Source organism: Ciconia boyciana, chromosome 1 (genome assembly GCF_034638445.1).
Source record: "Ciconia boyciana chromosome 1, ASM3463844v1, whole genome shotgun sequence".
Classification (NCBI taxonomy): Eukaryota; Metazoa; Chordata; class Aves; order Ciconiiformes; family Ciconiidae; genus Ciconia; species Ciconia boyciana.
This window is the reverse complement of record NC_132934.1, coordinates 90,309,732-90,431,627: the sequence shown is the minus strand read 5'-3', so window position 1 is coordinate 90,431,627 and position 121,896 is coordinate 90,309,732. Positions and strand designations below refer to the sequence as shown.

Below are 121,896 nucleotides of genomic sequence, written 5' to 3'. Positions count from 1 at the left end.
CCGATGCCGCGGGCGGGAGAGATCTCAACTTCCCGGGGTAAAACCCCTGAATGCCGGCGAGGGCCGTAGGTGTAGCCCCTCAGGGCGGGCAGCACTTTCTCTGCCAAGCCTTGCCTTTGAAGGAAGCACGGCGCTGTTAACGCGCCAGCGCGAGTGAATTCACGCCGGTGTGAAGGCTCTGCTAATGCCTCGCGTGCCCAGGCCGTATAAACCAAGCTGCTTTATGTCTTGGCTCATCCCACTGGGCAGCAAGGGGGTCGGTACCGGGGGGAGGGAGGGCACAGTCGCCCTCCTCTGCTTAGAAGCTGGTTTGGTCACTGAAGTGATGCCCAAAGTCATGGGCTGGCAGGGCTGAACGGTTGTTTCCGTTCAGCAAGTTACGGCGTGGGGAAGCTCACATGGCCGGAGCTAAATCTGCTCCAACCACAGCTGACGAAAGGAGAGTCTCCTCCTGCGCCCTGGCAGTGCTGGCCCGGGATGCAAACCTGAACGCTTCTGAGTGCGCCCAATAGAGGGCAAAGCCATTGCATTAGCTGTTCGGTTTCGGTAACGGCACGCTTTGGAGAGCCGCTGTGAAACAACGTTGTTTTCTTATTTAGAAGACTGTCAAGGTTGTAAACTAACTCTCTTATGCCAAGGGCTGAACTCTCTGACTGCACGGTCTATGAAAGCATAAATGGCTTGATGGCAGGGTTTTTGGTCTGGGGAGGCAGGCTTAGCAATTCTAGCAGTGTTTGAAGCAGTGGGGTTTTTTGGCCCTGGGTTTGCAGCTATAAAGAGATAAGAAATGAAGTCACAAGTCACAAGATCTTTGCAGTTATAAAGAGTTAAGAAATTAAGTCACACTGGCTGCAAGAGCAAACTAGAATGTTGTGAAGTATATTCTGTGATATCATTGCCTGTGAGCCCATCACTGGAGCATCCTGACTTTGAGGTGAAGAGTTGTGGAGAAGAGAGCTTCAACAATGCTTTGCAATGTTTGAAGAGCTTCATTCTGACCATGCTTGGCCCTTTTCCTCCACTGGGCTTTGGCTATATAGCTGGCCACAACTATGGGACTAGTGTTGGCTCTGTGATCATTTCACTTGTTAATTTTGAAAAATAAATGGTGAATAGAATCTTACAGAAAGCTTCTGTTAAGAATGGTCCCTGTGAGCTGAAATTTTGGAAGGATTCCAGCCTGTGTCAAAACCACCCAGGCAAGTGTCTAATTGCCCACGGCCATTGGCTCCCTGTGGCTGCTGCTGGCCTTTTGGTTTTGGTTAGTAGTGGCAGTGTTTGTGGTGGCCCTTATCTTACAGATATGTGCATCTAGGGAGGGCTTACTGTCACTGGGAGACTGGCATACTGTACTAGGAAAATGCTACCAGCTGCAGTTGTCCTAGCAAAACTGCATGTCATACTGTTGTGGTAGGCTGCCTGCCTTCCACCCCCACCTCTGACAACCAAAGTGAAGAATGGTATCAGAAATGTGGCTTTGTTGCCATAGGGCATATTGTGCTGCATAGGGACCTGAGAGACAGATGCGAGTGGAGAAATGTGATGTCCAGTTCTGCTGGTGGGAAACAGTAATTGTAAAAGGCACAAGCAGTGTCATACTCCTCCGTAGCTGGTATTGTCACTGGGGAATTTGGTGGAAGGAGAAAATGAACCCTTGTGAAAACTCTCCTATGACTTCTTTCAATTTCTCATTAGCCTTTAGTTCAGAATTATCTGATTTGGGTCAAATTAGAAAACAGTGGTTATCTCCTTAGGAGTCAACATCATTGCCCTTTCTCCTTGCAAGGTCGGAACGGCATTGGCTTTGTGCAGGGTTGAGCAGGAGGAGGGAGACAGAGGGAGACTCCATACTGTGGAGTTCCACTGTGTTGTGTACTGGGGATTTGATCAGGGTCTGCAGACTTCTTTTGCTTTTTACATTCAAATAGAAAATGCAGGAAGACATGCAGTATCCTAAAGGAGGGGTGCACTTTCAGTAGAGAAACCTTTTGTAGTTTATAGCCTTTAATGCTATCTCAGTATCCAAGTGCTATGGCTAAAAGTAAGCTTTGAAAATAAGGTACACGTACTGCCTGCTTGGATAGGCACAGTCTGAAGAGTCTTGCAAGGGTCTTTCCCCTGTTTGTTTCAGTAAGGCTGTAGGGCTTTAAATGTCAGTATGGAAGACTGTGTTCCTACGCACAGTCCCGAGTGTTCTAGTATCATGAGGGTGAGGCCACAATATCTTCTACCATGCTGCATGACTCTGGGGTTAAGAGGAGCACTTCAAGGTCTAGTGACATGGGAGACACGTGAGCGAGGAAGCACAAGCTTTCACCAGTCTGGAAGGTTGGCAGCTAAGGTATAATTTGCATGATAGACTTTGAATGCTTGTGCTTTGCAAACTTGGACAGCGCAGATGTGATTCTTGGAGTGGGCAAAGGACATCCTCCAGGGAGGTACTTCACCGATGGGTCCCACACAGAGAACTTCCCAACTTCCAGCTGTGTAACAAGAGAGGCAAGAGGCTGGGGCTTACCACTTGGAAACACTGCTTGCTTGGGTAGTGGTTTTGCCCGGGCATTTCTGTTGTCAATTGAAACAGCCTTGCTGTGTTTTCAGTCCTGTGTTGTTGCATGTTCTGATTAAACATGCAGGTGGATTGCTTCAATAAACCAAGTGACTTTTCTTTTTGAAAGATCCATGTCATGGACTAATGGTTTTCAGTCTAGGGGCTGGAAATTCATAGAGGTCTATGAAATCTTTCTAAGAATCCTCTGGGAAGCAAAAGAAAAGAGAACCTGTTGCTAGAGGGCTTGAATTAGCTGACTACTAAGCATTTTGTTAGGATGAGGGGCTTGCAAATCAAGAACCACCGCCGCAGAGTAAAAGCCCTGGTTTTATATATATTTTCAAGGCCAAAATTAACCTTATTTAATGACATGCAAAAAAAAAAAAGAAAGCTTTTGGAAAAACCTTGTTTCCCAGTGCTCGGCCATTAAAACTGGAAGCCTTGGTTCTGCAAGTAGAGCAGCATGGGTGAACTTCTGTGCTTACAGATCAAATTGCTGGACTGGGGCCTCCTCCGGAAATTCAAAAGCAAAAGGTTCCTGTGGCATTGCACATAGGTCTTGCTATATATGCAGTTGAACATAGCAAGTTACATAACTTCTCATTTTTCTGAAGTGAATAATAGGAATACGCTGCAGCCATACTGTGCAGCTGAGTTAATGCCAGAGTTGGAAGGCTTCCTCACTGCCTAGCCATCTTTTAATTATTTTTACTCTTGAATCCTAATGCTGTCCCATAGCTTAGCTCTTGGGGTTCTGCGTGTTTAATTTGTAAAGCTCTTTGTTTCACTAAATGAAGAAAAAAGATTTCTCAGTGCAATAGCTTGTGGGCATCCGTTACCCTATAGACAGCTGGTGCTGTTTAACAAGTGAGGCTGACAGCGTGCGGAGCTGAATGTGCGCACATCCTCGCGGACACTTGTGGCTGCTTGTGCTCCAGATGGTGCTTCCAAATATATGTAACTTCATGAACCTACTGGTAAATCAACTCTAATTGATGGCAAGCTTTAAACAGGCTAATATTGAAACTATACAGACAAGGATTTCAAAGCTGAGCAGCTTTGGAGTTATTTGCCTCGACTTCACAGGGGAAAATCCATCGGGAAAGCATGAGATGTAAAAGAGCGCTCTTGTTTGCGTTTGCCCTCTTTGATTTAAAGATGTAACTTGCTCTTTTAAATTTCCCTTGGGCTGGGAGCCAAATTGTGCTCCCTTGAAGACGATCACAAAGTGAACTTCATTGGAAGTGGGATTGGGCTCCCAGCATGGAAAATAACAATTCAAAAGAACTCTTTTTGGAGATTTATGAGCATATGAAAAGAGGGAGTTACAATGAGTTGTGTAGCTGCGTAGAAACTGTAATTACAGTGATCTCTGCGGTATTCAGGAGTAACTACATTTCTCTGCTGTCATGCAGGATGCGGCCATCCTTCTTGCCAGGATAGGGTCCCAAAATCTCCTTTGGGGCATCCGTAGCATTGTTTTCTGTCTAGTACTTGGCATCCTTCTGTCATTGTTGACTAAGGGAAAGGCAAAGTGAGAGTGCTGGCCCTACTGGGAGCAAAGTGCTGGGTGTGCATTTACACAAGTGTCATGGTTGGAGCGGAGGAGGCATTCCCGTCTCCCCTCTAGCTGTTCACTTGCGCTGATATTCACCCTGGTGTTGGTTTTGCTGTTTGGGGCTGCGCTGTGAATTAGGTCACGGAAAGGTTCCAGGACAAAAGCATGGCGAGGGGGAGAAGAGGAATTTTTGTTGTTGTTTTGTTTTCCAGCGGTGCTGTTTGCTCGCTGAGAATTGTGTTGACACAACCAAGAGTGGTGAACCGTGCTGTGGAGGTGGAAGCTACTTACACCGGCTTTCTTGTCAGTGCTGAAATACAGTGCAACTGTACCCTTGGGCTGAAGGAGCTTTCTTTCACACAGGGCCAGAAGCTCTGCAAACAGACCATGCCTTCAGTGGCATCCTGCAAGATGTCGTGATCTTTTGTGAAGCTGTTTCAGTTGGCTAAATTGGGCTCTCCATTCACACTTGTTTGTGGAGGGATGAGGCCCCAAATGATGGGGCTGCTTCTTTATGCAGCATAGTTGTCCTTGCACAGAGGGGTAGGGTAAGAATCATCATTAATAGTGATTTAGTAGTCAAGGTGTTTAAAGACTGTGCTTAGTTTGGGTAGGATTGTGCTATGTAGGATATACGTACAGCTTGTCTTCTCGAGCTTTGCTCAGAGTCTAGTGGTGGGTGCTATTGGGGTGGTGGCTAAGCCAACCCTGAATTATGCCATTGAAAGAGCTCCAACCTGGAGATGTAGTTTAGCATGTTAGTTGTCTTTTGGTCCCCTCCATACCTCTTCCACAGTAGTTCTAGCAACTTTTCTGAGGTAGGGCTGGTCCCCTTCCTGCTGTAAAATAGACTAGGAGGTAGGTAACCTGCTTGGCTTGGCTATGAGGAGTGTGTTTGGACTGTGCTCCTCCCTCCTTGGTTTCTTCATTTCATCCTGCTCAGACTGGGAGTGGTGTCTAGCTAGCAGCCCAGGCTATCCTTTGTTGGCCAAATCTAGGAAGCCTTGTTGATGATCAGCCTTGGTTGGGCACCAGACAAAGCCAGTGGTCTTCTGCTTTTTCCAGCTGAAGTTGGGCAGATATATTTTATTCCCAGCAGCCCTGTAACTGCCTTGGCAGGAAAATCTGTTTAGCTATCAGTGTGTCCTGCAGCTGGGGCCAGAAGGTGGTGTAGAGTCCCCAGGTTCATTTTATTGCTTTTGACAACAATGCAGGAGGCTTAAGGTTTTTGGGGGGGTTCTTACTGACTTTTCACGGTCAAAACTGTTGCTCTTGTTTACACAGAAAACGAAAGTTGGCATGATCCAGCCTGCCCCAACGTTCCTATGTTGGTCTTCCCATGAGTCTACTTTCTGTGCCTGGTGCCCAGCACTGCCTTGCTTGACCCACTGTCAAATGGGTACTGCTCACTCATGGTTCCTGTCTAGGCACCCTGTGCATTTCCACAGCAGCCTCTACCTGCTGAAATGTTCTCTGACATCTTCAGGGAAGTGTAACCCTATGCTGCTGGGGCTGAGAGGGGGCAGAAGAGGGTCCCAGTCCCTGTTTCAGCTCTGATTCTTCAGTCTGGGAGTTGGGGGAAGAAACTCTGTTATGTGGTTAGAGGAAAAGGCTGGGAGTTGATACTTTCCCAGAAGCGAAGGAAAAATGCGTAACCCTTACTGATGTATGCCAGCAGCTCTCCTGCTTTCCCTATTCTTGTAATGTGGTGGTATGTGTTTGTGAAGACAGTGGTTGTTCTCAAAGGGACTCCAGTAACATCACGAACGGTCAGTGGTTTAAGCCCATAATGCTTGTTATCACCTTTTGTACAACTGAGAGTGTTCCTTGTTTGTAATGCCTAATGTTTCCAAGGTCCTGTGTAGCCATCTCCTCTATGGGTATCTTAGCGCTTTTTGAAGGCGGGGGCTGGTGGCCTCACCCTCATTTATCGAAGGACGGACACAGAGGAAGGGTTTTTCCGAGGTTGTGTAGTATGACGGTAGCAGGACAGAGGTAAAAATCAGGTTTAATGAGTCCCAGTCTGTTGCTGGATCCATAAGCTACAGGCTGTGTGCAAGTCTAGGGAGTTAATGAGTGTTACATCGTGTGTCCCAGGCTGGGGAATTTTTATTCCTGTTACAGTAATGATGCCATATTCCAAACTGTGCCGTGCCTTGGCTTTATGTCTTGCTGTGTTTCAATTCATCCTCATTCCTCCCCTCCCGAAACCAGGCCTTTCGTTCCCATCCTTATTTGTCCTTCCTAGATTCTGTGCTGCCTTTAAGGAGCTTTCTCGAGGCACAATATGCCCTTAGAGCTTGGGAATTCCTGTACACAAAGAGCCCTGGCAAGCCCAAGTGTTGTGCAAATACCTGCAGCTCCCGATGCAGCAGGAACGCTTCTTTACTTCGTTGCAGATTGCACTGCCAGCCAAGGAACCCTGTGGGGAAGAGGCTTTGTTTTTTGGCACGGCTTGCATGTGGTAGAGCTCTCTGCTCGCTTACGAGCTTTTCTGGAGGTGTTAGTGGAGGAATCTTATGGCTGGAAAGAATAGTTGGCCAAGTATAAAGCCCGGTTTCTGTTGTTGTCCCTCTGTGTTTGGGGAGGGAGAGGCCTGAAAGCAGTGGTTGACTGTTTTATTGCTAACAGCTTTGAAAACTGCTGTGAGCAGAAAATAACAGAGGGGACTAATTTAATTTTAAAGCAGTCTTTTGCCTGCTCTGAAAGTATGGCATGGCTGTAGCCCTGTGTTGGCTGGAGGCAGCAGTCGTCTTGGCAGGAGGCGTGTGAGAGGGCTCCTTTGTGCCAAACGCTGGGTTGTGCCAAGGTACCATCCGTAGCTGCAACCCCTCCGTCTGCACCTCTTCACCATTTGCATGAGTTTCCCCAAACCGGTGACTAACTCCCCTCCTTTCCGTTTCTCTTCTCACCTAACACAGGATGTGGGTTTGGAAAGCAGGATCATGTCTACCCTTTTTTCCCACAGGGTTCAGGGTTTTTGACATGTCACTCTTGGGAATTGTTCTGATGTTGCCCTGCTCCTGTTCCAAAAACACATGACACCCTCTTCTGCCCTTTACGGATGGGACTTAAGCTTCTGTTCCAAATGGAAGTATGTTGTAAGAAGTGTTGGCCCATATAAGCTAGATGCGATCTCTAATCAACTCTCCCCAGTGTTATTAGTATGTGTGTATATATAGAGACAATTTTTAATAAAATTCAATTCTTCAAGGCCCAAATTAGCTTCAGGAGGCAAAGGTTACAAAGAAAGGGAGGTGCTCATAGTGCCATTGATTGTATAGTAACTAATGCTTGTAAAATGGGCACACCTTGCAGTTGTGAAAACAAAGCAGGTTCAGACATGGTGGTCTGATCCTCCCCTGCATTTCTCCTAGGAAAGTCAACCTCACCCCCTGCCTATATATAGGCTATAATGCTGCCATTCTGAATCTGGGGGTATTTGGGCTGTGCATTACAGGTGAAGAGATGGGGATGTGGAAGTCGAGCCCAGTACTTTTTCTAGGGGTGAAGTTCTGTATCTAGGCTGCTGAGCCTTCTCCAAGTCACTGTCTTTTCCAGGTGACTTATGCTGCTGCTTCCAGATTTTTAGATGAATGGGCTAGACTTTGCAAAACAGAGATACATTATCCATTTATTTAAAGCTCTACAAATGCATGTGTTTCACTAGACTGGAGAGAGGATCAGCCACGACAAGCTTGTGAATTGGTCACAGTGTGACATGTGGCCAGGGTGAGGGAATTGCTGCAGTAGGTATGATGTCTTGCTTTCCTTAGAGTGCACTTCCATGCCTGTTTCTCTTTCTTAGGTCGATTGTGAGGAGCCGAGCACCCTCCCTCCCCTCCCCTCTGACTGGATTCCTTGTAAGTGAAGCTCACTTGCTCTCTGAGGACCAGACCTCACTGATGACTGGGAAGCAAAGAGTACCCAGGAAAGCACTTTTACCACAGACTCCACCTCAGGAGCACCAGGAACTCGTCTTCTAAGTAAAATCTGTGCCCCTTCCGTGCATACCCAATGTCTGCTGTAATGGATACAGAATCGACATATTCGGGATACTCCCACTACTCAGGTCACTCCAAAAAAGCCCACAGACAAGGGTAAGGAAATGTTTATTTTTTATTACTTGCTGCTCTAAGCTGGGACACATCCTTTGTAAAAAAATTGTAAGCCAGGATGAAATCAGTGGGGCCACAGCTCTGGAGGAGATATATGTGGAGAGTCCTCATGAGGAATCCATTGAGGAGACTGGAAGAAATAATGTTGCTAATTTAATGATAATCAACCTGTTGGATGCATGCTGGGGTCATGTATGTCCAGAAAGATTGGGAAAGCACCAGCAGAAGGAAAAGATCACTTAACTCTGCTCTTAGTGTGAGGGATGAGCAGAGTCTCTGGGGAGAAGACGTCAGACTTCCTAAACTGTTAATTGCCAATTGTTTTCTCTTCTGATGCCATTTCTTTATTGTGTAACAATATAGTTTCCTATCTCTCCCCACTGTCCTCCTGGCTACTCTGTTGCTGGTGTGTCAGGTTTTTTTTAATAGAATTTGAGTGGTACTTGAGTCTAAAAGTCCTTTACCAGCATTGTTTGGATTAGAAGTCAGGCTTTTGTGAACTTGAATAGCAAGTCCTCTTTGTGGTAGTTCAGCAGCCTCAGAAACCATCTTGCTCTAAAACTTCTGATTACTTGGAAATATTATCTTTTTTTTTCCCTGCATCATCATTAGTTTTACATGTAAAACATGTGCCACTTATAGTCTTTGCGATTTAGAACTGAGCTGGTCCAAAATAACTTTGCATTTCAGAAGCGATTATCCTGTGTGGTTGGAAAAAGAATTCTTCCATTAAATGAAGTCTCTCTGCTCGCAGTCCAGTTTGAGTAAAACATCTCATTTGCCTTTTTTCCCTTCTGTAACACCCCCACCCCCAATATGGATTGCCCTTTGAAGCTTAGAATGCAATGTGGACAGATGCCTTCAAAGTTCCCAAAACAACATACAAAATCCTAGAGCCTCTTACTATGTGTGAACAGGAAGAAGTCTCATCCCATGAAACCTTTGGGCTTTGGTAATTCCAAGAGAGATGCAATGGAGAGAGCAGAGCTGGGACGCTGGATGCTCCTGAGCTTTAAGCCAGTCCCTGAGCACAGTGAGGGTCTCTGGTGCAAAGGCTGCTTTCCTGTCCAGGTAGGAAGGGGGAGGAAAATATTGGTGAGCAGATTGGTGAGGCTTAACTCATCTTGAGACATTCTCAGATGAAAAGCCATGAGGTCTACAAGAGTACTTCGGAAGTAAGCATTACCCTAGTACCCTTGATGTTCTTGCTGTCTTTATAAAGGTTAACTGGGGTTGATTAACCAGTAGAAATAAACTTCACCAATTGTCTTAGGGTGTTAATGTCCTAGTTGACAAGACTCTACGTTGCAGGAACTAAAGCTGTCTTGATTAATTCCGTGTGTTAATGTGTCCCTGTGAGACACTTTATTGCTGGTGGAGAGCTGTGTAGACCAGTTAATCGCGAATGAAGTTGCCAGTTGTTTGGAGAATGCAAGCTTCCCTTTCAAGCACAGCACTGGCAGAAACTGTTTTAAGAGAAGCTGAGGTGGTGGGGATGTACCCCTGTCCCCTTTGCTCCCCTCTTCAATTACAGAGAGAGTAGGCTGTTCCAGCCACCAGGCTGTAGGCTGCTCTGGGCAAGGTCCCTTTCTACCCCTTCCAAAGCTTGTTTTGTCACAGATTGAGTCAATATTGATCAAGAGATGGACAAGCATGACTACGACTTAATGCTTAGGGTACCTGCTGCAGGTAGAGACGTAGCAGATTCCAGGCCCTGCTCCAGAAACTGTCTGGTAACGTTGTTCTCCTCTTGCTTTGTTTGGAAAAGGAGTCGGGACAGGCACAAATCACCGCGAAGCAAAGATGGCAGTCGGTCTGAGAAGTCTGTCACTATCCAGACACCTCCTGCAGAGCCGCTGCTTGGGAACGATGCTTCTCGGGCGGAGGAGGGACAGGTAAGGAGGGAGTGAAAGCAAACACGGAGTGTGGTTTCTGGAACAGAGCGTATGACTTACCGGCACATGAGTAGAAAAAAAAACGTTGCTCGTGTGCTGTTAGTAAAGAATCGCAACTTATGGGCACCCTTTATTCATGCATAAAGCCAAGGTCTCAGTCAGTTTTGTCTTTTTCTGAGAGCATTATTTTTGGCAGCACCAGTGCTGATGTGACTACTCCTGGGGCACTAATTTGCCTCTGTCTCCAGAGTGTCATCTGCCAAGCTCTATAGAACCATCTTGTTTCCATCATCTCACTGTGCATTATTCAGGTCAGCCCTTTCACCTGTATGTGCACTTTGGTTTTTAAGCAGGATTTGTGCAGGGTAATCATGTAAAGTACATTAGGACCAGGATCCCAGTAGGGAAAAGAGGCAAGAAATGTAAAACTAATGTGAAATAGCTGGAAAGGAGGGTGAACTCAGTGAAAGCTAGTATATTAACACTAGGTTGAATAAAGAATGGAATAATGCTGGCTTTAGATTGCACCTAGAATGGATCCAGGACTCTCCCTGCTCTAGCAGTTGATGTGAAGGTGCATATTCATTTTCAAAGAATGGCTGATGCTGCAAGACATAGAATGCAGGATGTTTCAGTACCTCTTGGGTTGGATTTGTGGTGTGTTAATCCTTGGCTGTAGGGCTCCACCTCTGCCCTTTCCAAAAAAATTGATGCCTAGTTTCCACCCAAATTGTGTATGGTAGTACTTGTAACAGTATTCGTGTAGCTACAGGTGGTCTCACTTCATGTACTGCCATTTGGTATTTTGGTAATCAGATGCTTGTTTTCATGAGTCCCAGATATTACTTCGAATAGATCTAAAGGTGCTGGTGAATTGTTAAGCCCTTTTTTTCATGTAGACCTCCTCAATGTGAATTAAAATCAAAGCAAAATAAGTTGAAGTATGAGCAAGACTTTTCTTCTAGGGAGCAGGGTGCCTTGGGTTGGATCCAACAACTTTGTACCGCTAGAGATTTAGACTCTCATTTACATATAACTGCATGATTTTTTGCTTTTGCCACTTAAAGTGGGCAGAGCTGTTAAAAGGGATAGATAGACTGGGATAGGGTTGCCTGTTGTCTTCTGGGCTGTAGCCTTAAGCTGCTGTGGTGTTTCTGGCCCTTCTCTCTTCTGCATAGTTTCTCAGTCCATCAAATAGAGGAAACTGCTGAGCTATTTCATGCATAAACATAAAATAGTTGAAATGCTTAGATTGCTTTACTGGAGACACTGGCAAAGAGGGAAATGTGATAGGATTATGCTGCCTTTCAGTACATACTACAATGGAGGTATCTCTTCTGGGGCCTCTGTTTTGGTGAGAAGTAACTCAAAAAACCCTCATTAATTCAAGATGCTGACTGTTTGTGGTTGGTCTGTCTCAAAACCCTACTGTTCGAGGCATGGCAGGTATTCATGTCTTGGAGTGCATTAGAAGTTAAATCCCTGGAGTTGTTCAAAGTAGTCGTGCTGTCTCTGTCTACTCCTTTCCCAAAGATTCTTGAAGACTCTTTCCTCTAACTCTTTTAAAGAAGTGAATAAAGGTTTAAAATGATGGCTCTTTCTTTAAAACAAAATGCTTTGATCAGCCGTGTGTAGCTGCAGAAGTCTGGCGGAAGGTGTAAATCCTATTAGTGACACAGGCTGCAGGAAGAAATACTCAGGAGGGTAGGAGGAAGAGCAAAACGTGCACTTCTGAATGAGCGTTGCAGCCTCAAAGGTGTCAGGTGCCAAGCAACAAAGCGCGTGCATTGCCACTGTTTGGTGTGTATTTGTGGGAAGCACTGGGAGTCTTCATGTGCATGAGTCACTCCAGCAGCAGCCGTGAGTCAAATCCATACATGTCAGTGTAACTCTTTGGCTGTGCCAGCACCAGGAAGGAGCAATTGGAGACATTGTGGGATGGGAGAACTAGCTTGCAGAAGTCATCTGATACTAGCTAGGGAAGAAATGAGACTTTTGGAAAAGGTAGTGTAATCTGAAGGTTGACTATATGGTGACTGTATTTCAGGTAAGCATTTTGGTGGCTGAGTGGCTTCTGACAGCATCCTGGACTCTGAAACCAGAGCTACTTGCTAGTCTAGGATCCTCTAAATTTAAAGCCCCATACCTGAAAATATCCTCTTTGACCACCTGTGATTTTTTTTGGTTTCGTTAAACTTTTATTAGAATATGTCAGCTATTGAGGGCAGTGCTACTGTAGAGAAGAATAAAAGAAAACAAAGTGGAGGAACTTGCTGGAAGTGCGGTTGCTTCTGTTACAGATGGAAAAATAATGTGTGAACATGTTTTTGATTGTGTAACAACAACAACTGGTTTGAAACACTGAAAGTTTCCCTTCCAGGTGCTTCTGTGGTGCACTTGCACCGCAGAATTTGTGGGCTGGAAGAGTGCTAGTCCTTGCCCTGCACATGGGAACTGATGATTACTGCAGTTTCTAAGAGTTATGTGATATTACTCGTTAAGTGTGCTGGAAGAGGAACCTCTGGGGTACAGTGAGTGGCATAGCAAGTTGAGCTACCTGCTCTACAGTTACAGCTTTTTAACACCTAACATTTATAGTCACTGGTTTGGACAAGTTGCTGTTGTTTCCAAACCTTTGTTAATTTTCAGGGTTGATTATTCAATATATTGAAGACATTGCTTTTTCTATATTTTTTTTCTGGGACTTAACTCTGTTGTAGCAATCTTTTTTCCAGGCAAGAAAAATAGAAGACCGGGAAGGAATAACCTGATCATTTCATTATTATTTTTGTTTATCTCTTCCTTCCTCAGGATGACAACTGGGGTGAGACCACAACAGCAATCACAGGCACCTCTGAGCACAGCATTTCCCAGGAGGACATTGCCCGGATCAGTAAGGATCTGGAGGACAGCGTTGGGTTGGACTGCAAACGTTACCTGGGCTTAACAGTGGCAGCTGTTCTCGGACTCCTTGTCTTCCTTACCCCCATCGCCTTCATTCTGTTACCCCAGATCCTGTGGCGGGATGATCTGGAACCGTGTGGTACTGTCTGTGAGGGACTGTTCATCTCTGTGGCATTTAAACTCCTCATTCTTCTGATTGGGACCTGGGCTCTGTTTTTCCGCCAGCCTAAGGCAGATATACCAAGGGTGTTTGTGTTTCGGGCCCTTCTGTTGGTCCTCATATTCCTGTTTGTGTTTTCCTACTGGCTCTTTTATGGCGTTCGTATCTTGGACTCGAAGGACACCAACTACCAAGGAATAGTGCAGTACGCGGTGTCTCTGGTGGATGCTCTGCTCTTCATTCACTACCTGGCCATTGTGCTGTTGGAGCTGCGGCAGCTGCAGCCCATGTTCACTGTCAAGGTAGTTCGGTCAACGGACGGAGAGTCACGATACTACAGCTTGGGGCACTTGAGGTAGGTACAAGCCCTTGAAGTCCAGCCGTGTGGATAAATGTGGCTATGTTGTAGTGTGAAGCATCAACTGCTTTTGTACATGTGATATCACTTGTTTCCAAATCTTCCCTCAGAGGAGTCCTAGAGTCTCTCCAAAGATACCAAACTGAACCTTTCTTCCTCTCTGCTAGTGTGGGAGAGATTGTCCCTGCTTCAGAGGAGTCCTGTGCGTTTCTGTAAATGAAAAGAGCTGATGGCACAACTTTAGGTTGATCATTGGGCTAAGCCTGATGAGATCTTTTGTATGAGATCCTTCTCTGGGCTTCTTGCCCTGTCTCCTTATTGGAGGAAAGGGGAGAAGCCTCCTTGTGTAGCCAGGGCTAGCTTGTGCTCTTTGGCTGTATGGGCTAGGCAGCACTTTGAGAGCAGTCCTTCAGGCCGTGCCGCTCCTTGGAGCCTCCTGACAGCAGGCCAGTCCATGTGGCAGGGGCTGAAGGAAGAAGTAAGTGGCCCTGTGTGAGAGAGCACTCAGCAACCTAACGTCTTCCACAGTTTTGTGTTGGCTTGAGGGAAATAACATTTAGTCCTGCTGAAGCAGTTGCCTTGATGCAGCCAAAATCTCCCAGCAGTTCAGGCATTTAGGAATAATATTTTTAACGAGTACTGGGGCACATGTAGGTGCTTTTTTTGGCAGTGCTATGCTGCTCCTGGTTTGTTTTTGTAGCATGATGCTGTTTTTGTCATAGGTATGGATCAGTTTGCTGGGTCAGATGTATTTGGGAGCTGTGCAATATCCATAAGTATGACACATGCATGCCTGCTTCCACCTTCCTGCTGGGGTTAATGTGTCCCTCAGCAAAGGTACAAGAAAGGACAGGTGTTTCAATCTCTTAATTCCCATGTCCTGTGAAGCTTTCTAGAAATCTCTTAGTTCCTGTGCCCGTGAAGCTAGCAGCTGAACTCTGAAGATGATTCCCCAGACTGTATGTGCGCTTAAACATCTGTTCTGCTTATCCTGTCCAGACCCCTATGGCATGCGTATCTATTGCAGATGGAGAGATTAGTGTCTGCTGGTTTAAGTGGATGTAGGAACGGTCTCCTGCAGCCATTAGCTTAGCAATGGAATTGCTTTGAAGCAGATTTAGTGGTTGAAGCTGAAGTCTGGGAGCTGACTCCTGGATGGTGTTGTTTCTGGCTTAATGCAAGAGCTCAAGGCCTTTTGGGTGAACTAGGTCTGGACTCTGCTGTTGTTTTCCTGCTCTGTAAAATGTGAAGGAGAGCCCCTCTTCCGTATGGAAGTACTCCCATTGACTTAATGAAAGGTCACCTTCAGCGTTTAAAAAAATGAACTAATCTCTGTTGGTTTTCTTGTGAAAGCTTTTTAACTTAAAAATTCCTCAGTGTTAAGTGACAGATCCAGTATAGCCTTTAAGACTAGGGAGATGGAGAGATGACTACCAAAGAGTTCCCCTGTGCCACTGCTTTGTGCCTTGAGGTCTGCTGGGGCAGTTCCCTCACAAGTGAATTCTGCACAGAAAGTTCAGTACATGTGTCTATATATACCTATATATACACACACAGTGTGCCGGTTTGGTTTGAGAGAGTTTGCTGGTTGCTTGGTGGTAGATTGTGTGTTTGTGTTTAGAGGAATTAAGATCCTACGCCTGCCAAAGTCTGCATGCCTGACTTTAACTATGTAAGTGATCTCGCCATCGGAGGCAAAGAATTTGCTCGAGAATCAAGGCCTAAATATTTAATAGCACGTGTTAGAAACAGTGTTGTCTCCAGTTCTGTCTTTGCAGCAAGGTTTTGAAATGCCTTGAGTGATGCAAGGGCAGCAAAGAGTTGTAAAACCTAGGGTGAAATCTGAGATGTATGAAAAATTAATAACTTCTCATTTGTTGGCAAGCTGATTGCAATTTTGTTTGGCATATTAAATCCAAACCATGCAGCATGTAGATGCTTCAGTGTCTTGTGTTACAGGAGAGTCTTGTCAAGCATGTCTAATAATGTTAAACTAGTGTTGCTAATAATAGTAAATTAGTGTTGCTTTTTCCTTAGTTTCTGTCAGATGAGTATAATGTGTATTGACATGTGTTTTGAAGCCTGTGTGTCTTCACATCTTTACTAATGTAAAGGTAGAACTGTGTAGGTCTGATCAGTGGCCAAGTGTCTCCTGACTAAGGGCAAGTCCATTCTCTCTCTCCCACTCTCTCACTACAAGCAATAAGGAGAGTTAATTGCATGTAAATAGTAAGAGCTGCTGGTCTTGATACAGTGTGGCCCCAATGTGATAACAGTCTAAGAAGTGAATGCAGTTGGTGTCTCCTTCAACTTCTAAAGGCTTAGGGTTGCGAGATGTTTATGCAAAACATGAGAAATTTGGGAACTTTTGCACACCTTTGCAGCATAATTTTGCAAAGTTTCCATAAAGGTCTTGACATGCTTGTCAGTGAAATGTCAGTCAGGGTCACAAGGGGCTGCCTTTTGCCTCTGGTTGGCTCTCTGGCTGGGGCACAGGGCTGGAATGGAAGGTCTGTTGATGGGAAAATGTGGAGACATGCAAGGACAGTTTGGATTATTCAGGAATTCTGGAGAAGCAGCCTTATGGGTGTGCTGGAGAGGCGGTTGTAGCTATGATGGAATATGCATATACTACTTATTGCTGCCTCTGGGCTCTCTGTTTGCCACCATGTGTGCTTGCCTCACCCCAACACTTTTAAAGGGGTCTTAGATATGTTGTGGGCTGCCACCTGGAAGGAGGAAGCATGGTTTAACAGGTATAGCAATTTGACTGCCTCCTGAAATCAAAACCTTGCTGCCTCAGCCCAGCCTTTTGTCGTCTTCATGCTCTCAAATATCTTAAAAGTTTTGCTGCCTGGCTGTCCATAGAGTCTGTCTTCTTCAACAGTCCAGTGTGCTCTGGAGAAGCTGGTGGTGAGAAGGCTCTTGAAACATCTTATCTTGTTCAGTATTGCTTCTTGGAGTAGCTCTCTATTTTCCACAGGAAAATTGTTGATACCAACCGTTTTAATCCAAGGTGGAAGCTTTCAAATTCTAGGTCTCTTCTGATGAGGCAGGGGGAGCTGCTATGTAAGTATGAGGAAAACAGGCTTTCTGGGGGAGAAGGGAAGAAAACAATATCTCAGCCACCCTTCTGGAAAACCATGGTTTTGCCAGGCAGGGTACAGGCAGGATTTTCCACCCTCCCTGACTCCAAACGTAGCAAAGAAGCTGAAAGTGCTGAGTTAAGTATTCCGCTCCACCCCCGAGGGCCCTAGGTCCAGGAGGGTAAGCATATTTGGGAGTAGTTCCCCAAATTCATATTATAATCAACCTATTAATAGGCTGGCTTGGTCCCACCCCCAGCACTTTGGCTGTAACTTTTCTTCTGGGAAACTTGACTGCCAAAACGAGCGTTCCCTTTGGCATCGATTCAGGAGCTTGGGGGGAAGGTAAAAATTAAATTGGAGTCCCAATGAATGCGGTGCCAAGTCTCAGCTCAGTGACTGCTCTGCTGCTCCTGGTAGGAAGGGTTGCCACACGGGGGGAATGCTTTATGGTGGTACATATGGATAAAGAGCAGGGAATAGAGTAGATGCAAGAAAGGTCAAGCCTGGAAAATGAGAGAGGTTGGGTGGAGATGCTGGCAAGGCTTTTGAAAGCAACAACAAAGGGAAACAAAGGTGGGGGAGAGCGACAGTAGATAATTTTTCAGTTGAAGGGCTGATACTTTTGTGAGCTGAGGCTTGGATTTACAGCTGAGGCTTTGGTTTGTCCCGACGGATAGGGACACCGATGGCACCTGTCATCCACAGTTCAGTTCCTTCTGGATGGCTCAAACTATGTAGGAAGGATGTTGCTGGAGAAAACCCTCCTTTTCTGTAGTTAGGGTGTTAAACATATTCCCTTCCTCTCCAGTGAATACTTTTTCCCCACCCTAGAGCTTTGCTAGTCTAGACAGCTCAAGAAAATGAATGGCTTCAAACATGTGGCAATTACTGATCTTACACATAGACTGAATGTTGGGCTCCAGTATAGCTTTGGTTTTCTGGGTTAGAAATGTCTGAGATGGGTCTTGCTCATCCTTGCAGTAGGGATATGAGGAGCAGGGCCATGATAGTTTCTCATGTGTTGGGCTGATGAAGTACTGAGAGCTTCAAGTCTGCTTTTCTGTCTTTCCTGGCGTGGGCTTGCCTTGATGAACCAGCTGGCTGGGAAGCTAGTGGGAAGGCCTCTGTACGCCTTTGGAATCAAGGTACAGCTTTTGCAGATGGCTGTGAGCTGGCTGATGTTCTCTGTCCATCTAATCAAGAGAAGCTTAGTACTCGGAAATAGCAGCTCTGTATGGAAAAAGTCTGTTAGAGCAGTGCCTGTACCTGTGTTACCCATCTGCATTTGGATGGATGTTTGCTGAACCGTGGCTTAAAAATCCAGGAAGGGAGCAGCTGCTTTCTGAAAACAGGTACCTGTCTCTGAAGAACCTGTACCTTCCCTGCAGGAACTATCAATATCTTATTGAGAAATCTCGTGGCTTGCACATGCTCACAAAACAAAGTAGATGCATACATGTTTTGTGGAAGGGGAAAACATTTAGCCTGTCTCCCAGCTGAACTGGAGGCAGCAGAATAGCTGCTTCTTAGGTGGTGCCTGAACGCTTACCTTTAATACAAACCAGAGCTGAAACAGAATTGCATAGTGGAAGCTGATGCCACTTTTAACCCAGCTGCTTTGGGTTGGCAGTCTTGTATCTATTGAACCTGTTGCTTATAAAACTGATCTCTAGGCTGTCAGTATTTACTGATCTAATCTGATGAGCTAATCTAATCTTGTCTGTGTCCCTTGGTGCCATTAGGGCCGTGTTCCCTAGTGAGGGAGTGCGTAGAGGGCTAAGGAGTGGGAATAAGCTTCTTCATACTCCAGCCTGCATTTGTAAGCCTTACACATCTGATCTTTCAACAATGAGATGTTGCTCAAATATGCCTCCCCTTATCAAGGGTGAAATTCTTCTGATGAAGAACAGCTGGTCAACATTTGAACTGTACAGAGGGCTCTTGCCTGGAGTTGTGTCAACACTTCTTTCTAGGTTATGTCATCCTAAAATCTCCCTACCCCCCAAAAGGAAAGCTTCCATGGCATATAGGCACCTTTGTTTCTGTTTCTAGTGTGGTGAAATATATCAGTTTAACCATGGGTTTAGGAAGCTGGATCTCTTGCTGAGGCAAGAGCTGCTGAAATCTTGCTGTTTTCTGGTGCAGGAACTTCATAATGTGTGTCCAATTGCATTAGTTGTTCCTAGTGTGACTGATCCTTGTGGGCTATTTCTGTTTCCAGTTGGGTGGTCAGAAGTGGGACTGCAGGACGAGCATTGGTGCACATTGGTGCAATGCTGTACCTGCCCAGCTAAATCCTGCTGGAGGCACTCTGGGCTTGTGCACTCTTCTTTCTACCCTGTGTGCAGTCTGCTTGGTCTGCGTTCCTGGGGACTAGAGGAATTACACTTACCCTCCTTTCTACTCGGGGTTTCTTCAACCCTCACCATCTTCTGTAGTGACAAACACCGTGATGAAAGAGATTGAGCCGATGAGTTTTTATCTTGTTCTGTAGGAAAACATGTTATTAACTGTCCTGCTGCCTTGATTACAGGAGCTTCCTAGAACAGCATGTTCCACAGACTAGCGACTTTGCGGCTCTGTCACCAGAGCCTCGAGCCTGTGTGAAATTAGCCTCATTCCTGAATGCGTGTTTTCTGTCCTGAAGCCTGTACAAGGCACCCTGATGAGCATTTGTGTGACTGTCCCTCCCCCCCACCCATCACCAAACCTGATGAGCACCAACATTAAATAGTCTCCTCCCAAGAAGTTCTGGGATAGCTGGCTAAATGGGTGTTAATTGCATCTGCAAGTGTGAAGCTCCTGAAGAAGCTGAGCTGTCTGCTCCAGAGCAGCTTCTTTAGCACTAACTGAGAGGTGTCAGACTTGTGACCTCCCAGGCAATGTCTTTCCAGCAGCACTTCACATAAAAGGTGGTTGTAAATACACGGTTTGCAACTCATAATCTCCACAGCTGGGCTGCTTCTCCATGCTCCCATTCCTGATCTTGCAGAACTCCCTGTCCACAGTTGTGTGGCATGGGCAGTTGAGCATTAACACCATTCAAACACCCCATGCCATGGAGTAGGGAAGGAAGCTCTGACTTGGGGCTGAACTAATAATGACTTAATGGGAAAAGACTTCCCACCGCATTCTTAGTCATTCTTAGTCATGGGCCATACCTTTCTCCCTCCTGCTTGTGTCTGCTGCCTTGCTTCTGGGAGGATAGTGCTGCAGAGAGCAGTTCACCTGATTGCTCTTGCCGTGAGAGTATGCATGGAACTGCAGAAGGGAATTTTCCAGTAGCCTCTGAAAAAATGTGTGCTGTTGCCTGCTCAGCAGGCAACGTCTCCTTTGATGCTCCAGATGAGTTATGGGAACAGTGCCTTTGTTCTGTTTTACCAGGGTCTGTCTGATGGTGCATGGGGTGTGTTGTCAGCAAAGACCAGATAGGACATCTTACTTGGCTCAGAGCAACGCCTCATTAAGAGGATGTTTGTTTGTGACAGTAGTGAACAGCAGACTCCAGGAGTGCTTCTCGTTAGAGGGGAGGGGAAAGTCTAGGATGGACTGTCAGTATCTGACTGCATGCACAACTCATCTGGGAGTTTCTGATGTGGTAAAGCCAGTCTCCAAAGCCTGGGACGGCTCAGCTTTTCTGAAAGGAGCATGTTTTCCTAGCCTCTTGCCTTTCTGCATATGCTTTTCTTGGTCTTTGATCACCCCCACTGCCCCTTGTGCACACACCACCTCTCCTCTCCTTTTCACCAGAAGGAGCGTGGAGTTGAGCGTACTAGATCACAGCCCAGGGAGCAGTCGTATTGTGCTCCTGCAAATGCACCAGGCAGCAATGGCGAGTGGTGCGGGGTGATTGTTATACCCTGGAGCGGTCTCACATTTTTGGAATACTTAATACTTTAAAAGTTTACAAGCCTACTTGTAAGTGAAGGGCCTGCTGTCAATTATTAATCCTCCTGGCTAGTATGGTATTACTTGCTCCCTGACGGGGAGCTGCTAGGCTTTGTCCTACTGAAAGGGATGGTGTGGAGGAAATGCCATTGGTTTCATCTGCAGGGATTTCCCTTCTTGTTGGTTTGTCTTTCAAAATCAACACTGCCCAGAAGTACAAGAACAGCATGCACTCCAGCCTACCCTGTACTTAAGGGGTTTGTAATGTAATTTCTTTTCCCGTGCTGTTGGTGCCCTCCAAATCGCCTGTGTGCCACCCACAGAGACAGATGGTCTCCCTGAGCTGCTGAACAAATTTTGTGGCTGTGAAGCTACTTTTATCTTCAAATGCTAGAAAAAAAAATCCACCCCCTCAACCTTTGACATCCATTTCTTGTGGTGAATGATGAAATACAAATATTCTGCAAAGGAGTGAGCTGTGTGCCATTTAGGGGAAAGGAGGAGGCTCACTTTTTGTTAAAAGTGTAAGAAATTGTGAATTTACAGTTCTTGTACAGCACAGTCAAGCAATACATCCAAGAAAACTGGAAGCTAATTCCTGACCCTACCCTGAAGGAATAAAGAAGAGTTAATAGGGAGCGGGGTGGTAGTAAAAGAATTGCGCACACACACACACGTAAAAGAATTGCGCGCGCGCACACAGACAAAAAAAAGACAACTGAGGGCAATGTTTTTGCTTATAACTTGATTCCCCTTATTTGCACTTGCTCCCCTTTAATGAACCTCTGTGCTTAAATTCCCCTTGTACAGTTTAGGTCAAGTGGGGACCTCAGCTGTTTGGGGAGAGTTATTCCCCAGCTGACAGCAAAACAGGCTGCTGGCACAGCAGTAAGGACCTTAGCTGTGGTTTGGGGGCTGACAACTCTGGCTTGTGCTCCCGAAGTCCTGGCAGACGGTCATCTGCATCCTTATTGGGGCTGGATTTTTGATGCTCAGCCCAGAACCGCAGACCATGTCCCGGCAGCCCCAGCGTTTTGTAGGGTCACTGGGTGCTGGCTTGAAAATGAGGTGGCTCTTGCTTGTGCAAAGCCTGCTGGGGTGGAGCTGGATGGGGGATGCTCTGTGGTGGAGGGATGCTGTGCTGTAGTTTGAGAGCTGATATTCCTCTGTGTGCAAGGGTCTGCTAATGGATAGTGTCGATGCTGCCTCTTCAGGCCTGTTGGTGTAGGCTTGCAGGGAAATAATGCTCTGAGGTGTTGTGAGAGAAATCCTAGAAGTTGTTGAAGCTGTTGTATTGACTCAAATGGCAAACTTCATTCAAAGTCTGGCTGCGTTAATCCTGTCCCCTGCTGGGGGTCAAGTAAGAGGTGGTCCTCTTCCCTGAGAGAGCACCCTACCAGGCTGCTGTTGGAACAAGAGCTGAATACTGCTGTTTCATGGCAGCAGCATCTAAATGTGAAGTCCTATTACAGCACTGAAGTTTTGCTGCCACTAGAAGCTTTGAACACTTTCTTTCTGTTCTTTCCCTGGAATTAAAGTTGCATTTCTTAGCCTTCACTTAAAACCCCCACCACACCCGTAGTTACTTCATAACTATTAATGTAACTTAAATTCCTTGTCTAAAGACTCTGGCCTTATTTAATGCATGGTCAGGCTTTAAATTATCTTATAAACTTCTGGCCATACCTGCCACTTCCTCTATATATATTATTTTTTTCTTTTGAGGCTCAGACTAATCAGAGGCATAGCATACATGTATGTTGGGAAGAGGAAATGCATTGTTGTCACGGATTATGCTACTCCCAGGGACTGGAAGTGGTAATCCAGGGTACCGTGTATTGCTGGCTGCTGTGAAGTTCCTAGGCGCTTGAGCGGGGCACAAGCTCAAGTTGGAGGCTAATGGGTGCCCTGGAGCTCAGGACTCGGGGGAGTCTGGTATTTCATCCCTTATGTGTCTGCACTAAGTGCCTGTTTCACTCTTGCATGCAGGGTAAGCTCTTGGTCTTGCTCCCAACTCCTGTGTTCAGAAGGTAAAGCACACTTTGGTGTCATCCCATCCTCCCTGACTTGTTTGAAACTCCTTAAATTCTAAATATAACCTCAAGTGTGTAGATACTTTTGAAAGAGGTTAAGCCTGCCTCATAAATACTTGGTATACCCCTCAATTACATAAATGCTTGATCATAGTTTCACATCACTTCTTAAACTACTGCTGCTGCAAAGAATATCCTGTCAACTGTCTGATCCTTCCTCACCCCTCCCAAAAAAGTCTTGTCTGGTTGCACAGGGATCTGAATGGTGGAACTGGTAATTTATATCTCTATTATCTATGTAGCTTTATAGTTTGTGTGTGTATCTTTCTTCCTGGATAATTTAGTCCAGCTCAATTTCTGCAGTCTTTTTAACTGCCCTTCTGGTGCTTAAGGGTTACAAAGGCTTGTTGTGGCAGAAGAAAGGTGTGATGGGGCAGAGGGAAAGAGGCAGGACAGCATCCCCTCATGGCAGTGATGGTTTCATTGAAAGCGGTCCTGCTGCTGCCTGCAACAAGGAGATAGGTTGTGCACATGCGTGGCTTTGTCTGCAAAGGTGTGCCCCTCTGCTGAGCTTGAGGAAGAGAGAGCATCAAGTCCTTACTTGTCCTCCCCTACCCAGCAGGCCTACAGGGGTCCAGCTGTAGCCCAAACATGAGGGACAGGTCTCACGTCCCAGGCCACAAACCTTAAGGTGCAGAGCCAGACGCACTGTACCCTGTGGCAGCTTATTGTTGTGGGCTTGGTGTAGAGTCAGATCGCCAGCTGTGAGACGGGACGCTCTAAATTATCATCTTGAGTCGTGCGGGTCTCCTGCCACAGGGGTCATTGGCCTCAGTAGTCAGCTCAGCTATGGAGATATTAACCGTAAGATCAACTTCAGCAGTGTCCCTGACTCTCTCAAATAAGTTATGGGTCTGTGTCAAGTTGGGTGCGGACAAGTGGAGCCTGCTTGGGCTGCTGGCAGCTGGGTGCAACACCCACAGGTGCCTGGGGAAGCCAGCTTGCCCCTTCTCTGTCAGCACCTGCGTCTGTCTGGTGTGCCTGTGTCTGTCATGCTGTGCACGTTCGTTGGGGCAGCTCGGCAGCAGCTTCCTCCCATCATCTTTTCACTTAAGTTGTCCCCTTTGTGCTGTTTTCACATTGCCCTCCTTCCCAACCTGCCAATTTGCTCAGTAGATAAAGGAAGCCTTTCACAGCTTTGATTTTGTGTCAGTGTGAGCAGATGGTAGTTGTTTTGTTGTGGGTTTTTTTTTTTCCTCCTAAATAAGCAAGTTGTAGTCTCGTTAGCTCCCTTGAATATACCCCACCACTTTGCAAAACCATAGTGTGGAGGCAGGCTGCTTGGTGTGCTGGCAGTGCGCTTGGAAAACCAATTTCTGAGTTCTAGCGTGTGGATCTAGTAGCTGCTGCTCTCCAGATCAGATTCAACTACTACTGGCTCCTGAGGGTGCTGGGTTGAGCTTGTGGTGTGGATGTCTGGCCAGGCGTTGGTTGGGTTCACTGTGGGTGTCTGGGACATGGCGGATACATGGCCCAGCACAGGCAGCTCCTTTGCTCTCATCTTTTTCTCTGAGTTGCAGCGGACCCTGGGGCAATGAGGTGCTGGTAGCAAGGGCTCACTCTCTGCTTGATGAGAAGGTAGCACCTTTGCCTGTTTGAATGTGTTATATATGATCAAAGGGAAGTGGATGTCTCTAGTTTGAGAGCAGTTGGGGCATCTGCGTGTGGTTACTGGTGTCTGAGGAACTGGTTGAAATCCAGCCCAAGCTGTTAGTGCCTGAAAGCTGCTGTTGTCCACTGGCTAATCCGTGAGCTATACCGTTTGGATGTAGTGGTTCTGCTAGGTATCTGCATGGTGAGTAAGTGCTTGAAAACAACCCCACACACACAGTGTTCATCTCGGAGAGGCAGTCTTGGCGTAGGAGGATGCGAGTGGTTTGCTTTGGAGCCTGCTCTCCTGGCAGCTGGCTTCCTCAGCCTTCTGGGGGAGAGGTTTGTCACGCCGTGTGCTCAGGCTTTCACAAGCTGCTCTTTCAGATGCAGCCCCTGAAGCTGCTCTTGTTGTACGCTCACATACCCGTCCCAATGGATGGGCTGAGGTAATCAGTGCAACGTACCTTTGCCGCATGCTAACAAACTCCCCTTTGCTATTCTGCAAGGGGGCTGGAAGACAGCCTTTTTGGTTACCTAGGCTGACCCCTTGCAATAAAGTATCCTAGAATTGCATACAGTGAACCTGGGAAGAAGCTTAGGCTCAGCAAGGGCTTGAGTCTGTCTTTTCTTGTGAAAGAGTCCCCTGCCTCCCATAGGAAGCTCTTCTGGTGCTCTGGGACCTCCATTATTTCTAAAATTCATGTTAGGCTTTTGCAGATTATATTTTATTTCATTTTCTAACTGTTGAACGTTATGTTGAGGATAACAAGTGTCCCTGTGATCTTTGCACTGTGATCTCCCTTGGCACTGTATACCATGAAATGAGATGTTCACTGTGTTACTGAGGAAGAGAAGTATGGTGCTGTCACAGTATCTGACCTCAATGCAGTGACTGTCTTTTCCTGGTAAATCATATTATTGGACCTTTTGGAGCATTCTTCAAGTAAGAGGATTGCGCTCTCTTCCTCCTCCTCACTATATATTACCACTAGTGTCTTGGGTTTTTGTCCTAGCTAATTATACTAGCTGTCACCTTCAGCTGTTGGAAGTGGAAGCGAGGGCAGTGCGGCTGTTGGGAAAGCATTCATTGAAATTTGAAGTTATACCAATAAAGGTGACTGGGAAAAACATTCAGCCCATGTGCTGGTACCCTGAAGACCAGTTAACTTCATGAGGTATCAGGCTGGAAAGTTCCTTAGAAGGAGAACTGCAATGGGAGCATGCCTGTGGGTTTACTGGAGTTTTATAGCTGCTTGCTAAACCTTAGCACTCTGTACTTCTGTAGCAGCATCTTCTTAGTACTGGCCTGGGAATACTTTTATAGGGTTCTTCAGGGAGGCTTAAATAAGTAGCTTGTTTGGGTCATATGACGTAAAGGAGTGGATTTTTTTTTTTCCAAAGTTTGGTCATAGCCTCCTGTAAAATCCTCTATTTTAAAAGCTCCCATTTCCATACTCACAGCTTCTCTTCTAAATAAAAAGATTAGAACATAACAGCGAAGTTAGACTTGCAGGGGTCCTTTCCTTTTTTGTCCATACTGGAGGGTTTTGGCTGGCCTGCTATTGAGGAAGACAAACAAAAAAACCCAACCTGAAAAATGAATCCTACTCTCCCCTTCTCATTCAGAAAAATCTGTACATTGAAATCCCTTCTGCATCAGCAGCAAACTACTGTATTGCTCAGCTGGTGTGTTGATTCTGATTTTTTTGTCTCGCGAAACATGAGACTTGGCGTAGAGTGTGTGCATTGGAGCACTGTGTCTTGGACCATGTAGGGCAGAAAAGGGGAGATCTGCAGCTAGAAACTGGGCTGGTGCTCTCCTCAAACTTACAGCATTCATGTGACAGTTGTTCAGTGTCCAGTGTTGGGGCCTATGGACACACACTTAAATTCCTGTTCTTTTTTTTTCTTTTTTTTTTTTAAAAAAGGCTGAGGGGAGAGAGAACAGATGGGGATTGGTTGCTGCAAAACTGTGGGACAAACCCTGTGTGTGTGTTTGGACTCCATATAAATTGCACCATTAAATGGATGGATGTTCGCTTCCTTGGGGGCAGCAGCCGTGCTGCCGTCACAATGACAACCTGTTACTATGCTGAGGTTTCCTTCCCTTCCACAATAAAGGCTTGACCTCACAAATTCTCTTCCCTGCCTGACCAAATGCCAGAAGTTGGGTATCTAAAACAAACTCGCTGCATCTCGGTTGCCCAGTGCTGGTTCCGGGGAGGGCGAGGATTACGGTTGCCTGCCTTAGCCAAGTGGAGACTTCAGTTGTGGTTATCTGACAAGAAAATGTGGCTTTCCTGTTCCTAGGGGCTGTGGTCTTGTTCTCTTGACTCTACCAGACTGAAATGCTGTTGTAGTTACGACGATCAAAAGGCATTTTTCTGCTCTGCTTGTTTGGCCACAGCTGCAGGAGGAGTTCCTTGTCTTGGCATCTCTGCCGAGATCTGACTCCAGCTCTGTTTACTGGAGAGGACAAAACTAGCTAAGGCACTGATGCTACTGCCGCCGCTGCAAAGCACTTCTGCACGACCTCGGTCCTCTCAGGAGCCTTGCTTCGAGGTGCGGTTTGGGAAGGACAGCGAGTACCAAATCCCTCGCGCTCTGCCCACTTGCAGGAGATGGCCCCTGGTGTGGCAGTGATGCCTGGGGAGCATCTGTCTGGGCAGCCTGCACTGGCCTTGTCCCTAGCTACAGTAGGCAGAATGGGGTAGCATGTCTGTACAGAGGATGGTGGAAATATCCTCTCTAACTGTTTTCAGCAGGGATGCTGGTGTGGGAAGCATTTTAATTTCAATTGCCTATTTCCAGTTTTACTTCTAAGGCTTTGGTCCTGGTGACTTTGCTTTGGAAGAGCAGTCAAGCATGGTGAAGGACCAGGAACTCGAGTCCCATCTCTGCACCTAGCAAAAGAGTATGTGAAGGAAGGGGGTTTCCTGGGAGGGAGATGTGATTGTAGGGTGCTCCTGGGAAGGCACAAAAGTTTTCCAAGCCTGTTGGGTGTGAGCTGACAGCACTGCTAGAAAGTAAGAAGTGCTGTGGATGAGTAGCTCAGCACTCCAGGAGACCTCAGCATCTCTTGCAGTAGATAAGCTTGATGCAGTTGTAGGCTGGAAGCAGCTGGTAAGGCAAAGCTGGCTTTGCATGGAAGGTTGCTTTGTGCAATCCTTGCTCAGCTTCTCTTTGAGGTGCCAAAGCTTCCCAACTGGCTGTGGCATGTATTTTGTGTGCCCAGAGACCTTGGCTTGTTTTGATGCTGTGTCTGTTTTGGAGAACATGAATAAATGTTGTTTGGAGGAAAGAAGTCTGTGTTGGGAACCATTTTATTAAATAACCCTAGGCTTCCTCTGCCCTCAGCCCTCAATTAGCACAGCAGTGATCACGCCTCTCTGAGTATCCCTGTGGATTTTAGGTGTGTGGCTCACCCTGAACTCTGATGGTACAGGATTTGCATCCATAGCAAGGTAAGGAAGTGGGTGCTCTGGTAGCAAGCAGCTCTTTCTGAATGGGTATTTATATCTATATCTGTTGCAAAAGCGTGAGGCACTCCTCTGCCTTCGATGATTAGCAGTGTCTAGCTGATGGTTGGTATGGTACCATGACAGGCTACATTTCCAGCTTAGCAGGAAAGCACAAAACTGCTAAAACCATGTGAATGATGGCTGCTGCAGCCTGCTGGGTTTGACCCTAGTGTGCCCAATAGCAACTTTGAGCATAGGGGTGTGGCTTCAATCTTTTTTTTTCTGTCCTTATTTTCTTTTTCACTAACCCTTCCCCACCACTTCAGAAGACTCAAAACCATTTTTCTAGAAACCAGCAGGGTCCAAAGCTAGCATTTTGATTATATATACAGGCTTCTTTCCTTGTGCCTTGCTTCAGTGTAGCACCAGCTTGTTTTCCTGGAAATCCTCTAAAAAAAACAATTTCAGTATTGGTGTAGCTATGTCACAGAAAGCAAATACAAAGCCAAAATAGCCTCAGAGCTACAAAGTATGGCAAGACCTCAAATATCAAAATCTTGTGTAGCAGCAAGTATTCAGGCAAAACTGTTCCTGACTTACTTTTTGAGAGGAAAAAAATTGGCGATAGTTGCTGCCTTTGTGTCATATAGTCCCCTCCTCCACTTCCTTGGATGACCTGTAAAAGTTAATTCATTACTGTTTGTAAAGGACTGTGTTTCCCGGCTGCCAAATGCCACTGAGGTACCCTGTGCTTCTGTTGGATCTGCTTGTTTGCTTTCCTTGTTGGCAGCATGCTGTGACATGGCCTTCTTCAGGGTAGTAATAATAATAATTTAAAAAGAAAACCAAAACAAAGCAACCCTCCAACCACACAAAATGCAAAGCAACAAAATGTAGAGCCTTACTGATATTGCCTACAAGGAAGACTGGGTTTCCAGTAGGTCACTGGCCTGTGCAAGAGGGGTTTTTGGGGGGGTGTTTTGTTTTGTTTGTGTTTTTCCCCTCATATCATAGGTTTTCTGAACCTGATACACTTTTCTGTGTTCTGGTAGTTTGTTACAATGCCTGAAATATATTGGGCTGCCAGATCCACTCTGTGGGACATGAGGAGGATCCTGACTCTGACCCTCTCCAAACAGGCAATTAAGTATTGAAACTTTCTGTTCATTTTCTTCCTGCCCTTCCCCTTTCTTTTAAAATCATAAACGCAAGGAAAGCCTCAGTTTGCTGAAGTGCGGGGTGAATGAATGCAGTGACCGACATGGTGCTGAACTCCTCCTGAGACACTTCTGCAAGGAAACAGCCTCCGAACACGGGCTCTGGGAAGACTGCCAGTTTCCATTCCCATCGGAGCTGGCGTGTGGGTGGGGAGGAGGCTTGCTGCAGCCACTTCACCTTGCTCGCAAGGCAGCAGAGGGTCTGCCCTGCAGTGGAAAGTCACAAAAATTGAATTTCTGTTTGGAGACAGCAGGCTTCCTTAGCATTTTGCTTTGCTCCTACTTGCTCCTCAGGGCTGCTCTGGATGCTTACTTGCTTGCAGTTACCCTCCTCCTTGCACATTGTGTTGCACAAGTGCGTTGGGTCCCTTTCTGCTGGGCTCATGATGGCTGTGCCTGTTCGGGGGGTTCTTGTTGCTTTGCAGCTCCCGCATGGGGCAGGGCTGGCTGTCCTGTGCTGTGCAGGGTGAGGCTTCCCCTTGATGTGGGTGAAGAGGTTGAGCAACACAGCCCAGAAGGCTCTGATTCAGCCTTCTCCTTGTTCTTGCTAAATATTGTGACCCTTCTAATTTTCTTGTTCGCAGCATCTTCTCTTTATTCTCCCCCCCCTGCCCCCCCCCCCAAAAGAGAATTTGAAGAGTTGTTCAGCTGTCTCCCTAACCTGCCATGCTTAGGATGGACTACGTGGGAAACAGAAATGGGCTGGTAGAAATTTAGGAAACTGATGTTTAATTACAATTCCCTCCCTAGAGAGCAGACCCTCTGTGTGATTGGGGTATCTCATATGGGGGACTGAGCCTGTACTGGATTTGCATCAGCAAAAAATAGCTGGGCTTTACTTTTCAGGGCAATGATGGTTGCTTATTGCAACGTAAAAGCTTTGTTGTGTTTTGATTTTGGGTGTGTGTGCCAGTGAATTGGTGGGGTAGGTTATTTAGTAAGGGGATGGAAGGGGTAGTGGGTGGGGAAAGCTGGCATCCTGATGATAACGTTCTCTGTGGGGTCCAGGGAAAACATGTATGTATTAAAATAAATTATTCTCTCCTGTGATGCATTGTGCTTTGTCCTAATAGAGATAGTTGGTCAATGGAGCACCTCCCAAACATTTCCCACTGCTGGGATGGAAGTCCCAACGCTGCCTGAAATGAGCACAGTGTATTAGCAGAGTATAACTGTTCATTTTTATCTTCTTGTTTTCAGTTGATCCTAGTTTTTCAAATGTTGCATTTTGAGATGAAACTCTATGGAGTTTTACCTTCCTGGGAAGCAGGCATGGAAAAAACTCGGTCATGTTTGAATGCAGTCAGAAGGGGGAATATGTGCTGCTGCTGCATGACTTGTTTTATGAAATTTTGTTTTTAAGCTGCAGCAAATTCACAGTGGAAATCAGAAGTTTGGCAGGGAGAGATAAACCGGCTTTCACTTGTTCTGTGTCAGCGCCTACGTGTGTGTGGCAGTGGGTCAGTCCGTACTACTTCATTAAAGGAAGATTATTTCCTTGATTAAATAGTGGCTTTTTATTCCGTATTAGTAGCTGAGTGCTTAAATGGAGTTGCTTTTAACAAACCTGATATGAGGAAATATGAAGGACCAGCACCTGAAAAGTAAAACTTCTTAAAGATGCTCTAGCTGGATGCAAAAGACCTCACCAAACAGTCCTAAAGATAGAATTTGCTTCAAAAGCTAAATTCATCATCTTAAAGGTACGCAGCTAATTAAATATATGGTGCTGTACCATAATACTGACTGATGAAGGTACACAGTGAACAAGTCTGGGTTTGTTGTTCTTTCTCAGAATCTTGTGAATGGGCTGGAATGTATGCTTAATTCACTAATCAGTGGGAGGGGGGCAGCTGGAGAATGAGGGCGGCAGAGGGGGTGTGTGTGTGTGTTTTAAATTACTGAGGTGTGATGCAAAAGTTTAATATTAGTACAAGGCACAGGAAAATTTAAATTGCTCCTCTGGGAGTGCACATTGAATCGCTGGTAGTGCTGAGAATTGAATTTAGGTCTTAATTTGTTCATGTCTTATTTTCCCACGTTACCATCCTTGTAATGTTTTCTTCCTATGTTGTAACATGTGTGAGAATACTTGGTTGCTTTCCTTAGGAGAGGCTTTGTTGGTAAGTGTGAACTTTACAATTAACTGACAACAAATGTGTTGGCAGTTCCCTTATAATTTTTGTGGGTTCAAAATGAAATTAAGTGTAGGTTCTTGGTGAACTCCAGCTGGCTAAATCAGTGATCTGCTGAGAATACCACTGCCAGCCGGACGCCACGCTGGGGCATGGAGCCAGAGGAACAGGGAGAGCACTATGTCCTCAATCCTGCGTGTGCGTTGGCTTTTTTAAACACCATAGCCCTGGCTTGTTTTGAAATACTGTCCTATTTGTTAGTAGCAGTGCCTACGGACGTCCCTCTCTGTTGTCGAAATGATTGCAAAGGAAGATACCTCTGGGTTGAGCCTTTCCTGCTGCTGGCACACGCGCTGTTTTGCTCTCGTGTGTTACCATTTTATGTAGAGGCATCCCTTCAAAGGGATGGAGGGAGTGCCACTGCTCCTTATTCTGTCCCTTGCCTGGGATTTAACAAGCAATACTGAGGTAATCCTTTCTTCGGCAGCCGTACTCCTCAGGCAGTGATCTTATCTTGCTGTGAAAGCTGAAGAGATTGGGCTCTTGTCAGTGCTCGGATGGAAGAGATCTGAGGAGCTGCGAGGTGCGGCTGAAAATGACTCAAAGGGAAAAGCATTCATCCTGAGCTGGTCCCTCCATCTAGGCCAGCCAGTTACAGAAAAACCAGCACCCTGCTCTGATCTTCAGCCTGGGCAAGGTCTCTGCATTGCAGCTGCCCTGCTGCTGAGGCAGGCTGAGCTCTTATTCTGCATTTTCCCATATTGCAGGCAGCCTAGTGCTTCAGTTTGTGTTGCCCTTGTTTAGGGATTTTCTGTCATCCTCCTGTTGAGGTGAGGGCTGAGACATTTATCTTGCATCTCAAATGAAATTTCAGGTCCTAGAGAGAGTAATTAATATTCTATGTATTGCACAATTCTGTGGAAGTGACAACCATTGTTGAAGTGACAACCCTGTTCCAAATAATGTGTCTATTTCTTCTTTTTTTAAAATTTATTTTAAGGAAACAAAAATTTGTTGCATTTGGGGGGGGGTTGTCTTGTGGTTTTTTTCTTTTTCCCTAGCATCCAGCGAGCTGCACTGGTGGTTCTGGAAAACTACTACAAAGATTTCACAGTCTACAACCCAGCCTTGTTAACAGCCTCCAAATCCCGTGCAGCCAAGCACATGGCTGGCCTGAAAGTCTACAACGTTGATGGTAGGTGAGGTGAAATGTAGTCTCTGAGACTGGGTGGGATGGGGAAGGGCTGGGTTGGCTTTATGCTTTGTTATGCACACATTCTAACCTCTTTGCTTTGCCAAATCCTTGTCTCTTGCTGGAAATCTTCCTAATAGCGCTGAGTTTGCCTGTTCCACATGACTTTACAGATGCCTTTAGCCCACAATAGGGCTTTTGTCTTTGCCAGGTGAAACGGCCAAGTTTTGGGTCAGGCTTAATTATTACATGGCTTGATGAGCGCTTTTCGGCACTACTGCTTGTTTTAGGCAGCCTCTGCTTTTTGTCACCTTTGGGTCATCTCCTTGGTTGTACTAGTACAATAAACACAACTTTTAACCCAAATGAGTTCCTCAGTCGTTTACCATGCCACTTCCAACAGGCAGCCTTCAGGAAAGTGAAGGAGGTTGATACCGATGTGGGAAGAAGCAGCAGCCTTAGCAGCAAATTGGCTATGCCTGGCTTACACGTGGCCGTGCTCCCAAGTCATCGTGATGCTAAGCAGTTCATGGAAATTCAGAGACAGATAACTATCCCTCTTGAGCTTTGCCATTCTACAAACCTGTTTCAAACTTTTGGGCTTTAGAGAGGCCTGTGGGAGGATGGATGGGTGGATCCCTGTGGACACTCAAAGCAGTGAAAAACTGGACTTAATCATTTGACACTCTTAAGCCTAGCTTTCACTGATAGGGGTTGATAACTAGGGTGTGCCCAGCCATCACAGCCTTTTAAAAGTGTGCATTCCTTTGATGGAAGAGGTGAAGTTGTGTAGGGAGGATTTTATCGTGAAGGATGGATGAAGTCCTGTGACAAGATGTGGTGAGGCACATCCTGCCCATGAATTGGGTAGTTTTGAAAGGCTTTGAGAGCTGGAAGGGAGAAGGGACTGAAGGGACTCAGCTGAGCAAGGTGGCTCTGCACGCAGGGTGTGGAGACCAAAGTATGAAGAATATCTGTCACAAAGGAAAACATGAGATATTGTTTTACCTTCAACAAAGCTTCAGTGCCTTATGGGGTGTGTGTTGTTTTTTTTTTTTTTTTTCATTTTTTGGTGACTTCAGAAGTTTCAAAGACCTTATTCTGAATGTTTCCCCAAACCTGATGCAGCACTCCTGAGTCTGTAAAAGTAATTGGAGGTTTAGATCTTTACAGTGAGGTGTCCCCATCCTGACAGAGGAAGGGTGAAGGGAAGCAGGGGGGAGGGAGAGGACTGGGCTTGCTCGTTGCGTGTCCCCTGCTGCCTGGAGTGAAGAAGCTCTCAGGTGGGAGAGAATGAGTTGAGTTGGAGAGTGGGAGCAAACAGACCTGCTCTGCGTTTTTCTAGAGGTGAAATCTTTCATTCCGGCTGCTCACTCTCAATGAAGCCTGGTGCGTGGAAAGTGAGGGCTTCCCAATCCTACGGGTGTCTGCACACCATTCAAACCGAACGGCCTGCCAGGCTGGCTGCAAGATGTGCCATTCTGGTTACTAGCTGCCTTGTCTTCTGCGCTGCAGCATCTCTTCAGGAGGTGGCAGGGTCTCTGTTCCTGCAGCACCTGCTGGGACAATGGGACTCCCAAGCTCAGAGGCAAAACTGCCAGTCTGGTAGCGTTGGTAGCTTAGGAGCTGCAAGCTCACAAAACTTTGTTGGAAGAGAAGCAACCATAAGCAAGTTCCAGATGTGGCTGGCAGGCCTTTCCGAGTGTCAAGCTCGTGAGCCTGCCAGGGCCTGAAAACTTGTGCTTTCCCTTCTGGGGCAGTACCAGTTCCCTGGGCCGTTGCTTGTGCAATGCCGCTGCCTTTGCGATGTGGAGATCTCAGGCTTAGAGGCATGTCCTTGATGTAGAAGATGTAGAAGATTCCCATCCATTTTACAAAGCAGAGTGTAGTTCTGGCTGCAGCTTACCTTGGCATCCTGACAGTTTCTTACACCCTCCATGTGAAAAGACAGTAATGCTATTAAGGCAGCCTAATTTGTTGGCAGCTTTTGTATTTGATACTGGAGCAGACAGAAAGGAAAAACATCTTGCTATAATCTCTGTTATACAGAGTGGGAAGGCTCACCTTCAAAACCAGGATTTTTATTGCCAGGTATAGTCAACAAGGCCAATTACAGTTCTAACCCAAATTTGAGAGCTAGTGTCTCCCTTGAGTCATATCTTCTATTTCAGGGCTGTCAAAGTCTGAAGTGTTTAGATTCTTAAGAAGCTTTCTGTGTGAATGCTCATCCTTCCCACTGCTGAGCTTCTGGCTTCTGTCTTGGAATCTGGTTTGTGCTTTTTAGGAAAAAATTAAGAAGTTGCTCCTGCATGAGCAGAACAATTTTAAGCATGTCTGTGCGATTGGCCTTAACCACTGCCGGTTGAAAGTGTGGGTTTTCAGAGCAGTTAGTCGGGAAAGCAGCTCTTGGTGGTTTGGAGACTGTCCTAGATTTCTCCTTTTTTCCCTCTGGGTAGACCCACCTCTATCTAGATAAAAAGGTTGGTAGACTCTTCTGGGGCAACAATTTTTTTCCTCCTCTCTGCCCAAACAGCCAGAGCTGTGAGTTTCATGGGGGAACTGCAGAACCTACTACTGCATTTTAAGGTTGCTAATTAAGGTCCTGTAGTAGACAGCTCTGTCACTTGTCCGGGTGTTAGACCAGACTGCAACTTCCCTGTTCCTGTAGCTTTGTAGGATCTGTTACCAGCAACAGAAGCACTAATGGCAGGTGCTGCTCTGAGAGCCTTGAGGAGCTACTATGCATATAGACCCCAGCCTACCCTGTTGCAGAACTGCTGCCCCTGCATCCTGTTTATCCTCCCTGTGCATAGCTGTCTGGAGTTTGGCTTTCATTCATTCATCTCCATGTCTCTTGATGTTCTTGTTTGTCTTTCTCCTGCAACTCCCCACTTCTTGGTGCTCTCACACTGTGTTGTTGCTGAAATGTGGTGTGTTCCAGCTGCCCTTGCCTTCAAACTGAAAACGTATATAATGGGTGGTAAGTTGCATCCTTGGCATGTGCACCTTACCTCTGCCTTTGTGTATGTTGCGTGAGATCCTTCATCCCAACTAACTTCCCTCGTCCACAAGCCAAAGCCCTGTCTGCAAGCCTGTGCTGTCTAGCGGGGTTTCTATCAGAGCTCCTGAGGACCGGGGAAGGGTTAATAGCCTTGGCTGCGAAGGCTGGAGCCACAGAGAGCTTGTGACAGATGCTGTGGCGTGCTGGTCTGTCCCAGCCCCAGTCCTGTGGCAGTAATGCCACCTTTCTTGTCTCCTTTTTGTTCGTCCTCGCCTCCCGAAGGCCCAGGTAACAACGCCTCAGGGCAGTCCCGTGCCATGATTGCAGCCGCAGCCCGTCGCAGGGACTCCAGTCACAACGAGCTCTACTACGAAGAGGCTGACCACGAGCGCCGAGTGAAAAAACGCCGGGCAAGGTAAGGCTGTGCCTTCCCGGGTGCCACTCCTCAGCACTGCGAGGCTCAGTCGCATGGGGCTTGCTGAGCCTGACAAGAGGGGCAGACCTGTGATTAAGGGCTGGGGGTTGGCTATAAATCTGTCACAGCGAAGAAGCATATGAAACCCAGATGCACAAAGGACGGTGACAGCTTGCAACTGGAATTATCTGAAGAACATGCATAAAGCAGAGCTCATGTTTATTACACCAGATAAGCTAATGCAATGTCATGGATTAGGGAACAGTCCAGTGTTTGACAAATCTGTAGTTACTTGCTGTAGGAAATCCCATTATTTTCCCCGTGCCCAGGCTTGTCATCTCAGCTCAAGTAATCCAGGGACGGTATTGGTGGAGTGCTTGGTGTTGCCTGTTCATGGGCAAGGAGAATATTTGTGTTTGCAGACTACTGAAAGGGGCAGTTTGCCCTTTTCAAAGAGTTGGGGAAGAAAGACGTGACCAGAACTGGTTGCATTTTATTTTGGAACATAGGTATGTTTTCTACCAGTCACACTTAAGCTGCAGAGTTGATGCTTTGTTGAGGTGACTTGAGATAGTTTCTCCATTTGCTCTGGAGCCTAATTTCAGTTTGCAGTTAACGTACCTAACAGTTTGAGGCAAGCTGCTTACAGACAGGCACCCCTGAACTGAGCTGTGTTTGGAAGGAATGCGCTGTAATTGGAAGGAGCTGGCTTGTTTTGTGTTTTCTTTTGGCACTTTATATTTCATTGGGAAAGCGCTGGCACAGTGTCCCCCCTAGCATGCTTCAGTCTGACCTGTGCTCCATAGCTGCTGTCTTTTGGGCTCTCTTCCAGCCTCGGTGCAATAGGAACTTAAAACTTTCCTTTCCATGCGGTGTAGCATCCTAACTCGGGCACATCTCCCTTGCTTGCTGAGTTTGGTTAGAACAGCTGGTTAGTCAGAGGAAAACTATAAGTCACTAGAAGATCAGGCCAGATGTTTCAAAGGAGGAAGGTCAGAGCTGCAACAAAAAGACACGAGGAGATTAGAAACCGATTTCCACCCCCCACCTCCTCTAAGCCAAATTAAACAAAATGGTCAGGGATCAGGGCTTCTCGTGCTGTTCCTCGTATATAGTCTGAATGCAGTATGCTATACCTCTGCTTGTCGTGAGGCAGCTTCCCCTGGCTTTAAGATGCTTTGGGTATTGAGGGCAGTGTGGACAGTAGTTGATGACTTGAGTGGAAATCTAGTGTGAAACAAATCCTGTCTGGAGGGGCGGAAGAGTTTTGTTGTGTGACTCTTTCATTATCGTTACTTTTTCCTCGCTAACTGCAGTGTATCCCCTCACTTGTTACTTGGTACTGGGCTAACTTGCAAGTGTTGTATGGCATCTGTTTGCCTTTTTATGGTGTGGTCTTGGGGTTTGCTCACCTGTGCCAACACAGGAATGGTTTGCAGAGGATGTCTCTAGCTGCAGTGTTAGGAGTGAAGATGGGAGCCCCGTCACTGTTCAGTGAAGGGGTGCAGAACAATCATTCGGCAGCACAAGGTCTGTACCCAGTTGATGTAAATCACAGCAGACTGCAGCTTGTGAGCACAGAGAGTCATGGAGCAGTCTGTGTCCTGGGTCATGCTAGTTTATAGCCAGCCCCTTCCTGACTGCTTGCCCATCCTTACGCTTTACGCTGTGGTACTGTATGCTGGAACCGTTGTTTTCAAAGACATGCATTAAACACAAGGGCAGCTGTGTCTTGTTTGAGTCACGTAGCTGATGTTTATGCTGTGTTGGCAGAACCAAGTACGACACTCAGGCTTTTAAAATCTTAATCCTGGTTTATGACCCTCAGTTGCTGGATGGCTTGGGCAAGGAAAGAAAAGCTGCTGTCTACCCCTCAGACTGTCAGTAGAGAATATTTTATGTAAATTGTCTGATTGCAGGTAGTGAGTCAGTGGCAGAGATGGGAATAGGAGCTTGTAAATCCTGACTCCCAGGCTCTGCCTTAACCACAGACCCATCCTACCGCTCTTGTTGTGACTCTTACTGTCCTGATTTTCCTTCTGCAGGCTTGTGGTTGCAGTAGAGGAGGCTTTCACTCACATCAAACGCCTCCAGGCAGAGGAACAGCAGAAAGCTCCAGGAGAGATGATGGACCCCCGAGAAGCAGCCCAGGCAATCTTTCCCTCTATGGCAAGAGCCCTGCAGAAGTACCTTCGCACCACCCGCCAGCAACAGTACCACAGCATGGAGAGCATCTTGCAACACTTGTCCTTCTGCATCACCAATAACATGACACCAAAGGTAATGCTTTCTCTAACGTTAGTGCAGGAAAGAGGGAGAAAGGGATGGCGCATCTGTGTGTGCATGCAGAACAGAAAATTGTCAGGGGAGGCAAGTGGAGGTCTTCATAGTTGCTGTGATATGATCAGAGCATTGTAGGTCGCATCACGTCTTAAAGGGAAGTAATGTTTCCTCTACAGCATCATCTGTCTCTCTATCTGGAAGTGCATATGAGATAATTGTTCTCATATCCAGTTCAGCAAAGGGAGTACCAAAGAAGTGTCCAAGACAGTGGCAACCTGTAAAGGACTTTCTTTTTTTTTTTCCGGTCCCCCTGCAGTGCTGCATTTTGGACTGCTTCTAATTATCACCTAAATCCCTGCCTGTCTGACAGTGTTTCTGATTCATGGGTTGCTTGGTCAAATGTCAGTTTGCCGCTTCATGCCCTGACTGTGACTGACTTGCAGACACAGGGAGGGACTGAATGATGAGGGAAACAGGTCACACGATCCCACTCCCGCTCTCCACCCTCCCCTCTAAAAACACCCCACAGTCCTTGAGAAGGGTTAGAAATGTGAGAGTTTACTCCTGGGCATTTACCTAGGACTTAGCATTTCTGCTCTTAGTGTACTGTCAAGAGATGGGGCTTAGCACTCTCTCACTGGGATCCACCTGGGACCTGGCCCAGGTATGCAAGGGGGAGTTCTGCTGCCATTAAGATTGCAAAGGAGACTTCAAAACACAAGTGACATCAAACAGCGTTCCCTGTTCTGCTTTCAGTTTTGCAGCCTCAGTCAGGCTGCAAACATGGAAACCTCTGCTTTCTACCTTAGTTTGGCCTGAAGAAGGGAGGGCCAGCTATCCCATCTGCCTGTCTGGGACTGCAATTTTGGGGTGGGTTATGGGGCTGGTAGGGGAGAAATGGCCTCTACTCTACTGAACTGCTGCCAGACAGCAGTGCCGGCAGCAGAAGTCGGGGCTATGACTTTGCAAGCTTGCTGGGATGGATTGAAAGAGGATCTCCTGGTGGTTGTTTCTGCTCCTGGGGTCTGAAAAGCTGGGAGGGACTGGGGAGAGGATGTCTCCTGAAGCGTGGAAGCTGAAACCATTTGCAGCGTGGCAAGCCCATGCTCACGGAGCTGTAGCTGGGGATGGGAAGAAAGCATCAGCACAAAGCAAGTTGTAGGGCCAGCACTAATGCGTGTCCCTCTCTCGGCAGGCATTCCTGGAGCGTTACCTCAACCCGGGCCCAACCCTCCAGTACGACAGGGATCGCTGGTTCTCCAAGCAGTGGACGCTTGTCAGCGAGGAAGCGGTCACAAGCGGGTTACAAGACGGCATTGTTTTTGTCCTCAAGTGCTTGGACTTCAGCCTTGTTGTTAATGTGAAGAAAATCCCTTTCATCAAACTCTCGGAAGAGTTCATAGACCCTAAATCTCATAAATTTGTCCTCCGCTTACAGTCTGAGACTTCAGTCTAAGGGATTTCAAGGGTGGGTTGTTTGGGGATTTTTTTTTTTCAATATTGTGCTTTTGGGTTTAAGTTCCCCAAAATTGATGCTGACTGAAACTGGCAGATGATGGACCAGTAATATTTGACCATCTGCACTTTATTTGGAAAGGGGAGGGGGGAGTTGGGATATCTTATCTAGAAAGAAATATCTTAAGAGGCGACAGGGTGACTTGGCTCGGTTAGCTCAGCCTTGGAGACAGAACAGATTTTTTTCTTTACCCCCCCCCCCCCCCCCCCCGCTTTCCAGGCATACTGTAAATCTCACGCTCTCTCTTTCTCCGCACGATTGCAACGTCGGTATTTTTGTTGGAGCGCTGCCTTACGCTGTGCGCGTGCCTGCGCTTTTGTGTCTCTGCTTTTGCTACTGGTAGCTGTTTCTGAGACCGCCTTGCTCATCTCTCCACTATAGAAACCTGCTTGCACAGGAGAGGTTTGCAGTCCCTGTTCACTCGGGGAGGAGAGGGTATCAAAGGGTGGGTGTGAGAGGGCTGCTTCTGTGAGCCACCTTATCTGGAGACTGAAGACTTACTCCTCTCCATGTGCCCTCTTCTGTCAGTGCTGGACCTGTATGACCATAGTGGGATGGTTTTGCTCTCTGTGTCTCTGAAGTTGCTTATCTTGAACTGGATCAGCCCATCTTGCAGCTCTTCAATATTTTTTTTTTTCACCAGTGCTTGTTAGTGAAGCTGTTCTGTGTGACACAGCTCCCTGTTATCTCACCTGCTTCCCTCTCTCCTCCTTGCCTGCATCTGTGTCAGGTAGTCCCAAGCCTCCCCATTTCTGTCCCCTTCTGTCTGGCTTTCCAAATGTGTTTCTCCAGCCATGGTCCCCTCAGGGTCTGCCTTACCGCTGCTTCCTTTTGCACCTGCAAGGGCTGCATATTTGCACTGGGACAGGGTAGGTAAGTAGCTGGCTCCTCCTCAGATAAATCACAGACCCTCCCTAGTCTGACAGCCTCTTTGAGGTGAAGGGGGGTGAAGGCAGGAATGTGCCCCTCCCTTTCCAACTGGCTTCAAGTGTGTCTGGAGGAAAGACGGGCAAAAGCACTTCCCTCCTTGGGGAGAGGAGCCAGGGAAGGGCTGACCTCTGCCACATGCACTTGCTTTGGAGAACTGCTGTGCTCTGGAAACACTGCAGTGTGCCCTTTCCCACCGTACGCCTTCAGCTATAGCTAAGAAATACCAAACTATGTCTGAATGTTGAAAATCTGCCTGCCTTTCTTGGCCTTTCTGTACTGCAGGAGTTTCTGCTCAAGGCTGGGATCTGCTCCTGTGAGAGATGCGTAGTTCTTAAATTGCAGTTTGGTTTGTAAGGCTGCCTTTGCCCATCAGTGCAGCTTTTGTGTGTGACTTCTGTCGTCTGAGGTTTGCAGAGTTTTGAAAGACTTCCTTTTAACAACGAGCCTAAACTGGTGTCTGGAGTCTGATTGCCAGCACAGGGCATCGCATGACTTTGGAGCCAGCTCTGAGGCCGGCAGTGACCTGCCTTCAGTCAGGTCCCTCTAAGACCTTCCCAAGCTCTGTGGCGGTAGATTTGCGTGTGTGAATGCAAACACTGGATTCATTCTGCCCAGTCTTTTGCCATGCAAATATCTCTATCAGGCAGGAGCTGACCTGCCCTCCATACGGATGTCTTAACACAGAAGGCCCCAGTTCAGCAAGATACATAAGCCAGTGCCTTTCACTGCCAGGGTGCATTGTCTTCTGAGGGGGCCTGTGACAGCCCTTCCCATCCCCTTTGGTCTTCCCCAGGCCTTCCCTGGGCTCCTTCACCAGCTCGTGGGGCTGCCCCCCACTCCCACCAGCGCGAGGTGGCCTGACTCAGGCCAGGGAGTGGGTCTCTGCCAGTCCTGCATGGCATGGCTGGTGTGGGCTGGCCAGTGCCCACCATGAGCCGGTGGGAGGGAGCAGCTGCCTTAAGCAGGGGGGTTCAGCCTCTTCCAGCTGCAGCAGCAATAGAGCTGCTTGTTCAACAGCACCTGCGGACAGTCCTCTTGGGATCAAGGGAGCACCCTGGTGAGCGAGGGTCCAAAGTGGTGATTTCCCCATCCAAGTGACACCTGCAGTTTCCTGCATCTTTCTTTTACCAGTGCATGGTAGTCACCTGGATCCTGTCTTCATGTAATGTGCCAGATGTGGTTGTGAAGAAACTAGATGGCGTGGTACATGATGGGATCGTGCCCATGTCCCTTAAAGGATGGGAAGTAGGTAGAGTTTTCCCTTCTCTAAACTTAGTGTTTGGGTTTCTTTCTAGTTCAGGCTTTCTGGTAGTCTATACGAGGACTCCGTTATTGACTGTGGCCTTCGCAGTATTTTATTTTGAAAAAGTAGATTATTCCCTCCTTTAAAAAAGGGGGGGGAGCATATAGTATCTCACACTTAGCTCTCCTAAAGATGCGTGTATCTGGCTTTTATAATATGCATAACCAGCAAGGTGGGATAGACTGGGAGTAGCTTGGGACTCTATGGAGCACTTATGGCTGTGTGGAGGCTACTGCCTGTGGCTGAATTGGCTCATTTCTGTGAAGCCAGAACAAGAACCACCTTGCCGGGGGCTTGGGTGTGCCATGTGTGTGAGAGCACCTTGTCTCAGGCACCTCTGCAAAACTTTCTTACTTTCCCAGGATTTCCTTCCCCTTTCCTTTTCCCTCCCCCGTGAGGGGGGTTGTCTGACAGTATCTGCTCAGGAAACTCATGTCTTAATTGCGTTAAATCCTTGAACACATGGAGAACCAGACGGAAGCGGCGTGTGCTCGCTCTGGGTCTGCTTCCTCATCTGTGTGCTGTGGTTCAGCGCTGCCTTTTCTGCGTGCCGCCGAAAAGGACACTGTCAATGGGGGCCAACTCCTGCATTAAACGCTCTTCCTTGTGTCAGCAGCATGAGTGCTTTGCCTGATAAGATCTGAAGGAGAGGACTTGGCCTCTCAAACGGTCTCTTTAGAGATGCAGCCTGCTTAGGGGTGAGGACAGACTAAAAGGGGAATCAGGACTCCTGAGCATTCCGTTTGGTTTTTTAATGACATTTTATTTTTCAGGGTCTCTCGTTTCCCCTCTCTGTGTGAAATCAGGGGACCACTGTCATACCTACCTCACTGGGGTGTTGTGAGGCTAAACTCAACTTGTCATCAAGTGCTTTGAGATCCACAGATGGATCTGTGGCATCTATAGGAATTCAGACTCTCCATAAAAATACTGAGCGGTGAGAGCAGACTGGTTTGTTTAATTCTGTTTATAGCCAGCTAATGAGTAAGAATCGAGTCACAGGGAATGAAGCTCTGATCCAAATCCTGCAGTCCTTACTTCTGCAAAGCTTGCCAAGAGCTAAGCATAAATAAGGCTTGTAGGGTTTGCTAGCCAAGTGCAGGCTGTTTTCCTCCAAATGCCTCTCCAATCCTGTATTGTCTCCTTGCACATATTCTCCCTCCTCTCTCCCAGTCTGGATGCTTGTACCTGGCTGGGAATTGTTTTTTTTAGAATTCAAGTGGTTTATAAGACAACCCTGTTTGTGGTGAAGTGGACAATGTTCCTTGCACTGGACATCCTTCACTAAAGGCTGAACCATTCAATACGGTGCTTTGTTGCCTAGCCAGGAGTGGTGTTGCCCTGCTCCTCTCTTCCATGTTGGTGTTTTTCCTGTGACACTCAAGTATGCTGCTCAGATACTTTAAAGGCTTTGTTTTTGCTCTCAGACTTGTTACAGCCTAAATCCAAAACCATGCTGAGATATATTCCAAAACCAGATGCAGCTAAGACTTTCAGCTGTTCTGGAGCAGATGGAAATGGCTGTGGGTTTCCACGAAGGCTGGCTTTCTCTTTCATGGCTAAAGAGTGAAAGATTTGGATTTCTTGCAGCTTCCAGGGATGTAGGGGCAGATATTAGACCCTTAATACCCTGCTGCTCCTGTAACTAGGCTTGGACAAAGGTTGTTAGCGTATCTGTTAGCCTCTCATTGCCATGTGGCTGCAGCCATCCTTGTAGAGGCTCTGTGGGGCTGCCCCAGGTCTCAGACTCCTTTCCTGCTCACGGGAGCAGAGCAGGCAGCGCTCTCAGAAGTGTAAGCGTTTTAGCACTTCCCTCCATAGAGCACCATTCCCTGACCAAGCCCCCGTGGTCAGCTTGAGGAGGTGGGGGGGGCTGCTTGCAACTACCAGTTTTCACCCTGTGGAGGGGAGACGTTGCGACCCACACACCCCTGTAGGCAGCAGGGTAGCTGGTGTGGGATGCACCGTGCATGAAAGGGTGGCATGATGCAGCTTGCTCACAGAGGAAGGTTCTGCTTCTGGGGTTGTCCTGGGTGCCTTCAAGAGCAATCCCTCCTGAAAGGCGATACTGGAGAGAAAGGCAGTATCAGTCTCTGCCAGCTATTCCTCTGACTTCTGCCTCTAAAAATTTTCCTGCCAGCAACTTCAGTCACTCCAGCTCCCATCCTCCCCTTCCTGTGTTTTTCCCAAAGTTCCCTAGTGAGGCATAACAAGTATCCACTGGGATGGGAGGTGCTGGGGCTGCAGCTTGGAGTGTGGGGGCAGCTCATGATAAGGCGCTAGTTTGGGGGAGGTCTGAACAAATCCCAGCCCTCATGGAGCCTCTTAAACTTTTCCTTTGGGATGGGGATCTCCACGCAAAGCCTCAGCAATCAGCTGTTGCCAAGTATGCCAAAAGCTACAGGGAAGCAGTTTCTGAAGCTAGCCCTGCATAAGTAGCTTTTAGAAGTCTTGTTTGAGATGTGCTTGTTTCCAACACTTGCTGCTGAAGAAACTGGAAAGATCCATACTGTGCTAAATGTGGAAACCTATTCAAGCCAATTTCATCTTGCTTACCAAAACTTGTAAATCTGCCCTTTTTAAAGGTAAAACAAAAGTCTTGCAGTCTTTTGCAAAAATGCTGTAGTCTGGTCCCGGGCTCTGCTATTGAGTTGCTCTCGGGTCTGCCCTGCCATATGAGAGCTGTTCACGAGATGTGTGCGCGTGGATGTCTGTTCTCTCATTCAGCTTGTGTGTCTCTGTGCTTTTTCCCTTATAGGTGTGTGCATTATACATGTCTGAAGCCTCAAGCCAGGCTTGGTGGTTCAGTGTTTAAACTGTGTTAAGAAGGAAGTGCTCTTGGGATTGAGCTGTTGGGTTTTTTAAAAAAAATTCAAAACCCCAAAAAACCCCCCCAAACTTCAGTTCTCCTAAAAGAGATGGCTTTGGGCCATGAAGTCTCCTACAGGAATATGCATCTTCCTGCGTTCAGGCTGCTGCCTCCAATAGATGATGACCAAAAGTTGCCATTTCCGACTGCTCTGTGACTGGTGCGGATCGCTTTGGGATACTCCTGAGCCTGTACCAACGGTACAGCTGGTGTTATTCACCCCTCTGCATCCCTCCAAGAGACTACGTTTTTATCCCTGTAACGTACCGAAGCCCTGCAGGCAGCCAGCCCTGCCCCGTGTGTGCTCTGCCGTGAGAGGGAATCCTTCCCTCTGGCTGCTTCCCGGGCACCTCTCACCAGCGCTAAGAAGCTTGGGGTATCTCCTGCCTGCACAGGGGGATGCTGTGGCTTGCTACCTGCACAGACGTAACTGTGAAGGAATCTTACACTCTTCTGTGCCTGTTTCTTTGATTCAGCATTATCGTGTCTTGGGGAAGGGGGTGGGAGCGAACGCCCTTCCCTTGCCCTCTTTGATCACTGTGTAATACTCTTTTTCTACACAAACTGTGTATAGTAAGATGGGTTTTGCCAAGGTTTTCTAATTAATAGACACTAACCAGCATTTCTTCCCCCCCCCACCTTTGCACATGTGACTTTAACTGCAATGGTACATGGTCTTTCTGTTCTTTTCTAATCGTGACCTTAAGTAAGCAAATTCCTGGTGTCTGTGACATTAATGCACTGTGGCTCTAGCCTAGTAAATTGTTCTGTTCCAAGCTGGGTTCTCTTAAGTTATAGCTGGATGGGGTTTTGTTGTTTTTAAACTGAAACATAAAACCATTTTACACTTTGCATATTTTGTACAGTAAAATTCTGGAAATAAACTAAAACCAGATTTGATTGTCCTACTCCTTCCTCTTATCCTTTCAGACAAAAAAAAAAAAAAGCTTTTCTGGTCTTCAAGCATTCCTTAGCTGTGACTGGGAGGGGCCCTGCAAACATGTGGTTTAACCTTTTTGAGGCTGTCTTTTTATCACCCTTGTTCAAGACCTTTCTGATCCACCCTGCCAGAGTAAAATGCAAACTCATTTATCACTCCTGAAGAAAGACTGGTAGGTGACTGCTTTGAACACCTGAAATATCAAATGATGGGGAGCAAATGCAGGTGGGGGGGGCATGACTGGAGTGGGAACAGGTTTTTCTGCCTCCTGTCTTCTCTCCTAGTTTGCACACAAATTATGAAGTGCAGAACTCATTGCCGAGTTCCTTATTTGGACCTGGTGGGGAGGAGGAGTGGCGAGAAGAGGAAAAGCCAGTGCTCCTTGTTTGTGTGGATGCGAGCCTGTGCTCTGCCAAAACAATGTGTGAGGATATCACCTCAACAGCACCTGTGGGTACTGCTTTTCCCACCTCCAGTTTCCATTGCCAGCATGCCGAGAGCTTGGAAAGACCAAGCAGCTGTGCCTGAGGAGACGTGGGAACAGCCTTCTTACCTAAGCAGTCTTTGGTGCCTGCTTTTCAGGAAAGCCCCTTTTAATGGGGAGTACCTGGCCTCACAGCTGTGTCTTGCCCAGCAGATCTCCTTGGTAGCTTTGCTGGAAAAATCCACAGGATGCTGCTGTGCAGTGAAAAAATAGAATGCAACAGTTGTGGAGATAAGCAGCACATATATAAATGCTGGTGGAGAGAAACATCCAAATGGGTAATTCTCTGCTTGGGGGGAGATGGATGTATTTAGGCTACAGAGCACTGAACTAAAGCCCAGGAGGAAGCAGGAAGGGTGGGATGGAGGGGTGCTGGGTCCTGCCTCCTGCCCTCCCTTGATCTCTCTGCTTTTGATCTGTCCCTGTCATCCTGCTGGTGCTTTGGCAGTGCCCAGCCCTGGGCTGTTTGCAGTGCAGCTCCTGGAGGTGGGCAGGGGAAACAAATAACGCTGCTACCGCCCTGCAGAGCCTGCGACGGGTGTGCAGCCATTGCTGGTCCCTTCCTGCCCCTCAGAGGACGACCTGACTGGAGCTGTGTAGGTAAATACACCGTAGGAGCTGGCTGCAGGTGTGCTGCAGGAAGGTGTAAAAAGCAGGAATTTGGCACAAACAAGATAATTTGCTCATCAGCCTCATCCTAGGCTCTTAGCCTTGAGAGTTGTGTCTTTACATATGAGTTCAGCATGTTCTGTTTCATTTGTGGCTTAGTGCTGATACCACATCAACACCCGATTGCTGCCGTTCGTGGCACTTTCACTCCTGCCATGGGTTGTGGAAGCTGATGGAAGGAACAGGCTTTGCTAGAGGGACCAGTTCCCTTGGCTTTTGCCCAGAGCTCAGCTATCTGAATCATAAGGGGCTGTGGTGTGTAGCTCAGCAGAAATTAGAGCTGAGGGTGCTGTTCTGGTTTGGCCATGTCCTTCACTGAAGTTGCAGGGGTCTTTGAGGTGTGAGGGAGCCTCAGGTACAACGTTGGGTTAAGTATTACTGACCCAAATCTCTGACAGAAAGGGGATGGAGGCTTTCACTGACAAGCAACGCTTGGAGGGACCTGGCATGCTGAACAAGAGGTAAGCACCTTCTGCCTGAGGGAGATACCAGACTGGGGTCACTTGGGAAGGAGATGACTGTCCTGCAGTGCCCTTCCCAGCCATGAGGACATAAGGCTGTGGCTACTCTGAGACAGCACAGCAATGGCCACTGGGGTAGAATATTTGGTGGCTGAAGCGTGGCTTAATATGTAAGAAGATCTATTGACCCCAGTAGGTGATGGGACCAGGCCTCACAGTTATGGACGGTCAGAAAACATCAGCTTTCGGGAATTCAGTGGGGAGGTATGGGGCGAAAGGGTTGCATGCAGTCAGGGTATAACAAATGGGTTAAGAAAGTCATTTGTCACCTTAGGCAACTGGCTGCAGAGCCTTGCGTGAAGCACTAGCAACACCTCACTGTACAATATCACTAGCTAAATTAATAGTTCAGTGAAACATTTGGCTGTAGAGGTGGGCAGGGCTTCAAACCCCAGAACAGTTTCTCCTGGTGCTGCGTTCTGGCTCTTGCTGTTCCAGCCTCGATCTGAACTCCTGGGAAGTACAGGGAGGGATTGAACTTGAGGGCTTCCAGGGAGAGTGTGTGCAGCAAGCCAGGGGGCCCTGGAGCTCAGGGCAAGTGGGTGGGTGCGAGGGGAAGGGGATCTCTCGGCAGGACGTGGTGTCTCACAACAGCAGGCAGGAAGGGAAGGCGCGCTGGGAGCTGGCCAAGCGGAGCGCTTTGATTTGTCTTTCAACACCACTCCTGAGTTTATGTTGGACTGGGAAGGTGATGGGTTTAGGTTACAGTCCTTTCCGGTACTGATAGATAATCCACTGGGGCAGGGGTGTCCGTTCCCTTTTCATGTGTGCATCCATGCACTGCTGGGTCAGGAGGTGCTGAGAGAAGAGAGAGCACTGAGCATAACATGTCTGCAAATGTAGGTAGAGATGGTGTAGTGGCGTGATTGCGTATGCGTAAATCACTATCTATGAACAAGGTTACCCAAGTTGCTTTGAAATTCTGTAACAGGTTTTACAGCCCTGCTGTGAGCGTGCATGTTGGTTTATGCTGACACGTTGCTAGTAAAATGGAGAGTACCTCAAGCGGAAAGCAAGCTGTTTTCCTGTTTCTCCCCATCTCCCTGTCCCCCTCCATAATAAACTTGGAAAAGTTTTGGGTTTGGTTTTTTTTCCCCCTGGCTACTGCTTATAGAGTGGTCTGTGATCAGGCTGGGGGCCACTGCAAGACTGCCAGCCTACTCCAAAGCCCAGAGCTGATCTTCCTTCCCCCAAAATCTGGGGAGCTGTATGGGATGAAGACAGCCACTGCTCTATGTGACCTGGGGCTTGCTCTGGTTCCAGCTCAGCGAATGCAAATAACCTGGGGATGCCAAGAGCCCTCACGCAGTGATACTGCTGCTTGCTGGCCTCCCTCCCAAAGCTGGTGGGCCCTGCCTGTAGCAGGAGCAGAACAGTTGTTTACTGGTGGGGCCACGGCCAAGACAAAGGGAACAAGCCGTCTTTGGGCTCCGTGTGGGTGGCACTAAATACAATTTAGAAGAGGAAGAAGGGAGATAACTTTTACCTTGTGGATGTGCATTTGGGATAGCTCAGTGTGTCCACCTTGCTTATGTATCAAAATATGGAGGAAGTAGCAAAGCCTCAAGAGAAACAGTAAGACAAGGAGGATGCAATGTGAAGTCAGTGGAAGAGACCTTGGAGAATAGGGTGTGGTTTTTCCCTCCAGCGTCCTTAGAAACATGAAGGTACAAAGATTTTAAAAACTGAGACACCACAAATTGCTCTAGGCATGAAGCTACTCTGTAAATTGAAACATTTTAAGTCTCTTCCAAAGGCAAAAATCAGGCTTCCAAATGCTTAGACATCTACAGTCTTGGTTGTCTTTTTTTTTTCTTACTACTTGAAAAGGTAGCATGAATGAAAAGTAGATGTATGGAAAGACGGAGTTCTTGATAAAACACATTTGATTCAGCCTCTCTGGAAGTTTTAAGAGACACTCAGAACTTCTTAGCTCTTTGGACCTCTCTTCAGCACGAGTCAGATGCTGCGGGCATGCTTTAAAAGAGGGAACGAGAAGGAGCTGATTATATCTGGGCCACAGATGTGAAACAGATCTGCAAACCTTTTAGCTTCTATTTTGTAAAAGCTCATTCTAGAGTACTCATAATACCAGATCCTACAGTTGATTATAATTTTGCTTTGTAAGTGGTTGCAAGAAACTGGTTTAGTAATTCAGTAACTAGACTGTGGGAAGCTGTGCAAATTCCTTCAGCAATTTCATTTTGTGGGGACTAAAATGTTCTTCAAACTTTCAGTTACTTTTGTCATTGAATAGCCTCTTTCTTTGTCGCTAGCAGGAGCAGGGCTTTGACATGTTGGATTTAATTTTAAAGCAAAAAATCTAAGGCCAGGCAAGTTTCAGAGCTACTCTCTGGTTGAACATAATTTTATTTTTACCTATGTTACTGAGGGAGGGACCTGATTCAAGCTGGGCTTCCTCCAAATCCAAAAGCAGAGGATGAGGTTGCCCATGGCTATTTAAGTCATTTACCACCCACGACCGAACGAGGACTTAGTCAGGACAACCACTGGTCTTCTCAGGCAGGTAGTTGGCTTTCTGGCTGCTGCTGAAGTATGGGATAAGACCTCCAGCAAACTAAGTTCGTTTGACCCTCGAGGCTTATTTCTTGTGTATGAAGTCATGCCACTTGTCTTCTGCTCAGGCAGTGTAGTGGTGTGATTGCCAGTGGTCTCTTCCTGCAGCAGCAGCCAAGACGGCCCAACCTCTCCTCGTGCAGCTGGGGCTTGGTCAAAGGGTGATGGTTCCTCATCTGGATATTGGGACAATGGGAAAAAGTACCCACCCCCAAAAAATCCTGGTATTTCCACAGTGCCCAGGCTGGTGAAACAGCTTCACCTTGAGCATGTCCCACCTGTCCCCCCAAAAGGAAAGCCGGTCTCAGCCTTGTCTGGTCAGCTTTCTCCTCGGGAAGGAAATGTTGTCCCTCCCTGTGTTCACAGCCACGGCTCATGGCGTGGGGGCCACCACGAATGGTTCCTGGCAGTGGTGTGAGGGAGGCTGCTGTCTCCCTGGGCTGGGGATGAGCTCAAGCAGCAGGGGCAGGGGAGGGCCTTGTCCTTAGGTGACCCTCGATACCATATGCTGTGGGGGTGGGTTAAGGAGCAGAGGAAGACAGGCTAGATAGAAATGGAGAGAGCAAAAAAATCAGGGGAGCCAGTGAAGACCAGAAGTCTGGATAAGTCAAGAGGGATGAAAAGAAGGTGAAAAAGCTGTGTTTTCTTCTCGTTGTCCATATCATTAAGGACAATACCAGAAGTCCTTTGAGTGCTTTGCCGATGTCCTTCATCACAGGGGCTCAGCAAGAGAAGGTGCGAGGGGGGAGCGGACAGGGGGGGCGAGACACCGGAAGGATCTTTGCTTCCATCCCAAAAGCTGCTTGTAATCTGACTCCTGAAATGGGTCTTCAAGATGCCAGGAAGCTCTGCGGCTTTTTTTTTCCCCCCTCCCCTTTAAATAGTTTAGCACCTTTTAAACCTGGCAGGGAGCATTCTGGGAGCAGGACCAAGAGGGCTGGCTCTGCCCTGGACCCTGCCCCATGGTCCGCATCGTCATTAGACATCTTCTTCTGCCAAACAGGTGTGAGAGCCATCCCACCGCTGGCCCCAAGGGGTACTGACCGTTGGAGGGCTGCTTTGCCCAGATGTTGGTGGTACAAGGGAGTGGGGCAAAGGCAGGGGATGCTGCAGCACAGCAGGGTGGTGAACAGAGTCTTGGGTCTCCGGTAGGACACAGTCCTGCTGGCGCAGCCTCATGACTGAGGTTAATTACCCTCCTGCTGTGCTCTGCTGCTCCCAGTTTCTAGCAGATGGCATTGCACTGCACAGTGTAGACATACCTGGGGTGTAAAAGTAGCCAGGAGGCAGTTTGCTTTGCCCTGGAGCGCCTTGGTGCTTGTTGCCTGTTGAGCCGTTCTCGCTCTTCAGCCCCCCCAAGTCCAAGCGCCAGTCTGCAACTGGCTGTGTGTGGGGCTTCCCCAAAGCCAAAGCTTTGCTGGGGCAGAGAGGAATCCAGATGCAATCCTGGCCTGTTTTCACAGTACTGCAAGTCAGCAGCAGCTGGGAAGTGACACGTTCCTGTCTAATTAATTATTTCTCTGGGAATAAAAGGCAATGTTTTTTGTTTGGTCTCAGTAATGAATCAATCATTTCTGAGGTATGACGTGTGGACAGACACAGAGAAGCAGCCGGTGTCCTCGGCTGTGCATGGATGTTGGCATCTGGCTGAGCAGCTCTGTTCTGGGATGGGAAGCAGCCGAGATCTCTGGTTTCACTACGGGGCCGTTCTTCTCCCAAGGGCAGCACAGGAGACTCTCACCACTCCTCAGAAACATCACAAAAACTGCTGACGCTGAAAATATGAAGTAATCTGTCACTTCCAGCATGCCTCCCTTGTCCTCTCCTTCTGGAGCTGTTTCCCAAAGGAACGTTGACGTTGACGTTAGCTCAGAGCAGTTTCTGGTTCACAGAGCCTCTCTGTCAGTGTCCTTGGGTCCGCTGCAGAGGCAGAAGCTTTCTCCTCTGTGCTTCTGTATGATAGCTGTAGTGTATGGCTCTTGATGGGTTTCCTTCTCCCTCGATCGTTGCCCATGAACAGCATGGGGTGGCCTGTGGTACAGCACACTGAACAAACCCCTCTTCTGTGGCCCCTGGCCCCGTGTCTGGGGACTGGGAGGAGGTGGCGTATGAATTCATGTTCTTGCCACGTATCGCTTGCGAGGGGGGTCCTCAACATTGTTGGGGGCTGGTAAGGCTAGGATTTTGGGGTACTTTGAAGTGACTGATCAGCTTGAAGCACTCACAGTTGGATGAGGGCAAAGTACAATTCCTTGTCTTTATGTGTATTAAGACCTATTTAATATGAATGTCTAATCAAAACTTTGGAGAAAGAGAACTATTTGCTAAGAGAGGGACAGTCTCAACAGACTTGCCTGCAGAAACACTCAGTGCTGCCCCCATGTGCACTTTTTTTTTTAAATAAAGATGGTTTTTTGCTGGTTCTGCATTCAAACGTACTGACCTTTTGCTTTTGAGTGCGTAGTCGGCAGGGTTAGGCTGACTTTGCTCCTCATGGTTGCCTGTGACTTTCACGTGCCAGTTGTGCCTACTTCTGACACAGGAGCCCAGGAGCACCTGTGCGTGGGGTCCTGTGTGTAATACCTCCACATGCTGGTATCTTACCTGTCCCTGCAAGTAAGACACTTAAATTCAAGCTGCCATCTTCTTCACAAGGGGTATTACCTCGTTCAGTGGTTCGGTCGCTATGAACTCAGGGCAGACAAGGCGGTATGGGTGAATGGGAGAGGCTTTGCTGCCTGTTCTTCTTCATTGCTGCAATCCTTCCTCTGCCGCAACATTTTCTTAACTTTTTATGTGTTTATCCCGTAAGCTGAAGATAAAAAGTTCCCATTCATGGGCAAGGAGAACCATGAAAACCATAATGGGAGGATGAGGGAAGAGGGAAAGGGTGGCCCCATCAAGGACTGTGCTGGTACCAGGAAGGAGCAGCAGCCATAGGATTAGCCCTTTCTCTCATAACTCAAGGGAAACTTTCCATAAGCTACTGACACCAGCCCACCAGCCCCAGTATGAGCTCAGCCTCACTGGCCTCTCTATAATCCTAAGCACCACCACATTAATTATTTTTTTTCCCCCAGAGCTCTGTTGCTTGATGCATTGAAATGTCTATGCTCCTGTGAAACACCTGTGCACTTGAACATGTCCGTAGTGCCATTTGCAGGGCCTGCCTGCTCTGCCTGTGTAAGCTGTATCTCTCCGAGCATCTAGAGAGGGTCACATCAGAATAGACGGGCATCCACAGCAGGAGGGGACGTACATGGAGAGTACCCAGGCAACTGGGATGTCCGGAGACAGTGCCAGTTGGGAAAGGCAGTAGAGCAACTTTTCATTTATTCTTCATGTTTATAGAAATTCATGGCACTTTGCAGTGACTGATCTGGAGCTGCAGGGCCTGTGCAGGCTGTTACCTTATGCAGGGTGAAACTGTGTGTGTTCTACTCCTGGGAACAGCCCCGAGGTAAAGATAAACAAGTACTTTGCTGAGGTGAGTAACATAAGCAGTGTTTGTCCCTTAATCTCAGACTAGGAGACTACTAAACTGCTAGTTTTGCCTGTTCTCACTCCTTACCAGTGTGCATCAGTGAGACCTTGAGTCCCACTTGCTCCCTCTCTCTCTGAGCCAGGGTCCTCCAGCAAACCTCTCGAGGAAACAGGTGAAAGGAAAGAGCAGAAGGAGGGTGCTGGGCACCCCTCCGGCCAGGAGAGAGAGGTGTGTGAAGGAGAGGAGGGGACCTCCAGGCTGAGCACTCTGCATTTCGAGCCTTCTGAAAGTCTCCACCAGTTCCTCTGGGATGGGGCTGAGTTGTTCATAACCCCAGTGTGACCAGGCGGGTGGTCTCCCCAAACTCACTTGGTTCAAGTCTTCCAGGCAGTGCTTATCCATCATAAAGAAGCAAGAAAGGGCAAGTATATAAAAGACAATAGTTGACCTAGGGGCTGTGCTGTCCTGTCTATTCTTCTAATAAGCTGTGCCTGAAAAGCATGGGTTGAGTGTTTGATGTTCAATGAGGAGCTAACGTGGCCTACGGCCATATACCGTATAAGCACAGTATTCATTCATATACATAGAGATATATAGATATCCAGCTGCATATTGTTCATGCTGGCGCTTTCCACCAAGGGGATATGGCACACGTAGGAATATATCAGCACTTCAGCTTTTTTATACCAGTAGTTTCAAATTTCTATTTCAGCTAATATCGAGAGAGAGAGAGAGTCAAAGAGACTGATCAACAGGCAGGAAAAAAAATTATAAAATCTTGCTTAGCAGTTCATCTGATAAAGGAAATATATAGTGTGTAAACCTTGTTTCTCATCAGGCTGACTTGCATTAATATAACGAGCTCTGATTCTCCTGTCCCTCACACTGTTATTTCCCCTAACATCACTTACCTCTGACGTAAGCCAGTATAAGAAAGGTCAGAACAATGTTTTTCGTCTGTAGCAAGAGAGGACGTGTGTACCCTACCTATGCTAACAAGTCTGAACGACTGGAGAACATATTTATAAATGTATTTATAAAGATAAAACTACCTCCAAACTCTCCATTCATTGCACTATTGTCAAACCTAATAAGCTAAGACAATTGAAATCTGCTGGCATGGGAAAGCAGGGAGACCTAACACCGTTGCAGTGACCTGCACATGGATGGTGCTGCACTCGCCAGGGCTGAGCTGCTGCCCTTCGCTTTGTGAGTGACCCCCTTGACTGCAAACTGGCGTCCTGGGCTCCTTCTCAGTCTGCAGTCAAAAGGGGCTTCTCGCAGGCTACCAGGGGACATCCAAGTCTCTAAGCAGGGAGTAACAGTGCAACTGAATACTTAAAAGCCAAACAGCTTGAATCCTTTCACTGCTCATTGCCCAGCTCTCATTATCCAGTATCTAATCATGGTTGGACGGGTGTGTTCCCTCCCAATATCTTGGTCATGGCAAAAGATGTTATGTAGGCTTTGGGTTAAAAGTCAGCTAAAGCTGGAAGGTCATGGGGAATAGGAGGCCTTCAGGGTGGGCCCCTATGAATGCTTCCACAGGCAGGAGTATGCTGTCTATCTCATGTGCACCACCTTCAATCCCGCTGAGGTTCACCTGAAAGGCAAGGAAGGCCCAGCCCAGACCTGGCTGCAGATGTTTGGAACTGGCCTGGGGTCTGCTCTGGTGTTTCTCTGGGGTTAAGACCAATGGTTTGGCTCAGTGCTGTGATCTTCAGCCTCAAGAGTTTGGGCTCAGACCTGGATCAGCCTTTCCAGCAGTTAAAGAACTCGCAAGCTTTGATGTCCCATATCAGACCACCTGCACTTACCCTGTCTTTGGCCTGAACTTTCAAGAAGAAAGAGGTTCAGACAGGGACTGTGGTGTTTGGTTTTGCATTGTGCTGCCAGACAAGAATATCCTGTCATTACATGGAATCACTGAAAACTTAAATAGCATCCCTAAAACCTTCCTCCCCTCCCAAAGCTTTTTGCTGCTTCTAGCATGTTAATGAGTAGCCACAGACTCCTGCAGCAGAACTTGCAGGATTGAGTGGTCTTGGCAGAAGAGCTGCAACAGGCATTGTGTTTAATAAAAGGACTAAACTTTACAGTGGCCTTCCCTATGTCTTGAAGTGAGATTTGGTCTTTGGATGTTAAGTGCTGGGCCGATGAGCATGGAAAATACAAATTGGCTCCCTGCATCCCTCTGGCAGCCAGCAGGCAGGCACTTTCCTCCTGTCCTGGGGCACTGGGGGCAGATTCCCTGCAGATTCCTATTGTCCTTACTAAGGAGGCATGATTTACAGCGGTGCCGTCCACCGCAGGGGCAGTCTCGGTGGCTCAGCACCGCTGAGAATCAGGCCGGGGGGTCCCGGCAAGGGCAGGGGCAGGGGGAGCGGGGCAGGGGGGAAAGAGGAGCAGCGGTGCTTGCTGACGCTCAAACACAGGTCTTCCGATGGAGGGACCTGCCACGGGGGGAGGCCTCTCAGCCCCCACAAGTCAAACTGCACAGAGTCACAGTTAGTCATCATCGTCGTCGTCATCATCATCGTCGTCATCATCATCGTCGTCGTCGTCATCATCGTCATTGTCATCATCGTCATCGTCGTCGTCATCATCTTCGGTATTTATCTTCCCAGAAAGCACATCCTCTATCCAGTCCTCCAGCTCCTCGGCCGTGGGCAGGTCATCGTCATCTCTGATCTCCATCCAGATGCTGTCAGCCTGCGGGGACAGGTGATGGGGGATTAGCCCCCTCAGAGACACAGGGAAGAGATCAGGTTCGCTGCTATTGTGGGGGTAAGGGTTGGACCACAGGTGAGATGCAGGGGTGGCGGTGGCATTAGCTCCCTCTCTGCCACAGCCTGTGGGCAGGCTCAGCCACAGCGTCTGTCTCTGCCCACACGTTGGGATCACCACTTCCCCCTGAAGTGCCATTGCTTCTGACTAGGGGCAGTGTGACCGGTCAATGGATTTACATGAGCGTGTGGTACTGTTTGCCCTGGGTTAGATGTATGCCTGCTGCCCATTCCTCTTCTGCAGTGCCTACACCTGTGAGCAAGAGCATCATCCACCTGATGCATTGTCCTCACTCCATCTGGCCAGTTCTGTAGACTCCAAGTCTACATAAAGAGAGCATAAAGAGACCTATGCCAGCTCCCCATGCATGACCCCAGTTCACAGGACATCACAGCATTTCCCTCTTTCCCTCCAGAGCCCTTCTGGGACCTCCTCCTTTGAGCCTTTACACCCTGCTCTCGGCACCCCTTCTCCCCAGCCTCTTTTACCATCACCTTCAGGATGGTGCTCTGGACTCTCCACATGTGATAGCGGTTGCTCCTCTTGGAAGAGCCTTTCCTCAGATCATCTCAACCATGCTCCAGCTGAAGAATGGTGAAAAAGACCAGTGCCCTGGACTACAGGTGCCCCCTGCTCTTTCTCTCCAGCTGTCTGCATTACTTCCATAAACTGGAGGGGATGGAGGGATTCAGTAAGAAGATCCTGTCTAAAATGCAGTAAGAAGATGCTGTCTAAATTGCACCTATTAGCCAGGGACAGGAAGCATAGCTTAGATGGTCTCTGAGACTTGGAAATGAAGGGTTTCCTCCCTGCTTTGCTACAGGTTACTTGGGTAAATGCCTGGGTAAGCCCCTTTCCCTTCACTGTCTCCCCTCTGTAAAACAGGATCAGCCTCCTATTTTGGAGAGGTGCTGTGAGGTTATCTCATTCAGCGTTTGATGTTGCAGAAGCAAGTGCTTTTCATACATCAGAAGATAACTACCAGCTTTTGCAAATGTGCCCCACTTCTTTCCCTGTCTGTGGTATCTAATTTTCTTTGTCATACTGCTTGCTAAAAAGGCAGACCAATTTCTGCTCAGGGAAAGCTGTTTCTCCCTTACAATATTTTCCTCCTAAAACACCAAAACTGCAATACAAAAGAGCCACGGAGAGGCATGCAGCTCTTGCTTCATGCAAATGATCTTGTCCCCGACCTCAGGACTGTTTGCACAGCAAAAAGTGACACCTTTAAATAAAGGGAACAGGATTGGGCCCATTGCACCTAGAGAAGATGCTGTGCAAATAAAGCAGCAATATTTTGTAGTGCATCGTGGCCCTAGTCCTGAGCCACTACGATGTGACGGGCCAGTGGGGGCCACTGGGAGCTCTGGTGTTTGTATTGGCAGGTTTTTAGAGAAGCGATGGGGTCACAGGGGTTATGTTCACCAAAGCCAACAGCAGTGTTTATTTTTACTCCGTTTTGTAAGCCCCACTTTGTACTTGTGTAACTTGGCTGAATGCAGTGATGTAACACTGAAATAACAAAATGAGCTCAGTGTTTGTTTTAGATATCACCCGCCAACCTAGAACTTTCTTAAATCTCTCTCTTGAGGAATAGAAAACAGACTTAAGAGGAATGAAATAAAAACTGCAAATACTATAATCAACAACCTGAAACATTTACTTTATCAACGCTAGATAATGCATGAGGTTTTAGAGGTCTCTGAGTGACTGTTGGATAATAAGGCATATGTTCCTGCCTAATACTGCTTTCTATATGATTCTCTTGCCACTGACAATCCTACTTCCATGAATTTTCATTGGTAGCTGTTTAATGTAGCTTTGATATGACTTAAACATGGCCAGCTACAGTAAATATAATGAAAAGAGATACTGCAGGCTAGTAATAAGGGCAAAAGACTGAAGACTTGGGCTCTATTTCTGGTTTGTCTGTTCATTTCTCTCATGATTTTAGGTGACAGATGCTATCTCGGCCCTCTTCCCTTTTGTCTCTCCCTTAAGAATTCTGCTAACAAGCCTTAACCCACTGGGTCCCCACTCTCTAGGTGTCTGTCCCATGGTCTGGCGGATGCTGCTCTATTACAGGTAAAGTACCGCTCACATCCAGCCAGTGCCGCACCTACTCCGTAACTCCCAAGCCAGCCTGTGCGTTTCCCTCTCATTCCCCTCAATGGGACGGGCAAGATCCAGGGCCTCCACTTTCTTCATAACACCATCGCTTTGCCTTACCTACCACGTCTCCCATCTTGTGGACTTGCAGCCTTTGCTATAACAGGAGGCACAATCGTCTTGTACTCCCTTGCTGTCCCTCTTTTTCTGGGAAGGTACAGGAGAGAGGACATGGGGGCCAGGAGCAAGGTCAGTGGTGGAGCCAGGACCAGTGCCCAGCCCTGGACACTTGTCCCAACTCTAAGTCCCTCTCTGCTCTCTTGTAATGAAACATCAGGTTCCCATACAGCTGAAATTTCAAACATGAAGTCAAGCACCAAATTACAAACACTTCTGCAGTGGAGAGACTTCTGCTTCCAGAGACACTTACATACCCACGCAGGTTCATTTTAAAGAGATTAGAACACCCAGCACTTAACCATCAAAAAATAAACTAAGGTAATAAGTGAGCCAGGCTGGAGCGTGCCGCGTTACGTGCTCTCTGATCGTCTCGACTGTTATTGTCAGAAAGAGGAAAAATGCTTTCTCTCCGTAGTCATGTCAGGGCTGTGATGCACGTTACATTGCACTCAGCAGCTTTCCCCAGATCTCTGCTGGTGGGGGTCAGATGGGTCCCTCTCTCACCTGCCTTAAAAGCTCACAGTGTGCAGGCAACCCTGACGTCAGTCCCATGGCTTGCTGGCTTGAAGGCAACCATGGTGAAAACAGTAGCTTCTAGAAAGCTGGCCCGATAGCACAGCTGTGGATGCTGTGGGTACCACCGCCACCACCACCACAGCCGTGCCTGCGCAGCTCTCCCTCTGCAGTGCTGCCGGCTGTGGGACGGTGTGGAAATCCTTCACTGCCACCAGGCATGGGGCAGACACGTCTCCTCTTCCCACCCACATCCCTCAAGCACCACCCGCATGGCAGTGGCTGAGGAGGAGGAGGGCCTGGATGAACCCCAGTATACCCTCTTCGCACCAGCAGGATCCCTCCGTTACCAGTTTATGTCGTACTCTTATTAAGGCTGTGTATTTATTTGGGTTTTTTTTCAAGCTGTGCAGTTTCTCCCTGTCATCTGTTGGGGACCATCTTTCCCTCCTGCACTCAAGCTGGGCTGTTCTGCTCCTGCTGCAAAAACACCCTCCTTTTTCTCCTCTTCTCCCCTAAGCACGACTTGCTTTCCCCCTGCTACACACACACTTGTCCCCCACAAGCCCACCCAGGTTCAGTCAGAGCAGGGCACAATGGTGCATGCTGTGGGTTGGGGTGGGAATGTAAGACCTTGGAAACAAAACCAGGAAAAGCCCTGAAGCTCAGACCACAGGGGCTGGTCCTGTCCTCAGCAGACGTGGGTTGTGTGCGACTCGGCAGCAGAAACATGCTCAGACTGAAGCCCAACGTCAGAGGTGCTATGAACCCAGCTGCGTGTGGGAATGGTGAGGTCTTTACACTTTTTCCCAGAGAAAAAGCCTGGTCTACTTCCACTTAACAGCAGAAATCCCACTGATTCCAGCAGACCTCAGATCCCGTCCTTTCTAGCACCCTAATCTTGGGATCGCTGGATTTTCTGGGCACATGCTACTCACATCTGTGACGTTCACCACCCCAATCTGTGGTCTGAACAGGTCAATCTTGAAGGTCTTCTCCCAGTACGTGATCAGCTGCAGCAGGGAGAAACAAAGCTCAGACAAGGGCATCTGCAATACCCCGTTGAATTAATTCAGCCGGCTGGGCTGTGGTGCAGGGAGCATGCATCGATGAGTGCATGGGAGAGAAGAGAGGCTGGACGCAAGCTTGGGCCACCGCACATGGCAAAGGAAAGTGCCGGCTCTGGGGATGTTCCCAAGACACCACCTTCATGGGAGGCAGGCCTGAATGAGCAGCTCTCAGGAATCACCCGTATTCCCATTTCCCATCCTTTATATCCTGTGCATGTGCTGGGGCAGCTCCTGCGCTCGTGCATACACGCACACCCCTCCCCATCCATGAATTAAACCAAGAAAGGCAAGGAGCCCCTGCCACTCACCAGAGGAAAGTCGTCGGGGTCAATCCAGACAATGCTCAGGTCGGGATTATCGGTGTTGTCCCTGGCAACCTGCTTCAGGATTTCCAGGAACTCAAAACCATCTGAAATGATACATGAACCGCTGCAGCCTTCTCCTGCAAACACGCAGGCACTTTTCACTTGCAGGGTTTTCAACTTCCCTCACCCCCCTATGCACACAGGAGTTGTTTATAGTTCTCATTAAAATGCTGTCTCCCAGCTCTTTCTGCTGATAATAAGGCTTTTAATTTCAAGCATCCTCCCCGGGTATTGAAATTAGTTACACATGAATTAAGTCTCGTAATCCTTCCGTGGAGTGGAACAATGTCACTATTTTCTTGTGGCGAGGGAGGAACTGAGACCCCGAGAGGCCGAAGCTTTTCAGCACGCTGACGGCGCTGAGAAGCACCGATGCCACGGCTTTTCAGGAGCTGATGCCCACGGGTTTCCCACCTGCACATCACACACCCAGCCCTCAGCACTTTCCCGGAGCCACACAGCAAGATGGACACAGAGTTAGGGAGCAAATCCTAGTGCTGGGGTGGAGGGGATGACTTTTTTCCCAGTTGGCCATCCATTTGTATCCAGAATTTCAATCCCAGCTAGCACACCCACTACCATAAACACCCAGAAGCATCCTGGCTCCCCATCACGGCAGGCTGGGGCTCCCCATCCTGGCCAGGGTGTGGGGCTCCACAATGCAAACAAAGCACATGAAACTGCACTGTCTTGAGTGACAGAGAGTCACGCAAGGAGGAAAACAGCCTCCTACCTGGGTCGTCTTCTTCGGCAAAGGCCACAATGTGGATTCCCTCCATGTCATCCTCCTGGAAACAACAAAACTATTACTGATGGGCCAGGGAGGGAGGACCAAGTGCGGGCGGTTGCTGGACATGAGGGAGCGGTGGGATGCCTTCAAAGAACAGGACGATTGCAAAGGGAGGCTTGACTGGAGCCCCACCGAGACACCAGAAATGGGAGCTGAGGTGAGGCTGAGTCGTGGAGCTATTAGGTGCTGAAGCAGGTAGTTTGGATAGCGTTGCTGGAACCCTTTAGCTAAAAATGAGGTGGCAAAGGCAAGGGAGCTTCTGATGGTGTGGGGCAAAACCTTGCCTGCAGAGAAGGCCAAGGGCTCTCTAGCATGGGAACATGGGCTCACCCTCCATGCCCGAGGCAACCTATCCTCATAAATTTGCAGCTGCCATGGGATGGTTTGTGGGAAAACAAATATCTGCCACCGTGCTCAGACCCCAAACATGTTCCTTTGGGGCCAGCAAAGGAGGTTTCTTCACAACATGAGAGGCGAGGTGGCTCACTTGGACACCTTTCAGGAGGTGAAGGGTCTCTGCTCTAGGTGAGGGTCTCCGTGAACAGCAAGGGAAATCGAGTGGGAGGCTCATTTCGGGGCTCCAATGAGTGGAGGACAGAAATGACAGCTCGGTGGACTGTTTTTCTCCATGAGACACGTGAGTAATGGGTAATGATATTGGCAAAGGCCAATGGATCTGCTGGCCGGTTCATCATCCGCCTGCTATGAATGTCATCGCTGAATTATCCCACAGATCGGCTTCGCCTTCCTCACCCGCTGCCGGTCCCTGTTTCCATTTCAATTGGTTTTAATGCAAGAAAAAATTCCCATCTAAATGCTAATTTCTTTTCCCTTCTGAGCCCAGAGGTGACAAAGCCACCATCAAAAACTGAAAGGAAAAAAAACCCTGAAAGATTAAGTGGAAAACATTATCTTTAAAAACAATAGCAGATGCTGGGCCTTTGCTGGTGTCTTCGGGGAATACGTTTTCACCAGGGCATTCTAGGCAGATTTACTTGGGATTCAGACCACTTACAGCTGGCAAAATCTACACTGTTGCTTTTTCTCCATATTTGCCCACAGCGTTGTCAGGCAGCAAAATAAAAAAATATATATGCAATATATAATTATATATATAGCTATATAATATAGCTATATTCTGACCTCCAAGGCAGCAAAAAAACCTGGAGTAACTCCACTGAAGGCATTGGGGATGTTCTGAACTTGCAGCGAGATCAGAATACAGCCCGTTGTCACCTGTAGGTACGAGTCCCCTGCCTGTAGCAGAGGCAGGCTCTGTGTTCCCAGGCTGCTGGTAAAGCTAACATCCCATCGCTGACAATTCACACTTTTCCTGAGGCTATTTTAGAATATATCCAGTATAAAAGCAAAACCACTGCATGTGAAATTTGGGTCCCAGTGAAGCCCCATGAAAAAACTTTGAGGGACTTCAATGGCTCTAGGAAGCTATCTTCTATACAGAATCCGTATTTCAAAATAAAATGAAAAGCTATCATGCCTAAGTGACTCATAACTCCTGATTCAGTTTTATTACCTCTTGCCTTGTTGTATTAAAGACTCCCAAGGTTTTTGGTGCTTTGGAGTCCTGCAGCGTTTCATGTTACACAGCCAAGCAAGGAGGCAACTGAATGCTGTTATAAATGTGCTGAGCTTTCTGGAGGAATGACTGCGTCTTTCTTAGTGCCTGTAAAGCACCTGTTCAGCTTTGTTTTTCAGCATTCAGCTGGCACTTGAAGGTCCCTGACTGTCTATCAACATCGTACTCATTCACAGCGAAGGGATAATTTATTATACGTGATTTTTCTTTCATTTTCACTCTTCCCCTTTTCCCCCACACTTGCAGACCAGGAGAGTCCTCTGCGTGTGATCGATGCCAAACCGCTGGTTAGTTCTTCACAATTGCTGACTTGCAGCTTGCTCACACCATGAGAAGTGCAATCAATGCACGATTTGCTCCGTAATCTATATAATTAACTGAACTGCCTGCCCTCGCTTGCATTTTGAATTGTACAACTGCTCTGGTACAATTTCCATGAGTCATCTGTTCAGTACAACCTCTGTAGCTCGCCCAGCAAGCAGGCTGCTGAAGTCACCCCACCACCAGCACTGATGCCCGTTAGATAAGATAGAGCATCCTTGGGAAGGATGCTCTCCATAACTATATCATGGCTGCTACAGAGGCTCAACGCCTGGCACACTTGGTTAGCTTTCCCTGTTCTCTCTGTGGAGCAAACAGGACCCAGCTCAGCTGTCCACCGCTGCTTGAGCAAAGCACTTGAGCACACCATTTGGACTCAGGCACTGGGCATCATAGCCAAGGCTTTCCCTTCTTCCCAGAGGAAGGAATGTGGCTTTGCAAGGAAGGAAAGATAATGTTCTGCCCAGCCAGAGGCTAGAGCTTTTGAGCAGTGGTTCCTTTTTGGAAGCTAGCAGGGACACAAGGCTTCCCACCCGTGCGTGCTTACCCACGTCTCAAACATGTCCTCTGGGCGCAGTTTCCTCAAAGTGGCCCTGAAAGGAAGACAGAAACACTCTTTGAGGACGCATCCAGCACCATCCAGCACCACATGACACTGCTGGCGTCACGGAAAAGGTCACTGTGGCACATTTGGTTGATGGCTGGACTCAGTGCCGTCGGCCACCGTGTTTTGAATGCAAGCACGGGGGCACAGTAGGTCAATTTATGCTTTTATTTATGATGATAAAACCCTGCCCTTGTCCCCAGTGGAGTCACTGCAGATGCTGTTTGTGCTTGGGAAGATGAGATGCCTCTCTGTGCTGGGGTACGCTGGTGAATTAGTCCTACACATGGCAGATTGTTCTGTCCGTGCTGAGAGCATGAGATGATCCATTCACTTGTGTATTGCAGTCCCTGGGACATTCCTACTGGGCTTTGTTCCCCTTTTCTCCTGGTTTTACCCCAGCATAATTCCACCATAAAAATCCTTCCAAACTCTGCTGAAGCAAAGGACAGAATAACCTCTGGCAAGAAAATTTAAATCATAATAACTGCTGGCAAGAAAATTTAAACCGTAAGACTGGCCAAAGCAAATTTTTTTGAGAAGGAGCTCATAAAGGACAAAAAAAATGAATAGTAAATGTTTTCAGACCCATCCGTAGCAGGAAGCCTGTCAGGTGACTGGGGTGTTAAAGGGGCACCCAAGGAACACAAGGCCATAGCAGACAAGCACAAGTAATCCTTTGCACCTCTGCTCACTCTGGCATCAGGTGTTCAGGGAGGTTCCCCCAGCAGAGCGGGTCTCCCTGGCAGACCAGCCCCAGGAGCTGTTGCAAAAACTGTCAGTCGATGAGGTCGTACAACAAATTGGCAAAGGGAGCAACAGCATCTTGCCAGGACCAGGTGGCATCAATGAGATGTGTAACCTGTATCTTTGGTTTGCCTCGCTACTGGAGCAGTGGAAACAAGGAACATTTTTTATAGATTCCTAAAGGACCTGAGGAGCCACAGATCTGGAATAGTGACTTCCTTATGGGCATGATGCTACCAGAAAAAGTAGAGTTAACAGACATTTGAAGGAATATGATGTGATAGGACAAGAGACACAAGGCTTTTAAGACGAAAATCTGCTGGAGTTCCCACAGCAAGTCAACGAGTGGGCAACAGTATGCTGGTCAATGCAGGGAACTGCCTTCAAAGGACCATTGGACGAGGTCCCTTACTAAGGGTTTCAGAGAAACTAAGCTGCAGTTAGATCAGAGGAGAGGTCCTCCTGTGATCTAACTCCTGGATTAATGACATTGGAAGATGAAGGGTGGAGATGAATGGTCGGTTTTCACGACAGAGGGAATTAACCAATTAAGATTCATAGCATATGCTTTAGCATGATCATATGCATGACATATTCTCCATTAATCTGAAAAAGATGGGAAATAGGAATATGGCAGCGTTTCCTTATTGTATCCAGTTCTTCAGACACCCAACAAAGGCCTCACTATGAGGAGATACAGAGGGATCTCCCGAGACTTGAGTGTCTGCATGACAGACATAAGAAGTAATGCACTTGCAGAAAAATAACCCTCATTATACAGGTGCAACAATGGGTTCTAAATTAGTTATAATTAATTATTGCCTCTCAGGAAAGGAGCCCAGGTGTCACAAATTAGGAAAGCATCAGTTCCAAAGGCGAAAGGCAAAAAGAAGGTTACAAACAGCTGGGAAAACACATCATACCGTTATAGAAATGGACAACTGCACTATGCATCTCCACAGTAAATGTATTTGTGGTTCTGGTCATCCCATCACAGAAATTATACGGGACAACTGAAAAAGGGACATGGAAATATGGCAGTGGTGAATGAAGGTATGGAATGACCTCTGGGGGAGATTAAATAGATGAGAACTCTTTATCTTGTAAAAAAGGTGAATGAAGAGGATATTGGCAGGGGGTCTAAAAAATCTGGAGTGGTAAGAAAAAAAAAGTGAAAGAGGGAGTGGCTACTCATTGTTCCTCCGAACACAAGAGCTAGTAGGGACACAGTGAAATACTAGGTAGCAGGTATAAACTGAACAAACAGGAATGCTCTTTTGATGCAATGCATAATTCAGCCACTGAACTCATTACAATTGGATACTTTCAGCATCAAAATAGAAATTAGGTAAAAAATGACTATAGAAGTTGAAGAAATAGCCACTAAGCATAAGATCAGGGATACAATTTTTGACCCAGCCAGTCTCCTCATTGCTGACTGTCAGAAACTGGAGATTATATCAGGTGAATGCATATTATGTACTTGTACCTGGCTTTCAAGATGCTTTCCCTAGCTGTTCTCTTGGGGCAGCTCTTGGAGAAAGGAAACTCAGTGGGAAGGATTTGATCACACCTACGTATACTGATTGTTGCGGAGTTACTCGAGATTTACTCTGGTTACTCCTCAATGCTGGAAGGAGCGAGGTAAGTGGGGTTTAGGTGAATAAGAGGGAGCAGAATTCAGCCCCCACTTCGCTACACCACAATTACAGAGAATGAGGCAGGGGGTGGTGGTGTCCACCCCCAGCATTTTGCATGTGAAACAGGCATAAACCCAGAGGCCTCTTGCTGCAGGCAGAGGAACTACCACATAATTTGTATTTGTGCAGCTGAGAGCAAAATCTGGGCTGAGACCTTGGAGTCACAGCGCCCAGCCACCATCCCTAGCTGGACACCTACTGACTTTGGACGAGTCACCCCACTGTGCTGAACACTGGCTTCCTGACCTGCTCGGGAGAGGACGAACTTTCCCACCACTGCCTGCAGCTGCCCAGGGAAGCATCAGCCAGGAGTCTGCGTACAGGCTCTTCCTGGGCACTGGCTTCAGCTCCTGTCTTGAGGCTGTGGTGAGAGCTCAGCAAATCCCGATTTCCACACAGGGCTGGAGGAAGAGGTGGTGAAGCCCGCCTGGGCACAGCAGCAGGGAGCCCTTTTTGGAAGGGCTGCTTAAAGTATGCCAAAGAGCCTGGGTACTGCTGAGCACTGGGAGCTTTCCCCAGTGATGTGATGGGGTCCTTCTGCAGGATGGAGAGGTTTTGCTGCGGGGCTTTGCACCTCAGCGGAGAGGTAGCCCATACCTGCTGGCTGGGGTGAAGTGAGAGTCTGCTGTGTGAAAGGGAGGAGGCAAGTGGTCCTCTACACCTTCCTGCAGAGCAGAAGATCCTGCCAAGTTGTCTACAGGGAACCAGCACGTGGCAGCTGCTGAGGTTTCTTTGTTTTTCTCTACAGGCCTGATCATCTCTGTGTCTGAATAATTCCACTTTCAGCCTTTGACTTTAGGTCCTTTACTGGTGTCAAGGCAGGAAGAAGCACTTCTGCTCCAAGAGACTCAGTATTAACTGCTGGGAACGTATCACTGTCACCCCAGGGTTTTTCCCCTGCCATGGCAGCACCTTGGCAGGTTTGGGATTTCAGGCATCTGATTTCATGAGATTCCTTTTAATTCCCTTCTGAACCTTGGCACTTACAAAATATATGGCCCAACCCCTTGCTCCCAGCAAGCACAACATAGCATCTTGAAATACCTAAGACTTGGGGTATTTCCACTGCAATTTTGTACTGGTGGAGAGCTTGCCTTATTAAGCTAGCACTTAGCTGACTGTGTTTAATCAGCCTCCTGACACTGCTGCCTGAGAGAAAGAGCTTGGGAAGAAAGATGGGAAGGACTGAGGTCAGGAAGTCCGGGAGGTCAGCAAAGTGACCTGCAAGTACATGGGAGATAGAGGACCCCTTCATATTTCAGAAAAAGCAGACATCTGTTTCCACGCCTGGTGACTCATTGACTCTGGAGATGATCTCCTGTCTCTGAACCCTCTGTGAGTGAACACAAACCTCCAGCTCACTCCGATTTGGGGCTCCCCTAACAGTATCAATGGCCCTGCTTTTCTTGAACTCTTTTCTGGTCCCTTGAATGTCTGCTGGGAAATGCAGCTGCAGGAGTAGCAGACAGCCTGCATGACTATCCTGTGCTGTATTTTTAAGGGTGTAAAAATACAGCACCTCATAGGTAGTTGTGCCCTTGTATTTAATCCTGTGCTTTTACACAGGATGAGCCTTTCCAGTCGCTTCCAGATTGTTGGTGGCCGAGTCTCTAAATGACTGTGCAATAAAACCTGATTGCAAAAAGCACGGAGCATCCACAGCTCCTGCTGATTTGATCAAACACTGTAGGTGCTCAGCACCTTTGCAGACGAGGACTAAGACAGCCATAACAGCAGTGGCTTCCTCTCTGCACCTGCAATCAGCAGGAGCCTCTTAGTTCATCACAATTCCTCTGAGCTTGGTCTGAGCTCAGAACCTGCCTACAGATATATCTGACATCAGGAGAGAGATATATCCATTAGCAAAGCTGTTTTGGGGAAAGAGGGGACTGGACAGAATTTGGTTTTGGCTTGAGAGGCCTTGGAGAAGATCATCTTCTGTACAGACCTAAATTAAAAGCATAGGCAAGTAGGGCAAGGTTTCTGCTCTCCACTGCCTGCAAGCCTCCCTGCTCTTGAGGGAGGATTAACCAGGGAGGAGGAGGAGGGAAGCTGTGTTGTCATAGCCCCATGGTGGTGGGCTCCGATTGTGGCACAGATACTTGCACCTCTGGGAGTAGGAAAAGACCAGCCAAAATCTCAAACCTGGGTCAGAAAATTACCAAAAGGTGGTCGTCATCCTAATTTTTACTGAGAGGGATGCCCTAGAGGGGCAAGCCTGTGATGACAGGTACCTTTACCTGCTTCCAATGGCCAGGAGTGTCCTGTATGCTACGTACCTTTTGTGCTCCTTCACAAATTCAACTAGCTCCTCTTCTGTGTAAGGCTTATCAGGGATGTGAACAGGCTCATCCATAAATGGTTCATAGAAGTCCACCTCATTCATCTTCAGACCTAGCTTCTTGGCAACCTGTTGCAGTGTAGATGGTCAGAGGTGAGTGAGCCTGACGTGCCTCTTTGCCTACCCAGAGTCTCTCCCGGTGGCAGAGCTGAGGTCAAGGTGCTTGCTTTCTTTCAGAGCATGCACTTTTAGGGGTGGCCAACAAAATATGAATGGATCTTTCCTTGGTTAAAAAAACACTGATGCTCTCTACACTACTGGTCTCAAGCACTGAGGCAGAGCAAGGCCAGAGTCAAGGTCCTGCAAACCTAATGGGTCTGGTTTCTGACCCCAGACCAGGACCTGCCTTCACGCTGCAGCAATGGCATTTTATCTTGCGACAGGGCCAAATCCAAATGCAGGCACCAATACCACAAATTACAGGAATGCTGAAAACGAGAAGCTGGAGCCAGATATTAAATCTGGGAGCATCCTGAGCTTCTGGAAAACAGGTGGTGGAGGCTGTGAGCTCCCACGGTGAGGTCCGTGGATGCTTACCCCTTTGTCGAAGGTAGCAAAGAACTTGATGTATGGCTGGAAGTGTTCGGCGGCTTCTTCAAATGCCTTGTAATCTGGAAGGAGAAAAGGAGAATGAAGAAAAGATTTCACAGGCAGCTGGCCACACTCTGATCAGCACAGAAGGCACTAGGGAAGAACAAATATAAATTATTGCAAAATACATCAGATGACGACAGTGTTTCTTCCACCCTTCCAGGGTTTACAAACAAGGACTATTGCACATGGGGCGAACAGGACACATGTTGTGCAGCCCCACAGTGCTCAGGAAAACTACAGATCCTGGCATGCCACACTTGACTGGGGCTGAAGTCAGCAGCCCTGTGAAGCAGGTCCAGGGGTTACAACTCCAGCCTGTTGATAAGGGTGTTTGCAGCTGCCCTCTTGCACAAGCAGTAGTTCAGCCTGGAAAATACATGGAGTTGCTCCAGCATTAATGATTGCTGCCATTCCCTAAACAGTCACCAAGCATGATCAGGCACGCTCCTCCGGCTGCAGGAGGAGGTGGCAGGAAAGAGGCACATTTTTACTGTTACTGGTATCAGGTCCTCAGCTGGAGTCAAAAAGGATGCTCTCAGCCTGGCAGGAGCTCTTTATAGCAGCTATTTCCCACCTTTCTTCAAAATACTTATTACTGAATAGCATTAGGGGCACAGCCCTGTCTGAGCTGCCCTGCAGCCCATTTTGAGCGGGCGAGAAAGCCGAAGGGAGAGGTGGATGGGCTGTTGCAGTGCAGCAGACCTGGTGACACGTTGCTTGTACAGGTAGGAATACCTGTCTTTTTGCAAAAGGTAAGCCTTGCAAGTGTGGGGTGCATGCTGCCAGCACTGCCCAGAGAGTAGGGGGAGCACTCAGGGCTGGCAGAAAAGACTGCTGGGGCTTACCGGGGAGAGTCTCGGGCGAGGGCTTCTCAAGACTCATGAAAGCTGATGGTTTTGCCTGGAATGGTCCCTGAGTTGCACATCCCTCAGGGCATGGGACCAGCCTCTTCTGAGTCTTGGGATCCAGCGAGGAGAAACAGGTCAGTGCCTCTGCTGGGCTGCCCTAAGGTGTCCTGCTTACTGCTGCTGTACGTTTGCCAAGTTAGTATTTACTGTGTGTCTGCCTCTTTCCTTTTGCCTCCCTCCCTCTTTGTTTGAACTTTTGTGCTCACTGCTCATAACAGGGGGAGCTTTGCTTCCTTTAGATGCTCACCCAGTGTAACTGTAACCTCAGCTGATTTTGGGTGAGGTAGACTTACTTTACGTCAGGAGACCCTGGGTTATCGCCCCCTTCTCCTTCCAGCAGACACCTTGGCAGAAGGGTCACCACTGCTGGTGTAGGAATGGACTCATGCATAGCAACAGCAGAAACTTGCCTGCAACCCCACCTCATCCTCCAGCAATTTTGGCACTGTCACAGCCTGCCATATACCACTAACACCCTTAATGTTCATGCAGAAGAACAAATGCCCGACCCCAGCGCCCCCAGCCAGGCTCCAAGCCCCGCAAGAAACATATTCATCTTACGTTCAGAGTCTTCTCCTTTGAAGTAGCCGATGAGTTTGATTTCCTCATCGATTTGGTCAAAGGCCTGAAGCTCCAGCTTGTTGTTTATGATCTCCACGGGGTCTTCTAGTAGCTGCCATGACAAATGCATTTGATAACGCAATGATTTGCAGCACCAGCCTATGCCTGGCAGGGTGTGTCACTAGTGGTCTAAGTAGGAAGAAAGAGGTCACCCAATTTCTCTGCTGCTGGAAACTTTAATTAGTGCTCTCTGCCTTAATGTGAGGAACCGAGTTATGCAGGTCACCTTCAGAGGGAGCCGTTAGTAAGTTCACTGCATAGGCTGAAGCATCAAGAGGGAAACAGAGAGGTCTGAGTAACCCAAGTGGATGCTAAGGGACCTGCTGTGATGAGAGATATGGGGTAGCAATTGCAACTGGCTTTACAGCAGCTGAGAAAAAGGGAGAGCACTTGAAAGGGGCTGCTATGGAGACTGAGCTTCTGTGAATGATGGATATATTTGTTTTTAACTGTAATTTGCTGGAAGAGGTTACTGCAAAGAACTTGCTTTTGGAAAACATTAAAACCAGCATGCTAGAGTGTGGCCAAACAATGTTTTGGAGCAGTGGAAAGTCTGGATATGAATTTTCCTGGATGATCCTCATATGCAGAATGGGTTAAGCCCCAGACATGTCAGTGTTGATGAGGAAGTTGGAAGACCTGTCTGCCGCTTCAGTCTGTCCTTAGTCTAAACTTTGTTTCTGTTTTCTTAACTAGCCACTGCTGACGAAAAGATTTGATCTGATTATTTTGCCCAGCAATACTGGTGTAAATCAGGTGTGGCTTCACTAGAAAAAAAAATGCAGGCAGGCCACTGTACAGCCTACAGAGGAGTAGAGGACCTCTGGGTTTGTTTTCCTTTGAGAGCAGGCTGCCGAAGCACCACGGATGTGTTTGTTTTTGCTGGGTATATTCCCTCTTGACTGGAAAACACACAAACAGAAATTCTTGCTCTCTTCCTTTGTTCACAGAACATGATTTTTCAGCGGCATACCGCAAAGCACAGCAAACAAAAGTGCCTCACAAAGTGCCTTATGCTGCACCCCTTGCGAGTGATGCTCCGGTGTGTGGCTGCGCCTCTGCTGTGTCCAGAGCAGTGTGGGCAGCTCCCTGCTGCCCTAGTGGCCTGGGCCACAGGAACTGGGGATCCCACCACTGCTGTGGTTGCAGCAAAGCCCTGCCCTGCCTGTGGCCCTCCTCGGTGGCGCAAGACGCCCACTTCTGTCCCTGAAGCCACTTACATGTGTTTTGGCCACAGTAGCTGATGCATGCAGCCACAGACACATTGCCATAGGACAGCTGAGGTCCTAGGGAGCTGTTTCTCTTCCCCAGATGTGCTTTTTGCCACTGGCACTCCTGCACTGCATGTCACTGTTTGGGCAACCTGCCACCCTGGGAAACAAATCCTGCTGGCTCTGCTGCTTGCCTTATCTGCATTATTGCACGGTTGCTCATAAAGGGAGCCTCATTTCAAAGGAAAGCCAAGCTACTGCAAAATGTTTTCACTACAAAGCAAAGACCATGTTTCTGGGCTGCTGGAATAAAATGTACAACATGTTGATGAGGAATTCAGCATCTCTTTTGCATTTAGGTGCAAGGGTGAGTAAATATTTGTGCCCATGCACAAAATGACCTGAGGGCACTAAGTTCTAGGCTCTTCTCTAACTCATGGCAGTGCAATTTGGTAAGTTCACTGAAGAGGCAGTAGTATACTACGTTGTTTGTGCGGTTGTGTCTAGAAATGGGCAAATAGTTTGCAGCATATACCTTTTTCAATGAATTGAGCTGGTTTTAGTTGCTCTATGGGAATGCTACTTCTTGGATTTTTTTTTTTAAATAACTCTTCTTTTTAGAAAAAAAGTGAAAGATTTTGTAAATAGCAAAGTGTTTGCACACCAGCTTGCTAACTGAGGTGGGTAACTAGCAGTTAGTTACGTGGGATTGTTGCTTGCTTCCAATCAAATACTCCATAAACAGGAAAGAGAGCAGAATGTCTTTAAGATATAAGTGGTTAGTGGCATATAAAGGTTCCAGCTTTCCTGGGAACTCATGGTCAGACAAGTATTTGGGAAGCTGGCAAATGTAATCTCTACCAGTGTGTAGCAAACAGGGATGGAATTTCAAATAAAGATAAACCCATGTTTTTTAACGAAGTGAGTATTTGCAAGGTCTTCTCTGAGAGGTTTTATCTTGCTCTGAGCTTATCTGTGCTTACATCCAAGAGGAATTCCACCAAGACATCCGTGGCCAGTTCCCCATCAAATTCAATCAACCGCTCCTCCTTAAAGACATAGAGACTTCCCTCTTCAACCAAGCCTGAGAGAAAGAGACAAGAAACATAATGTGGTCAACACGTCACCAAAAGCATTTTCACTACAGACTATCTTGCTTGTTATTCTAGCAACGCCTCCTGGGAAAACACAATTGACAGTTTGCGGAGTTGGTCCAGTTAAAAACAACCCGAGCAATCTCCTGACTGATGTTTCACAGCACGAGGGTCTGACCTCAGCCAGAACTTGTGCTAGCTTCTTCCCAAACGTTGAACTTTTTCATTCAGGTCACAGTTTGGCCTCAGTTGGAAGAATTCTGTACCAGGAACTTGTTTTAGCTTGGCTGTCTATATTGCAGTAAATAGTACTGTGCTCTAACTGACATCCCAAATTTGAACAACCTGACACTAGATGGAAAATGGATTTTGATGTGGGCTGTGCTCTCTGCCTGGAGAAGGCTGAACTATGCAAACATAAACAGCGAGCTGGAAGCCAAAGCAAGCTTCAAACTCTCTGCAGCTTAGCTAGCCTTGGCAAAAGGGTTAGAAACCTATGGTAGAGATGCCACAGATGGCAGGCTGGCAGATTTGAATGGTATATCACTGGACTGAGGACTGGGTGCCACAGCATCTCAGTGGAGGCTCCAAAATCAGCAGCACTGCTCCATCAAGCAGTACATGATGGCAGGGTACCACATGTCAAGGTGGCTGGTAGTTTGTTCCTTCTTGGAGAGGTTGAAGCTCTCAGCTTTAGTTTAGCTTCCACCAGCACAGTTAGCCTCTGATTTAGGAAAGAAAATTACAGTCCAGTATACAGTCCAGTATGATTAAACAGTCTGACCTTAAGTCTAGTGGTATATTTACGTGCTGTTGTATTTATGTGCCATAGTATTTCCATATTCCTTTGTGGGCTAAAATATGAAGGAATCGCCAGTCCCTGGAAGGCAGCTGTTTCCAGGGGTGGCAATGCAGCAGTCTTTCACCTTTACAGTAGGTTTCTTCTGCTCTGGGGAGCAAGTCAGGAAGGGATGGCATCTGGCTGCCAAAGCATTGCAAGGCTGTGGGTCCCCCATTGGTGGCTGGGGGTCACTCTGCCATGGGGCTGGTGACATTTGGGGGCCTAAGTGATGTTGATGTCCCTCTAGGTTTTGGTTCTGCGCCGCTGTGTCAGACCTGTCTCTGTGCAGGAAGAGCATGGAGTTACTCCATGGCATCTATTTACAGTTTCCGCTCAGCAAGCTGTGAACTTCCACCCTGTCATCACTATGGCATGAATTGGCTTTCTTTTTCACTTTGTTTGGTTTTGCTTTGGCACTCTCAGCCAGGAAGCTTTTTGCTGGAAGGGTGTCAGCTCACCCCTCTCATCCTTGCCCCCCAACTTGATCCAGCCCATGTTGGGGTGGACAGGTGGTCAGTGTGCAATTGCCACCCTCACCCTCCTCATCCTGGTGACAAGGATTTGGCTGTCCTCTCCAGGGTTGCCTGTTGGGCATCACTCCCACACTCTCTCCAAGCTGTACCAGAGATATCAGACATGGGACTCACCTAGCTTTTTGGCAAGTTTGGCATCCTTCTTGGAGTCCACCATCCCGAAGCCGATGCTCCTGGGCTCCAGGACCTGAGCCGCCAGCTGTGGGAGGAACCAGAGAGCCCAACGTTAGTGGAATTAACACCACAGGGTAGCTAAAGGGCATCATGCCCTGCTAGCATGGCACGACAGACACAAGTGACCCATATTCTGCTTTCAGGCAGCACCAATGGGTGGGATGCATCACATGCTGCCTCCCCGCTGAGATAATGCTGCCCAGAGGTCACAAGGGTTGGATTTCTTCCCACTGTGTCGCAGCACCGAGTTTGCTGGTGATACCACATGCTGCTAACTGCTGTTTGACACTCGGGCATTGGGAGAGGGCTCCCGGCCGAATCGGGGACACCAAAGCAGTGGGCATGGCTGGGAGAAAGACCTGTGCCACTGACACAAAGCAAAATCTGTCTCCTCCCTTGTGCCTTGGTGGCCTCTTCTCGGGGAGCATGACATGCGGGCACTGCAGATATTTAAGTCTGGAAGTGCTTGGTGCCAGGCAGCAGTAGCTGCAAACTGGAGGGGATGCAGGGCGCTGCAGCATCATGTTGCCTTCGTACATGTGATGGGATGGCCAAAGCAGGCTCCCAGCAAAATAAAGCAGAGGGACTCCTGGCTTTGCGAAAGTGGTCTCTTCTCCTATGAAATGCTTTAAGTCATGTCTCCTGTCCAGGCTTCAGTCACCCCCCGGTTCCTGGTCCTCTCTTTTTCCTACAGAAATGAGTCTAATCCCAGCCACACTCGTGTTTGCCTCCTCACAGCTTCGGAAATGATTGCCCCCCGTTCCCACCAATTTTGACGAAAGGGCCTCTTGAAAATATCAAGTTCCTGCCTGTTTTGTGAAAACAGATATGTGAGGAAAGGAGAGACACTCCGCAAGTGCCCCGCGGTGGGAGCGGCCCTGGGTTAGACCCTGTGAATTCCAGATGGGCTCCGCAGAGATGCAGTGACCCTGGGAAATGAGCCCCCTTACTCACCAGATGACTGACTTAGCCCCACCACAAGCATGCCAGAGACCCTAAAAGGTGGTAATGATGCTCTGAGACCACCAAGCAACTGTAAGTGCCCCCTCGTCCTCCCTCTCCCTCCCTGCTCCACGAATGCCTCTGATGCTGATGGTCTTCTTGCTGTCCCCCCTCCCAACCCTGCCGGATTGGGGATGAGAGGTCAGGGGCCTCTGGGACAGGAATGTCCCTATTAAGGCACAGCTGCCTGTGCTCGGCAGTGAGAGGCTGGAGGGGAGCAGAAGAAAAGCCGTAGCCAGAGGGATGGCAGGCTGATTTATGAGGAACATCCTCCCCCAGGACCCATTTTGGCACCACCCCCCCAGCCTCAAAGCCAGTTTGAATGTCACCCAGCGGCACTGCCCCTGCAGCCGCGTGGCCCCTTGGCTCCCCGCTATAAATAGCCTCTGCCTGCACCTGGCCGCTGTGAGAGCGAGCGGCAATTAAAGGCATCGGGGAGCAAAAGCGGTGGGGCAGCTCCTTTGCCAGCACCCTGGGGCGTTGCGGGTCCAGCCAGCTCCCCATGCTGGCAGCGCCCAGCCCTTCCCCGAAATCCTGGGGGAGACTGCAAGCACCCTGGGGATCAGGGCTCAGGGACCTTGCCTGAGCAAAGGGGAGTGATGGAGAACATGGTTGTCTTCTCCCTTCAACGTCCCCAGGCCTGTCCCAAAGCCCTCCAGAAGGACATATTCTCCACTAACCATCACAGCATCACTGCAACCTTAATCCCCCTGAGGCTACTGGCCTGTTGTCTTTAGGGGGAAATGCTGCTATGTGAGGCAAATGGGGTACTTCGTGTTATGCAGAAAACACATGGTCTCACCACTCTTTCCTTGCTCTCTGCCAGTGTTTTGAAATAAAGGTGAGGCTGCACGTTCAGGGCTCCTGCTTACAGGGGATGCTGCCTGAACAGGGCAGAGCACTGGTCTGTATTTGCACATCCACTGATAAGGCATCTGAGCACTGGTCTGACTCAGTTGGCATCTCATCTCCTCAGGCTCCATGGCTCAGGCCATGGCCATCCACATTAGAGCACCTGAGAGCAGCTGATACCCAATAACACAGGGAGAGATGGACACCTCTTGTGAGCTCCCTAGACATCTGCAAGCGGGCGGTGGTGGGAGAAGCTGTTTTCTGTTCCCCATTACGGGGATCTGCCTTTAGTGGACAAAGGGATGAAGCCTGTAGGATCATCAGCTTTAGGGGACACTGTCAGCAAGTCCTGCTTGTTGGCAGTTGTGTAGAGCAGCAAGAGGTTCCTCAGAGTCATTGCTTGAGGCTCTGGCTGCACTGTGACCAGAGGCAAAACACAGAAAGCCCAAGGGAAGAAGACTGTCCAGTCATGTCCAGTCCAGTCCATACTTGATCTAGCTACTTGCTTACAGCTATGTTAGCCATGTGCCAGACAAAGTCAAGGCAGTTTAAGCCCAATAGTTCTTGACTCCTGCACACAGGAGATGTTCGGGGTTTCTTGGGGGTGTTTGAAGAAGCTCAGAAATGTGCCTTCATCATGTCAGGTTGCAACACCTGCTACAGACACGTAGTCGGGTGTGAGCTGGGACAATTGCGAAAGAGGAGGCGTTTATCAGGAGTAATGTATGTGAGCATGCAGCATACGCAGGGTAGCTCTTCGGAGGGGTGTGGGTGCAGCCGTGTAGCTGTGAGCATGGGAGCTTGCTGGGAAAGAGCAAACGTGTCTAGAAAATGTGGGTGATGGGATGAAAGCCTCTTTGTGTGAGATTGTGGGAGTGTGCACTTCATTAGGGCTCAGGAGGCAAAAAAGGTCACGGTAATGCTGGAGCTGTGCCTGCCAGTGTGGCAGGGCTTGTGTGGCTGTGTCTAGCAAGACTGTCTCTAGGAGGTGTATATACCGTGGGTATGAGTGTTTGGAAATGTTCCTCTGAAGAGGCCTGTCCCGAGAGAAGATGTGCAACAGTGTGTGTATATAGTAGAGTGCATGTGTACACGTGTGTGTGCATCTGTGGGGATGGAGCTGAGAGCTATGCGGGCAGCCTGCCTCCCTTGCTAGGACTTTCACGCTAATGAGATAATGAGGTGCGCGGTACAGCCTGTGCCCATCCGCAGAGCACTGGGGTCCTGCACTGGGGAAATCTTCATGCCACACAAGACCCTCGGGAGTTCTTTCCACTGTGGCAGCACCCGGAGGCAGGAGACCTTTGCAGGGTGTCAGTACCTACGGTGGCCTTTTCAAGTGCCAGCTATGCAGGGGCTGGACATTGCTCCTGCCCTTGCTTTCCCTGCTTTCTGCTGCAGCAAGTGAGTCGGACCAGTGCTTAGGTGAGGACGTATTCCTACACCTATATTTGAACCCCATAAGGCAGCAAAATATAGAGTATGCCAGAGGCACAGCAGCTTGGCTCGTTGCCTCCTGCTCATTACAGTATCAAGCATTTATATATCCCCTTACAGTATTTTCTGATTCCATAATGCTAGTGGGATTTGAATGCAGATAATGTTTCTAATCTTGACAATCCTCTTGGCTTGGGACCCTGGGACAGAGGCGGCTGTAATGTAAGAACACAGCCCCTCCTCCACCCCTTCCTCCTCCTCCCTTTAAATTCATATCACTTGAAGTCTTGGCCAGCCAGAGCCCTTGTCTTTGTGTCAGTCTCTATAGCAAGTAATTTAGCTTCAACAGCTGCATGGGGAGATGGAGAGGAGAAACTGCCCTGGAAGAACTGGACCTAACTGGTCATGCAGTCCCTGAGGTACAGCAGGAGCTTTGGGCAGGCAGAGCTGACTTAGACCATGAGCAAAGACCACAGTCGCTGGTAAGCTCATAGCCCATGCACAGTTTGCAGCCTTCCTCTCATGTGCTTGAAGCCTTTGCAATGCACACTTTCTAGCCACAGGATCACAAACTGGGTCCTGTGCAACCTTGGGAAAAGGAGGTGCGAGTTTGGGAGCACTCCTCCTTTTTCCCACTTCCCTCAGATAATAGCCATACTTGGATTTGAGTAAGCATGAGGGAGTGCATGGCTCTCTGGGATGTGTGAGAGGTGCCAGCCCAAAGTGAAGCTTGAGTACCACCAAGTAAGCAAGCACCACCTCATCTTGGATGGTGTCAACAGTTACAGGCAATCTGAATAATGGGATGGAAAGAAACAGCTCCCTGCCAGAACAGCTCAGCTTCACACCTATCATACCAATCTGAACTTAGATGTGATGCTGGGAAGCTTTCAGGAGATTTAAGAAATCCCACAGGGTCATTCTGAAATCCTAGGTTACAGAGCAGCAGAAGTGTCACCCGTATAAAGGTGACAGGCTGCCCGGCCACGATCTTATTCCAGCTGCAAACAGTGATTGTGCTGAACCTTGCATTTGGTGTCAGTTTTGCTGCTAAATGGCAGACAAAATCCAGTAGGGAGGGTTACAAATGGGGATGGGAGGGATGGATGTCTCACCATGGTCAGTTTTTCATTGTGGAGTGACACTATGGCTTTGTGGCCTTTTGGCCACAAAGAAGAAGTGGATTTTCTTCCCACTTTTCTAGCACCTGCCTGGAGCTCCCACAGACAGTAAGGCTCATCTTCCCCAGCCGCTCAGGCTAGGAAGCAGGGCACTGGGGACATTTGGGTCTCTGTGAGAGCCGTCATGAGTAAACTTCTTTTAAGCATGGTGAGTTTTCTGTTTCCTTAGCTGACAGCGGTGGAAGAACAAAACTCAAGCAATGCAAGGAGGAGAGCAACAAGAGATTATGAGGGAATGTCCCTCAAGCAACCTACACTTCTCCACTGTTTCTCTCCTACTCTCTTTAAAGCTGCAGTTTATGTTGATGGCCAGAACCTGGCTGATGTAATGAAGATGATTTTGTATCCCAAAATGTTAGGTTTTTAGTTTCAGAAACAGCAGGAGGAGATGGCAAAAGTCTATAGTATTTGCCCAAAAGCTTTGAATCCTTATGCAGGACTCATGCCTTCACGCTACGGTTGGCTTCTCTGTTGTTTGAGCTGGTGGGCAGTTTGTTGGAGAGCAGGGGGGGATATCTCTCCTTCCTAATGCTGTGCTGTCTCCTCTAGCATCCCCCTGCATACCACACCAGCAATGTTTTGGGTTCTTGCATAATTCGGGCTGGTGAATTACAGGTCCTGAAGCATTGTGGTGATCAAAGGGAAGGGGCAGACGCCTGCTGAGCAGCTGCCACTAGAGGAGCGACTCTTCTGGCAGCGGGACTGGGGGACAGCGTGTTGGTCCCACCTTCCTGCCCTTTTCCACCACCTGAGCTGCCCAGAGAGCCTGTTTATTGCTGAACCTGCCCTCCCAGGGGGTTGCTGCTCCTTGGACTAAAAGGCAAGTCCCCAAATATGGAACACCCAAAGGTCACTCCCGCGGAGGTGGCTTTCGCAGGTAATGCTCCAAGAATGCCGCCTTGGGGCTTTAATTGCCGCACAGCCGCTCAGCCCGGTCAGACATACGATGTGCTCTTTGGCTGCCTCCCTATAGGTTTCACATAGTTAGTATTTTTATCCGCACCAGGCATCCCTAATTTTAGCGAGCTGTAAGCCAAAGTGCAGCCTTCTCAGCCGTGGGCTCAGCAGGGCCGATGCCCGTGCCACCAAGCACCCACGGGTGCAGGGGCCACCTGCCGCTGCTCACGGCCAGTCCTCGCTGGCACTGCATCACAGATGTTTTGCTGACTCAGCTGGGCGGCTTGCACGACAAGGACAGCCCGGGGCATGCATGTGTGCGTGCATGCGTGCATGTGCTGACCCAGGTTGTGGGGTCTGGGATGGTGCCACCCCACTAAACTCCCCTTTGACAAAACGGAGACCGGAGGTGCAATCTGGGTCCTTGACAAAAGTGAGGCCATCGCTGCTTTGTTGTCTTTCTGGCCTTAGAGAGGCTGCTTTGAAACTGAAGGCTGGATGCTGCCATGAAGCCCATGCAGGGCACAAGCTGGCTCCTTTCAGTAGGTGCCGGAGGAGGGAAGCATGCTTGATATTCAGCCCGTTAATCTCCGCAGACCATTGCCCATGTCATTCCTACGCCTCCAGCTCCCAGGAACAAGCCAGATTTCTCGAGTTTCTGACCGAGTGGGTGTGAGCCAGCGCCTCTGAAACCCCGGAGAGCCCGGGATGCTGCAGGCAGGAGCTGGGAGCTCCCTCCCTGCATCTGCAGGAAGGATCAGTGAGGGGGGGCCCTAGGGGAATGGAGGGGTCCTTGAGACAAGAAAGGCCTTTTACCCAAGGAGTGAGCAGAGAGAAATAAGAACTGAGGAAAGCTTTAGAAGCATGCAGCCCCCTTTGCACAGGGTTCAAGGTGTCAGAGGTCTGCTAGCTGACAGCGGGCCGTATCCTGCCAGGGCCGGACAGGGTTCCCAGAAAAAGGACGTATCATGTACAGCAGCTGGCCTTCGCCAAAGCTGTGTGAGAGAGCACGCAGGAATGAGCACCATCAGCACTGCTTAGGAGGGAGCGCTGGCCGTCCCAGGGCACCGGGGAGGGGAGGAGCAAACACCTGCTCTGCGGCCCCCCGGGAATTGAGTTCTTCGCCGTTGCTGCTTGTTCTATTTCCTCGGGCAACATTTTGTCTCATGTATGTAGGTAAATCCCAATGTGCAAAGGAAAACATAAAAGGAGAACTTGGACCTTGCTAAACCACTTATTTCCTAGGCCATGGATTCCTTGCCTGGGTGCCTGTTATTTAGGGACAGAGGCTGCAAAAGGACATCTTTGGTCATCAAACCCCAGACCATGCCATTCAATCTCTGTCACAACCTGGTCAATGTCCATTTAAAAGTCATGGGGCTGTTCTTCCCTTGATGTCTTCCTCCTCTGGTGATTAGGGACTTCCTAGTTTCCAGACTTGGTTTATTCATAGCCCATTTGTCCTCAGGCTTTGTGCTTAAATAGCTCTTCTCCCTCTTGGGTGTTTAAAGAGAATTATCGTATCCCCTTTCCATTCTCCCCACAAATGAAGCTGAGGCATGAAGGAAGGGCAGTCACAGGCTTTGATTAGTTTGGTTTTAGATGAAGGGCACTGGCAGACCAAGCTCTGGAGCAAGGTCACTGTGGGCGAGCACAGCATGGCCCACCATAACCGGTCTGCCTCGCAGAGCAACAGCTGCCCCAGCCCGCAGGCAGGCTCCTGAGAAATGTCAAGGTCTGGGGTGGAGAACATGAAATGATAACTATAAACACCACACGTCCACTGAGTAGGCAAGTGTGAGCTCAAGCTAGTCCTTTTGAGGCCCCCCACTCAGGATGGGGCAAAGGCACCTCATTATACAAGAGTGAGACCCTGCCTCCTGGGAACCAGCCCAGCAGGAAGGCACTGGGAACCCTTGCTGGCACTTTTTGGGAAGCTGACTAGTGTGGCAGGATGGCCGAGACCTAAGAGGATGGGCTTTTCAATGTTCTTCCTCACCTGCATTTCTGAAGGGAAGAGTGACACAGAAGGAGTCTCTGTGCGGCTTAAGGTCTTGCATGGCACCTACAGATGTTGTCTGGAACAGCTGGACAGTGAGAAGAACTCACTTCAGGGCCAAGAAAGCCTGCAATGCCTAAGCAGACTTGGCCTTGCACTGTGTCAGCAAGCGAACCCAAGCTCACAGGGGTCTGCCATGTCTCCAGGTGACATTTGCATAAAAGTTGGGTCTCTGGACGAAACCAGCTTGATTTTCTTTAGATCCTGGGATTACAGCTGGTGTCTGCTCTGAGAACTGCTCTCAGTACACCCCTCTCCAATCATACTTTAGCCGCTGAGAAAGGTGCCTTTCAAAGCGGGATCTTTCAATGCCATACCAAGCTAGATGCTGCTCATGCCTCCACTCCAAACTCACTGCTGGCAACTGACAGAGGGACTTCAAAGAAAGAAACTGGGCAATAACAGGTAAAGCAGCCTTGGAAGTTGTTTCTGCCACTGTTATACAGAAAGACCAAATCACATACTTGTCCCTGGATGTCAATGTGCCCGTCTGCAAAACGAGGAGTTCTCTGTAACTTGTTTTTGTGACTGGCATGTCAGTGAGTAAAATCCTCCTAGGTGCTACTGCTGAAAATCAGTGCTCTGCTGGCTGTTGATGAATTGAGGCCTACTTACATGGTCTCAAAGGGCAAAGTAATCAGTGCACACTTTTTCCTTTTCTTTCTCTTTGTTCCTTATTTTTGCATTAACTCATCTGTAGTGAAAGCTGCTGCTTTAGTAGCCATGGAAACCAAAACACCTTTTATTACAGGTGTGTACAAGGCACTTGCGCTGTAGGCTTCTGCACATACCTATCCAGCCAGCTGTGCCTCGTCTCTTACCCTGAAGACTTGTTCTGTAGGGACCCAGAGACCTGACAGTTTCTGTGACACTCAGTGAACATCCTGTATAACATGTCTACCCAGCCCAGGAAATTGTGTTGAGGCACTGTCTCATGAACATGCCCATTTTCAAAGAAAAAGACTGAAATCTGAGTCTGTGAAACAAACAGAGAAGGGTGCTTAAAGAAAGGGCTTTGATTTATATTTATATTTATATATTTACATTTACATTTACATTTACATTTATATTTATACTCTACCTAGAGATGGGGATAAACTTGTCTCCTGGTTCCTATGAATTTCTGGGATAAACAACACAGACCTAAACTTGTAAACCTTTTTTCTGTGTTGCATCAGAAGCAGAGATGGTCTTTTTGCTATATATTACAGGGCTCTGAACTCTCATGGGAACATCTGCTCTCAAGAGATTTCAAGACCATGGGGGTAGAACTACCCCAAAACCAGCTGATCTTGCACCAGTTTTTCCATCCTGAGCTGGAAGCTGCAGTAGTTTCAACATTTGAAAATAAATCCTTGCTCTCGAGTGAACTGGGAGGTAGTCCTTACACCCAGTTTAACCCTCGCCTTTTACTGGATTCAAAATCTATCTTTCCCTCTCACACCACAGGTAGCTACTGGCTGTGGTTGGGCACTGGGAGGATCGCATGCAATGTATCTCATGGATTTATATTCCCAGGTTCATAGGAGAAATTTTCCCTCGTGTTACAGAATTGGCCAAATATGTTAAGGAGTTTCACTTTGTTCTGCCATTTATTGCTAGAGCCTGGGCTGATCCTAGACCTCATCTGGAAAGGAGAGTACCACATCCCTCTCCTCTTACCTCTAATCAGACTGGTTTGTGCTAGGGCAGTTCTCCATGAATTTTCAGCCAGGGACACTGTTGCACTGAAGGGCCTAAAATATCTGGGCTTGACAAACCTCTTTTTTTTAAGGATATTATACATGCACACAGATGACAAGGGAAGAATGACAGAGGAGCCAGGATGGAGCGAGTTTCAGCAGGGGAGAGGGTAAGGGAGATGATGGTCTGCCATTGCAGGCAGCCTGCTATACCATAGCAGGTTGAGACAATCTCAGTTGCTGGAGAGAGGTTCTCAAGTGCAAAAGGAAAGCTCCTAACCACCCTGCTCATTATTCTTGTTACGTGATTCCTAGAGAGAAGGGCTGGCCCACTGGAAGGTGAAACTATTGCAATATTTAGGAGATTCAGAGATGAGAGGGAGAGGGGAGAAGATCTGAGAAGTGGTAGTATGAGACAGGATGAAATATGGCAGGAGAGCTATGGAGGAGAAGAAAAGCAGAACAGATATTTCTCAGCTTCACTGCTTTGGTCTTGTCCTCTTTTGCCCCTTCTTCATTAAAGCTGAGACCTTTTAGGACAAGTAGCTTTTTTTCTAACTTGTCTGTTAAATACTTATTGTGAAGCCTTGTGTCTGGCTCTTTCATCTGCTTCTTCACTGTGCTCACCTCACAGGGCATGCAGGGCTCTTGTAAACATCACCACAGAGCAGGAATAGCTACTGTTAGCTCTGGGATTGTCTGGTTCAACCTCTGGCATTGCCCTGCATGGAGGCTTTTCCCCCCTCAAGCTGCAGGTACTTTTCAGTAGTCAGTGGTACAGAGTGGAGTCATAGGAGGAAGGCAAGCAAAGGAGAAGAGCCCTTTAACCTGAGCTGTGAAGCAGCCTGTGCTCACGCTATCTCTGCCCTGGGTTGTCTTATTACAATGCTTCCTCAATCCTTTTCCACCCTAGCCAGAAAGCAGTAGGAAGTTGCATCTCCAAACATTGCTTTGACTATTTTCCTGACAGACTAACCCAAGGGCCCCCAGCTTTTCCACCCCGACCTGAAGGGCTGGCACTGTCACCCTTGGAGCTGTTGCCATGCACAAAGGATCATCCAAAGAAGCTGCTGTTGCTCCCAGAGGGGCTTGGTTGTCCCCAGACCCTGTCCTCACCAGGTAGCACCCAGCAGTGTAGGTGGCAGGAGCTGTCAGGACTGCTTCATGATGGTCTTCACCTTCATTCCCTTTCTAAACTGGAAAGGGACCCTGGGCTGCGTGGCAATCTGGTCTCAGTTCCCAGTACGCCTGGGTGTGGGCAGCTGAAGATGCTGTGTGCTGTCCCATGGTAATATCAGCTTAACGATGGCATCGTTACGATGATAGCTGGTGTGCATCCTGAGCTTTTGACAGTGTCAGTCAGTCCTGCATGCTGGGCTTTTGTCCTGGGAAGGAAATTTTTCCTATCAATCATATCACTTTCTTCTCAGTCTGCTGTTTGTAGTTATGTTTGGTTAAGTCCTTAAATATGTGCTTAAATTTACTCATGCGCTGTCAGGTTATCAGCTTGATTTCCTAAGGATATGAGACCCTTGTGATTCTCTTCTCTCTCCCCCCAGGTCTGTCTGTCAGCTGCCTCCCCTATCAATTTTTCTAGCTGTTGGCCCTTTTTGGACAGATTTTCCAGAAGCAGGGATCTTGGGCATAATAAAGCTATTGCAAGCTTCCTGAAGAGCACAGACTTGGAAGTGCCTTGAAAGAAGGAAATGTCACCACATGAGCTCAACCCCTGTTAGACACCAGAGGACCCAGGTGAGAGAGAGCCTCATGGACTCCTCACTCATGGGAGAAGCCCCAGTCGGAGCTTGTTACTGACCACAAGCTACATATTTCAAGGAAATCATGCTTGTGGTCAAAGGACAATTCATTCCTGGGTCAGAGGAGAGTTTGTCTACACTCATCTTGCCCTTGAGGGCTTTGTAGCTGTGGCTTTTTTTCACGTGCTGAAGCCTAAAGCAGGCTCTGGATGTAGTCAAGAAGGAACTGGGACTTCTGTTTGCTTCAGCAACATGCCATGCTGCCTACTGCCTGGGCATATCTGGGAGCTTCTCCTAATGAATTTGCTGGAACCTGGGCACTGGAAAAGAACAGGATGTCTCCTGTTCTTTTCTCGGTGTCTAAGATATTTCTTCAGGTCTTTGGTCTTTGGAATTATAAATTTCTTATAAGGTGCATGTGGGAGAAACAGAAAGGGTAGACTATTTGGGGGTTTTCTGGACTTAACATCCGTTAAGCCCCTTCCCTCCCATGTGCACACACACTCATGTTCATCAGGCAATAGGACATAACCACGCAGCTCAGATCTTTGCTTAGCTCTGTACCTGCCTGTGTTTTGGATGAAGACTCCCTATTATTCCTAATGATGGAGACCAGTGCCATTTTATGGAAGGGTAGCTAAGGTTATGATGTTTTCCAGGCTGTGGAAGCAGCACGTCTTGTTGTGAGTCAGCAGGTAAATTCTTAGTACAGAGAGATGGAAAAACATGAGGTGCTCCAGAAAGGCTTCTTACCACAGGCAGCACCCTGTTCCAGGAACCCCCCAAGCTGGCAGGCAGGCAAAACCGAGGGCTGGAGCCTTTGCCCCTTATATACCTTATTTCAGGCATAAAGGATCTTCAGCACTCAGAACCCTGAACCCTTTACTGAAATTAGATACATAAAGCCTTCCAGAGTGAACTTTTCCCAGGTTTGGCTGGAAGGAGAGGGTCTGTCACTGCTCCTGTGCCTACCCAGCAGCTCACTCCTCTAAGTACTTGCTCAAATTACAGGAGATCTGGGTTCAGCTACTGACTGCCTCCAGGGAGATTGATCCCAGGCAGTTCATCTCCCAGGTGAATCGCTCCACACCTCAGCCACGGAGCCACTGCAGCCATTTGTTTCCCTCTCCCTGGCCCAGTGCACATGTGGTGAAGTCCCACAGCTGGATGAGTTCTGGCAGGGGAGATTGAGAGTGACCCCCACAACACGTTACAGCTTGAGGTGAGGGAGATGCATGCTGTCACAAGAGGCAGCAGATTAAAACCTGCTTTGCCCACTCCTTTCACGAGTGCTCCCATGGTTGAGTTAGTACAGAAACTGGGAGCACTAGCACCTTGCTGGGCTGTGTCCTATGCAGGATACTGTCTCTTGCCTTCTGAGACCTTCTCCCCATTTAATTCCCTCAGGTGACAGAGGCAAAAGAGTGCTCAGTCTGCAGATTGCTCTTATGCTTGGGCTGTCAAATTGCTGCTGCTGCAGTTCCCAGTCCGGAGGGGGACTGTGAAACTTCGAGACATGCACTGAATCAGCATTGCAACTGCTTGGGAAATTCTGAGGTCAAAGCCACAAGTGCCGGTTGCTGCGTGGCACGGTTAGCTGGTAGCTGAGCATTAGTGGACTGGAGCACTACAATTATGTAAAGTCTGCTGTGGATCTAATCCTCAATCTCTTGCCCAAGGTCACATAAGAAGTCCATGGCAGAGAGGCAATTGGACACCAAATCACCGGAGTCCTAAGCTAATGTACTCACTGCTGAATCAAACCCTGCAAAATAAAAGCTTTAAGCCAGATTGTACTGTCGCCATCGCACCCTTGATATGGCTGATTGTTAACATGGGTATAGGTGTCATGGGGATTAAAACTGACAGTACGCAACAGATACCTGCTTCTGTCAGGCTTCTATAAATATGTATCTAGTAACTGCTTGCCATCTATTGAGCACAAAATAGCTATCCTATTAAATAACAATGCAATTATACTACCAACCATAAACATTTTAACTGGAGTTCCAGCGTTACTTTTTCTTTTCTTTGCCAAGTGTTATTTGATCGCTCACCTGGAGCAAGTAACTGTTTCCTGACAGGTAAGTAAAATCTGGTTAGTTTTTGAATCTTTCTTGTTGTCAGGCTTGCTGAAGAGGTCAGTAGACTTTGAATTTGACATTAGACTTTTGCAGGTCCTAGCCCTCAGCAAGAGTATTTTCTAATTCACATTTGCTATACTCCTAGGGGTACAATGCATTTTCTCTCTGGATCTGATAAATAAAGCTTATTTGTTTCTTGTGCAATTCTCACTTTCTTTCCAAATGTGTCTTTTAGCTAAGAGGGAATATTTGTAAGCCCCTCTAGGAAATGAGCACCTAACAATCCAGGCTTGCCACTGTATGATTCTCTAGATTACAGCTACACTACAAGAAAGAATGCTATGAATCTACTTTGTAATTTTTACCATGATTTATTTTGCTGAGGATTAATTAATCATTCTTTCACCAAAGAATTAACAACACTCTTTTTCCAGCACAGAAGTGAATGGTTGCATTAACAAGCAGCTACAGACTGATTCCAAGCAGGCAACCAAGTGTCAGAAAAACAAAAAGGGATTTAATGCTGCATCAACGGGGAGCTTTTGAGATGGGGAGCTAGGATGCCCGTTTGCAGCACAATTTGGTAAGGCTTCTTGGCTGATTGCTCCTAGTGGGACAGAAAATGGGACTGAATCCAGAATACAAGGGAGATACTGGCTTGCACAGAATGAGAAAGGATGTAAAAATGTCAAGCTACAGACTCAGGTCTGTGCTGAGATTTGGGAAAGCTCAGCTGAGCTGAGTTCACGTTGCTGCAGTTTGCAAGGTTACTCGCTATTGCCTGGGTTTCTGATGCGCAATCCAGAAAGACTATTTCCCAACAAAAAACTCAGAAGAGCACAAAAGAGGCTTTTTCCTGGACTTCGCAGAACTCGGGGGCTAACTCAAATCCAAATAAACAAACCCAAACTTTTGGGTGTTCAACCCCCCCCATACAAGACCCTTTGACTGTCCCATCCCATGGCTCCTCTCCACAGCTTCAAATGCTGTGGTACTGACCCTGGCTGGGACATGCAGTGGGACTTACCTCCAGGACCATCTCTGTCATCTGGAACTGCTTCTGGGAGACCTTGTCAGAGCTGACGGGCTCGTGGAAGAGCAGGCAGAGCATGTCGTACTTCTTCAGGGCCTGCTTGTAGTTCTTCTCGTTCAGGTCGATTACTCGGTCTTTCCCATCATAAGTGGGGAAATTCAGACCCTCTTCTGCTTTGCAGCAGAAAAGCAGGTAAAAACCTGCCAGGATCCAGCAAGTCGCCCTCATAGGGGAGCCCTTGGAGTGCAGCAGAGGGCAGGTGAACGTCCCTCTCCTTCTTAATTTGGGAAGAGGGGGAGACCAAAAGCTCCGGGTGAAGTTCGAACCGAGTTTCTCTTTCTGCTGCCTTCCTAGTGATCAGCCCAAACTCTGCAAGGCTGGTGAGGAGCAGCAAACTCTGCTGTCCTGGGCTCACAACAAAGAGACAGACAGGAGAAGCTGTCAGGCCAAGCCCTGGATACCTTACATAGCTGTGTCCAGCTCCCGTGTCATTAGGAACTCCATTTTTAGGAAGCAGTTGTTTCGGGCTAAAAATAAACCCTGCAATGAATAAAAAGGACAGATATGACACCATTGAGGGACTTGCTGGCACTCTGCATCATCTGAGAGAGAGGGAGCGAGCGAGAGGGAGGGAGTGGAAGATGTCGATGCTGGGAATATGCAGGCAGGGTTTGCGAAGGGACAGACTTCACTTGTACAGGGAACCAAGGCACACCCTGTCCTACTAGGGCTTAACAAAAATAGAAGGTATTTACTGACATTTATAATAAGGGTATCTCTCTTTGTAACGCCTTGGGCATCACAGTGATTAGGCTTTGGATAACAGATCTCAGGTTAAACAGTTTCAGAGACCCATCTGCACCACTAGAGGAACAGTCCCGTTTCCTCAGCAGCAAAGGAGGTGAGCGCTCGTGGGACTCCCTCCTCCTCCTCCTGCCTGGGGCACCGGCTGGAGCTGCCGGCTGACATTCAGGCTCTTTTCTGAAGCACCTTCTCTGCTTGCAGGGTACCAGGAGAATTGCTGGCCCTTGGATCTGTAATCCCAAAGCAGAGGGAAGCTTATGTTGCAACTTCCCATGCCCACAGCAGTTACCAAGCCCCATACGTTGCTGGCGAGTGGTTAAAACCTTATCGTACTGAGGGGGATGAAGGGCAGTAGGCACGTGCGCAGGCCAGTATCTTGGGGCAGGAGGCAGGGCTCTCCTCAGGATGATGGACAGATGCCACCATTGCTGCTGGCCTCCCTTCCTGGGACCTGCCCGTTGGCCCAGAGGGGGTTTTTCACACAACCCTGTTGCATTTCCCAGCAAGCGGTCCTGCATATTCCTTGCTTTTCATTTCCAGGGAACGGTGACCGGTTCCCCCTTCCCCGGGAGCTCAGCACTGGCTGCCACTGTGCGGCATCACCTGCACCACGCTGCTGGGGGAGAACAGTTCGGCGGCACAGTCTTTCACCTCGTCCCCTCCTCTGACCGGAGTGCCACCGCTGCCCCGTGACTGGCAGCGACAGGCAGGTGGAGGCAGGCCAGCTGGCCGCATGCCAGCGCTGGGGCTGACGCGGATCCGCTGGAGAAGGCATGCTGAGGGGCTGGCAGAGAAGAGCTTCACAGGGGGCACGGGTCTCCCCTCCACCCCCACCCCCGCCAAAGTGATGTGCAGACAAGTGGCCTTATCAGGCCTCCTCCTTGCATGTTGCTCTGTCACAGCCTTGGTCCATCCACACCGGAAGGAGATGATGTCCCTTCTCGGTGCATGCAACTCTTGCCCCAACCAGCTGTTCCCATTTAATTGTATGGCTGGGATTATTTCAATAATTGGGGTGAAAGGCGAGCATTACTTAGCAATTATAGAATCATAGAATCATGGAATCGTTTAGGTTGGAAAAGACCTTCAAGATCATCAAGTCCAACCATTAACCTAGCACTGCCAAGTCCACCACTAAGCCATGTCCCTAAGCACCACATCTACACACCTTTTAAATACCTCCAGGGATGGTGACTCAACCACTTCCCTGGGCAGATTATACCCATCTTGTGGGTGACTTAGGAGCACACATCCCCTCAGCTTTCACTTCCAACGTGAACAGCCCACAACATACTGACTGAAACTCTGTGGGCAACAGTTTCCAAGTCTCTGATTTCCAAAGCCTTCTCTTAGTTTCTGCTCATGCCTTTTCAGATGTTCAACGTTTGCCTGCAACTTGAAGTCCTAATGACGAAGCCTGAGGAATGTGGGTAGAGGCCAGAGCAAGACAGCCTCAGAAATACACTCCCTGCAGAGGCACCCTTCAGGGGCGGTCATTTCTAGAGGGAGATGTGACAAACCTGGATATGCAGATAGTGAGAGACGCGAGACTTGTTTCACAGTGGGTGGCAATGGCTGGCTAGGCTTTTGCTGAATGTTTAGGCTGTAAAATGCACAACTGAGCTTGTGGGATGACCAGGCATACATGAGGCTGGTTGGTTGCCTTTGAAGGGCCCCATGGATTTGGGGTGCAGGAGCAGGCTTCTGCTGGCATCAGAGTGTGTTTTAAAGCAGGCACACATCAGACAGGGCTGTAAAAATGAAATGTTCACAGCTACTTCAAACTTGGTTTCCCCGGCTCCTGCCCTCCTTTTATTTTTGTAGCTCTTCAGCAATTGCTCTACTTTCATATCGCTCAAGCTATTTTTGAGGCGCTTTCTCTCTAGTCTGAATAACTTTTTAATCAGCCTAAAAATAGACACAATCCAATTTTCATTTTCTCCTCTTTTTGCTATTAAAAAAAAAGGAACAAAAAGGCTTTTTATTCACAAAAAGTGTTGCCTCGTTAGCCCCAGATGCATCTATTTTATCTGCCTGTGGCATAAGTAGCAAAGATCTGTGACAGGCTTCGCCTGTGCTCCAAAGGGAATTCCTCCAGCAGACCGACACTGGATGTCACGGTCACCGGAGAGTCCATCTCTTTGTCTCTCCACTCAAAACCTCATTGGGACTGTTAGTGATAAATCCAGTGGACATTTTGGGGCAGGCTCACTGTCAAGAAAAGGACAGTGTGTAGACCTCATGGATTTGAGGAACCTGAGTTTTGTTGAAGGCCCATTTCTATGGGACACTGACAAAAGGTTTCTCTGTGTGCCAGATCCTCCCCCGTAGGGTAGGAGCAATAGCATTTCCCCATAGGAAGGGAGGATGAGGGGGACAAAGAGCTTTTCTGTGAAATCTTGGATTTTGCATTCATAGGTTCACTATAAATACTTTGTGCTGTCTTTCTGCATAGTCCAAGGTCTTCCTGATCCCATTTAGCTGCCCGTGGTTGCAACACATCTGTTTCTGTGGCCAGTGCCATGCAAGGGAATGATATTGTCAGCACTGTGTCCTGGGACATTTGCCCTTCAGCTCATTCCCTGGCAAAGCTGACATCTGTTAGTCTCTGATATAAGTTGACTGCAAGGCTCAACCTCCTGACTCTGACACCTTCACCATCTTTTAGTCCTGCCTCTAGAAATCAGTATGATGCTCTTCCCTGGCAAACAATCCCACCATCCACCTGAAAGCTCTCGGAAAAATAAGCTAGTAGGGCTCAATGCCTATCCACCTGGGCAGGTGCTCATGTCATTCAAACAACTTTCAGAATGGCACCAAAACTTCAAGCAAAGAAAGAGAGAATTAAAGGAAAAGCTTGCTGTTGGTTTATCCACTATTCTAGGCTCTTTGGGGTATATTCATTGAGCAAAAGCCTGGCTCCAGGGAATTAGGTTGTAAAACCACCCCCGACATGCACTGAAGTAGGATTTTACTTTGTTTCTTTGAATTTTTTGAGGATAGGTAGCTAGCGACAGAAATACAACAGACATGCTCAAAACAGTACAATCTCAGCCATTCACTTCAGGCCTGCAGAAATGCAGGGTGGGGATATAGGATAAATTAAAATCTCCTTCTTGTTGATTTTTTTTTCCTACTTGTATTAGAAATTAGGGATATACACTTGCTGCTCCTCCCTCATGGCCACTGCAGCCACACTCCATGCTGCCATTCTCACCTTCATTGTCCTTTCTAGCTCACGCAGTAAAAGAGGTCCCCAGCCACTGCTGATCCAAATGCTTAGCTGAGCCTTCTTTCCAGGGCTTCAGGATTTAAGGTTCTGCTTTAGCTAATCTCTTTTCAAGCTTCTAAGACCTTGTATGTTTTGCAAGATAGGAGTATTCAGAAAATATGCCTTTTGCCACCAGCTAGCCAAGCAAGGTCACAGCTCATAATTAATTGCAGCGTACTGCTGTCATTAGGGTGGGAGCCTCAGAGATGCACTGAACCTTTCTAAGGAGACTGAGGGGATCACTATCAGGATCACTAGAGGAAAGCTCTGCCATGTGAGAAAACCTAGTTCTCTCTCCCTCCAGCCTGTCACCTTGTCACCTTCAGCCCTGAAAGGTGACAAGTCCTTTGTGGTGCTTTACATTGCCTGTACTCCAATGCAGTCATGTCAGTGATGGCAAGTACAACGCAGAGAAGTTGTATCATTTGCACTCCCTCCCTTTTTTTCCTGTTTTAAACTGCCAGAGATCTTTGCGGCACCTGACAACGCTTTGTATATTTTGACTGAGGTGTTCTGAGACCTGCCGTGTGACAAGAAGATGCTATAAACCCTTCCGTTTTCTGACACACAGACACTATTTTTGATGAGGAAAATAAAACACAGCACAGACAAAAGCACTTATACGAAATTATATAGAAGTTGTAAAGGGAAGGTCAACGAGATGACTCAGGAGTCCTGACTCACTCTCAGCCACACAGACATTCCAAAAAAGTCTTGAGGTTTTTAGACATTGTGTCCCCCAGAGCAAAGTTGCTCTGTGCCACCTTATGGGGATCATTGCACCTCTCTGTCTTTGGGAGCTGGTCTGGCACCTGTGTCTTATACAGGTCAGAAAGTACTTTAGAGGGTCAAAAACAGGACTGTCCCAGAAGGATTGGGATAGTTACCTTCTAATGGGCTTATAAACCCTAAATAGCAAGAAAGCATTTAACTCTGACACCCAAGACATCACTTGGGGCCAAATGGAAATGGGCCTATTGGCATGGATGGAAATGGGTGGGAAGGAGAGCAACAAAGGGAAAGCATAAGGAGAAATGCTGGAAGCAGACAAGGCTGCTGCTTCATGCGGAGATCTGACAAAGGACATCTGAAGGCAACCTGCTGCGGTGGCTGGGGGACCCATCAGGTGGACTGGCAAAGGCTGCATCTTGACTGCAGCAGGACACAGAGGCAGCGACCTGCCTAGCCCTCCTGGCTGGGCTGGCAGCTCCGCCAGCCTGTGGGAGCAGGGTACGACTTATCCACACACAACCCGCCCTGGAAAGGGTGGAGGGGCTCCCCTGGGAGGCTTCCTGCAGGTAGCACTGGGATGGGAGGATTTTCTGCATTATTTCTGTTGCTTATACAGGAGCCAGCAAACAGATGCTACCTCTAATATACCCAGATAGTTTCAAAGAAAGAAGAGCTTAAAATTGGCATTATATGAAGCCTAGCTGGGGCAACAGCTTTGCACCTGGTCATACCTGCATTGTGTTAGACATGTTAGAAGAAGCCTGGATCCTACTAATGAGTGGGCAGAGAGATGGTAAAAAAACCCCTGACATGGAAATGTTCCAGGAAAGACCATTTCATAACCTGCAGGCTCCAATCATATTTGGTAAGTGTGCAGGGCTACACTTAGGTGTCCCATTGCTCCCTGTGCTTTTGCCTACAAAAACTCCTCTCTCCTAGGATGGAGTAACTGGCACCCTGCCTAAAGAAGCCAGACCCAGGTTTATTCACTGAGCCTCTAATGGGAGCCCATGCCCACAGTTTGCAGGACGTTGCATCCGCAGGGCCGGGCACAGGGGAGCTCTGTTTGTGACTGTTTGGGTCCGACAGGCAATGCCTTTTCAGAGCCACAGGAAGACAGCCTTGTTTAGGCAAATAATTAGTGTTTGGAAGAGACTTTTGAGCAAGTCTCTGGCCTTTTGGCTCTGTCTAACCTGAAAATGGGGAGATGTGACTTAGCCATATCCCGGTTAGTAAACTCTTCGCCTTGCCAGTAATCACAATGAGCTAGGGTCCTACAGACATGCCCCAGAGCTGGGCTGATCACACTGCACAAAGCAGCCCGAGCAGAGGGAGACCTGGCCACGCTGCTGCTTGCAGTGGGCTCCTGCCCACCTTCTCTTCTGCAGGACCTGGGAGCAAGGAGGGGTCTGACATGCATTTGGCACTGGGGCTTTCAACCTTTTTTTGATGTACAAACTCCCAAAATCATTCTGATGTCAGTGCAGATCCCTGCATAACAATTCTAAGCTGACTGATGAGAGGTCCTTTTTTTCCCGGATACCTCTAACACACCCTACTTCAGAAAAACTCCAGTGCCACACTCTGAAAAACTCTCCCCTAGGACAAATCCCATGGCATGTCACTGCCACCCTGCCCCTTTCTATGTCACCTTCCTGTGCTGTGATGTTACAGCAGTTGCCCTTGAGACAGGGGCATAATCTCTGCCCGTGGGGGAAAGGCGCGGACGGGTGCTTCAGGAGGAACAGGAGGTGGCTGTAGGTAGAAGATGGAAATTCGAGTTTTCCACTGCCACAGGTTTCCCACGGGGCTTCGGAAAAATCCCTCCATGTCTCAATTCTCCATCTGAGCTGTGCCGGCAGGGTCCGGGAAACATACAACGTTGCAAGATACTTAGACACTACACTGATGGGGGTTAGTGCTTTAGGCAGGCAGGGAGCCTGGGCCAGCTCCAGGCTCATGAAGATTTTGGCATGCTGAAGAACTGGAGAAGGGGACACAACTGCTGCTGGCTGAATTTTCAGGAGAGCTGGTTCAGAGATCTGGCCAGGCATGTTCCCCTGAGAGATGAGAGATGAGCTCTGGGCGATCTCCGTGAAAACCTGGTGATCCAGAGCCAAGCCCTGAGCCAGCGTGAAAGCGTGGCCCAGTGCTGGTCCCCCGAGAGCTGGGGTGTGAATGGGCGCAGGCTGAGCTCTGGCCCAGGCACCCCAGCAATTACTAATAATATAGTAATAATATAATTACTAATAATAAAGTAAAATAAATAAACCACATGGTCTGACGCAGTGCGTTCCCTTCTGGAAACCCTTGGGGCATACACAGTCTGGCCATTTCCATCGGTCCCCTGCCTTTTTCTTGGAGGGGGTGGGATCACTGGATTCCTGCCTAGCTTTGGCCATGATCGGTATGTCCGAGCATATGTCTGTGTCTCTGCCTGCACGCACCCATGCACGCATTAACCACCAGCACTGCTTCCACCCAGCCCTCCAGAGCCGGGGTCTAAAACAAGGATCCTGCACCAGGCAGGGTTGGGGTGGCTATGTCTGGGGTGCCACTTGCACCTCGGGTTTCTCCTAGCCATGACAGCACCGGCGTATTTAATAACATCTTGATGATTGGAGGGGTGTTTAATTTAGCGGCGTGGCGCCGGCTGCTGCTGATGGAGCTGTGCCCAGCAGATTTACACCTGTTGCACTGGAGTGGCAGCTCAGCTCTCCTTCGCTCCCTTCCTCCTCTGCTGCCTCTCAAAACCTTCCCCCCTCTGCCCGCAGCGGCCCCGGACCGTGACGCCTGCTGGGGCGCAGCTGGCAGGGCTGGGAAGCGCTGGGGTGAGCTCACTGTGCCACCAGGAACCTCATTCCTTTCGGATGATGAGCTGGACAAGCTTAGCCCGCTCCTTAATTTTGTAAGGGGACAGAAAGGATTTGCTGCTCTTGAATTTCTGCTCCATTTTGACCTCCCTCTTCTCTAACAGGACTTTGTACAGTCTGAATCTCTCTAAAAAGTCTGTTGGCATCCATCAGGCACACGCATTTATAGGGTGAATAGCTTTCCAGGCAGTACCAATGTCTTACAGGCAGTCCTTTATGCATGCTTTGGGCATGCCTGTTTTTTCTTTAATGTCAGGCAATTTTTTAGTTCAAATTCTTCTATGTGAACAAGCCCTACTGGCAGCAAACCCACCATGGATACTGGTATGTATCTGGAGTACAGTTACACAGCATTCCCAAACATTCAGAAGTAATGACTCAGGTATCCCCTTCCCTCAGATCATTGTCAGCCTAGAAACCAGGAGATCTGAGAAGTGTCTTGCTTCTGATATTTGTCCCCAGCATGGCAGCTTCTGGATGCCTATGCTCAAGCTTTTACCTGCAGCCACAAAAGAGGGAAAAGGTTCTCTATTAAAGCTTCTCTGTTTAAAATTGGAAGCTGGAATGCTTGAGTAATAGCATGAAACCTGCCATCAAGAGCCACAGAAGGATCTGAGAATCACAAACTATATAATGATACGGTGGAAGCTAGCAAAAAGATGGAAACCTTGCCTCGCTCCTTCGGGATGGCTGAAAACTGCTGTTGCAGCTGACAGTGGGAAGAAGCACGTCTCTGCCTTACTGAAAATGAGCTTCTACCCGCAATTAAGGGTGGCTAGCAGCTTTTCGGCTGGAGGAAACATTTCACATCTCCTTTTGAATCTTTTTGCATCTCTCCTTAGAAATTGTCACCCACACTTGAAGAGACACTGGCCTGTGTTGCTGAAGTCTCCTCATCCTGGGACAGAGCACTTCTGAGCCTCATGGTGGGAGGCTGGGAAGTGGAGGCTGAGGCTCCACCTGGTGAGGCTGAATGCTCAGAGGAGCCCTGCTAGAAGGAAGAGACCCCAGCAGCAGCCTCCTGCACCAGCCCTGTCCTGGGACACACAAAAAAAGCCCAACATACCCAAAAACATGCAGCCAGCACTTTCATGGAGAAAATGCAGTAGCTGTGTCTCTCCAAGCCTGGGGCCAGCAGGGTGTTGTGCCAGAGCATGGCTTTGCTTTCCTTTCTAACCTGAGATTTCTAGCTAAGCACCACCTGGCAGCACCCCCAGGCTGCAGCCTGGGCCGTGGCTTCCATAAAGGGCTGCTGGGATTGCTCATATTTATAACCCTTGCCTCTGCTGCAGCGTGCCAGCTTGCAGAGGTCAGCTCTCCCCCGGGCACGGGGAGTCATTCCACAGGGTGTGCTCCTGTTTCCATCCCCGCGTGCCAAGGGGCCTCCCACCCGCCGGCAGACGGGACCTGAGGGTGGCCGGGTGGGGGGCACGGCAGAACGGTCTGTGGGGGGAAGGGGACAGGGCAAAAAGGGTGTAGGACATACAGTGCCTGGTTTCTAGTGTAAGCTCTGGGAGGTGTGTGGCTTTCTCTAGAGGTGCAGGGGAAGTTTGAGCCACTACATCCCCGTGGGAGACAGGCTGTCTCCAGGCAGGTGAAGAATTTTCTTCTTCAGGTGCATTTTAGTTGGCACTGCTGGTAAGGAGGATCTCAAAAACTATGGATATGGCTTGGACCCTTCTCCTCTAAGTTCATCAAAGATGACTTTGGACTTACTTGTTCAGCTGCCAGCTGTACCACACGGTACACTCCAAGCGGAGTTGTACCAAAGAGAAGATTAGACCACCAAGAGAAGATTAGATGCCAGCCTGTGGCCAACATTCAGATATTCCTCATGGTTTGACAGGGAGAGCAAACTATGACGTTGCTGTCAACAGTGCTCAGCACCCTTGCTGAGTGCTGTGGCCCTAGTGAAGGCTGGAGACACCTGAATGGGGGGTATTTTGGTGGACAGGAGATACAAGTCAGCTTGGAGGATGTGACAGATTTTAGGTAAGAAGTGAGGTTGTGCATTGATGGTGTTCTTTGTCCTCTTCTGTCTCACAGCACGTGCACGGTGTCAGGAACCAGCACTGCAAACTCGGCTCTTCCACCTCTCGGGAGCCACACGTCAGGGCTGTGTGTAGCATCCGCATGCTGAAAGCTGCAACTAAGCTCCTACAAAGCTCCCCAGATTAGCAGGTGTGGATATGCAGGGCAGGGACGGAGTAATTTGAGCTGGAGTTAGTTAGTTAGTGCAGTTAGGCAAATGTCATATGTGAAAAGAGGATCTAAAACGATATAGCACAGCAGTTTGTGCTCAGTTCTTACCAGCCAGTAGCAGGAAACAAAGGTAGCTTTAAATCAGTAAATATAACCATTCTTTCTTTGCCAAGACCTTCTTCTTGTCTTTTTTTTATCTTCCTTTTTTTCTGTGTGTGGGTTTTTGTTTTTTTTTTCTTTCTTTCCATTTTAATCTAGTACAGAGGGAAAGATTCCCAGGAGGATTATGGAGCTTTCCTTATGCTATCTGGGACATTTTGACAAAGATACAAATGCCTGCCTTGCCATAAAGTGACATTTTCTGGACTACTTATATTACTATTTTGTCTGAGTTAAAGCCTTCAGATTTATGAACACAATGCCCTTTTAAAGATCAGTTTCAGGCTGCAGTCATTTCTGGATCACTATTTCATTTGCAAGTAGCAGATTTTCAGGGTTTAAACAGGCAATTAGATACTTAAGGCTAGTCTTGTGAAGATGAGGAACTTCTATTTTTCATTGCTCCTACAGTTCGGTCTGATTACTGTTTGTCCAGATTAGACCCACAAAGCAGAGATTTAGGCAGCTAAATGACTCAGGACAGGGCCTGATTCAATGATTCATTTAACATTTTTCACATCTCCTGAAGACCCCAAGTACTTAAGACTTAAGTAAGTCCTCTTGACTTCCACGTGTTGTGAACATACACAGAAGTATGTGGCTGAACAGCATCATTTACGCTGACAGCGTGAACCCAAATAACTGCACACACCAAAAAGGGGAAGACTACCTAAGAATCATCTCAGGCAGACCCTCAATGACATTAATTGAAGTGCTAATTGAAAAATATCCAGCTAAAACTCTCCAGTGGCAGAAAGCACAGAACCTGTAACATATAAAGGACTTTAGAATTACGTTTTAATGTGACAGAACTGTTCACATAAAACAGTGAAAATATTTCTTTTGACATCTTTAATTGCAATATATTTTTTTTTTATCCAAAACTTCCTTTCTGTACTTAATCTATGACTCAGATGAGAGCTGGGAGACCACTGCTTGAGTACTAAACTCCCCCCATCCACTGGGAACATTGCGAAGGAAACCAGGTGAGCCTGGTACCCAGGGAGAGGGTGCAGGAGCATGCAAACCTGCCCACCGTCCACAGGCCCTAACAGACTTTGCTTATTGAACTGTGGTGAACCAAACACGATGATCACTGCTACCCGGTGACAGCAGGTTGGCTTTTTTTTGCCTGTAAATTACTGGACACAGGTAGCGAATTAATTAGCATAAGTAAAATTAGGAAGCAGCACTCCATCCATCTCCCTGCTGATGCTGACATGCTGCGAGATGTTGACCTTCTCTGAAGTGTTAGCCTGTATAGCCCTGAACCCAGCAAAAACACTTAGGCCTGTGCTTAATTTTGCATCCCATTAGGTCTGCCCTTGCGCTAGAAGTTAAGCATGTGGGTCACTGTTTTCCTGGATCAGAGCCCAGCTCCTGAAGGTCCTTCAAGATTTAGCTAGATAGAGCTTGTCAAATGATACAGTGCAATTAATATAACGTGATTCTGCTCTCTGTTCTGTTAGTGGCTGATTTGTGATGGGTAGCCTGGGCTGGTCAGAAGTATACATCCAGTCATCGACAGTTTTTCGCAGACTATCAGCTATATACACACTGGCAATTGCTAATTAATGAAGTCTCTTCTGGGGTGCTTTTTTGTAGCTGATCAAGGCTCTACCTTCTTACAGACCCAGTGCCTACTTGCAGAGGTCTAAATTAGGACCCAAACTCTGAAGCTCAAAAGTGACTCTGCTTCAGCTGTCAGAAGCTGGTGGCTCTCTAGTCTCCTGGGTGGTGGGATATAGCCCCCTGTGTCACCTGCATGGTGGTGTGCCTGCCACTGCAGGAGACAGGGACTGATCTCTCCAGCTCCTCTGACAGAGGCAAAATAGGTGATGGGATGACCACGTCCTCCAAGTGAGGTTGCCCTGTTGTTCCCTGCAGCTTGTTGTCCTCAACTTTTCTGCCCTTGGCCTGTTCCTGAAGTCGCCCATAGGGTTTTCTTCCTTAAACAGGAAAACAGGAAAGAAGTATCTCCTGCTTGCATTCCCAGAGCACCGAGGAGCCCGGGTTGGAGCGCAGACATCTGCAGCGCTGTGCTGCACAAGCACAGGACAGAGAGAGTTGCTGCCTTAGTTGCCACAGTAAATGGTGAGGGACACACACGAGGATGCAGAAGTGTTGTTCCTGGTCAGCATACACACAGACGCCGATTTCTCATGGGGCAATGCAGACAAACCCCTGCTTCGTGAAGACGTCTGTCTGGATGCACGTTTCTGAGTGCACAACATCACCTCAAACAAGGGCTGAGCTCGCAGAGCAGCTCAGTAACACGCCAATAACCCAGCTTCTACCGCTGCCCGGCCACCTTTCCTCACAAAGCCTGCAGCCATCAGTTCACGTTTTTGAGACCCTCCCCGCTCCACCAATTTTAGATAAAATTGTCCAACGATTCAAATGTTACTGGGACATCCACGCAGGGAGCCGCTACCCATGCAGCAATACAAACGCGCGTCCTCGCAGGCAACCGCTGCTAAACGAAGAGACGCCAGCAATTTTCTTCCCCTCCCTCCCTTCCGGCAGTGCCCGGACCTCCACCCGCCGCTCCCCTGCCCGCTGCGTCCCCGCCCGCCCCCCTTCCGGCCACGGGAGGCGCCGCCGCCGCCGCCGGAAGCTCCGGGAAGCCCCGCGCTGCCGCCGCCGGCCGCCAGGTGGCGCCGCCGCCCCGCGCGTGGCGCTGCCCGCGCTCTGCCTGCTCCGCCGCGGCAGCCGGGCGGCGAGGTGCGCCGAGGGCCGACAGGTAAACCCATGCCTGGACGAAGTAGCGGCGATGTCGCATGTGGCATGCCATTTTCGTCCTCGCTTGCCTTGCCAGCTCGCAGCTGCCTGACCCGTGAGGCCGTTTGTCTGACGGCTGCTCCCTCAGCTGTGCTGGCAGCTTTTCACGGGGCTAAACCACAGTCTGGATCAGAGAACGGGCCCAGGTCAAGAAGGACCTTCTCTTTGTTTCGTTGGGCGGTGTTTGAACCAGGACCTTTCCAGAGGTCTGGGCTCCGGTGTGGTCCCCACAAACCGCGTTTGCACAGCCGACAGAGTGGCTGCGATGTGAGAAAGAGTGGCTGAGAGTCAGAGGACCTTGGAGGTGACCGCTAGCGTGAAATTGGGATCTTGGCTTTCCACTTTTAAAACCTAGGGTTTCCTCCAGCCCCAGCAGTTGCAGAGGGCAGCTTGAAATCGTGATCCATGGCAGGGTTTGAAAGGTTCAGAAACCAGAGTGTGAAAAAGCTCGCCTTCCCCCCCCCCCAAACACATACAAAAATCTAGGTTTTTAATTTAAATCTTGGGATTTAAATATGATCATGGAACTTTGAGGGCTATGATTTTTGAACAGGTAGGGATGGGTCTAATGGGGTTTAAAGGTGTGATAAAGCCTTCTCCCAAAGGTTGAATCCAGCAGCGAGGCAGACCCTTACCTTTCCCATGGTGGGACAGCGCGCACTCTTCCCGCACTGATGGAAACAAGGTTACTCGGCCAGTTGGACTCAGGTTTAGCCTAGTCTGCTGGGCCCACGTTTCATGCCGACTCAGACAGCCTGACATCTCTCCCCTTTTTATAGACAGAGAACCAGAGAAAGGAGAAAGTCGAGGTCTTCAGGCAGCTCTCCATGCACGCTCGCAGGTGCAGATGGCGTTATTTCCCCCCGAGGGCCGCCGGGTGCCCGCAGCTATATTGGTGCGGGGCTGAGCAGGGCGCTCGGGATTTGCATGCGCCCTTTGCACGCCAGGCGCCGGCTATTTGAATGACAATGGGGCGACGGGCAGGTTAGGTGGAAAGATGTTTCTCTGTCTGCCTGGCCTGCTGCTGGCAGCTGCAGTCCAGCAGCTATCCTCGCCTCCCCTATCAATATCCTTTCCCCTGAACTGGAAAGACTAAGGGATAATTTAGTCTTTATGCTAGTTTGGACTTTGCCTGATTACCAGCTGAGCCTGATTACATAGGCCTTGCTGTCTCTTCTGGGAAATAGTCCAGACAGCACAGAGGGGCCGCTGCTCCTCTTGCCAGTGCTGCCACTGCCCAGCCCTCTTATTTCATTTTGGATTGCAAGATGGGCTGCTTGTTCTCTCTGCTGTCCTCCCTGTGCACCCATCATCTGAGACCAAAGGACCAAGTTTTTCTTGAAGACCCTAAATCACATTCACACACAGGGCTTGAACATGCAGCTGTAGAGGCCACTGCTGGGGAGCTGAGCTCTTGTGACTACTGCTGACATGGAGCTGGGCACTGGAGCAAGGCGCAAGGTGGAGTCTATCTTCATCTGGCCTTCCTTACCCATCCCAGTTTCCCCTTTCTTTCACAGCTTGGGACCTAAGCCTCAGACTGTGCCAGTCCGTGTCAGAGCTACAATGGGTGTCTTGGTTTTCCATGTAACTGGGAGTAAGAGTGAGCTGTCAGGTTGTACTGGTTTTGGCTGGGATAGAGTCAATTTTCTTCATAGTAGCTAGTATAGGGCTGTGTTTTGGATTTGTGCTGAAAACAGCGTTGATAATACAGAGATGTTTTCGTTATTGCTGAGCAGTGCTTGCACAGAGTCAAGGCCTTTTCTGCCTCTCACACCACCCCACCAGTGAGCAGGCTGGGGGTGCACAAGAAGTTGGGAGGGGACAGCCAGGACAGCTGACCCCAACTGACCAAAGGGATATCCCATACCATATGGCGTCATGCTCAGCATATAAAGCTGGAAGAAGAAGAAGGAAGGGGGGGACGTTCGGAGTGATGGCGTTTGTCTTCCCAAGTAACCGTTAGGCGTGATGGAGCCCTGCTTTCCTGGAGATGGCTGAACACCTGCCTGCCCATGGGAAGTAGGGAATTAATTCCTTGGTTTGCTTTGCTTGTGTGTGCAGCTTTTGCTTTACCTATTAAACTGCCTTTAACTCAACCCAAGTGAGAGTTTTTTCACTTTTACTCTTCTAATTCTCTCCCCCATTCCACCAGGGTGGGAGCAAGTGAGCAGCTGTGTGGTGCTTAGTTGCTGGCTGGGGTGAAACCATGACACAGGTAGAAAGTGGTTCAAGCAGCAAAGCTGAAGGTCCATTCAAGTTGAACATCCCAGCTCCAGCTATTTCAGTGACAACAGAGCGAGTGGCAGGCGGGGCACACAGTTGAAGTACTGGGAACTGGCAGCAGCTAGCAGTTGCAGTCCAGCAGCCAGCCCATCCTCCCCCATCAATAGGGGATTGCCACTTTGGAGTACTTGGATCAGCCAGACACAAGATTCAGATCTCCATCCATATCAGTTGTTCTGCAGAGTTCAGATGAAAGGAAGTTTTGGCTTTGGATTTGTGCAATTTTCAAAGCTAATTAACATATGGTGTTTTACTTGCTGTCTCCAGCCCCTTTGTATTAGCTGTGATCCAAGTTTAAACACTGTAGATGGATTAGGATGGTCATGGTGCTACATTCATTTGGAGGTGAATTGTGTAGGGAGGTGGAGGCAAATAATGCAAAACTAGAGCCAGAACCAGTTTAAAAGCATTCCCGCACAGCTGAGCTATTTCTGGAGCAGCCTCTGTTGCACAGAGGAGTTATCTCAGCTTCTGAAGCTCAATGAAAACACTTGACCCTTGACTTGAACTGAGACCTCTGGCTATTGATCCCAGGAAAACTTAGAAGAGAGGGCAGTCGCATTCCGCCTGCTCTGGCTCCTGGATGGCTCCGCCTTTTTTTAGGAGCTGTCGCATTGAACTCTCCCTCCAGCCTCTCCACATCGTCTCCCCAGCCTGTGGGTAACTAGGGTTGTATAAGAGTTTGTCTCCATCATCTTTGGAGCTCCCTTTGAAATAAGTGTAGGCTACTATTATATTGCCTAGTAGTCTCTCTTCACCAGAGTAGAAGCCCATCTCCTATAACCTTTTCTCATAGGTTATGTGCTCCAGGCCCCTCACCATCTCACTTGACGCTTCCAAATTTTTCGACATTGCTCTGGAACTGGAGGGCTCCAAACAGAACAAAATATCTAGGCGCAGCCTCACCAGCACTGAGCAGATTGGGATAATAACTTCTCTCGATCTGCTGGCCACCTTCCTCCTAATGTAGTCCAGAATGTGGATGGCATTATTTGCAATGAGGGCACTCTACTTGGCCTCCACGTGTAACCCCTTTTCAGCAGCTGCACTGTGAGCTCCGTTTGATTGTACACAGGCACTGTTCCCCCCACAGGTAACTTAAAGGTGGAACATCTCCAAATTATTGAAATTCTCTGTTTCAGTATTTCATTTTCAAGCAGATTGTCACTTAGGCTTTTTTTTTTTTTAAGATGAAGCAAAATATTTTCATTGATCTGAAACTCGTTTCTTTGCAAAGGGTTTTTGTTAGATGTGAAACTTCAAATTCCAGGCTGCTTTTCTGGTATGGGGTGAAAGCAAAGGTTGAACAGGTAGAACTGCCTCTGTCAAAAAGACAGAGGAAGACTAAGGAACCTCTCTACTCCTAGACTTCAGCTGACCCTTGGTCACCTTCTGACTGTTAAATTTTTATTTTCTGGATTGTTCAGGTTTTTAAATTTTCTCCCTTGTAAACAGGTTGTAATGGTCTGGCTGAAAGTATTGCCGTTCCTCGCTGCAAAGAGTGAAAGCTGCTGAGCCGCATCATGTTTGCCAAGACCAAACTTCAAGTGTTTTGCTTCAGAAAGCTTGGGGGCCTGTGTTCCTTGGTTGGCTGACTGGGGTTTTAAGAGCAGGATCTATTTTCTCTTCCTGTGGCATGCAGATGTGCTAATGGGCAAAGCGTCAGCCTCATGATAACGATGCTGTTCTTACAGGCTGCTGAAAACGGTGGTTGGTGGTTTGCTCTCTTCTGCTAACTGTTGCCTGTCTGAAGTGCCATGCAATTAAAGCTGATGTTTATTGCCTGTGAGGTGCAGGCAGACCTTAGGGGAAATGTTGCTAACTGCAGGTATTGGTGCCCTGTTCCCCCAGTCCTGGGCTGGGAGGACTGGGAGGTGTGCTGCAGAGTCAGACAGGGGTTTCTCCTGGACATTGTTTTGTACCAAGTGATGTGTCCTGGCCCTGGCTCCTTTCGCCGTGCTACTTGCGCTGCCTTCACTGACAGTGATCCGAGGAGGGCTGTGCTGTGCCTGCTTGCTGCCGGTTCGGGCCCATCAAGGTTTATTAGCTGTGCTCTGCACCACGCTGAAGTGACTGTGCTGCTTCAGGACACAAGCTGTGCTTCAGCTAATAAGAGCAGTTGGGCCTGAGGTGGCTTGCCATGGGGCTAGCATGGGGGCCTCCACCTTCATGGTATAGCTCATGTGCAACCTGGACCCACTGCCCACAGGGCCGCCTGTAAGCCTTTAGCTCACTCTGTGCAAGTTGGGTAGTAGGGGGGCTGCATTTGGGCTCTGCCCCTGCTGCTCTTATTTGTGGAAATTGGGCAACCATGCATGGAAAAAAGTCGGCAGATAACCTGGCAATAACCTGAAGGGCACATGTTGGTGCGACGATGTTCAGAAGAGGTGTGTGGCTGTGGAAACTTGCCTCTGCATGCCTAGAGAGCATGTGAGAACTTGCAAGCAGAGGCACTAATATTTCTCCACCTTGGCCCCCCCGTGATCTTTCTGCAAACAGCCCTGCGGGGAGAACCACTTCATTTTCTGGTCTGTGTTCCCTACGCTCACAATACCTGGGGAAAAAATGACAGCTCTCTTTTCTTGAGACTACATGTCAAATGCCTGGGGCTGTAATGAAATATAGATCTACCTGATGCTGGACATTACACATGGGTGTTTCCTTATACACTTGAGGAAAGAGCCTGCCATGTCTCCAGCTCACAGCAGCCTACTGCAGCTGGAAGAGAGCCACTCTCGAGCTTTGCTCACCTTGTTACCTGACAGCTAATAAAGACATTATATTCGTTAGGGTATAGCAAGGCTCCTGTGGAAATATGATCAAATACAAAGATCAGTCGGGGGCTTTAACCAAGGAGCCTATTTGGGGAATTGGTTCCTGACTCTACTCATTTTTGCCAGTGCTTGTTTCAGAGCCGCCAAGTGCCCATCGTGCTTCTGATCTGGGTGCTCCTTGTTAGGCAGCTGCAGACGTCTGGCATGTCTTCCCTTCAGGCCTGACCCCATCAGAGCTGACCTGGAGAGGAAGGAGGAGGCGGCAAGACCTGAGTTGTCCAAAAACCCTTTCAGTGCTGCAGTGAGGGTTGCCACCCGGGAAAGGAAGCAGGAGAAGCTCTGTATCTGGAGGAGCTTGCTGTGCTCGGGCAGAGACCAGCTCTGCTGGGGCTCTGAATGTTGTCTGAGCCTAGCGTGTGGCTGCAGTATGGCAGCTTAATGAGTTGCCATGTGTGAGCCGCGCCACGGTAGCCATCTGTGTGTGCCCCGCACCTGTGATGGATGTGTGGCGTGCGGCAGGGTGCTGAGGAACCCGCCTCACCTCCCTGTCTTTGCAAGCCAAGCTAGTTCAAGTGGCTTTGAGTTTGTCATGGGCTACTGGCGGTCACCTCCGCTCAGCTGCCGCGGGGTGGTGAGCCACCAGGCTGCCGAGCTTGGAACTGCTTGTCCTTCTCCAAAGTGGGGAGTCAAGTTTTGCTGGAAGGAGATGTTTCCCCACATGCTGTCCATACAGGCATTCATTGCCACAGGAGATCACTGAGGCCAACAACCATGCACGATTCAAAAAAAGCATCAAATATTTGTTTAAATGGTGCTTCCAAGAGCTCTATCAGTAAATATGGAAAAATACACAAGAACCATGATGGAAACAGAAGAACTCAGCTTTGAAGTATTACAGCCTACCCTGGCCACAGAGTTTGTGAGGAGATGTTCTCGAAGGACAGGTAGTCCATCATGGCCAACAGCAGGTTTTTGAGCACCTTTTCCAGAAGAAGCAGCCTTGGCCCTTGCCACGAGGCTGGGCGGGATGAACCTTGTCCCTGGTCTGAGATGTTCAGCCTGAAACCTCTTCTCATAGCTCACATCAAATCAAGACACAACAAATGCTCCCAGCTCAGGTTTTAGGCTGATTTGATGACAATCTTTCTTTTAAAACAGCCTCAACACCACATCGGTTGAAGGTTATTTTTTAAATTGTGCAGCTGAATAAAAAAGAAATGACCTATGAAGGCTTTTGAAAAAAAAAAAATTTTAATTAGTTGGTGAGGAGTCATCCTTGGTAAATGCCTAGTAGCTGGCTCGATGTGGGTCTTCTGTCTGCCTTTGTGTGCGGGTACATATGGTCTCAGTGGATGTGTATGGAGTAGAAGCAGTCCTGCTCTGTAGGTCCCCTGTGCTCAGGTTTGTGTTTGTGTACTGGGAGAGTTAATGAGAACAGACTGCCTTTCTTTCCCTTCGTTCCCCAATCCCATCTGTTCAAACAAAAGGCTGAAAGGGAGAGAGAGCTGAGACCCTGCTGGTCAAGAGGGGATGGATAATAACACATATCCTTGGGCTACATTTCAGCACATGCAACCCTTTCAAGCTGTGCTAAAGCTTTTATTCAGGCAAGAGAAAGAACAACCAATATAAAATAAGGGTTTTTTTTTTCTTCTTCTTTTTAAAAAAGCTGCATCAGGCCTGAAGGATGCTACATTCCGTTCTATCCCTCCAACATTTTATAAAGCTGGATTATCAAAAAAGAGTCTGAAACAGCACTGATTATATATTTGTGTGTGTACAGACAGAGCATGGTATTGGGCTAGAGCGAGCGACATATGCAGAGGGGCCAGGGATGGCTTAGAAAGTCAATTTTCACTGTGTTTGCACATGGTAACAGTTCCAGATTCATGTAATTAACTATACATCAAAAGGGTGTGAAGGAAGATATATTCCTGTCCACCTTGGGGATTTGATAGGTACTTTGCAATTCATGGTTAACCCCCCATTCACGTATTTGTCATTATGGTTGTGCCAAACAACTCATCTGAAGATCAAAACAGCTTTCTCGGGGACTGTTACAGCGAGAGCAGCACAAGAGATGGCACCTCGAATCCCAAAGTGGGTACCAAGCAGCAGAGAGGGATGCAGCCCTGGATGGCGGCGCTGGTGCTCAGCCCTCTGCCAGCCGTTCTGGGGACGTCGTAATGGTTTACGGGAGAAAAATGGTCTCAAATGCCATTAGTTTAATGCTTCATAATGTCGTTGTGTCTGTTTTAAATGCAATCACGGAGCTCAGGGGACACCCAGGACTAAAATAAAAAGGAGGAAAAGAGCTTCCAGAAATGTAATGATGGAAAGGGAGGCAGGGGAATCTTTGGCGAGTGAAGAAATGAGATTCACTGATTCTTTTCCATTGAGCAGGTAGCACATGAGTAATCAGTGTAGGACTGTTAAAGGGATCTTCACTGTGAGAACCGATTACACCCAGGTTGCAAAGAACACAGCAAAGTAATAGAATCGGTCTTGGGGAGGAGAAGAGAGAGTTTTGCAAAACACAAGATCTGGTCCTGGCCAAGATTTTCAGAAACAGCCATTTCAAGTCAGATTTCTAGTGCTGTGTTAGTGGCTCTGCCTTGTTTTCAGAAGTGGTGCACAACAGATCCCACCAAATGTGTCCATCATCCCCTACCAGTCCAGCAAGTTTATTGACATGTGTGCGGGTGCCGAACTCCGGGGTGCCTGACTCCCACTGGCTCAAAGAGAGGGAGCCAGAAAAAATGAAACACATCAAAAACAGTGAACAAGCCAAAGCTGACCTGTTCACACCAATAGAAATGCAAATAAATAAATTTAAAAAGCAATGAGTACAAGCAGTGGTTATGCTCATGTAAGCTTTAGAAATCTGTCTAAGTGTCTCATTTCTTGTTTCAATCACACAGGTGGAGCTGTTTCCTTATGGATGAAATCCTCCCTTGGTTGGCGTCTCCCGTTCCAAGCGAGGCAGGTACATGCTCCTTTCAGACCAGAGTTGTTCTCTTCCAGCGGTCATCAGTTATTCTTCTCCAGGGCAGGATTAAACAAGGTGTGGGGATCGTAGGACCAGCCAGCACTGCTCCTTTGTGTCCCTTTCCTTTTGAATCCTAGCAATCGGGAGCAACCTGCTTCTGTGCGTTGATGCCGGGAGCTAATCTAATGTAGAAAATTTGCATGAGCAGCACATCCCCTCTCCTCTCTACACCTCTTCTCACAGGGGATCCATCTCACATGTAGAGTGCACGCTACGGCCACTCTCTTGTCTATCATTCAAAAGCAGACCCCTTGAGCCTGGCCTAACAGCGCACTATTGATATATTAGCAGGACATGCCTCTGCGGAATTCATCCATCAAGCAACCGCAAGAGGTGATTTCTAGGGATTAATGCGCTGGTGGGTGTATGCAGACGTTGAAAGAAGGGATCATGGTAGTAGCTGGTTTACTGAAAAGACAGAAAAATGAATGTGTCAGAAATAGGGCCCTTAGTGCTGCAGATAGGTACAGATCAAAATAGGTGGTTGGTTTCAGCTGCTCTATTTGCTTTCTGCAACAGCTATTTCTAGAAAACAAGAAAACACAGTTTTTGACAACGCTTTCTACAAGGCTGGTTGCATTATGAGAATCTGTTCCCAATGTCTATAACCTAGTCAAATGTAACCCTTGAGGCTGAGATCCACTGTGGTGGATGTCTCTGGTGGTTTGGATTGGGGAGCTGAGTTTAATCTGAAGCAGTTCAAAAGCAGTTTCTCAGAATGAGGCTAGAGAAGAAGAAACAGATGTATCTGTAGTTTAAAATTGACTCGCAGTGCCTTTCTTCAAGAAGATCTAAAGCTTCTGTGGAGCAGAGACTAGAAATTTGGCTTGAAAGGGCCTCCACTGCGGGGGATATGACTTCTGTCGTATCCTGAAAAATTGTCCCAGTTTGGCCAGATTGTGAGCCTCCAGAAAAAACCCAGAGTAAATCTCATTTGCACTTGCCCAGTAGAGTTTTCTCAGAGTTTAACAGCCAAACTGTCTGTCCATCCTTGGCATGCATGACCACTGTGTATGACCCATCCCTACAGAGCAAAGGAGTGTGCAGCCCTGAGCTGTGTTTTCCTTGCAATGTGCGTAACCATGTGGGGCTGCTTTGGTGCTGGGTACCACAAGAGAGAGCGTGAAGTGCAGATTGTAGGAATACAGATGAGAGGCGCACACAGGGAACTTTCTTTTGCATTTCACCAATGGCCAAAAGTGTAGCCGGATAGACTTGCAGCATCAGCATTCACTGAGCAAGGAGAAAAGTTAATTAAGTAGGTATTTGCTGTCATAGGTGAAACAGATAAAATTCTTCCTTTAGTTCCTGATGTGAAACGAACAAACTAAAGGGAATGTTTTTCACTGCAGGCCATCAGAGGCATTTTTTGTGATCCTCAAATGTATTACCTGAACGTGATGTATCAGCAGGCTTCTGGCACAAGGCTTTAGAAAAAGAGAGTGCTCGTTGGCATGTTCAACACCCTTACTAGGAAACATCCCTTCCTTTGACTGTCACTCAGGCTGTGTTTCACATCTTACGCCCCTCCCTGAAAAACAGCAGCAAGGCTGGTGGTATAAAGATACTTAGGTCTGCAGGGGTGATATTTGGATATGGGAAAGAACAGAGGAATAGCATGACTGGTGGCTTGGAGCAACTTTGGAAAAAGCTGGAGTTTCCAGCTGAACAAGCAAAACTGTATATTTCTTATGGTGGAAATGATGTGCCTGAAAGAGAAGTTAACACTGCCAGGTAGGCAAGAAAAATATGTTCAAAGGGATACATCAAAGGTATTCAGGAACAGAAAAAATCAAAGAGAAGAGCCAAAGGTGTATCATGCTGGCATCAGAAGGCCAGTGGCATCAAGGAAGCTGATGAAGCTTGTCAAATATCTAGAGATAAGTAACAGAAATAGTAGGGTTACCATGAGTGAACTAGTAAGATTACTGCAACTGAAATATGAACAGAAATATGGGTCTGTGTGAAACCACAAGGAGAAAAAATAGACCAAAGGTTGAAAGGCTGGTCTGTATTGAGCATCAAGGGTATGACTGACAGCAATCAAACTTGTAGACATTGAGGAAGATGCTGTTTATGTCAGGCCTGCACTTCAACAGGGCCCCAGCACAGGTATCTTCTCAGCAGGTATGGGCTCTGATAAACAGGAGGATGGCAGCAAAGTTACAGCACATTGAATGTGCCATTGATCTTCCTGTTATCCCAAAAGGAAGGCAGGCAAATAACCATGAGATGCCCAAAATGAGAAATGAGAGGTGTTGGGCGCCCACCGTGCCTAAGGTTTATGGAGGCTGAAGTCAACAAGACTCTGAAGCAAAAACTCATCCCGTAAATACCACTGACTCTGAAAAGGTGTAAAGGACCTATTCCAAAAACAGTTCATTGTCAGCAATCAAGAGGATTCCATATGCATGGAAGCAATTTTTCCTGGATGCAATACACCTGACTCCAAAATATCTGTACTCCCCAATCCATTGGATTGACTACTAAAGTACTTACTGAAGAAAGACACAGACCCAGATTTGGACAGATGCTCAGCACGGTTACAGTTCAGAGTGGTACCACAACAGTGTGGGTTGTCACATGGTCAATAGGAAACTGAAGAACAAGAAAAATGCTGACAAAAATGCTGGGAATCAGAGTCCCTGGGGACTGTAACATACAAAAAGCCAAGATAAAACAAATAATATGTGATTCAGGGACCCAGGAGTTGCTATTATGCATCCTTATGATAGGAGGCAAAGTTGCAAATGGTGGGATTAGCCCTACCACTGCGGAAGACTGTTGTCAAATAGACTTGTCAGATAGATGCATACAATGAAGAAATAAGAAGCACCTTCTCAAACACTAGTAAAAATGAAGCAGGAGTAAGGCAGCCATCTTTTTTGGAAGGGCCTCAGGCAAAGACAGCAGAATCACGATGAAATGGTTGACGTAACATTACCACAGCAAGCAGACTTACCCTTGCTTACCAGCCATGCTGTTGCTCTCTCAAAGGAGACGTTAAGACACAATAGACTTAGCATTGTTGGACCAGGTAATCCAGAGACTAACAGGATATTTCTACTTTTTGTAGGTATTTATTCAAAGTTCTGTGCTGCAGGGATGTCAGGCAGGGATCCTGTTATATGGGGAACCATATCAGTAACTGGCTTTTGGGACAAGCAGGCAAGAACAGCTGTGGTGCAGCACATAGGGAGACTCACATGATACTGTACCGTCCACTCCAGGAGTGGATGATGGTGACGTGCTTGCTTCTGAGTACATGCTGAAGGGTGCAACCTTTTACTTGCACTCAGTAATTAGAGAGAGTTTCTGCTCTTGTAACACAGTGTCCAGCAATAAAGGAGATGGTAACCCACAGCTTTGGATCCAAACAGCCTGGGATGTTGAACTACTTGAAAGCTGGCTCCTAGTTTGGTGAATGGATCTAATAATGCCTTAACAAGCTGGCTGACTGTAGATGGGCAAACACAGTCCTGCTCAGCTCCCTTGCTCTGTTTCAGATGTCACTGCTAGAAACAGTGATTAGATCCCCGTGCTACTACTCTCAAAAAGTAAGAGCCAGTTCTTGTTTCTCCAGAGGCACATACCAGAGTAGCTCAGTCACCTCATGGGACTGAGCAAGCACCTGTGTTAGCCAAGGGTTTATATACCTCTCGTGGTGGGATGGAGCTAGGTGGGACTGGTCAGCTTCAGAGACAGGGTGGGACTGGGCAGGTTGCAAATTCTCCCGCTGGGTGGGTCAGGTCCTTATACTGCTGACAGAGCATTTGCAGTCTAAACACGTAAAGGGTGGAAAAGGGAAGCATATGTTGTCTCCCAGGAGGATGTGAGACACGGAGAAATACCAGACTGGCTGTGAGATTCAGAGATTCAGAGAAATGGCTTTGCTGGTGTCAGTCAAGCCAGAAGCTGCAACTCTTAAAGAAACTCAAGGAGCCACCATGCAAAGTAAGAAGGAGCTAATCTGGTGTGGACACTTCTCTGAGTGTGACAGTGGTATAACTTTCACTTGACAGAAATTCCCCTGCTGAAGATGCTATTGTTTTGAATGCAATTATCTTTTACAAGGTTCTTCCACTCCACCTAATCATCTTTATCTTAATGTGCTTTTCCTTTCTACATTGTCACGTAAAATCCATTTCCTTTCAATTTACGTCAGATCTATCTGCATCCAGATTACTGCAACTTGGACGCACGGTAATTAAATGCAGTTTGTCTGAGTAGAAAGGCAATGAATGCTATTATGGCTTGTTTATGCTAGCAAGCAATGCAGGTTTCTCTGTGCCATCCCGCCAGCGTGGCTTAACCCTGCCCTAGAGAGACTGTGTTTTAGGCCATATGCAAGCTTCACCGTGCATTTAGTCCTTGGGCCATCTTCTGAGATTGCTGGTGAATGCCCCTTGGGTTTCAGATTCCGAGATGTCGAAATACTCATCCCACTAGGATCTGCCTCAATATCTGATATTGTGCTGGCTCTCACCTGAACCTCTATTTCTGATGTAAACATTTAAGAGACTACTGATACCATCTGCATGGTTAAAAAGGTTACAAGGGGGTTCTACCCTTTGGCTACAATGCAGCCTTGTGCTAGAATCCCTGTGCGACTGACAGGACTTGACCCTGGCCTTCATCCCTCATAACACTATGCACTCTGGGAGCTTGTAAATCTGTATTCTGAATCCTGTTTCATGTAGTACTTTCACCTTTTGGATGCTACTGAGAAGCAAGTTGTTTGGTAGTGAGAGTCCTGGATGTCTTGAAATGATACAGAGGAGGTATTATGAGAGTCTGTAGGTCAAGCATGCACTGTAAACCCACCATTGAGAGCTGCTTTAAGAGTGATTCAAGAAAAGGTCAAGTGAGGTAAATTCACCTTTACAGAGTAAGGTTCCAATCTTGGATACTGTTACAGGGTGAATGGAGTAGGGAAGTCTTGCACTGGTTCACTTTGTACATTGTCTGAAGCTACTTCATGGGTCAAGAAATCTGGTGGTTCTTCTCAAGAAATCCTTTGGCATTGATGAGCTTTGTGTGGGGAGCCCCAGAATGGGAGAGCCAGGGGGGCTGCTCTGCAGTTTTTTTAAGATACTTTCTTTGAAAGCCATGCTTTCTCTCATATAGGTTGTACTAGACTTTGAGACAGTCGTATGACTATGTACAGGAAAGTGATTTCTGCCTTTAAAGATAATTTCTGAATCTCTGGATCCTTTTTATGTTCTGTTTCCCCATCAAAAAATCAGGAATGAGCATCCCCAAACCACTTTTGGAGACTCCACACCTAGCTGAGCAGCAAGACCTGGCTCATACTGGAGATGGCCTCTGGCCACAAAATTTAGGCTGGTCTGTTTATACTGGGATTGTCTGAATAACTACATCTGGGCTCTGAGACTGCTTGTCTGTCTGAGACACCTTTAAATAGCTAAGAAACCCCAATGGATGATCTTAGAAGATGATTGACCATTCCCCCCAGAGTTCATGTACTCCTGTGTTCTCACTCCTCCTCTTTATGTCACCATTTTAACCTCCCCTTCCTTTTCCTCTTCCCTGTTTCTTTCTCCTTTCTGCAGCTTGAGTCTGAAGTATGTTAAATTTTGGTAGGTTTTGGTGACCAGGATGGCTGAATCTAAACTCTCAAGTCTCTCATCAGTCCTTTCTTCTTTTAAACACTTTGCTAGATTAATTTTATTTAAGGTCTCTTGTGCTTAGGTTTGCTTGGGGCAATTCAAGCAAGGTAAGAACTTGTGATCTTGACTAATAGGACCTACCTGTTCAGAAGGTAGTCCTGTCCAAGTAAGGACTGAAAAAAATGTCAGGACAAGAAGATTGGGACCAAAATTCAAGGCAGGACCCCATCCTGCATTTGACCATCCTACTGTACCGTGATTATCTTCAGGATCCTTCTTAGGATTGTTACTCTGGCGACAATCATAAGTAACTCCATTGAGATCAGTGGAACTGCTGTAGGTTTACCTTTATGTGGCTGACATCAAACTCCAACCCTTTGGCTTTCAGGAAAACTGCATTTGCTTTGCTTATTGCCCCAGGGAACAAGTCCTCCTCCCTCCCTATCTAAAAGATCGTATTTATCTTGTCACATTGGCCCACTGGGGACTCACCATACAGAAAGCTTTTGTGTTCGGGTCCAAAGAGACTGAGGCTTGAAAGAAGTTGGCATCTGTCAAAGATCCATTTCCTTCAGATCATTAAGATGTATGTAAGAGCAGTTGCACTGAGCCAGACTGAACATCCATCTAGCCCAGCATCCCAGTTCAAATGGGGGCCAAAACCAGATGCCTGGGGAATATCACAATAGTGGAGGTATATATGATACTTCCTGCTAGAAGCCTACTGGCCTTCAGCCATTTATGGCTTGAGGAGAGCCTGAGTTGGAAGCAACTTCTATACATTTAAAAATCCTCAGCAGATTTCTCTTCCGTGAGCTTCTGTCCTTGAACGTCTATAATATTTTTGCTTTCACAGGATCCTGAGGAAGGAGCTCCACAGCTTTACTGCACATGGTGGGACGAGACACCTCCTTTTGTTTGTTTTGAAACTGGCACCCGACAGTTTCATCTTATGTCTCCTGCTATCAAATTATATTGGAAGAGACAGGGAACAACTGATCCCTTTCCACCGTCCCCTTCTTAACTGGGATATGACAGCTTTCTGTAAAATCACCACTGACTGTCCTTTTCACTTAGTCGTTTCTTGTATGGAAGCTACCCCATGCTTTGGGTTATCCTTGCTGCCATTCTCAGATGCTTTTGGACTTCTACTGTATTCTTACTGAAAGACTGGAGGACCAGAGCTGCACATCGTATTCAGGATACAGACTTACTTTGGTTTTATCCAATGGCATAATGATGCCCTCTGCCTTGTTCTCTACCTGTTCTGTTCTCTCTAAAAAAGATAGTACTATCTAACATTTCATTTTCTTTTTCCACCCCACCAAGAACCAAGCTGATGTTATCATGAAACAATGTATCATAACTACAAGATCTTACTTCTATGGTTGGCTCAGGACCTCTCAGTTATATGTGAAGTTAGAAATGTTCTTCCCTGTGTGCATCACCTTATCACTTTATTTAGACTGAATTTCTTGTGCTATTTTATCAGTCTTGCACAGTCCCTCTGCAATTTTTCATGGTCAGTCCTTGTCTTTATTATCTGGGATAACAAAAGTCCAATACAGGTTTGTGGCTCTATCCTGTAGGGGTCATTTCTGGGAAAGTCTTGATGTCTTAAATCTTGAAATTGCTTAAATGGGCAGAAGACCCTTCATGTTGGGAATACTGAGTCTGAGATGTGGGAAAGAGTTGTCCTTGAATGTTGTGTCTGCACACAGTCAAATTCTGCTCTCTCCTGCTCTGCTCTGCTTTTCTTTTCTTTCTTTGTGTTTGTCCTGTCTGTGAGCCTGTGCTGAGCTCTAGCCCTGGGGTTTGCAAATATTTCTGCCACTTCCATGCAGAGAATAGTTTTGAGCAAGGAGAAAGACAGAGGACTTCTCTGGAGTATAGATGTTATATGACAATCCCCTTGTCTTTTGGTCCTTGAAAAAATGTTCCTGTGCCAGTCCATCCCTCTGGCCATGATTAAAGTTGAGGTGATCCCTCCTCAGTAGTCTTGAATGACTAATTAATGACTCCTTCCAGATCCCTCCCTGTCTGGTGTCTGTCTGTTGCTGGATGGAACTCGCTTCTAACCCCCACAAGCGAGCTGCTACCTCTGGCTCGCCGGAGCATCTTCTCCCCATCCTCTCATACTAGCAGCTCTACCCAGCCGCTCGTATCCTTCCCCTTCCTCACACTTTCTGCTGTCATCTTTTCTCACATTTGTCTCCTGCCTTTTCATGTGCTTTTTTTCTTATTGCTCCACCTGCATATGCCCCAGGTTCACTTGTACACCCTGCCACCCTCATGCAAAATCCCTTGCTTTATGCCCAGTCTCTGATTGATGTGGCCCCTCCACCTATGTGACCTGCCTTCTTCTGCCTTTCTCTCTTTCACCCTGTGCTGCTTTTGCTTTGATATAAGCACTTCTAATGACACCTTTTTTCATCCCTTCTCCCAGGTCTCCTCTGAACTCTCCCCAGAGCAGCTTTCTCTTCTCTGATCATCTTCACGTTTCAGTGAGGAACAGCAGAACAACTGTCACCTGTTGCTTTCCAAGTGACTCTGTGCCCTGCCACTCTGAGAGCTATCATTGCACACACAAATATGTGTGTGTGTGAGTGTGTAGGAAAGCTTGGGAGGAAAAAGCACCAAAAACAAGTGTGTGTGTGTGTGTGGGGGGGGTGTATTAAATTAGGTGTGAGAAGAACGTAACTTCTGTAACGTCACCTGCTCTCTCGGGCCGATTGGGTAAAAGTCTGCACAGGTTAGAGAAGAAGTGAGAGACCATCCCTGTCACTCTGCCCCTGAGCTGGAGCACCAAGCAGCTCCCTGCGGGAGCAAGGACCAGCTGCGCTGGAGGGCATGGGCTGGCAGCAGTGGAGGAGCAGGTCCTCTGTGCAGCCGTGCAGCTCTCGGGGACCTCGAAGGGCAGGGTGGCTGTGGGGAGACCAGGAGCAGCGACTGGAGGGAGTGGGGGCAGGAGGGGAGGCAAGGAGCTGCTTCCAGAGCTGGGCTGAGAGGAGCTGGTGGTGGGCAGTGGTGGGCAGAGGAGACTGCTCTGGAGGGACAGAGGAGGGGGCATCAAAGCGTGCAACAGGGAGCTGAGAAAAAAGCGGTGTTAGCTGGCCCAACTTTGTGCCTGCACTTATATGCCTGAAAGTGGACAGGCTCTGAGCTCTCTTTCCTTTTAAGCCTGAGTTATTCCAGCCCAGTGACTCAATTTATTTCTGTCTCTGCTCCTGACATTTCTCTTTCAGGTGGCTGCTGCCTGGTTTTGGGTGGGGCTGTGGGCTGGGGTGACTCATGTTTTCAAGCTCTTATCGGCATCAGTATGATGTTCTGCTTTTCTTTTCTGTCATACGGCATCCCGCTCCCCTCCCCTTCTTCCCCTCCCTCCGCCGGCTCCCAGAGGAGGTGACAGACGGTCCTGTAATTTGGTTCCATTCGCTCGACTGGAGCAACACCTGCCCCCCTCTCTGGGGACGGGAGGGTCTCATCCCAAACCGTGCAAGGAGCCAAAGATGAATCTGAAGCCCACATGCAAATAGAGCCCAGGATAAAACAACACGGCCATTCTGGGCAGGAAAGGCAAAATCCGTCACCAGGGGAAGAGGCAGGAAAAACAAAATCGCCTCTGAAGAAATAAATAAGAAGTGCCAGGAGATTGCCTTTTCCTTTTGGGTCGGTTGCTATTGTGGTTATTGATCTGTCCCACCCCAGAGAATAAACTGAGAGTACTGAAAAATAATGGCTGATATTAAAACACATTCATTCACCCTAAAAGGACTGGGTTAATTGGGTTACAGGATGGCTAGATGGATAGATATGTGAATAGATAGATAGAATGTTGCTGGTATTTCTTCATGGCTATATAATGGAAAAGATCCCTTTCTTTGTTGAATTTCATATACAGCATCCCCTTCAGCTCCCCCCCCCCCCCATCTCTCTCTCTCTCATATGCACACACACTCTTTGCTAGAAATACAGCAAACAGATCGAATCACATCCAAGACCCTCAGAATTTCTCTGCTGTAAATATCAGTTGTAATATCCTACCTGGCTCACCCCCCTTCTAACGCAAGCAATAAGGCACTACTTTGTGGCCGGTGAGTAGTGTGATCCTGAAGGCACACGTACCATGCACTTTGCTGGTGAGTGATGGTCTGTGTCTAGAAATCCTTCGTTTTGAATATGCATATCTAATAGCAGCATAAATGCAAGTCTATATTTTGGAATATTTTGTGCTCTAGATCCTTTAATCTCTTAGGAAAGTATATGATACTCAGAGAAACAGTTTCCCCTTAGCTGTGCAGTCCCGTGGAAATCAGTACGTTTATTTGCAGAAGTTGCTTTTGGCTTGCTGTCTGTCCTTGTTCACTGTATCAGGGTCAGGATCTGTTTCCAGGGTTCAGATGAATGCATTAGATGCCCCGTTTCCCAATGACACCAATGCAAATGCATATTGCACCCCATGTCCGTGTATGTTCATATAGGTCTGCAAATGTGTCATAATAGGTGTTATCACCTTATGCTGAGGGTGTGCTGAATATCCCTTCTACTGGGGTATTCTAGATCTATCCATTGGAAGTACTTCCTTTCCGTGAATGTTGGAGGTTTCCATGCCATGTTTTATATATTGGGTTGAGTTAGGCTTAAAGCATCTCTTTTAGCCTCGGCTAAAGGTCCAGAGGTGGTGCTCTGCCTTCTCTGTCTTTGAGTATGCTTTCTTTCATGGTTTGTAGGATGAGCTCCTCTTTAAATGTGAAAAAAAGGTATCTGAATGTAGCTTTAATCTTAGTTTTAGACCCTAAAAAAACAGGAAATATTAACTCCGTGTTTCTTCCCTGCCAATTGTTGGATTGGCCACGCATGATATAAACTTCCATTGAGCAGTTCCACCTCATTCCTCCTATAATATTGTCATTCAAGGTCATTTGTTCCCATATCGCTGCGAGAACATAGACATAGGCAAAGTAACTTTGATTATATAATTAGACTTTATTGCTATCTAACACAGACTTGCAATGAGATGGAGTTAAAGTTGTTTACCCATCCTTCATAAATCCAGACTTTTGAGCATTTAGCCATGCAGCCTTTTTGTTGTATTGGCCTTGTAGCTTGTACATACTGCTCAGATCTTTCTCAAGAATAAAAAAAGGGGTGGGATGGGGGAGCAAAACCTACGTTTTGTTTTCAACAGTCATCAACTGCTACATGAGAATGTGTTTCCTTCTTGATGCCAGCAGGAAAAATAGAAGTGGTTGGGCTGATGTCATGGTGGTGAGAGGATATAATCAAGGTGGTGAGCTGATGGAAGTGAGACAGGACTTGTAGGGAAGAGCAATTTCTTCCATCAGATAAACCTTTGGAAGAAAAGGACACACCTTCAGGTCAAGTACCCTGACCCTTCTGCAGGTTAAATTTGAGACTCAATCCTGTGGATACCACCAAAAGCAAAGCCCTTCCTGCCCTCTCTCCGAGTGCAAGCAGGCTCTCTGATGTCCCAGGGGATGGTAGGAATGGGATGATGCAGGGAATATTCTTACTTCCAAACCTGAGCTGTTCCCAGACATCTCCATGCTACGCTCTCCTATGCTCACAACACAGTGGGCTCACTGGCTCATCACTTGGGCACAGGGTCCCCTGGCTAAGGCCTCGAGACTCTGGGCTAATAACCGCTGCTGGGTTGGCGGCAAACTTCCCTGCAGGGAGCTAGCTTGAGCATCTCTCAAGCTGTGACCTGACGTGTTTGCAACACCCGCAGATGGGGGAGCGTGGCCGGGGGGGGAGCACTGGGTTCACACCTCCTTATCCCATACTCTGGGTGCTTGAATCGACGGCCAGTGACTGCAGACGCTGTACTTACAGTAAGGTAATGCAGAGCACTCTCTTCCCTAAAATGTGCCTTCCGCATTTGAGAAGGAAATAATATGTTAATCTTTTTATTAACTAAGTCCTCCCAAATGTTGGTAGCATGAAGGCTTGCTGGGTTGCAGGGTTTATAATATCGCTCAGGCAATTAGCATCAAACTTGACCCAGTGTCCAGATGTTGACAGAAGCTCAGAAATAAGCCTGTCCCAAAGAAAACCAGCTCCAAAGTTGATGGAGTTATTTCAGCCCCGAAAGATGCAGGATTTGAAAACTGTGCATCGAACTACCAAACCTGCATGTGCTCCCTTGGGACGTGGGGAGCATGCATTGGTAGAAAGTGGAATTAACAGCCTCTCTGACAGGTTTTCTGCATGGAGCTTTTCAGCTGGTCAAGCCCACACTTAATTAAACCACCATGCAAAGTGTCAGCCATAAAAATGGGAGGGGGGGAGGGTTTTATCTCTCCAGCAAGTAACAATGGATGAGGCAGCCGCGGAGTCAATGGCGATATTCAAATTATAGGTAAAATTAACCCCTTGCGGTAAACAAGAAAAGGATTTAATAAATGAGATGGCACAGAGATCTCACGTTACTCAGGTAATAACCTGTCTGTTATTGAGTCTGTATCTGTGCCATGTTTCAAAAGACAAGCTTTGGCAGTGAAACCTTATATAAAGGAGCATGGCTGAGGTTTTCAAAAACAGGGAAAGGGCCCAAGATTTTTACTTGGTTTCAGTAGAATTGGACCTGGCCAGAGAAGGATCAAAACTGAATTTAAACAAGAGAAAGAAAATCCGGTGCGCTCAGGCAGGACGAAACACATACATTTTGGTTGCAAAGTCGGTCGTATTGAAGAGGGATGTGGCAAAACAGGTGCTTGCAAGCATGGGATTTGATTTTACAACCTGAACTTTGCAACCAGATGCCAGTGGTGACCAGGAGAAAGTGAAAGTAGCCGTCCTGTGCCCCCTACGCATCTGGGCAGCGCAGCCAGCTGAGAGCAGCTGGAGCAGGGGAGCTGTGGTGGAGGGACTGCAGTCCGAGTCTCCCTAGGTAACCTGTTGAAGCTTTCCCACCCGCGACTTGAGAAGGCTTTGCAATCCTTATTCGTAAGGGCATTGCATCTCCATCTTATAGAAAGACCAACAGGGAAAAATAATTTGGAAAAAACAGCTTTTATTTGATAC

At 47.9% G+C, this 121,896-nt stretch overlaps 2 protein-coding genes across 4 annotated transcripts; one reads left to right on the top strand and one right to left on the bottom strand.

The window, feature by feature from the left end:
- Window positions 1–8,067: 8,067 nt before the first annotated feature.
- On the top strand, window positions 8,068–45,428 carry VANGL1 (VANGL planar cell polarity protein 1). Of its 3 annotated transcripts, none has more exons than XM_072881818.1 (8): window positions 8,068–8,209; window positions 9,996–10,122; window positions 12,934–13,541; window positions 32,082–32,215; window positions 35,154–35,192; window positions 35,496–35,628; window positions 37,674–37,908; window positions 39,107–45,428. In XM_072881818.1, the coding sequence occupies exons 1-8, from the start codon at window positions 8,127–8,129 to the stop codon at window positions 39,365–39,367; spliced, it is 1,620 nt and encodes a 539-aa protein (XP_072737919.1). In that variant the 5' UTR covers window positions 8,068–8,126; the 3' UTR covers window positions 39,368–45,428. The 3 variants fall into 3 exon arrangements, with proteins under 3 accessions (XP_072737919.1, XP_072737909.1, XP_072737900.1); XM_072881808.1 differs by lacking the exon at window positions 35,154–35,192 and having other exon boundaries at window positions 39,107–39,379; window positions 44,419–45,426; XM_072881799.1 differs by lacking the exon at window positions 35,154–35,192.
- A 10,284-nt stretch (window positions 45,429–55,712) lies between these two features.
- Window positions 55,713–88,516, bottom strand: CASQ2 (calsequestrin 2). Its single transcript, XM_072851140.1, has 11 exons — window positions 88,283–88,516; window positions 74,245–74,329; window positions 72,646–72,746; window positions 70,392–70,503; window positions 68,866–68,939; window positions 68,267–68,397; window positions 63,484–63,529; window positions 60,962–61,016; window positions 60,172–60,272; window positions 59,732–59,806; window positions 55,713–55,916 (listed from the first exon to the last, which is right to left on the bottom strand). Exons 1-11 carry the CDS (start codon window positions 88,514–88,516, stop codon window positions 55,713–55,715), a joined length of 1,218 nt encoding a protein of 405 aa, XP_072707241.1.
- Between the last annotated feature and the right edge of the window lie 33,380 nt (window positions 88,517–121,896).

Bases quoted from the DNA above. Each gene is read 5' to 3' on its own strand.
- VANGL1 (XM_072881818.1), top strand. From the start codon at position 8,127: ATGTCTGCTGTAATGGATACAGAATCGACATATTCGGGATACTCCCAC. The intron at 32,216-35,153 runs GTAGGTGAGGTG...GGTGTGTTCCAG, and splicing joins GAAAGTCTACAACGTTGATG to CTGCCCTTGCCTTCAAACTG. The intron at 35,629-37,673 runs GTAAGGCTGTGC...TTCCTTCTGCAG, and splicing joins GTGAAAAAACGCCGGGCAAG to GCTTGTGGTTGCAGTAGAGG.
- CASQ2 (XM_072851140.1), bottom strand. From the start codon at position 88,516: ATGAGGGCGACTTGCTGGATCCTGGCAGGTTTTTACCTGCTTTTCTGC. The intron at 72,747-74,244 runs GTGAGTCCCATG...TCTTTCTCTCAG, and splicing joins CAAACTTGCCAAAAAGCTAG to GCTTGGTTGAAGAGGGAAGT. The intron at 68,398-68,865 runs GTAAGCATCCAC...ACACTGCAACAG, and splicing joins TTGCTACCTTCGACAAAGGG to GTTGCCAAGAAGCTAGGTCT.